At 40.7% G+C, this 121,896-nt stretch overlaps 2 protein-coding genes and 1 long non-coding RNA gene across 6 annotated transcripts; 2 read left to right on the top strand and 1 right to left on the bottom strand.

Annotated features, from left to right (window-relative positions):
• Nucleotides 1-5,744: 5,744 nt before the first annotated feature.
• Nucleotides 5,745-12,361, top strand: mymk (myomaker, myoblast fusion factor). Of its 4 annotated transcripts, none has more exons than XM_064296256.1 (7): nt 5,746-5,879; nt 6,479-6,643; nt 7,245-7,359; nt 7,566-7,714; nt 7,865-7,981; nt 9,043-9,183; nt 9,398-12,361. In XM_064296256.1, the coding sequence occupies exons 1-7, from the start codon at nt 5,820-5,822 to the stop codon at nt 9,518-9,520; spliced, it is 870 nt and encodes a 289-aa protein (XP_064152326.1). In that variant the 5' UTR covers nt 5,746-5,819; the 3' UTR covers nt 9,521-12,361. The 4 variants fall into 4 exon arrangements, with proteins under 4 accessions (XP_064152330.1, XP_064152326.1, XP_064152328.1 ...); XM_064296258.1 differs by having other exon boundaries at nt 6,508-6,643; XM_064296260.1 differs by having other exon boundaries at nt 5,745-5,879; nt 9,043-12,361.
• A 7,355-nt stretch (nt 12,362-19,716) lies between these two features.
• On the top strand, nt 19,717-110,638 carry LOC135233741 (uncharacterized). The gene is made up of 5 exons (XM_064297569.1): nt 19,717-19,918; nt 29,442-29,540; nt 60,910-61,434; nt 83,061-83,231; nt 109,039-110,638. The coding sequence occupies exons 1-5, from the start codon at nt 19,912-19,914 to the stop codon at nt 110,223-110,225; spliced, it is 1,989 nt and encodes a 662-aa protein (XP_064153639.1). The 5' UTR covers nt 19,717-19,911; the 3' UTR covers nt 110,226-110,638.
• Nucleotides 78,384-109,769, bottom strand: LOC135233774 (uncharacterized). Its single transcript, XR_010323931.1, has 2 exons — nt 109,435-109,769; nt 78,384-80,984 (listed from the first exon to the last, which is right to left on the bottom strand). It is a non-coding gene; the product is annotated as an uncharacterized LOC135233774 (long non-coding RNA).
• Nucleotides 110,639-121,896: the final 11,258 nt, after the last annotated feature.

A 121,896-nucleotide genomic window follows, 5' to 3' on the forward strand; every position in this document is an offset into this window, starting at 1 on the left:
TAAATGAGCCCCTTATCAAGGTTTAAGATGAAACATTGTCCTATTTTAAAATAATGCAAAAAATATTGTCACACAATGCTGTACAGTACCTAAATGTGTAATAATTAACTCTTGTATGTATTTCTATACTCTGTACTCTCATATGAGGATGGGACAACATGCAAACAATTTTCAACCATCCACCACGTTTTGGCAATGTTCCAACTCTCAGTCATCACTGTTGCATGTGTCACAAAAACTATTACACTACTAACTAATGCTTACATTACAGTGTGAAATATCCACATTATATAATACCACTGACCTATTTAAAGACACTCAATTTCAAAATAACGTATATAACTGAAATATTTTGAGCAGTAATACTTACATAGCAATGATTAAATTTTATCTGTATTCAGTAGATAAAGACAGCGACAGTAAATCAAACAGTTCAATCTGCTTCTGTTTTTATCCAGAAAACGATATCAGCAAACATATGGCTTAGCTATGCCCAGAAGTCCTCAATAATAATAGTATTTTCCAAGTCGTTGACAACGTTAGGTGCAGCGTCTTTTACTGCTACCACAGAGTGAATGCGTAAGTGAATGCAATGATAAGAACATCTTCGGTTGTGCTGACCTATAAAACGCTATTCCAAAAGCAAAATTAGACATGTTATACATCGTTAGAAAGCTTACACTCTTACCTACTGAATAAATGCATTCTCAATCAAGCAAGACTGTACTGAAAACGCCGTAAACAACACGTGTGGTATTACGCATAGCTATTTTGGAAGGTACCCAGGCATCACAAATGCGCATATATTTCACAAATGGATTGTCCAAGACAATATATGACCACTCTCAAAAGGGACATCTCTATGCGTAAAACCAATGGTAAGACTGTATATTTATTCAATATTTAGTCCCAGATATTGACTGTAGAATGACATGGTATCATTTTTTAAAAACTTTTTGTCTCATTTATTTTGTTATTCGGTGAGCTGCGTTTTCACTGCTGTATTGGCATATCTTAGGGGTAATGTCTGGTTTATCTTGTTGCTATGAAGGAATACGATTTTTGAGTGGTGAAAGAACATTTTTATGAATGCCCAAGACAATATTGTCCATTATGTCATGGGTGGGGTGTGTAGCTGCAGTTGCAGATGAGACTGCAGGAAGAGGGTGGGAGTTAAAGGGGAATTGCACTTTATAACACTTCTGATTCTCATGACTGATATTGTCCTAATGAATGAGTCGCCCTTCATTTTTCAATTAGTTATTTCATTATGTTAATATTTTACGCTGTTTTGTTGTTTTCGTTTACAAATGCAGGAAGTAGACCCAGGCTGTTTAGTGTTGAACTCGAGGATGCATATCATTGCGCGACTTCTGATGCGGGCGTACCTGCAGACAGTAGCATTAGGTTGGTCGTAGAAACAGTGTTGTATGACTACTAGCTAGCGAAACCAAAAATGTTCGAGGACGAAGGAGATTTTGTTTTTGATCATGGGATTGTTGTGCCCTATCGATTCGAGCCGGAATACACAGAAGAAGAGCTGGCTTTTCAGGCTGATCGTGCGAGAGCGAGTCAGGAGCGGACCGAGATTGAGGAACCACAAGCTATTCCCGGGACAAACGGCAACTAGTCGTAGACATCCTATCTATCACAGACAGACGCGATAGCGTTAGCCAGCCCGCATAGTATCTACCTCGAGCGGTTTGACCAACGAGGGGAAAACGGTGGGTACAGCTCCAGGCTTCAGACGGTCGCCTCCGTAGTCGGTGCCTTCAAAGTAGTCGCTGCATACCCTAAAGTAGGCAGTATTCTTCGTACGAAGTAGAACTTTTTGAGCAAAACGAAGCAATCAGAACAACTGACGAACAAAAAGACGCGGTGTTGTGTGTTCGTACGGTGCAGTGTGCGACAGCCTCCAGGGAGAACTTTTCAAAAAGTTATTTCTTGTTCTCCAACCTCCCCCTCTCAGCTATTGGTCCAAATATCACATAGTTGGTTACGTCACGGTTGAGTTCAGAGGGCTGAATTCACATTCTAATGTACGGACAGTCAACGCCAATCTCTCTTCTGTAGAGATGGGAATTCTGTGAGTTCCCGCATGTTTGATGAATGGTGCTACTCGTTTCAGCAAGTCATCAAAACGCCTAGCACACATTCGGAAATAAGAGAAAGTGGACCTCCTCGTCTAATGTCTAATGCCGAATGTACAGACAAAACTCTACAATCTCCGTCCTGCTCTGATTTAGAGGGCAAACGTACCATCTTCTTCGCCTTTTTTTTTCTTCTTTTGCATAGCTACATAAACTAAAGCCACTTTAAACTTCTTGTTTTGTGTTGTGATTTCGCGTAACCCTTCTCTTTATACAACCATGGCATAGCCGCGAGACGGGTCTGGTTGAGATTCCAGCCCTGGTTAATAGCTGCCTCGTAATTATTTGTAATTATTCACGCCCCAGCGGCATGGAGTGACTTTAAACGGTGCGGTGTTCTCACTGAGTATACCGACAACAGTGTTCGTGGACATGTTCGCCGGTGGTTCTCAATCCTGAAGTTCTTTCTTCTTACTGAGTAGGCCTATACTGCCGGTTTAAAGCTGGCAGTATACTCAGTAAGCTAACATGTCCACGAACATGTCTCACCGGCGAACATGTCCACGAAGACTCTTGTCGGTATACTCGTGGACATGTTCGCCGGTGGTTCTCAATCCTGAAGTTCTTTCTTCTTACTGAGTAGGCCTATACTGCCAGCTTTCTGTCCTCGTTTGCGAACTTCTTCGGCTGTTATGTTTGGGTGTCTGATTACATCCAGCCATGTCTGGCACAAAGTTGCATCGCATGGAAAACTATCAAGTCAAGTTTAACAGGGGCATTATAACAGCCGGGTGCATGCACCTCATTATTGCACCTAATTATTACACCAATCTCGCATCAAACAAAAGCTAGAAGACATTAGTTTGTTCGATTTCTATGCTTCTCGCTTCTCGATTTGCCGCAAAACGAAATCGAAGAAGAAAAAACCGGAAACCGTACTACTATGTGGGCTTGCACTAAAAATATAGGTCTTTGTTTCTAACGTTAGACATTTAAAATGAAGTAACTAATTGAAAAATGAAGGGTGACACATTCATTAGAAGAACAATATCAGTCATGAGAAGCAGAAGTGTTGTAAAGTGCAATTCCCCTTTAAATGAACGACCAGAGCGACAATGGTGGCGCTGCGAAACTCCGTATTTGGCATAGTTGTCGTGTATCGTCTGCTAATAAAACTAAAACAACGCGTTTCTATTTTTAACTCGTACTTTGGTTGCAGTAGCACTGAATGTCTGAGTTCAGCAATCTCGGCACGCCGGCTTGCCGACCACTAGGGATCACTAAGAGGCTAGGTTAGGCTACTGGAAAAAAGGGCAAAAAAGAAAAAGAAAATCACAAAAAAGGTTTTATATCAAGTTCCTCATTTAGACCATTGAGGGACATGGTATTGAGGAAATAGATCCAGAAGGTTTCACGTTGGAGAAGCCTTTTTTCAAGATCGCCACCCCTACGAGGCTTTTTTTTAACCTCCAACTCTCTCTGAACAGACGATCCTTGCTGCCTGGATCTCCCCAACCACCCATTGTCTCCTCCATGTACTATGTTTTGTCCTATTCTGCTTTTCAGCACAAATGAGCGCAAAAAAATAAATAAACAGTCACCTCTGGCTTGTTTTCCAGAGACATTGGAGTTTTTGGATCCTCGGCGTGACGGATCTTGTAATTTGGTGAACCTCACCTGCATTTTGATCGTGTAATGTGTGCATCGCTGTCGACAAGACAACAGAATACAAGAAAGAATGCTGTGTAATGTTAGCAGTACAGCGATTTCTAAAGTTGTGCACTCTGCACGTGCCATAATAGTCTGCACGCTGAGACCAAGATTTGTTCCCCCAACAGACCCACATAAATGTTGCATAGCGCACATTTAAACTCAGCCACAGTCACCTTCAAAAAAATACACTAACACACTTGGATCACAACATCAGTATAATTTTCTGCGACTTTACATTTTATTTTATGAAGAGCTTACGCCCTAATATGTTTTGTGTTAAGGACACATAGTGCAACCATATTTAAAAGCTGCCTAGTTGTAAACCAACTAGCAGCTACTAAGCTTACAGCGTGAGCTTTACGTTGAAATGATTACTTCCGAAAACCTAGTGCAGCCTTAGCCAGGTGCTTATTCTGTTCCCAGGGTTACACAGAGCTGATTCCATTTACTTTGCATTTGAAGTCTGTTGCTGTTGTCTCTCAACATGAGGACCAAATAAGTCCAAATAAGAAAAATCTGAATAAACCAGAATAAGACAGAGCCAAAACATTGGGTGTGACAAAATTCATAGTTTGGTAAATTGTTATGAAGCAAAAATGCACTGGTGTGCTCAGCAATAGCAAACAACCCCCACCCCCTCTCCATCTGTAAAACATGGTGGAGATAGTGTAATGGCTTGGGCATGCATGGGTGCTACTGGAACTTTCTCATTTCTCTTTATTGATGTTGTTACTGCTGACGGTAGCAGTAGGATGAATTCTGAATTGTACCTAAACATCTTATCTGTGTTTCACATTACATTACATTACACGCATTTGGCAGACGCTCTTATCCAGAGTGACGTACAACAAAGTGTATAACCATAACCAGGAAAAAGTGTGTCGAAAACCCTAGAGAGAAGTACCGTTCCAAGTGCAGGGAACAACCGCATAGTTCAACTTGGACCCTGTAGGTTAAACTAATTAACACTAACACAAACAAGAACAGCAACAACGCAGTCTATGCAAAAATACAAGCAGTAGTTAAGACGAATGCATTAACTAAGTCACCTACAAAACAGCTACCTAGTTACAAACCTCAGCTTACAGTCAATTTAGAGATTACAGGGAGGTAGTGAGGGATGGGGTGAGGTGCAGCCTGAAGAGGTGAGTCTTCAGTTGTCGCTTGAAGTGGGTCAGGGTCTCAGTTGTTCTGACCTCCACGCAGGGCTGAAAAATTGATTTTTTTTTTTTCAAGGCCGAAAAGTGGAATGTTCTTGAGTGGCTAAGTCAATCGTTTGACCTGAATCCAACTGAACTTGCATTTCAAGACTGAAGGCAAAATTCCTTCAAGATTTGAAGATTGGTGTAATAGAAATACAGTACAAGATCCCCAGTTCACAGCCAAATGGTCAAAACATAGGTAAAAAAAAATAATAATAGATGAATGAATGTGAGAAAAGATGTGAGTAAATATGGAATAAATACAGAAATACATTATACAGAATATATTAAAAAGGGTACTTTTTACTTTTTATTTTTCCTTGGTCAATAACTAATTATTCGTACTTATTAATTTATTTATTTCTGTGTATATGTTATTATGGCAAATCTGATCCACCATTAAAATTCATGGTATGCAGGAAAACTACTAAATTATTGGTGTTTGATTGAATCAAAATCTTGTGAGCTTATTTTGTGTTTGGATAACTTAAAGTTTAATATATTTAGCTGGTGTTCAGACAGTGCCTTCTTGCCTGGTCACAATTATGAGGTAGCTAGTAATCTGGACCCATGGTGCATTTTAAAAGTAGCCCAAAAAAAAAAAAAAAAACAACACCTGCAGCTTTAATTTATTTTCACCTGCAAATTCATCATCATCCCACTGGACAGTGTCAGGAAATTATATTCTCCTACTCTCTTTGCTCCTACCAGGCAAAAGCAAAGCCCCCTCTCACACTACACCCTTTGTGCTTCTGTGAGTTCTACAGGCAGATACAACAACTGGGTGGAGGTGGGGCAACAGTTGCCTGTAGACATGCTTCTAACTGCAATCATAACGTCTTGCTCCTCCACAGAGATAACAGCATCAGTGAAGGTAATGAGATAGAGCTTTAACGTACACATTTATTTTCTGTTTTTAAGTGAAAGCTTCATCTGGCTTCAGTCATGAACCACAAGTCAACCACGTCTCAGAAATGTTAACTATATGAGGATTGCATATAAAACTACATAAAATGTTTGTGCTGTTGTTTTAAAATACTTTATTCCTATGTCCTAAATGAAGCAATGTGGTATGTGTCTGATGAAGCAATGAAGAAATGCGAGTAGCGATTGTGCTGGGTTTATAGTTCAGTGAATTATGGGTCACCTTAAAACTAAACAGCTTCAGGGGAAGGGTGAATTTAGCAATGGTTCTCCTCTTGTTCCTTGCTAGCAGCTGCTGCATGACCACATGGTGCTATGCTGGTTCTTCTATTTCTGACAGGCATTTAAATTTTAAAGAGCTTTGTGCGACAGCTGCCAAAGCCACACTCTCTTCTCCCCCTTTTGCTCACAGCTTTCCTCATGTGTTGCCTCACTCTGTACTGAAAGTGCTGGTGTCATTAGCAAACTTCTCCATCTTAAAACCTTGTTCCCCACTTTTACTTTTTTGAAGCAGACCTTGTCGTCATAAAACAGATCTTCTCTACCCAGGTTTCCCACACAGTACCTTGTTTCTCCAGGATGGGTGCATTTATTGCTAAATTATTGCTCCCAACCATCAGCAGCTTGGTGCTTCTGCTGGTTGTCAGTGTGGCAACCAAAAGAGGCTTTCATATGGAGGCAATGGTCTACTTCTTCACCATGTTTTTCACTGTGGTAAGAGCCCAATTAACTTTATAAATGTGTGTGTGTGGATAGGCTTTGGACTCTGGGAGAGAGAAACTTAAATCTGCAGGAGTAGGCATTTGTATTAAAATGTACAATTAGACTATAAAGAAAAATGGCACTGAAATTTTACCTAAGAGATATGTGGACTCTTCAGCTGGGTTTTTGCAAATGCATTCATTTACAGTCTCTTGAGGTCTGGTTCTCTTTGTGTATGGTTTCTCTTTATAACCACCCGAAACCTGGCAGAAAAAAATGTAAATTTAAAATTTCCAACAGAAGTGTCTTAGATGACAAAAACATGTTGCTGTAAAAAATTTAAAATTTTTTTAAAAGTATTATATTTTTATACATGTCGCTTGTGGTGTAGGTTTCAGCAGAGTAGAATATAAGGTTCTTGATATTAAGAAAAGAGACCAGGGGACAAAAATGAATTGCCAGTTCACTGGAGGATATACTGTTCTATTATTGCACAGCACATTGGCTGTTTATGCTTAATTGTAAGCACTTTTAGTTATTTACTGTAACAGAATGTAAACCAAATGTATTATTATTATGGGCTGAGTGCATGTATGAATCTGTTTAATTCCAGATTTACCATGTATGTGATGGACCTGGACTGTCTGTTGTATGCTTCATGAAGTACGATATTCTTGAATACTTCTGTATCTTCGGAACAGCAATTTCCATTTGGGTCACCCTAATAGGTTTGTGAAAGTATTAGAAAAACAATCAAGAATATTCTCTGATTTCACCACTGTTTTGTTGTCAATTATATTCTTCCTGGTTTCCAGGAAAATTATGTCAGATGGAATGTGTTCTATCTGACATAATATGCTATATGCTATATATATGCTATCTGTGTTCCTGTGCCCTCTAGTAAAGAGTGTATTTTGTATTTGTTTATTCACAGCCCTTGGAGACTTTGATGAACCAAAGCGTTCTACCCTCACTATGTTTGGAGTTCTGACAACTGCTGTGAGAATCTACCAGGACCGATGGGGATATGGTGTCTACTCTGGACCAATTGGAACTGCTGTGCTGATGATTACCTTAAAATGGGTTTGTTCATTTAGGCACTTTGATCATTTGATCATATTGCAATAGAAGGGCATCACTGCGCTTGTCCATCTATATTTCAGTGCCTTGGTTTTTTCTGTATGTGCATATTGGTGTGCATACATATTCTGACAACGGTGTGTGTGTCTACAGCTACAGAAGATGAAGGAAAAGAAAGGACTGTATCCAGAAAAAAGTGTTTACACCAAGCAGGTGGGACCCGGCTGCTGCTTTGGAGCCCTTGCTTTGATGTTACGATTCTACTTTGAGGTATTAATCCCCTCTGCCATAACTTTCTTTTATTTAAAGTAATATTTTTGTTAAATTTAAAATTATATATGTCAGTGTATTAGATGGTGTAGACCACAGGTTCCAGACACAAATGCAATAAAAAAATGAACCTCTCCAGCCATGAATTTGGTTTGCCAACTAGCAAGCTAAGGAGGGTTTGCTTTGTTTCATTTCCTTCATATAAATTATATGGGCCACAAATCAATATGCCACATACATTATGTTGTATAACAGGGGCAGGTAACCCAGGTCCAGGAGTGACATTTCTGGTTTTTGTTCCATCTCAACTGATAACGAGAGATTTATAGACTTTTAAAAGTCTGAGCTTGAATATTCTAAATGGTGACAGGCTGAATGCTTCCTGCACCTGGCCACCTACATTCATTAGACCTGATTAATTAAAACTAATTAAAAGGAATCCAATTATGTAGTTATAGGTTTGGTTGAAGCAAAACCAGGACATTCTGTGGGGGACCAGAGATGCCTACCCCTGGTATATAACATGCATTTTTAAATCCTTTATGCACGATTTACAATTTTTTTTCTCATTTTATTTATTTTTTATTTTTTGAGTCAAGTACCTTTGTTTTGACCTTAGTTGTGAGCTTATGGAAACAGTCTCACCAGAGGTCAATGGTCATTCTACACCAGCCTTTCCATAGTTTTAGTCTTGAAACATTTATGATGCAATAAAACAGTTCCTGTAGATATACTGTCCTGTGGGTTTTTATTTTAACCCTAATTTTGCTGATTTTAGCAGCTCAATTAGATCTCCAGCTGTTGAATAAGGTGTGCTTTGTTGGGTTGGAGTGAAAACCTACAAGATTTCCAGGAACAGATTTGGGAACCACAGCACTGAAAAAAGCAAGAATTGTAAAATGTTCAGTAATTTTAATGAAAATACCATATTTATCCTTCACCCTTCCCAGTCAGGAATCTACTGTAGTAATCTCTCTATTTTTGTTCCTTCTTTCTGCTTTAATTATATGTTAAACATGACATAAATGATAAATGATGACACTGTTCCTTTGTCCCAATAGGAATGGGACTATGCCTACGTTCACAGTTTCTACCACCTGTCCATGGCGGTGTCCTTCATAATGCTCCTCCCTAAGAAAAACCGACATGGGGTGACAGGGGGAAAAGCTGCAAAACTCAACTGCTACACCCTTTGCTGCTGTGTATGATGCCTTTTTTGAATGGAATTGTAGGGTTGATCCTCTTTCTGGGATGTGGGGACTTTTCCCTGTAGAAACATATGTGCAAGGGCTAACACATGTAAAAAATTTCTTCTTACAAACATTGCACACAGAAGGAAAAAAATTAAATCCCATAGAACAAAACTGTTAACAAACGCTACCCTACAGAAATGAAAATTGTCTTTTTTGATGTTAGGTGCCCAGCCTTGCTGTGAAGGAAAAGACTTGGACCACCCAGGCATGCCACTTCCAAAGGCCCTTACTGCGAGCCTGTAACCCTGGCCTCCCATTTCATCAACACCATGCACCTGCTAATTAAAAGAAATAATCTGATGAAGGGGAAACAGGCAGTAGGTTTCAAGAAAGCTCAGAGTAAGAAGATTGGGTAATGTGAATATATGATAGAAAAGGCCTACCTTATAGTATTGAGAGAACCGATACAAAAATCGAGATTTAAAACATGGGGACACCAACGTTTCTAAAACATAACATTGGTAAAAATCTTAAATTGTGAAAAAGGTTGTAAAACTGACTGACATTCGTGATGAATGAATTAACTATCTTTTTATATGTACTTCATATAAAAGGGACCACTTAGTGGTGTTCTCCCTGAGAAATAAATTAGGCTTTTAGCTGCACCTCTGAAAATTCCATTAAAGTACTTTGTCTCCAGGTGCATAAAATAATTTATATTGGTAATTTGATAAAAAATGGAAATTTGACCAATAACCACTATGACCATAGGCGGTTTTACCATAGGCCATAGGTAGGCAATTGCTTGGGGCCTCGTCCACCGAAGGGGCCTCGTGAATTGGTTTCCTTTTTTAAAATTTATTTATAAAACATTTTTCTTTTCTTGTCACTCCAAACGAATCTGTAATAGATAAAAATAAATCTGTCTACATGTAAATGTGGGCCTATCCAATTAGATATCTGTATTTGCCAATATTTATTATCACCTAAATTTCACATATAATGAACTGTTCCACCTTGGTTTTCCTGCATTTGCGCCTAATCAATGACGTAGAAATTCGAGTTGCCATCAGAGACAGAGAGTCACGATCTTTGTTACCATAAAGCGTTTTAAAAGTGGATTTGAGAAGAGAAAGAGGAAGAAGGAAGATGCCCAGTTTAAGGAAAGTTTGCCTAAACTGACGAAATTCTTTAATAAAACAGCCAGAGACTCCACGACGGAGGAGCAACAAGTAGAGTGAGAGCACCTATTATCGACCACCCTAACCATAGTGTATTTACTTCGTATTTATTAGAGAGAACTGGACATTGTTACCTATTTAAATGTAAGTCCTGTAAAAAATACACATAATAAATTGTCTAAATGTAAAAAACCAACTTCCTATACATTTAGTTAGTTTTTGATATAGTAATACAGCCTTATTTACTATATCAACTTTAAGACAAGCAACTCGCTTGGAATTAACAGTTATTTTGCATCCTGCGACTTGGGTTACAACAGTGAATATGTACGGATCCCTAGACATGCTGATATAGCGACCACCCTTTCTCATATTAACCTCAAATACGCAAGACAGGACACTTATACAGTATGCTCGCAAATTAATGTCAAGTTCCATTCATTTATATGGGGTGGTCGATACACGTCCACTTAGCAACAAAAATCTAGCGCTGGGCCACCTCTGAATTATTTGCCGGCACATAAAAAAATTGCAAAAGTACTTAAAAAAAATAATTACTGGAGGATAACGGGGACATTTTTCCTACATAACTAGGTACAGGTTGTTACCGATATTTCGCTTATTTTTTCATATATAGTTACAAATCAGTTTACGTTTTCCTGTCTGTCGAACGAAGTTGGTTGATAATAGGTGCTCTCGCTCTAGCTGACTTTACAACAGGTGTAACGTTAGCTGAAGAAGCTGAGCTAGCTAACGTTAGCACCCTGCTGCCTCAGCCTGTCGTGCACCCACCGCACCTACTACAACTTCTAGCGTTACTGCCTCTGCTGGTTGGGGTGAACCAGCTACAGTGTGGGAGGAAAGTGTCAGAGGCGACACCGACAGACAGTAAGCAGCCCACCACAAACCAGACACCTGCTCGGACCAGGACCTTTACCCCTAGAGAATAGTGGATGTTCAAATGCTTTATCAAAAACATGTACTATACGTTTGTCTTGAAAGAATTAAAGATGATATACTTATCATCTTTTTCTTGCCATATTGTCTTCTTCTAACTGACTGAAGGTCATTTGAAGTTCTTTAGTTAGAATTCTCATTTGGGTCTGTCCTTTAGTTCTGTGGCTTTGTTAACTGAAAAGAGCTGCCTCCAAATAGTTTTTGTTCACTAGCTATGATTGCATTAAGCAAAATGGAGAAGGGCCTCACATTGGTCTTTGCCTGGGGCCTTCAATTCACTAAAACCGCCCCTGACTATGACCAGATTCAAATAAATTCCATTCATGTTTTAGCTTTGTGCATCTGTATGAGGTAAGAAATTTGTGATTCTCCTTCTCATGAACCAGATTTTTATTGTTGGAGACTAATCTATGTGTGATGTGTAGGGACATCAGTTTTTCCAAAAGCAATTTTCTGATCTCACCCTTCATCCCTCAACAAGAAGTTGATAGAGCCTTCATATCCATACATTATCATATCCTAAATATAACAATAAAATAGTTTGCAGCAGTGCCAAAAAAATGAGCTCAAATGAAATATAAATCGAAAGATTTAAACTTTGTGATTAAATTTCAGTTAGGTCCGTTTTTTAATAGTCTCCTCATCAGTCTTTCACAGTGCTTAGTGTAAACTTGTTCATAGGAAGAGACTCTTTCTACATCAACAAAGTTTTTTGAAACAAGTTTGTAACAATTTTTTTGTCTCTGTCCCAGAACCTTCTAAGTGTCAACGCAATGCCTTATTTTGTGCAAATAATTTGTAATTAGCATTAGTGTTGGCAAAGCCCTGAGTCAACAGCTTATTTAATCTTTGCTGCGGTTTGGATGATATAAACTAACTGTCATTCAAGTGATACCACTTTGTTCACGATCACCCCTGTCTCTTCTAAATGCCAGCTTATGCCAATACCAGGCCAAAAGTTTGTCTGAAATAAGATTTGAAAATTTAAAAAGCATTGTAAGTGACAGAAGATTCAAAGCTGGAAATAAAAATTTCTTCTTTTTTGGCAACATTGTGTTTGAATTCTGGGCGTCAAAGGGGTGCAGTGGGTAGAACTGTTTTCTCACAGTGAGAAGGGTTCGAATATAGCCTGGCCTTTCTGTTCTGGAGTTTGCATGTTCTCCCTGTTTCTGGATGGGGTTCCTCCCACAGGCTAAAGACATGCAGGTACGCTAATTGGAAACTCAAAATTGCCCATAGGTGTGAGTGTGTGAGTGATTTGTGTATGTGCCCTGCAATAGACTGGCAGGGGTATATTCCTGGGTCCAGGGTGTATTCCTGCCTCTCGTCCAATGCACGCTGGGATAGGCTACAGCACCTGCTATAAGACAAAGATTTTGGCTGGGACATTATACCTTTAGTGAAATTTTGTGGTGGTTCTTTCATGTCATGGAGTTGTTTTGCACCTATGGGGCCCTAGGCCAGGATTTAGGTCCTCCAGCAAGTACAAACAGCTTTTATTTAAAACCAGATATCCCTTCCAGCTACTCTCCAGGAAGCTCAAACTTGGCTGCAAATTGATATATCTAGCCAGTGATCCCAAGCATACGTCAAATTCAACGAAGAAGGAACCTCAGTCTCCAGACCAGAACTCAATCAAAAAAAATAGACCACAAATGCAGACCAAAGGATCTGAAGGGTGTTTAAAGATTTTTTATGAGGACACGCTCAGGGAAGTGTGCAAGCACTAAAACAGGGGTGGCAACAAGAAACAAACTTGATTTTTATTTCACATTAAATGTGTTTTTTTAGGGCTGTCAAAGTTAACGCGATAATAACGTGTTAACGCAAATTCGTTTTAACGCCACTAATTTTTTAAAGGCACGTTAATGCAAGTTCTGTTATGATGAACGTTTGCCCCACCCTTATGCTGCGTTCAAGACAACTCGGAACTAATAAAAAACGAGGTCCGACTTGTGAAAAAAGAAACTGAACGGTCGTAGAACTCTGAATTCTAGATCGGAAATTCAAGCATAATAAATAATAAAATTTGTGGTACGAAAGAAAAATGGTGTATTTAGGCTTTTAATGCATTTTCATTTGGGTGTGTGATTATGTGATATGCGTTAGTATCGTTTATGTTTCCCATTCATTATAGCAATATGTGAAATTTAAAAGTTACGATATTAAATTGCCTGGTATTGTTGAGCTAATTTCGAGTAGCTTCACCTGGTGCTTATCTGCCCTAATGAAGGTAATGCAAGTACGTAATTGCCACCCGGTATTTATAGCTCCAGCGGAGGCTGCCATAGGCAGTTCATCATGTTTATAAACTCAATTCCCTTGTGCTCGCTGCCTCGCCCCAAATGGTCTATTCACCGCAGGCACAATTTATCTAACCTGATCTACCCACCCTTATCCACACCTCAGGAATTCACTGTCACAGGTGGACTATGGAACTGCCAGTCAGCTGCCCAGAAAGCTGACTTCATTACTGCCTTTGCCAAGACAAAGTCTCTTGACTTCCTGGCTCTCACAGAAACTTGGATCACTCCCGACAACACCGCCACCCCAGCTGCACTGTCTGCGGGATACCCCTTCTCGCACACCCCCAGGGCCTCTGGACGAGGCGGGGATACCGGTTTTCTCATTTCCTTGTCCTGGAAGTTCTGTGTCCTCCCCAGTCCTAACCCTACTTCCTCCTCCTTTGAATTTCATGCAATTACTGTAACTCATCCCTCAAAATTTCACATTATTGTTCTGTACTGTCCTCCAGGTCCACTCGGCTCTTTCCTGGACGAGCTGGACACTCTCCTACGCTCCCTCCCTGAGGATGGCACTCCTGCTATTCTACTGGGAGACTTCAACCTCCCACCAGAGACCTCCCAACTATCCAGGGTTGCCTCACTCCTCCAGTCTTTTGCCCTATACCAGTCTTCTTCTCCCCCCACACACAAGGCTGGTAACCAACAAGACCTTGTATTCACCAGAAGCTGCTCCATTCCCCAACTTATGGTGACACCCCTCCATGTCTCAAACCACTTATTTCTTTCTTTCTCCCTCTCCTACTTACTCCCCCACAATTCATTTAACAGCTCACCCACAGTAACTTTCAAGAGAAATCTCTCTACTCTGTCACATTCCTCCCTCATCTCCACTGCTCTCTCTACACTTCCCCCTCCTGCTTCTTTCTCTAACTCTGCCAGTTGACCTTGCTACCTCCACCTTCAACTCCTGCCTCTCCCAGTCCCTTGACTCACTTTGTCCTCGTGTCCAAACCAGCACGCATTTCACCCCCCTGCCCATGGCTTACTGAGTCACTACACTCCAACAGAACATCACTGCGGCCTGCAGAGAGGAAGTGGAGGAAATCCCATCCTCTGATGACCTGACCGCATATCACACCCTGCTGGCAACTTTCACATCTGCCCTCACATCAGCTAAAGCCTCATTTTTCCAATCATAGATCAGTGCATTTGTCTCTAACCCACGCAAACTATTCTCCACCTTCTCTTCCCTCCTCATTCCTTCTCCACCCCCATCTCCCTCTTCCCTTTCTGCAGATGACTTTCTGGCCGCCTTTGAAGGAAAGGTGGCTGCAATCCGGAGCTCCTTTGCCCATCCAGTGAACCCCCCAACCCCTGGGACAAACCCACGGCCACACTGACCTCCTTCGAGATGCTGGAGGACTCCGATGTACTGCAACTCATCACTTCTCATCGTGCAACCGCCTGTCCACTTGACCCCATCCCATCTACAGTCCTCCAATCCATTTCCAGCGAGATCCTTCCCTACCTGTCCTCCATTGTTAATTCCTCCCTTGCCTCTGGTCATGTTCCCTCTGATTTCAAGATGGCTCATGTTACCCCACTCAAGAAATCCACCTCAGACCCCTCTGATGTAATGAATTATCGACCCGTATCGCTTCTACCTTTTCTTTCCAAAACCCTTGAGCGAGCAGTGCTTAAACAACTAACCTCTTTTCTCCATCAGAACGACCTACTAGACCCTCATCAGTCTGGCTTCCGATCCGGGCACTCAACAGAGACTGCCCTCCTGGCTGTGACGGAGGCACTCGCCACTGCAAGAGCCTCAGGCCTCTCCTCTGTCCTGATCCTCCTTGACCTGTCTGCAGCATTCGACACGGTCAACCACAAAATATTCTTCTCCACCTTGGCTGACATGGGCATTGCCAGGACCGCCCTGTCTTGGTTCGCTTCCTATCTTGCAGATAGGTCCTACCAGGTCTCCTGGATGGGGATCTGCCTCTGCTTCTCATCCCCTTGTTACGGGAGTACCGCAGGGATCTGTACTGAGTCCTCTGCTTTTCTCCATATACACCACACCATCTTGGTTCAGTTATTAATTCACACGGCTTCTCCTACCATTATTATGCAGATGATACGCAACTCTTCTTTTCTTTCCCCCCCTCGGCTACACAGGTCGATGATAAGATATCTTCCTGCCTGGCTGACATCTCCACCTGGATGGCCAGCCATCATCTGAAGCTCAACCTCAACAAAACTGAGCTGCTCTTCTTCCCATGCAAGACCTCCTTACTACGTGAGCTCTCAATCACAGTTGATGGCACCACAGTGACTGCCTCTCACTCTGCCAAGAGCTTGGGGGTGGTCCTGGATGACCAACTGGACCTCAAGGAGCACATCAAGGCAACATCACGGTCCTGCAGATTCCTTCTGTACAACATCAGAAGGATTTGACCATACCTGACGACGCACTCCATCCAGCTGCTCGTCCAGGCTACGGTGACCTGTCGCCTTGATTACTGCAACTCTCTCCTTGCAAGCCTGCCAGCTTGTGCCATACAGCCACTACAGATGATTCAGAATGCCGCTGCCCGACTCGTCTACAACCTTCCCAAATTCTCCCACGTCACTCCTCTGCTGCGATCACTCCACTGGCTACCGGTCGCTGCCAGGATCCGGTTCAAAGCCCTGACCCTTGCCACTTGTTACATGTTGCCCCATCCCAGCACTTTGGTAATTTGTATTTGTCCTAATACTGTAGCTTATTCTTCTGCCTAGTTGGCTTTGCAGAGGTTAGGTCTGAATAGTGTTCACTGTGTGAACTAAACTGTGTTCTTGGCTAGAAATAGCTGTACAAAATAAGTATTGTATCTTACTGAACCTGTGTTTAGTAGTTGTCTATGACCATGAAATTCACTTTTTGTACGTCGCTTTGGATAAAAGCGTCTGCCAAATAAATGTAATGTAATGTAATCCATCAGCAACTTTTTTTGCTAGCCAGCTTAGCTAGAAAACTGTCAGGGCGGGCGAGGGAATGGACCCAAACGCAGAGTGAGGGGAAAAACACAAAACTCCCAAAATAGAAAGAACAAAGACTGTACTAACAAAACCAGAAAAAGGGGAACAAAAAGCCTCGCAGGGCAACTGTTACGTGCCATGTTTTTCTTTTATGTGTGGACTTCCCTGCCTTCACCTGTCAGTCACCATCCACCAAGTCCCACCTTCACCAAGCCCCACCCTCCGTGTCAATTCCGGACAGCCAATCAGAACTCGCCACATCTACTATATAAACCCCACCTGTTGTAACAATGGATGTCTGACTGTTTGCTCTGTGTTGTGTATTTGACTATGTATGTTAACCACTCATTTCAACTTGTCTTGTTTTATGTACACTTCCAAGGCTTGGGACAGGTAAGACTGGGGGCTCCTGTACATATGCCCGTAGGCTATGTTATGTATAGATTCACTAGTCCTTAGGGGTGATTGCCAACCAATTGTGTTTCAGTCTGCTAGTTAGAGTAGATAGGCCTTTTGTTTGTGTACTTGATACACTAGATTAGTTTACTCTCTGGTTTAGCTAGCTTGTTTTTTTGTTCTTTTGGCAACATCCAGCGTCCGTTGACCCTGGTAGTGTGTGTCTGGGTTGTTATATGTCTGGTAGTTTGTTGCACCGTTTTGTTCGTTATCACAGTAAACACCCGTGCACTGAGTTGCTGCTTTGTCTGTGTTTTTTTTGTTGTTACCATATCTACAGCATTAACATCTCCCGGCCATTAACATCAAGTTACATACCCCATGCACCCCTAGACCCATGGGGTAACAGCAACTCTCACAAACACAAAGGAAAACTTCAAAACACGCCGGAAACAAGAAAAAACAAAAATCCAAAAGCACGTAGAAAACAGAACAGGGGCAGGAACACTCAGGGCAGAAACACGATCGGAAGCATGATCAAACGAACTAACACCAACAGCAAGCAAGGATCCAGCACCTGAGTCAGGGGGAAGGGAAACTTAAATAGGCGCGACACAGACGAGACACAGGAGGGCACAATGAACAATCAGGCCACAGAGAGGGAAGGGAAAACGAGACAACCAGCAAACAATAATTGGCTAATAGAAAACAATGATACAATTAAACAGGACACAAAACAGAAGTGCCGCCCTCTGGCGGCCCAACAAGGAAAACACAGACAGAGGGAAAACACAGAGCCCTGACAAAAACGTCATTTTGCTCAGAAATTAACACTGCAAATGATATAACTAAACACCTGGCTGACAGTGATACCATATTTACATTTCAGTACTACTGCAGCCTAACTAGTTTCGTGGTTTCACTCTATTTACTCATTTAATATACTCCTTAACAGTAAAATAAAGCAGCGTTTTCTGTGGGAATCCATGTTTTCCCGAGTGAAACAGCGTGAACGCAGTTTTTCATTGTCTGGGCATATTGTTCAGGAGAAGGGAGCTGCCCTGTCGTCTGACAATGTAAACAGGCTTGTCTGTTTAAACAACTGACTCAGTGCAAAGAAACAGAAGTATAGCCTAACTGTTGTATCCAAAGAAATGGAAGTATAGCCTAACTGCAATATCCTAGTTCGAGTCCTAGTTCTGTATTATACTCCCTTTCCACTGTTTCCTGCTCACTTTATTTATTGTTTTATTTTGTATCATCCTGTTTTGATCCCACATAGTAGAAGGGTATGTTTTTGTGAGCCTTTGTTTTCCCCATGTGAGGTTGGACACAATTACATTGTGTGATTTGCTTTAGAAGTGCGAGGGATCCAGGGAATGATCTTTGAGTAATGGAAAATTTAGCAGACCAATGTACCTGTTGTACAATGTGTCTGTTGTTGCGATGCACTGAGGTCCATCGTTTTGTGTTAATACTTTAAAAAACGGGATGTTTTAGTGAACCTTTATAAGCGTAAAGTTGGACACACTACATCGTGTGAGTACTCATATTACTAAGTAATGTTAAATTTAGCAGGTCAATATGCCCATCGGTTGTTGCCTGTTGGGCTTGAGTTTGCCATGTTATGATTAGAGCACATTTTGTTATGCTAAATGCAGTACCTTTGAGGGTTTCTGGACAATATTTGTCATTGTTTTGGGTTATTAATTGATTTCCAATAATAAATAAGCATAAATTTGCATAAAGCAAGCATATTTGCCCACTCCCATGTTGATAAGAGTATTAAACACTTGAAAAATATCCCTTTAAGGTACATTTTGAACAGATAAAAAATGTGCGATTAATTTGCGATTAATCGCGATTAACTATGAACAATCATGCGATTAATCACAATTAAATATTTTAATTGATCGACAGCCCTAGCTTTTTTATATATAGTTTTTCTTTGATCATCTTTACCAAGAGTGGCAATACTTTTGGAGGCCAGTGTGGGTATAAGTGTGTATGTATGTGTGTGTGCACACATTTGTATGTGTATTGCGTTATTTTAAGGGGAAAGGTGAATTACAATGTATAATTGTACAGTATACACATTGTCTAATGAATGCTGAAAATAAAATTATTTACTTTAGGCTTTTGTTCTTGAAGAAGCAAAATTGTGGTTACATGACTATAAGTGATCTCAGTGGACTGACTTACTTTACCCAAAACTTTTTGTCAGTTGGCTTACATTTAATAAAACAATCAAAATAAACTCCTCCTGGTAACTCCAGTTTTCTTTTTTGAGTATAACATTTAAGAGACATGCTAGTACCGTTGTTAGGTATTTATGTGGGAAATTATCCCTGGCAACACTTGCTAAAATCCATGACTAGAATTTCCCAGCCACATGTGAATCTCAGGACTACAAAGAAATTTTTATGGCACTGACCCCCAGCAAACAGTCTTTCCCTTTCTCTGCAGGAATTGCAAGAAAAAAAATTGTACTTTTAGTAATGATGATATGAAGCATTTTTCAGTTTTTTTTTACTGTCCCAGACGCAGTTTTATCAGAATAAATATTTAATATTTAATTTCCATTTGACAATGAATCTTTTAAAATTATAACAATGAGAAAAGTGAATTTCATTACACAAGGAAGTCTTTCTTTTCTACTGGGTGCCTTGTTTTCGAGATGGATGTGTGAGGTTTGAAGGTATATTATGTTGTGCTGATAACCGTCAACCTTTCCAGCGCCACTTCACCGGCCAACTGGAAAACCAGAAGCCATACCTCAACAGCAGCAACAATATTGACAGAAAACACAACAGGTTCCATAGCAACAACTGGTGGGCTCAAAGCAAGCACTTCACAGGGTTAGGACTTTCACTATGCAGCCAATTAATCAACAGAATCAGTCTAGCCTAGTGACTGTTCCTGTCTGAAATATATTCAGCATGCAGGGTGAGTATATTGATTCACTCTATAATGTATATCATCTTGGCAACATTATATATGGGTGTGTGTGTGTGTGCGCATCAGCAAAATTGAGTAATATATATTAATAGAAAACCTGCATCATCAATTGATGACTGCTAATGTTTCGTGCTCAGTAACATATTTGAAATTTGATTTGTGTAATGAAACATAACAGTAAAACACTTTCTCATTTCTTGGACTGGAACTTTTTCCAAAAAGTTGCCTTTTTGAGTTATATTGAGATTTTTATATGACACTGCCAGTGTAACACAAAAAATTATAAGTATATACTAATTATGTCATGTAGCTGTATCTCCTCTTTTGTTGAAACAAAAAACTGTTTATGGTGGCTCATAGGTTCAGGGACTTGTGGTGTTAACTTCAATAATAAACAATAAAAGTTCAAATGTGAAATAATTACACTGCCACCATTTTGCGAGGGAATATAACTATAAACTGCCATTTAGACATAGAAATTATTTATTTGCTTTTGTCTTCATTTGAATTTAACCAATGTCATCTTGTGTAACTGAAAACACCAGTTTGGAGAACACATTTGGATGGATGCAGAACCTTTCAAAATCTTTATATTTGGACATGCATTGGGCTCTTAAATATAGACCACAGGTTTTTGATAGGGTTCGGAGACTGAAATGGCCATTGATAAACACTGATTTGTGGTGATTTTGAGGTATGTTTAGGGTCATTGCAACTCATGCAATGTTCGTATTTTTATCTTAACTTTGGCTTACTTTTGATCGGCTCGTACGAGTGTGCCACGTCGGATTCAGCAAACGCTTAACTTCAGAAAACTGTCATAAATCACCGGCATAAACATTATGAATTCCACCTGTTCGTAATTGAGCGTGCGCTCCCGAGAACTGTGAATTAACATACTTAATGCCCCAGTGATACTATAAGGTAATGCATCCCACCCCATTTGTCCCCAAGATTCATTCACGAAATGGCACCCAAGACAAAAAAGAACTTCACGAGTTCGTAGATTGAAGTCCTGCCGTCAGAAATAACTCAAGGAAAGCATGTGTTATTTAGCAGCGTCAACAGTAAAATAAAGGCACCTGCTTAAAGGCAAGGAATGGGAAAAAATTACAAATGCTGTTAACGCAGTGTAATCTGTCGTCCGTACCCTCACAGAAAAAAAATGGTTTGATATAAAATTGTATTCCAAAAAACGTCTTTCCAAAGCAAGTAGATGCATGAAATATAAAGTCAGTACATTTTTTACACAAGAAATGATGGTTTAACTAGTTAATCCCATCCCATGTAATGTCTCCCCTGGGTCTGATTTTTAAAAATAATTCCACCAAAATTCCCAAATCTGGGTTAATTTCAGTGTGTGCAATGTGGCTTGTCCTACCACCGTATCACCATATAAGGCTTTCCCCATCCTCGCCGCCGGGCAGAGTGCTTCAGCAGCAGGTGTGATGCTGTGTCGTTTAATTCCGATTAGCTAGCTACATACGATTTCACCATTTAAAAGTCCAAGGTCCAAAAATGTTGTGTGCTGCGTTCAACTGTACTAACCGCTATTCTAAGGATTCTTCTCTCCAGTTCTTTCGGTTAATACATTTGAGACATTTTCAGATAAACAAGGTTCTATGTCAAAACGCGATTTCTGACCAGTTTGGGGTTTCAGTTGATTCGCATAAAGTCTTGTCTTTTAAAATTTGTATATGTTGTTGGTGAAACCAAATTGGTAAGCCGTTTGGAAGTTTCTTTAAGAAGACAAGCTAGCGGGATTTACTTAGCTAGTGGGAGAAAGCTTACTGTTTTGCTAACGATCTATCCGTTTATCGAGCCAACTTGCTAGCTAGTTATCTGATGATCTGATCTGATCTGTCTAGCTATCTAGAGTTCTGTTATCTATCTGTCTATATAACTAGCTAGCTAGTTAGAAAAATAGATAAAACAGATCATTAGCTATGTAAATATCTTAACACTAAACGTTGCACAATTCACTATTTTGAAATGTTATGACAGTACGGTTCTGTGGTTGGAAGGCCACGCTTGTTGTCCAGATGTAGGCGTGTCTAATTACCTTGTAAGGTAGTCGCGGTGGATTGTCCTGTAGTTGTGGACTCCAGTCTTTCGCTCTACTGCACTTGTGTTGGTTGCAACCAGAGACTGTAAAAAAAATATGGACAAAGCTACTGTGACGTCACCCATTGACTCTCCGTGGGTCTCTAAAACACGTTTTGAAGCTCAATGGCGGGCGCGGCCATTTTCTCGATTTGGAGCCAAAACCATAGAGTTAAGCGGTCTTGTGATTTTTACAATTTGATTGACAGTCCGGTACGGAAAAGCCCATCAACCTGAACGAGGCTAGCTGACTGTCTGCCGTTATGTTTTAAAATATATTATCAGATGTTCACGGAGTTTAATTTCCATCCGTGACTGTACTGTGTCATGTAATCACGTTATATGTATGACATTAAAAATACAATTAGGCTATGTTCAGTTATCTTCAATTTATGTTTCTTAGCAAAACGAATATGCTTAGCTAGCATATCAGCTTGCCAGTGAGCTAGGTAGGCTATCCGTGGTTAGCTCACGCATTAGCAATATGAACCACAGGGGAAGAACATCGACTGCACTGATGGTCAATCAATCAGAGATGTGTAGACTACTGGTGATTTGACTAGGCTAATTTTCATATAACTGTCTGGTAGACCTGCTGTTAACCAAGCAAGTTATCGTCGTAGGTTTTCGCCACAGTCAGTTAATGAGCCATTAACTGCTACTACTACTCCATCGCCGTTTGTGGTGTTACTTGCTGGGTGACGCTAGCTGACCAATCGTTCGCAAGTCACTTTTTACCGAATAAAAATTAACACTGTCAGCGGTGATTAACAAATCTACCAAGTATTTTAATAACTGGTCTACAGGCGTGTAAATATGACAACGCACTTTGAAGAGCAAGTTTTCCACCTGTTGCATAAAGACAAAAATAATGTACATTGAATTTCTAATTATTATTATTTTCTTGCTAGCTTCTAGCTTTGTCACATTCGTGCAGCATAGCCCAGGTAGACATTTACGGAATGTACACGACTGACAAGCCGTCAAACACGTTTGACAGATGGAATATTTGCCGGTTAGGGTTAGCTAGCTAGTCAAATGGCTTGGTAGCCGAAGTTGCGAACTGTTTTAGCATAGGCTACTGGACTACCACATATAGCAAATAAGCGTTAGCTGATTACGCTTTCTGCCAACTAATTATTTGGTTAAGTGGGCTAAAGGAAATAGTAAAAATGACTCGGCTACCGCAAAACTTCAGAGGAGGATTATTTCATGGTCGTCTAGTGCAGCTGTAAATAGCACACGCTATAATGAAACCACTACAAAACGGGATGCCTGCATTTTCTGACTTCGCACAGGTGGACCGTGGTCGGAGCCGCAATGTCAAGGCCAAGAGACGCCACCTCCCACCCCAGTGACCACAGATTGTAGCCCCTACTGTAGCTTAGTCCTCTGTAGTAATCAGGAAGTGACGCAAGCTGTACCTCATTGGTCCAGAACAAATATTGGCACTGTGCCCAAATGACGCAATAAATCATGAAATCGACCCATGGACAGCCATAAGACGAATAAAATACACCTATTATGACTATTTGTTCTTGTGAGAAAAAATGATTGACTTAGTATTTTGATCGCATTTGTACCGTAGACTTACATGGAAACCGAATATGAAAACACCTATACTGGAGCCATCCGTAGTGGCGCTAGTGAGCAACCAGCTTCAAAAACGAAGTCTGGCCAAAACCAGACTTCGTTTTTGAAGCTCATTTCCTGGTGTTGTAGTTCCTGGTTGCTCACTAGCGCCATTTTTCATATCCGGTTTCCATGTAAGTCTACGGTACAAATGCGATCAAAATACAAAGTCAATAATTTTTTCTCACTTAGTGTCGTCCTCACGCGGTTCTTGTTAATGTTCATAACCGAGAATGTCTTCTCGCACAAGTATGTCGAGCCAAACAAGCTCAGCATTTTCTTAGCAAATGTTCGAAAATCTTGGAACCTGCCTTTATCCAGCTGGCGGTAAAAGTTGACAAGAGGGAGCTGTTGGTGCCGACTGCGACACTCGGCGTCACACTGCAGCTCAATGAGCTCCAGCTGCAGGTGGTCTGGAGCGTCATCAGGGTCCACGGAGAAAGGAGAGGAAAAAAGCGTGCTCTCCTTTTCAATAACTGCAAAATCCTGAAAGTGCTGTTGAAAAAAATGAGATGTCTGCTACATACCTCCTCATTCGCGCACTGATATTGTTCTGTGGAAAACTGGTCATTATTTCCTGCAGCGATGGGAAATGTGTGGTATTGGGCTGCGTTTGTGACAGGTGCCTTTGGAAAAGTAGCAGCTTGGTCCCAAAGGCTTTGATGTGTGAATACAGTTGGCTTACCACTGCATTTTGCCCCTGCAGGCTCGTGTTCAGCGTGTTCAGATGTCGTGTTATGTCAACTAAAAATCCAAAATCAGCCAGCCAAACAGGATCAGATAGTTCTGGCATCTGTTGTCCCCTTTTTTGCCAAGAATTGTCTGATTTCCTCCCTAAGAGAGTAGAAGCGCTGCAGTGCAGACCCCCGACTGAGCCATCTTACGTCGTTGTGATACACAACATCTCCGTATTCAGCCTGGATGTCGAGTAGAAACTGTTGAAACTGGCAGTGGCACAGGGCTTTGGAGCGAATATAATTAATAGCCTTTATCACCGGTTTCATAACATGATCATATTTCAGATTTTTGGCACAGAGAACTTGTTGGTGAATAATACAGTGGAGTTTTATAGCTTTGCCTCCTTCTTCGCTGACTTTGTTACAGACTAGGGTTGATAATCCACTTCGCTCGCCAGCCATGGCAGGTGCGCCATCCGTAATAATCCCAGTGACTTTATTCCACGGTAGTTTCATGTCATCTACGGCGGAACAAACAGAAACAAATAAATCTGTTCCTCTTGTTTGGTCCTTAAGACAGTGGTTCTCAGAATCGGTCCTGGGGGCTCCTTGCGTAGGCTATATTGGCTTTTCTCCATTGGTTTTGATGATTTACAAGAAAAAAATAATAGCCTAATAATAATTAGAAATTCAATGTAGGCTACATTATTTTTGTCTTCATGCACCAGGTGGAAAACTTGCTGTACAAAGCGCGTTGTCATATTTACACGCCTGCAGATCAGTTATTAAAATACTTGGTAGATTTGTTAATCACCGCTGACAGTGTTAATTTTTATTCGGTAGAAAGTGATTTGCGAACGATCGGTCAGCTAGCGTCACCCAGCAAATGAACACCACAAACGGCGATGGAGTAGCTAGTAGCAGTTACTGGCTCATTAACTGACTGTGGCGAAAACCTACGACGATAACTCGGTTAACAGCAGGTCTACCAGACAGTTACATGAAAATTAGCCTAGTCAAAAATCACCAGTACACATCTCTGATTGATTGACCATCAGTGTAGTCGATGTTCTTCCCCTGTGGTTCATATTGCTAATGCGTGAGTTAACCACGGATAGCCTACCTAGCTCACTGGCAAGCTGATATGCTAGCTAAGCATATTCGTTTTGCTGAGAAACATAAATGGAAGATAACTGAACATAATTGTATTTTTAATGTCATACATATAACGTGATTACATGACACAGTACAGTCACGGATGGAAATTAAACTCCGTAAACATCTGATAATATATTTGAAAACATAACGGCAGACAGTCAGCTAGCCTCGTTCAGGTTGATGGGCTTTTCCGTACCGGACTGTCAATCACATTGCAAATTCACAGAACCGCTTAACTCCATGGTTTTGGCTCCAAATCGACAACATGGCCGCGCCCGCCATTGAGCTTCAAAACGTGTTTTAGAGACCCACGGAGAGTCAATGGGTGACGTCACAGTAGCTTCGTCCATATTTTTTACAGTCTCTGGTTGCAACAGTCTCTGGTCGAAAGCAGTGCGATTTGACGCCTCCCATTCATTTCCTATGGGACAACCGTCAATCTGCCCCGCAATGCATTCTGGTAGCGGCGCGCTGAATCGACGGGTAGCAGCGCGATGAAAAAGTTGAGCAGAGCTCAACTTTATGCAAATGCATCCGTCAAGCGCGTTCCATTGAGCCAATCAGGTGAAAGGCTGGGCTGCTGTTTCTTCAGCTGGCTAGCCAAAATCTTGTTTTGTAAAAAAAAAGTTCCGTGCATTTTGAGGATGGAGGAAAAACAGAATTTCTGTAGCTGCATTCCTGGTGTTATACAAGGTAGAGAGCAACTATTACTAGCTTCTTGTTGCGGTCCATTGCGGGTTTATGATATATTGTGATGTTATCTGGATTTTAAATCGGTGGCGAATTATCCGGTTTGATATACGATAGATAGCTAGCTTGTTAACTTGGCACTAACTCCACTAGCCCTAACCCAAAAACTTAATTAAACAAAATTAAGTCAGTTATACTTGGAGAGTAATGTTAATTTTATTCTGGTTATTCCACTCCTTTGCAAGCTTATTAGACAAAGTATATTGTGATGCAACCCTATATTCATACCCGTTGCATGAACAGGAACACATTTTCAGCAGGACTTCGTAACACCCACCAGCGCCCACCACATATTTTTTTGACACGCCCCCAAGCAGCCAGGCGACGTGAAGTGACGCGTCGACACGCGATGTTTGTAGCTTTAAACTTAAGGCGTTACTGCCATTTAGTGGAAGAGGTTACTAAGTTCTTATGTGATTAAAGCCATAGGAAACCATTCATTGCATGATGAAAATAGGTTGCCTATGGACTCTCCTCTGTAGGCACACGCAATATGTGGAAGAGAGCAGCGCATGGAAAGACTGAAGAACAGTTAAGAACAAAAAAGTAGGCTAAGTTTCGTCTGAACCACTACGACACCCAATATTTAGCATACTTAGCCTAATAGGATAAGCCTGTGGTTAGTCAAATGATGCATAACATTTATCAGAAGCCCCGTGTGTGTTTCAGAAAACAGCGCAGACCATCTGAGGTTAGGCCAAATATTTGGGAGGACGTGTTGGAGTTACAAAAAGAAGTTTTACAACTCCAGAAACAGAAGCTGCTGCTGGAAATAGAAAAAATTAAAAAGGAGAAGGACAATCAGGAGCTATACAACATTATTCTCAACAAGTTGCTGGAACTACAAAATGAGGGGAAGCTTACTATAACTAAAATTGCAGAAGAATAGCCATATTAATGTATAATTGACTTATTTATTGGAAGTGTATTTATTTGAGATGAGATAAAATAAATGATATCATGTCTGACTGGGTTATGATTATTTTATTCTTAAGGTATACAAGCATGTACTGGGTATTTTATTGTTGAAGTGTCTTTTCGAAAAGCAACAAAAAACAGCAACGAATTAATAGAAAAATATACTAATTTATTCAAATGTATTCAAATATGTATGTAGAGAATATCTGTATCTACTCTCCTTTGAGGGAATGTCAACAATGTCAACCATACATTTTTCCTAGCCTGGCTTAACACCTTTGTCCCCCCCTCCCTCATTCTCTCTCACCACGGTTATTCTATGAAACATCTCTTGCCTGATTTGTTATGACAATCAAATTTTGCACAAGTCATGACCATGTCTAAAATAGTAGCAATGGTCAACTGAATAAATTGTAGTGTTGAGACGTGGTTGCTTCAATAGCTCTCTGATGTTTGTACAAACATTACAATGGGAAAGATGTGTGATCTAAGCAACTTTGACCGTGGTATGATTGTTGGCGCCTTGGTGGTTCCAGCATCTTAAAAGCAGCAGCCCTCCTGGGATTTTTAGGCACTACAGTCCGTAGAATTCACAGAGAATGGAGTGATAAAAAACATCCAGTGAGTAGCAGTTCTGGAGCCAAAAATACCTTGTTAATGAGAGAGGTCAGAGGACAATTGGCAGCTAACAGAAAGGCCACAAATGCTCAAATAACAGCTGTGTACAACAGTGGTCTGTAGAAGGGAATGCACAACACTTCAAACTTGAAGTGGGTGGGCTACAGTAGCAGATTCCACTCCTGTCAGATAAGAACAGTAAGATGAGGCTATAGTGGGCAGGTGATCACCAAAACTGTAAGATTGGAAAAACTATTCTGCTGAGACATACAGATGGTAGGGTCATCCCGGCTGGTGGTGGTGTGGGGAATGTTTTCGTGGTACACACTAGGCCCCGTAATACCATTTGAACACAATCCAACACACAATCCAGATCTCAATCCAACAGAGTACCTTTGAAATGAGATGGAAGGGGAGGTTTGCAGTATGACTAGAAAGGTTACAATTCCTAAAGGAACTGTGTGGGCTTGCTTCAAATTCCAACTGGCACTGTGCTCAGCCTCAATGCATTTCCGTGAGGGCACATAGCTCAGAAGAAGCACGAAACCGTCCAGACCCACGGCGCACCGTAGCATTACATATACAGTCGGGGATCAGCAATCAGTAGCGATTATGTTCCAGGGATTAGTCATATCCTAAAAGTGTCATGAGTAAAACTTGGCAAACTATATAGCTAGCTAGCTATGGCACATCCTCACCTCCTTAAGGTTATTTGTTGTCCTCCGTTGCCGGAAGCAAGCCCACTAAATATTCGGCAGGAACTGCATGATGCTATCAAGGCAACATGAATGTTTTCAGGATCTTGTTAAATCCATGCCACAAAGAATTCAGTCTGTTCTGGAGGCAGTTCTGTTCTGATAGGTGTACCTAATAAAGTGGCTGGTCAGTGTGTTTTGTATCATTAGGTCATTTGATTCTTCAATAGATGTTAGTTTGTTCTGGAGTTAAATATGGCTGTCGTTTCAGAATATTGGGAGCTCTGTGTGTTGCTGCTTCACACCATTATCTCCAAATGCACAGACTCCCCCCTGAGTGCTTTTTACAGAATTTCATAGTATGTACATAGTATGCATAATCTCAATAATGTACAGTACATATCAGTAGTAAGCAATTTCTTTCTTGAATCATAAACATACGTATACATGTTTATGTATGTGCATGTGCATTCGCTTTTTATCTAATAGAAAACTACCAGGCCAATGCAGTTGGATTGCACAATATGCTATTTGGTATAATCAGCTATAAGGTGTAACAAATATATTAATTTCTAAAGAACAATACTGTGTTGACTGAGACAAAAGGCAAGAATCTCGTTCTCCAAGACAGCATTTTGTCTAAAATTTCACATTTTGTAGTTGAAGATTATCAAAAATAAGAGACATCTTGTGAAATGCAGTTACATTATTGCCATTATTTTAGTTATACCTTTTAGTCAGTCTAAATATTGTTCAACCAATTTTATTGAGCTTCGTACAGTAATTGGATAATTTAATTGGTACATGTATGGTTTAATGTAATGATTCATTTTTGTGGGTTAAATGTGTAAAACATCAAATACTTCTGAAATTAGAAAAAATTTACCTGTTTGTTTGTGTGCATGAGTGTGTTTGTGTGTGTATAAGTGTTTAATATGTTTTTTCCCTTCACATATACAGTTTTCCTTGGGATAATGATGATGTGTGGATACTTGGACATGGTGGGCAGTGAAGGTTGTGTGCTGGCATCTGACTACATCTGTAAGGTCCTGCCACAGAGTAAGCATCTCATTGTGTGTTTTCAGGATAATGTTATTCTTTCTATACATCATACCACTGCATGCTTCTAAAGACCCAAAGCAGAGTTATCAAGGTCTTGTAGAGCCTCAGAGGTCTTATAGCTTATAGAATTGTATTCTAATTGTAATTTAATCTTTTTGCATTTTTTCCTTGCTCTCAATCAGAAATGTTTTGCTTGATAATTTTGACACAAATGGATGTAAAAAGTATATTTTCTTTGATAATTCGGACACAAATCAGTTTCCATGGTAAGTGATGTAGGGGCATCTTCCCAGTGAGCAAACTACCTCCACACTACATTGCAGCTACCTTCCACAGTCGAGGCGCGGCAGAGTGCCTTCGTCGGCCTTACACTGCTGTGCTGTCAGGGAACTCGCATGGAATTTCAAGTTAAACTTTTAAAGCCCAATGGCCATGAAATTGGATGCTGGTGTCTAACAATAACATTGTCTTAAATCATTGCTTTCATTGGTCATTGATTCAAGGTGCAGCACTATAACCCATATACTCTTGTAAAGCTTAGACTCTTTACACTTGGATGTAAAAAACCTGTCTTGATCGGTAAAACCACTAGAGATAAAATAAATAGCAAGGCAGTCTGTTCACCCAAAGGTAGCTTGAAACACTCCAGGTTATAATCGAAAAGTGTCTGCAACAAAACAACTGCTAATTATTCTGTACTGGGATTTACGAAAACAAATTACCCCCCTAAGCCAAAACAAATGACTCCACTCTTTGTACATAGGGTAGGAAAAGGTGATTCATTATTTTCTATTGTGGTGAATGCCTTTTCAGGAACACCTAAAACAAGCATTTCTGTTTATGTAAATTCACTCATCTTTTTTTTGCATCTTTCTAAATAAGAAACTTCATACTTTACAAACGGTGAAAAAAATATCTCAATCAGACATTCAAGTGCTGAGTAAATCAACTGAAAGCAAGCTCCTATTTGTTAAAATAGAACCTTTCTAGGATCTACCTCTGGCCTTTGCTGGAAACCCTGTTATATATTGTAGTCACGTGACAGACTCATTCTTCAAGATCATTTCCGCAGCTCTTAAAATTAGTTTTCCACTGCCTTCTAGCTGAAATAATCAAGATATAAGATATTCTATTGTGTAACCAGCAACTTGCAGGAGGATGGTTTTGCAGAACACACGAGGTAAAGTTTTGTGCACGCGCCATCTATTGTTTATAAGGGCTTTGTTCATCGGTGTGTGCTTGCAAAAGCCAAATCATGGCAAGCCAGCATAAGAAGAAGACTTTGAAGAAAGTACTGAAGAAACTGGAGAGTGACAGAAGCAAGTGATAGCGACCGTCACTCTGAACTGGAGAGCTTTGACTCAAAAGCAGAAGCAGCAGCATTCAAAGACAGCTTGGATCCTCTTCAGGACTTGTGAGTCTAAATGGTTTTAGACTTACAAACTTGTGTTACTATGTAATATCATTTTGTTTGTATTAGCATTTCAGTCATCTTCCAGGTTTTAGGCTCACAAAATATTTTATTATTGTGATTATGCTTGGTATGTTTATTAAGCTTCTGTACCAGTCACAAATATGTGCTTTAGGTAGCTAATGTATTATGTGTGTGCAAATGTAGGCCTGTGTATTTCAGCCACTAACCGTGCATTTCTGCAAGCAAAGATTAGGTGTGCTGTTATAAATGTTAGGTTTGGGAAATGCTCTGCTCTGGATACATAGCTAGTAGCAAGGCAAAATACACGCTTTTTACTTATACAGTGAGCTCCATAACGTTTGGGACAAAGACATTTTTACTTATTAGATTTGTAATCAAGAAATTCACACGTGTTTACAGTGCACATTCTCAGCATTTATTATAGGGTATTTTATGCATTTTGGTTTCATCATGTAGAAATTACAGTACTTTTTATACATAGCCCCCCATTTTAGGATGGCTTCACAGCTGTTTCTGATTCGTAAGATGAGTTTAACTTCTTTCTTAGTGCAAAGATGTATGAGAGCTTTCTGTATCTAGTCCTGATTCTAGGTTTTTGATTGCCTTTGGAGTCTGTTATTGGTGTTTGTCAACACGAGGACCAGAGTTGTGCTAATGAAGGTCAAAGAAGCCATTTGAGGTTCAGGAAAACCATTCAGAGACTTATTCTTACCAAAAATGAACTGTTTGGAAGATCATAAAGAAGAAATAGGGCACTGGTGAGCTCAGTAATAGCAAGTGGTCTGGTAGGCCAAGGAAGACCTCTACAGTTGGTGACCAAAAAATTCTCACCATAATGAAGAAAACCCCAAAACACCTGTCCTACATCATAAACAATCTTCAGGAGGCGGACTTGGATGTGTCAGTGGCTAATGTCCACATAATATTTCATAAATAGAACCACAGAGGCTACACTGCAAGATGCAAACTACTAGTTAGCTGCAAAAATAGAATGGTCAGGGACTGTCCAAGATCCAATGCACCCCTCATCTGTTAAACATGGTGGTTTATAGTTTGGACAGGTATGGCTGGCACTGCTGATATTAGCAGCAGAATGAATTCTAAAGCATACAGAAAATCCTCTCTGCATAAGTTTAAACAAATGATTCAAAACGGTGCTTCATCCTACAGCAAGACAATGTTCAGAAATATACTGTTATAGCTACAAAGGAGTTTTTCAAAGCCAAAAACTGGAAACTTCTTGACTGGCCTTGAATGACTTCACCCAATCTGAATCCGATTGAACATGTGCTGAAGATAAAACTCCAGGAAACTAGCCCCCAAAACAGGCAGAGGTTGAAGATGGCTGCAGTACAGGCCTGGCAGAGCATCATCAGAGAGGATGCTGAGAACCTGGTGATGTAATATACACCCTGTCCTTATCTGCTGAACAGTTAATATAATACAATACAATACAATAATATAATAGTGGAACAATTCACTGAGATGGTTGGACCCAATTCAAGAGACAAGGCAAAAGAGTTCAAACTGAGGCTTTACTTGGGAAAATAAAATGCACTCACAAGGAACAAAGAAAACAGAGAAGGCTCTTAGAAACTGAGAATTTGCAAATACTGAAAACAGGGCGCTACAGAAAACTGCATAGAATGTCCACAGAACATCAAGACCAAGCAAAGAAACACAAAAAAGGCAGAGTTTAAATACTCTGACTAACGAGTCCCAAAATGAGGCACAGGTGTGGCACAGGCTTCTTCGCTGGTGCACTCTCTAGGATGAACTTCCCTCTGCTGCCCCCGTCTACTGGGATGCCTCATGACAAATAACTTTAAGCACGGGAATTATTTGATTACAAATTTAAAATTGTGAAGTATAGAGAAAAAAAAAAAATGTCTTTGTCCCAAACATATCAAGCTCACTGTATATTTATTAGTGCTTGATTAGTGTTAGTGCTTATACTAAAAGAGCATAGAAGTGTGTGTGTGTGTATATATATATATATATACACACACACACACTTTCTATGTTTCTTTTAGTATAGTATCTATATATATATATATATATATATATATATATATATATATACACACAGTACATATACATACAGGTGACAAATTAAAAGAGTAACCCGAATGAATGAATGGAGAAACATAACAAATGCAGATGGTTCCATATTGGTGTACTGCCAGGGGTGTAGTGCTATAAGAGCGCACTGGCAGTTATTTTTAATATTTTAAAAAATTGCTCCAATCCGGAGTTGTCTTGTTAGGCGCTAATGCCAAAATTGTCAGCATTCATCTGCAGCAGTTCCTTGCAAGTCTGGTAAATAGTCTGAAGCATTGGATCTTTACCACTACTTCTTTTAAACGCTCAGCAATTCAAGCGCAATCAGAGTCCGACTATACTGCTTTGATCAGCGACATTATAGAAAGTGATAACTGGCCAGATTCGGAAAGCGGGAAATCTAAAATCTCTGCGGGCAATTCAGGCTTCCGCACACGTCCATGATGAATTCTTATAGAGATTTCCTTGACTGTGATGGCCGGCATGTTCTCAGCGAGCTTAGGGCCTTAGTCAACTGCACAAAATTAATTTCATGCAGCTCTGCAGAATGCGAGCGCAGATTTAGCCACATGAATCTGATCATTTCACCAACTCGAACGAAAATACTCATGAGTATCTGCTCTGATGTTGATCAAACTTTATGCGCCTCCTTTATCCCAATGGGATCCAAACGCGATACATGACCACTTGGCTTCAGTCCCACCATTCAGCCGAAGACCCCCCGGACAAGACAGGCATCTGCCCCCATTAATAACAAGCTCAACCCTTTGTGGGAGTTTCTTTAAGGGTCTGCATAACATCCTATCGTGATTTTGGGTTCTTTACTTCTTGTATTTTTTACAGCCTACACGTCTACCCGACATGTTCAGCTCGTCCAGGCTACTTGATTGTTGACCATTCTTCAGGCTTTCATAATAATGTGTCCTCTCTTTCTGTTGCATTCTCCCCTTCTCACTCTTTCTTCCTTCAGAGTGACATTGCCTATTTGGTTTTACAATGCTGAGACTGGCTGGCCTACATTGTCGTGTTCTTTTCCAATCCTGCACCATCCTGTCTTTTTGACTGATCTGTGACCAAGTACATGCCATCAAATTATCTGCATCCGTGCCAATCACCATCTGTGGGACTTTGACTTTTAAATACAGACAATAATACTCGTTAGCCATCACTTAATGTGCTGTTGACTTGTTTTTCACTTTTGGTATTTATCTGGGGTCTAAATTGCATTTGTTCTGCATAAACTTTTTCAAACTTGTGCTTACTTTAAAATGTTGTAGGCCTAATTGTTTTAAAATGCTCAATTTAATTTGACTTCTCTCAGTTCTGTGTGATCCATTGCGATCAATCTAGGCCTACATCTGTGACCACCATCCGTGTGGCATTATTCAACTTTTAAATATGGACGATAATTATCCTTATAATTTCTAATGTGCTGCTGGTATCTAGCTAATTAATTATGTTTGTTCAGGATAAACTTAAAAACTTGTCCTTGTTTTAAAATGCTCCATTTAACGTTCCTATATTTAACAATGTGCCATATGGTGTGCTTGTATTTATAGTTTGTCTCCCAGCAAGCACATGATTGAATACAGACGGTATGTAAACGTCTGAAGGGATGGAAATCTTCCATTGAACGTATAAACTGTATTATGATATACCATCGAGACGTTCGGTTAACTGGCTAGATTTGCTTGCAACATGAAAGTTTTCTAGCCAGCTAGGATATAGACAGGCTATATGAAAGTAAAAACCTAACCTGAATTAGGGTTGAATTGAGCTAACCTAGTCTTTTATGTCAAAACATGTCAACTGAGATTTCAACTCCTCCTCAACATTCCATCTGTATTCAGGCTTGTGCTCACTGGCCTATCTTCTTTAAAAGCACAAGCAAATGGTGGCATTAACACCCTTAGCACACATGCAAAATCTGGCAAATCCTTGCCTATTTAAGGGGTACCCTATTTAAAGCTTTATAACTCCAGATGTGAGCATCACAGAGACTTGAAAAATGGTTTAAATGAAAGACATTTGTACCATTTGCAATACTAACTTAGATTAGTTCTTCCTAAATTATGAATATAAACTAAAGTACCACAAATGCAATTGTCTAGGAAAAAGTTTTTTAGTTTTCAATGAAATACTGAGAGATTGCAAATATATAGTGGGTTAAAGTATGTATGTCCCTGGATCATAAACTCCTTGACCACAAGTCAAATCAAAGGGTGGATACGCAGAACTACTAAAGGTCTATGAATCAAAAAGTAAGCAGCGTACCCAGTGACTCCAAATTTATCCAAAATGTCTAAATTATACATTGCTGTAAATCACAACATAATCATGTATTTCACTACAGATCAACTGTTTGACTGAAGAAACTCACTGTCGCATCATTTTCAAGCGGTAATTACTAGCTTTCTGTCAGTACTGTGGTCTAAAATACCTAGGGGTCCAGAAACATATCCAAAATCTCTCCAAAAAGTTATATAATGCTTTTTGTCCATTGTAAAGCATATAAATGAGCCCCTTATGAAGGTTTAAGATGAAACATTGATATCAGATTTAAAAATAATGCAAAAATATTGTTATACAATGCTGTACAGTACCTAAATCTGTAATAATTAACTATAATTAATGTGCAGGCTGATCGTGCGAGAGCGAGTCAGGAGCGGGCCGAGATTGAGGAACCACAGGCTATTCCCAGGACAAATGGCAACTGGTGGTAGACATCCTATCTATCACAGACAGACGCGATAGCGTTAGCCAGCCCGCATAGTACCTACCTCGAGCAGTTCGACCAACGATGGGAAAACGGTGGGTACAGCTCCAGGCTTCAGACGGTTGCTTTGGTAGTCGGTGCCTGCAAAGTACTCGCTGCATACCCTTAGTCCTCGTTTGCGAACTTCTTCGGCTGTTATGTTGGGGTGTCTGATTACATCCAGCCATGTCTGGCACAAAGTTGCATCACATGGAAAACTACGAAAAAAGTGATTTCAAGGCAAATTTAACGGGGGCATTATAACAATGCACCTCATTATTACACCGATATTGCATCAAACAAAAGCTAGCAGACGTTAGTTTATTCAATTTCAACGCTAAGTTAATGGAATGTTTTGCTTCGCGTCACGATTTTGCTGCGAAACAAAATCGAAGAAGAAAAAATCGGAAACCGTACTACTATGTAGACTTGCGCTAAAAAAAAATAAGTATTTGTTTCTAACGTTAGACATTTAAAATGAAATAACTAATCGAAAAATGAAGGGCGACACATTCATTAGAAGGACAATATCAGTCATGAGAAGCAGAAGTGTTATAAAGTGTAATTCCCCTTTAATAGTTACAACACTGGCACAGAATAAGATTTGCATCCATTAAATGTTATTAGTAGTCTATTAATAGTAGGCTATACAATGATAACACTTAATCAAAGTTTAAAAGTTAAATCAACTCCCTCTCCCTTTCTCTCTAAAACATGTTTTGTTACTATTTCATTGCTAATGTTAATAATAATCACTTTACTATAATTTGAGCCTGCGGCAACACTTTACGTTGCATTAAGTTGCATTATTACACGATTATTACATGATAGTTAATGTTGTAATTATGCATTGTTACACTGTTACTGGTAAATTTCTATTTAATGCAGGTACACAAATGCAGTTTCAAGATACCTACACAAAATAGCTACATAAAATGCCCATCAAACTGCTTCAGTTCAAACCTGTACAGTCTCGATTTTTCATAAAGTGCCCCAAATGTGAAGTAGCTATTAACTAATATAATTCATAATCCATTTTTAATCCTTAATTGTGGGTGTGTAATATTATATTAACTAATATAATCCATTACTTATACCTTAACTGCAGTGCAATAAAACATTAACTAGAGTGTAATTTGCATTAACTGCAACTTAATGTTAAGTGTTATCCACCCAGCTTTATATCCTATTATATGCTATTCTGTTGCTGACAGTAGCATGAAACCATGAAAATAATACCTTGCTTTTCTTCTGGCTAGTCTTTCCTCCCTAGCAACTGGATCTGCATTAATCTTTTGTCTGTGCCATGCAGCCCTCTTCTTATTAGACAATGGCATCTACAGTATAAAGATAATGTGCCTTGAAATACCTTAAAATGCCATAAAATAGTTTAAAATGATCATATTCTGTATTCATACAAGTAAATATGAATTGCATGATTAGCTAAATGTTGTAAACTAATGAAAACATGGGATAACAAAGCTACTGTTATTCAGCATAACGGGTGACATTGTGGTATAACATGAAACTTTTGTTGTGCTGAAGGACAAAAGAGTGATACTGAAGGACAGATTTCATACATAAACATATTTAACAGGCAGTTCCTTGGCCACCTATATAAAGTAATGACCTTGAACTATAAAGATTATCCTTACTTTTCATATTTAATATAGCTTTTTATAAAATAATAACATTAAAATTATGTTTTCTGTGTTGTACTGAAGGACATGCGTTTTTGTTACAAAGGTTACTAGAGGGTGAAAAGGTGAAATCATCAAATATTTCAGAGATTTACTCACCTCATCACAATGATAGAGGGTCTTCAATGGGTCTTCTTTGTGATGTCACACAGTTACATGATTACCATCATGTGATATGCTTTAAAATGGCTTTTTACCTTTGTTATACTGAATGACATCGATAAAGCGTAAAAGTCTGGACAAAAGTTATTCAAGTTTAATATAAATATTATTTAGATACAGTATGCCGCCCATTATTCTATATTGTTGCAAACACTAACACAATTATGCCATGGGTGTACATTTATATTTTTAGGATGAACTACATATTAAAAACACTTTTGTCATTAGAATTTTAACCTGGACACTGTTACACTTCAGTTACACTGAAGGACATTTTAACACTTTAGAGCTCAATAACTCCCTTAATTTAATAGTTTGCAACACAAATATTTCTGGGTCAAACGCAGGGTAAGAGTTGAGTGATTCAATATTATATTTATACATACTTATCTTTTTATGTTAAATGAATGGCCTTCGGACACCAAATTTACACGTCTTGTCTTTGACCCTTATATCACTGTTAGCTAGCGTTTCCCCTTTGTCAAGACAATTCATCTCCTGCACAGGTGTGGCATATCAAGATTCTGATTAAAAGCCATGATCACTACACAGGTGTTCCTTATGATGGGGCCAATAAAAGGCCACCTTAAAGTGGCCTTGAGTTTTTTGTTGTTCAACACCATGTCACAGATGCCTCAGGAGTTAAGAGATCATTAGCATGCTGACTGCAGGAATGCAGGAATGCCAGAGTAATGGGCGCTCATTTCTCCACCATAAACCGCCTCCAGCATCGTTTCAGAGATTTTGGAAGTTTGTCCAACAGGCGTCACAACCGCAGACCACGTGTAACCACGCCAGAGCAGGACCGCCACATCCGACTTCTTCACCACGGGATCGTCTGAGGCCAGCCACACGGACAGCTGATGAAACAGTTGGTTTACACAACTGTAGAATTTCTACACAAACTGTCACGTCCTCACCAAGGTCTTGATTTGTCTGCAGTTTGGTGTCACAATCAACGTGAGTGGGCAAGAGCTCACCTTCGATGGCCACTGGCACGCTGGAGAACGGTCCTCTTCACTGATGGATCACGCTTTCAGCTGTACAGGGCAGATGGCAGGCAGCGTGTATGCCGTCAGGTGGGTGAGCGGTTTCCTGATGTCAGCGTTGTGAACAGAGGTGGTGGTGGGGTGTTGGTATGAGCAGGCATATCCATAGCAATTTGGATGCTCAGAGATATCGTGATGAGATCCTGAGGCCCATTGCTGTGCCATTCATCCACCGCCATCGCCTCATGTTTCAGCATGACAATGCACGGCCCCATGTTACAAGGATCTGTACACAATTCCTCGAAGCTGAAAATGTCCCAGTTCTTCCATGGCCTGCATACTCACCAGACATGTCACCCATTGAGCATGTTTGGGATGCTCTGGACCGGTGCATATGACAGCATGTTCCAATTCCCACCAATATCCAACAACTTCATACAGCTATTGCAGAGGAGTGGGACAATATTCCACAGGCTACAATCAACAATTTGATCAGGGACAAGATTCAAAGTTCTCCTACCACCCCTCATATAGGGACTGCCCTTCCATCCGCTCAACACATGGATGAAAAATCTTCAGAAGAATCTTCAGAAAGACGGACGGCCTATCTGAACTCTTTTGCTCCAAAAGATCTCATGGAGTTTAATGCCATAGTTCATTCCTCAAAATCTTCTACTTGTCTTCTAGAGCCTATCCCTACGAAGCTTTTCAGGGAGCTATTACCAGTGACTGGAACACCAATGTTACATATTGCCAATGCATCTTTAGCATCTGGACACATACCACAGACTCTTAAACTTGCAGTCATCAAACTCTTTCTTAAGAAGCCAAACTTGGATGTGAATGACCTAACTACAGGCCTATCTCAAACCTCCCGTTTCTTTCTAAAATACTAGAAAAGGCCATTTCAAAACAACTTGGTTCATTGTTGCACTCCATTCATATATTGGAAGTTTTTCAATCTGGTTTTAGACCCTCTCACAGCACTGAAACAGCCCTGGTCAAAGTACTCAATGACCTACTCCTCGCTTCAGACAATGGTTGCATCTCTGTACTTGTGCTTTTCGACTTAACTGCAGCATTTGGCACAGTTGATCACCTCATTGTTCTGGATAGACTTGAAAATCTTTTAGGCCTCCGTGGACAGGTACTCTCTTGGTTCAGATCATACCTATCAGACCGATATCAATTTGTGCATTTTAATGATGATTCCTCTTATCAATCCAGGGTTAGATATGGAGTACCACAAGGGTCTGTGCTTGGGCCTTTGCTCTTCTCTCTTTATATGCTCCCCCTGGGACAAGTTATTCGCAAAAATGGCATTAATTTCCACTGCTCTGCAGATGACACCCAGTTGTATCTATGAGTAAAGCCTGATGAAGTTGTCCAGCTGTCAAAGATCAAAGCCTCTCTTATAGACATAAAGGAATGGATGACCCATTTCTCTTGCTAAACTCAGATAACACCGAGATAATGGTAGTGGGGCCCAGGTCCCTGAGATGCAAATTATCTGACTATATGCTTAACATTGATGGAATCTCCATTACTTCAAGTGCTGTAATCAAAGATCTTGGTGTTACCTTTGACCCAGATCTTGCATTTGATATACATATTAAAAACATCTCTAGGGTTTATCACTTGGGAAATATCTATAAAATTCGGAAAATACTGTCCTTACACGATGCAGAAAAGCTAGTTCAGGCTTTTGTTACTTCAAGATTAGATTACTGCAATGGTCTTTTGTCTTTTGTCTGTGCAAATTCCTCTCTGAAAGGGCTCCAGCTAATTCAAAATGCAGCAGCTCGTATTCTCACTAAAACAAGGAGATTTGAGCAAATCAGTGTTAGCATTGCTTCACTGGTTGCCAGGTGGTTGCTATGGAGGTCTAGGCAGTTGCTAAGGTGTTGCTAAGTGGTTGCTATGGAGTTCTAGATGGTTGCTAGTGTTTTGCTTGGTTGCTAGGGTGTTGCTAAGTAGTTGATATGGTGTTCTTGGCAGTTGCTAAGGCGTTCTAGGTGACTGCTAGGGTGTTGCCAGGCGGTTGCTAGGTGGTTGCTATGGAGTTCTATGGGGTTGCTAGTGTGTTGCTAGGTGGTTGCTATGGAGCTCTTGGTGGTTGCTAGGTGGTTGCTATGGAGTTCTTTGCAGTGGTTTGGGCTGGAAACAATCTGTAAGAGCGAAATAAGCCCTCGAAGTGAAGCACAACAGTGCCGACTGATCATAGATGAGATCGCTGTGAGGTTGCTTTCCGTAGAGGATTTCAGCTGCATGCCCATTGATATACTTTTGGACTGGGAAGGCGTCTGTAGGTGTAGAGAGAGGGGGTGGTGCAAAGTGTGAGAGGAGGAGAAAAAAAAAGGTATGGGAGTCAGAGAGAGGAGTGGTACAGATATTTTGGGTTGGAGGGAAGATTGCTAGCTGTCCAGACAGTTTTAAAAGCGATAAATAACCAATGCTGTATTGCAAATGGGAGTAAACGCCGTTCTTATTCTTCCAAGGAATAATCAAGTTAAAGGCTGAATCCTTGTCGGCTGGCTGTCTCCAGAACTTTTCAAATGCTACAGAAACACAACAGAAACAAAGCACTTACCCATGGCCTTACACTAATTGTTAAATAGTCTACTAGTCCACCTGGGCCTTATTCAGATTTTTTAAGGGAATTTGGAGTTTTTATCACACCTTGCAATTTCAGCAGATAAGGTCATAATTGTTGGTGATTTCAACATGTGGATAAAAACGGTGACCCCCTAGGAACAGCTTTTGCCTCTATTATTGATTCTATTGGTTTTGTACAGAATGTTTGTGAGCCTACTCACTACCATGGCCATACCTTAGACTTAGTTCTATCCCATGGTATTAGTGTGGTAAATCTTACCGTCGCACCTCATAACCCTATACTATCAGATCATTTCCTCATTACGTTCAATATTAAGGCATCCAATCCACCTGTATCAGAGCCTAGACATTACTACAGCCAATCAGTAAACCCTGAGGTTATTCCAAAGTTTATAAATATGCTTCCAGAGTCATTCCTCTCCACTGAAGGAAAGGCTGATGAAAATGCTGAAGCTGCACTGGACCAACTGACTAACCCACTAACCCTTACCCTCTTGATGTTGTTTCCCCCTTAAAAGAAGAAACCCTAGTCGGAAAAACCACACTCCATGGTACAACGACACCACCCGAGCCCTGAAGGCCTAGAAAATTAGAGCAAAATGGCGGTCAATAAAGCTAGAAGTATTTCATCCTGCATGGAAAAACTGCTTTCTTCAGTATAAGCAAGCTCTTGCTTCTGCTAGATCTGCCCTTTTCTCAAAACTAATTGAACAAAACAGACATAACCCAAAATTTCTATTTAGTACTGTGGATAAATTAACTAAAAAAACAATCATCAGAGTTTTCAACTTATCCCTCCAATCTTAGCAGCAATGACTTTATGAACTTTTTCGATCAGAAAATTGAGGCTATTAGAGACCAGATTTCCAAACTGTCTCCACTGTCATGCACTATTCCTGTTCATGTTAATAAACAGCCCCACGCCTGGTTACAACAGGAAGATTTACAGACAGCGGTACTAAACTCTTTTACACCCATTAGCATGGTTGAGCTATCTGAACTGGTTATGTCCTCAAAACCGACAACCTGTCTACTCGATCCCAATTCCTTCAAATTGGGTTAAAGAACTATTTCCAGTACTAGGCCAGCACATACTAAAAATCATTAACACATCCCTAGTTACAGGATATGTACCTGAGTCACTAAAAGTAACAGTTATTAAGCCATCATTGAAGAAACCAAACCTAGAACCTGATAAAATGGAAAATTATAGACCTATTTCAAACCTTCCATTTCTATCAAAATTATTGGAGAAAACTGTTGCTAAGCAACTAAGTGCATACCTTAGCTCTAACGGTATCCTTGAAGTATTCCAATCAAGGTTTAGACCCCACCACAGCACAGAAACCGCACTTATCAAGGTTACAAATGATTTACTACTGTCAGCCGACCTTAACTCTGTGTCGGTTCTTGTACTCCTCGACCTGAGTGCAGCTTTTGACACAATTGATCATGGAATTCTACTGGACAGACTCCAGGCCTGTGTTGGACTTCATGGACAGGCACTTGCATGGTTTGGATCATACCTATGTGACAGGAAACAGTTTGTCAAATTAAAAGAAGAAGAGTCCAGCTCCTCAATAATGAAATACGGTATTCCACAAGGATCAGTACTAGGACCAGTACTCTTCTCGCTATATATGCTACCACTTGGCAATATTTTCGGGGCACATGGCGTAGAGTTCCACTGTTATGCGGACGATACTCAGATGTATATTTCAATGAAACCTGGCGAAGCACTGCCGCTTTCACGGTTAGAGGCCTGTATTGTAGATATCAAGGTTTGGATGCTTTCAAATTCTCTGCTCCTAAATTCCGACAAGACTGAAATGTTGGTTTTAGGTCCCAAAATATTAAGGGAGAAACTGTGTACTCTCACCTTAAACTGTGATGGTTGTTTGGCTGAACCTAATACGGTTGATATCGTACACGTGCCATTTGTGAATGAGACTAATTGCTGTTGATTGCTGTTGATTGGCTTAGGCCGCATCCCTCACGTCTTATATGTTGCACCTGTGTGTCCTGTTTTTTCTCCCCTGATGAAGGCAGTTACTGCCGATACGCGTTGGGTTAGCCCAAAATAGTAAAGGCTTTTTAAATTTCCAACCTGGAGATCGAGTGCCTTGGGATTTTTTCTCTCTTTCTTACATGGACCACGGACCCCACCTCGCAATGAGAACCTCTCCGTTTTAAAACATTTTTAAAGCTAAGGCAGTGTTCTTTTACCTTCTACAGTTTTACACATTTTATTACTATTTTCTGTTAAAAACATTTAATTCATATCCAGGGAGATAGCCAACTACTTGCAAGTTAGATGACATGTGTAGCCATTTACTAATATAATCGCATTTCAGGCTGGAAAATAACCCATTAACCCAGAGAAATTGTTGAGTTATCTTAGAATCTTTATCGGCAAAGAATGTAGCAAGGCTGGCAGCATCGCCATAGTAACGGACGCTGCGACAAAACTTTAGTATGTCACAATGGGTATAACACAGAGACTGTAAAAAATATGGACAAAGCTACTGTGACGTCATCCATTGACTCTTCGTGGGTCTCCAAAACACGTTTTGAAGCTCAATGGCGGGCGCAGCCATGTTGTCGATTTGGAGCCAAAACCATAGAGTTAAGCAGTTCTGTGATTTTCACAATGTGATTGACAGTCTGGTGCGGAAAAGCCCATCAACCTGAACGAACGATTGCAGAACGAACTTGAGGCTAGCTGACTGTCTGCCGTTATGTTTTAAAATATATAATCAAATGTTTACGGAGTTTAATTTCCATCCATGACTGTACTGTGCCATGTAATCACGTTATATGTATGACATTAATAATACAATTATGTTCCGTTATCTTCTATTTATGTTTCTCAGCAAAACGAATATGCTTAGCTAGCATATCAGCTTGCCAGTGAGCTAGGTAGGCTATCCGTGGTTAGCTCATGCATTAGCAATATAAACTACAGGGGAAGAACATTGACTACACTGATGGTCAATCAATCAGAGATGTGTAGGCTACTGGTGATTTGACTAGGCTAATTTTCATATAACTGTCTGGTAGACCTGCTATTAACCGAGCAAGTTATCGTCGTAGGTTTTCGCCACAGTCAGTTAATGAGCCAGTAACTGCTACAACTCCATCGCCGTTTGTGGTGTACACTTGCTGGGTGAGTAATCGTTCGCAAGTCACTTTTTACCGAATACCGAAAATTAACACTGTCAGCGGTGATTAACCAATCTATCAAGTATTTTAATAACTGATCTGCGGGCGTGTAAATATGACCATGCACTTTGTACAGCAAGTTTTCCACCTGGTGCATGAAGACAAAAATAATGTACATTGAATTTTTTTTTTCTTGTAGATCATAAAAACCAATGTAGAAAAGCCAATATACGCAAGGAGCCTCCAGGACCGATTCTGAGAACCACTGTCTTAAATGCTCTTGTCGGTCTCTTAAATGCTAAAAACATGTTCCTTTCTAAATGCCAGTCTTACAAAGATGGTTAATTTCAAAGATGGTAAATTCTGTGTGTGTGATTTTATCGTGTGTTGTATGTTATCCAGCAAATAAACATTAAGACTCTTAATTCGCTTCGTGAAAATGAAAATTTTTCAGTGTTTATCCCAAAATCGGGATTATAGTAGCTTTGCCACATGCGTGAAGCATGGCCCAGGTAGACATTTACGGAATGTACACGACTGACAAGCCGTCAAACACATTTGACAGATTGAATATATGTGCCGGTTAGGGTTAGCTAGCTAGTCAAATAGCTTGGTAGCCGAAGTTGCGAACTGTTTTAGCATAGGCTACTGAACTACCAAATATAGAAAGCTGATTACGCTTTCTGCCAACAAATTATTTGGTTAAGTAGGCTAAAGGAAATAGTAAAAATGACTCGGCTACCGAAAAACTTCAGAGGAGGATTATTTTATGGTCGTCTAGTGCAGCTGCAAATAGCACACGCCATAATGAAATCACTACAAAATGGGATGCCTGCATTTTCTACCTTCGTACAGGTGGACCGTGGTTGGAGCCGTAATGTCAAGGCCAAGAGGCGTGGCGTGGCCCACCCCAGTGACCATAGACTGTAGCCCCTACTGTAGCTTAGTCCTCCGCAGTAATCAGGAAGTGATGCAAACTGTACCTCATTGGTCCACAACAAATATTATAACAGTGCCCAAATGACACAATAAATCATGAAATCGACCCATGGGCAGTCATAAGACGAATAAAATACACATATTGTGACTATTTGTTCTCATGAGAAAAAATTATTGACCGCATTTGTACCGTAGACTTACATGGAAACCGGATATGAAAACACCTATACTGGAGCCAACCGTGGTGGCGCGAGTGAGCAACCAGGAACAACAAGACCAGGAAATGAGCTTCATTACATTACATTACATTACATTACAGGCATTTGGCAGACGCTCTTATCCAGAGAGACGTACAACAAATTGTATAACCATAACCAGGAACAAGTATGACAAAACCCCTAGAGAGAAGTACCGGTCCAAGTACAGGGAACAACCGCATAGTTCAACTTGGACCCTGGTGGTTAAACTGATTAACACTAACAACGAGAACGGCAACAACGCAATCTATGGAAAAATAAAAATAAATAAAAATACAAGTAGTCGTTAAGACTGGCGCATCAACTAAGTCACCTATTAAACAGCTGCCTAGTTACACCCCTAAGTTTAGTCATTTACAGGGGGGAAGGGAGGGATGGGGAGAGGTGCAGCCTGAAGAGGTGGGTCTTCAGTCGTCGTTTGAAATGGGTCACAGTCTCAGCTGTTCTGACCTCCACAGGGAGGTCATTCCACCATCGTGGGGCCAGAACAGACAGGAGACGTGTTCTGGAAGTGCAGGTGCGAAGAGGGGGAGGTGCTAGGCGTCCTGAGGTAGCAGAACGGAGGGATCTGGTTGGCATGTAGGGTTTGAAAATCTTGTGAAGGTATGCTGGGGCTGATCCCTTGACTGCCTGGTATGCTAGAACCAATGTTTTGAATTTGATGTGAGCTATAACAGGCAGCCAGTGGAGGGTAGTGAGCAGGGGAGTTACGTGGGAGTGTCTGGGGAGGTTGAAGACCAGACGAGCCGCAGCATTCTGGATGAGCTGCAGGGGTCTGGTGGCAGATGCCGGTAGTCCAGCCAGAAGAGAGTTGCAGTAGTCCAGGCGGGATAGAACCATTGCTTGGACCAGACTTCAAAAACGAAGTCTGGTTTTGGCCGCTTGGTATAACAATTGGTGTGACAACTCCTCCGCAAAGTTTTGCAGGTACACTTGCCAATACTTTTTTGATGTTTTAAAAATATGTAGGCAGGTTGGGATGAAACATTTTTTTGAAATGGTATGATTAAAAAGGTTAATGTACTCATACAAAAATGATTTCATACAACCTTTTGCAGTTAGGTTCTATGAGTATGAATGTAATGAACGTCTTTGTAATTGGGGTTTTTCTTAATGCAGAGCAATACTTCACATTGATTGGCTCATGGTGGCCGATTTAAAATGGCGTAGGCTCATATTGATCTACATTGGCTCATAATGTGATGGGCCTAATGCGGGAGTTAGTCACGACAGCAAGTTTTAAATATAAAAAAATACAAAGTGATTGGAATTTGTGGTTGCCACAATCATGGCCCAATGATTTATGGCTGGAGTTATGTCATGTTGGATTTAGAAGCATTTCTGAAAGAGACAACATATTTTATGTTCATTGGCTCAAAGTGTCTATTGTGACCAAAACTAAAACCTGCTTGAGACATGGGATATACAAATTAGTTAAAATTTGATTATGTTGGAAAGGTAAAGGTGGAAAATTCAATATGGCAGTCTTTCAGTCTAGGTAAAATAGTTTGTGAGAAGGACCTGGTGCAATTCAATTTTCTTGGTCAAGAATAATTATTTAAAGATAGCAATTACAATAGACGTAACAGCAGTTATATGCAAGTGATGAATAAATAAGCAGCCAATACCTGCAGTGATTGCCCAAAATATACAGTAGATAGAACCTCCCCATTAAACATGTAGATGTTGCATACACAACTACACCTACACAACATGTTTTGAATAGGGGGTGCTGCGCTGTCGACTCGACTGACACCTCCCCATAGTATCACCCTCCTTTCCTTTTCTGCTCCACTTGTCGTGCAACACTGTCACCAGACCACAACATTAGCTAGATAGCTAGCTGACTGCATACAGTGACGGTAACTATAGGCGATTTTAGGCAAATCAGTCAGGGGTCTGAAGTCAGATCATCACGATGAAAAATATCAGCATAACAGCGCAGTAAAGGGTCGGGGGCTGTACTGTAGGAGGCTCCATACAACATTGTAAATCACTTCTTGACAGCCCCAGGTCAGCCAAACAGTATGACTGAAAACGGCATAGTTAAAAATGTACTTTAATAATCAGGATGAGCACACTGGCATAGCGTTGAGTAGTCACCCATGACAATACACACACAACGTCGGTGTAGACCGCACAATAACAACAATATCACGGGCACCAGTGCATGTCACTGTCAGTGTAGCTACTATGTCAACCATGTACAATATTTTCGCAGGTCTAAAATATGACTAAATAGAAACAACTCAAAGCCAAGGAATAACAAAACATCCAAGCAAGCAAAATAATAAATCAACCTTAGCCCTAACTTTAGATGGTAAACTGGAGCTTCCTTCTTGGTTGCTGCATACTTTTGAATTACTTTTGATGTTGATTGTATATGGGCCTTTTCAATCTGAAGGATTGCCAGGTTTGAGACGTGTGTCTGTTGTTGTACTCTGCAGAATCATTGCAGCTAACGTTGGCTGTGCTGCTATCCTCTGTGCTTGAAGTAGCATCATAGTAGCACAATCACTGTCTTTCATATAATGTAGCCATTGCATTTCTCAAACCAACCTGGCATAAATGCACGGGAGAAATTTTCTGTTCCAAAACGCCTCCCTGGGAAATTAAAGTCCTTTCCGGCTGGAAAGGCTGATCAAATTCAACTAAGCTAACTGCTCCCACCGCCCTGGTTGTGGTCGCAGACGTCGTCGATCTGTCCCGGAGATCCTCCGGGGCTAGTAATGACTTGTTCTGTGTCACAGCTGATGATGAGCCAGTTGGGGTAGTAGTTTCAGTGCTAGTCGTAGTTGCAAGTTTTTTTGATTTGGGCTTACTGAAAAAATCTGAAATTTGTTTCTGAGTCTGACTAGACTGAGCCTGAGCTTGCTCCAGAGGCAAAAATTTGGGTCTGTTCCAATGTTACAGCACTGTCACCATCTGAGTCGAGCATACGTATAAGTTGCAGCCGTAGTGCAGTACTTGTACTGAGTTTACAGAAACTAACAAAAAATATACAAGAAAACACACGTTAAACACACTTCTTGTGAACAAAATATAGGAAACACTAACACTGTTATGCTAGAATTATATAAAGAAGGTGTGAAAACATAACATGTTGATGATATAGTGCACTTTTTATTGGGATTCCTGTTAAGAGCCTCCATGGGCTCCAGTACATTCAACACGGTGCTGCCAGGATCCTAACGAGAATGCGGGAACAGTAGCACATCACTCCCATTCTGGATTCCCTGCACAGGCTTCCCATCTCCTACTGGACTAAATTCAAAACCCTTCCCCTCACCTTTAAGTGCCTCCACGACAGTGCACCTACATATCTCAAAGAACTGCTTACACCACAACTGCTTACTCCATCTGCGGTCCAACAAAACTCTCCTCATTGGGGGATCAGGCTTTTTGTTGGCCACGCCCCGTCTGTGGAACGTGTTCCCTGACCATCTGAGGCTATGAGCAATTTCAAGTCTGGTCTTAAATCTTTTTAAGAATGAGTATTATTAAAATTTGTTTTTCTGTCTGCTAAATCATTTTATTGCTCCAGGTTATTTGCTACTTTGTTTTCATAATTTTTTATCTTTTTATTCGCTTTTTTTTTCATTTAAAAAAAATCCTTTTCAATGCATGTGTGTAGTGCTTTGAGATTATCCACATAAAGAAAAGCACATAATAACTATGCATTATTGTAAGAATTGTACAGTATTTTTTGTATGGGACATACAACTGCAACACCCATTGTTTCACCTTTAAATCGTAATGACTAGTTTCAATAAGCTGTCAAAGCAGGCATTTCAGGCCTGGTTGGCACTGGGAACCTCTGATTCAGCAGACAGGTACCGGCAGGTGAAAAAGGTCGCAGCTGCGGCAGCGGCAGAAGCAAAAGCCAGGGTATGGGAGGAGTTTGGAGAGGCCTTTGATTAGGTCTTTCGGTGGGCCCCAAAGTGGTTCTGGAAAACCATTCGGCACCTGAGGAGGGGAAAGCGGGCCACCGTTCAGGCCGTTGTCAGCAGGAATGGTGAAACTCTAACCTCAACTGGGGATATTGTCGAAAGGTGGAAGGAACACTTTGAATCCAACAGACACGCGGAGGCGGAGCTGGAGCAATCCGAGGGATCAGAGTCCATCTCTGTGGCAGAAGTCACTGGGGTGGTTGGAGAGCTCAGTGGCAGAGGACCAGGGGTGGATGAGAATGTTGAAGGCTCTGGATGTTATTGGTGTGTCTTAGCTGACACAAATCCTCAATGTCGCGTGGAAGTTGGGAACAGTGCTTTAGAGTGGCAGACCGGGCTGGTGGTCCCCATTTTTAAGAAGGGGGACCGGAGGGTGTGTTCCAATTATCTGGGAGTCACACTCCTCAGCCTCCCTGGGAAAGTCTATGCCAAGGTGCTGGAAAGGAGGCTTCGGTCGACAGTTGAACCTCAGATTGAGGAGGAACAATGTGGGTTTCGTCCAAGCCGTGGAACAAGCTTTTTACCCTCTCACAGATATTTGAGGGGGCGTGGGAGTTTGCTTAACCAGTCTGCATGTGTTTTGTGGATTTGGAGAAGGTATATGACAGTGTGTCTTGAGGTATCTTGTGGGACGTGCTGCGGGAGTACAGGGTGCCGGGGTCACTGTTGCGTGTCATTCGGTCCCTGTATGCTCAGAGAGAAAGCTGTGTTCGCATTCTCAGCATTAAGTCAAACTTGTTCAAAGTGGGTGTCGGACTCCGCCAAGCATGCGCTTTGTCTCCCCTCCTCTTCTTGGTATTCATGGACAGGATTTCAAGGCACAGCTGAGGTATGGAGTGTGTCCAGTTTGGGGACAATGGAGTGGCATCTCTGCTATTTGCAGATGACATCCTACTCTTAGCCTCATCATACTGTGACCTTCGATGCACACTAGAGCGGTTTGCAGCTGAGTGTTATGCGGTTGGGATTTGGAGATCGACAGCCATGTAGATGGAGTGGCTGCAGTAATGCGGGCATTGTATCGGATGGTGGTGGTGAAGAAGGAACTGAGCCAAAAGTCAAAGCTCTCGATTTACCAGTCAATCTTCATCTCTACTCTCACCTATGGTCATGAGCTATGGGTAGTGACCGAAAGAGTGAGATTGCGAATACAAGCGACCAAAATGGGGATTCTACATAGGGTGGCAGGGCTTGCTCTCCTTGATAGAGTGAGGAGCTCAGCTATCCGGGAGGCGCTTAAAGCATAACCGGTCTCCAAAGTATGTTTTGTCACAAAAACACATGTGAGAAGTGACACGGGAAATGATGCGATACCATGCGCAAGACAGGATTTTTTTCTTCCAAAAATAGATGTCCACAAGAAACGAGCGTTCCAAGTTGTTTGTGCGCTGATTTGCAGCGAAAAAACAAGGAAGAAAAAGAAAAGAATATGGGTGAGAGAATGGATTGGGATTCGCAGGCAGCAAGGATTGTCTGTTCTGCAGAGAGAGATGGAGCCATGTATAAAATAAAGCCATAAATAAATAAATAAATAAATAAAGCCATAATGTAGCCATGCTTGTTGATGTTGTCGTGTTGCAGGTGTTACAAATCCTCCCCCAGGTTTCCCCTTACCCCATGTCTTGCGCTCTCATTCGCTGTAGCTCGTCGCTGCCCTCATTGCCAGTCACAGCACTTCACACCACAGGATTTGGACAGGTCCAGATATTTAGCCTGCTTGATATCTTTCGGGCGTCTGCGATGCATCGGCGAGTCTCTCGGATCACGTCTTTGAACAGTTCACACATAGCGATCGAGCACCGATTTGCGAGCCCCGAGTGAACGCCGATTTGCCTCTGATCTGGGGCTTTTGTCGGCGATCTCCAAACACTGTCGGCGAGTGGAAAATCAGGGCTACAATCGTGTAGCGTGAACTCGGCATTAGATATATAGGCTTTTAAAAGTACACTTTTAGAAATACATTTACCAAGTTACCATAAGATCTGTATGATATTCTATATAATTTCTTATATAACACTTTCAGTAAGTCAACTTTTTAATCATAACCCAGTGTAACAACGTATAACTATACACAGAAAGTTTGGGTCTCTGGGTCCCAGACCACAGGACTGAGTCATGTTCATCCTTAACTTTCTTGGTCAACCAAGGAAGTATGTTCCTGTCCCCTTCCTTTTGTGACCCTGCAATAAACTCTCTGCAAGATCAATTAAGCATCAGCTTGGGGCAAGGAACACCTCCTTTTTGGAGGAATGGGGAGCCCAATTTAACAAGCTTAAACATTAGCGCAGTAATCAATGGTCTATCAATCCACGTTTCATTGACTGCTCCAATACCACAAGCCAGTCAAATATTTGTGTAGCTAAAATAACAAACCAATCACATTACAGAGATTACACATGGGGTTCCGTCGTCTCAGTGACTTCTGAGTATAAAAACCTAACAACGTTGCTCTGAGGTAAGGCTTTGCCTAACAGAACAGACGCGTATCTCCTTAAGGACATTGCCAGACTATGCTGCACTTCCCAACTCGCACCTTGCTGGAGACCTTCCCGCAAAATAAACCAAGCTGGTTTATTTCCCATCTACAGCTGTTTGAGGAACACGCATATACATACTTTTCCTCCGTATCTTCCTTGCGGCCGGGTCCAAGTGGAAGATTGTGCACATCCGTCATCTTGACTGGAAACCGTCGCAACCCCGACTTCACAAAAGAAGTTTCCCAAGTCTCTGCGCACCTGCCACGAACCCCTGGGACCAGCTGACGAGCTGAACGAGCATCACCCAACGGAATTAAGGACTGGCCTTGCTTACTATCACCATTAAATATTGAAACGCATTTTACTTTACACTGACATCAAATTATAGTATAGAGTAAAATTTGAAATACCTGTTTAGGTTATTTTACTGCTGTTTGTTGTTGTGTTTTGTTGGTTGTGCGTATGTTGGTCGGGAACAGAGGTGGGTAGAGTAGCCAAAAACTGTACTCAAGTAAAAGTATTGTTACTTTAAAATAATAATGACTCAAGTAGAAGTAAAAGTAGTCATCCAAATAATTACTTGAGTAAGAGTAAGAAAGTATCTTGTGAAAAGACTACTCAAGTACTGAGTTACTTCATATAATCTGATTTAATGTTGAAATAAGCAGAGCAAGATGAACGTAAAAATCCAAATGTCCAAAATATAAAATTGTAAATGCTTGTCCAGTAGAAATAAACTAAATATAAAATAGCCATGTGCAAATTCAAATATGACCTAAATCATATCCCTTTAAATAAAACAATACACTAGAGGTTCGTCAGAAGAGGAAGATTTTCGCTTTCTGTTGTACTCTATTAAGTCTATATACCTCATTAGTTTGTTGGGGTGAACCCTCCGTTGACAGAAAAAATATCAATGAGGCTACAGGGGATTTATCCATTAAAATAGACTCATCATCACAACAAAGAGGAGCCTGCTCAAATTCAAACAGAAACTTTATATGTGGAAAACATAATGCTTTGTCGCACCATTATTGTACCTTATGATGCACTTATCCACAATATTCCAAAGTCCCATGATGCCTTGCGCGGAATATGTGCAGAACTTCCGGTTTAGCGTAAACAAACTTATGTATGCTATGCAATGCTATGCAATGTTCCAGCGCTCACGTCATGACTGTTGCATGCTTCACAAAAACTATTACACTACTAACTAACGCTTACATTACAGTGTGAAATATCCACATTAATACCAGTAACGTATTTAAACACACTCAATTTCAAAAATAACGTATATAACCGAAGTATTTTGAACAATAATAGCCTCCTTACATAGCAATGATGAAATCTTATCTGTGTTCAGTAGATGGAGACAGAGACAGTAAATCAACAATACAGTTCAATCCGCTTCTGTTTTGCTCCAGAAAACGATGTCAGCTAGGTCTATCAGCAAACATGCAGCTTAGCTATGCCCAGAAGTCCTCAATACTATAATACAATAATAGTATTTCCCAAGAAATTACGAAAAATAGTAATGCTGACCTAAAAAACGCTATTCCAAAAGCAAAATTAGACATGTTATACATCGTTAGAAAGCTTATACGCTCACCTACTGAATAAATGAATTGTCAATCAAGCCAGACTGTACTAAAAAGGGCGACAACGCCGTAAACAAGGCGTGTGGTATTAGGCACAGCTATTTTGGAAGGTACCGATGCGCGTATATTTCACAAACGGATTGTCCAAGACAATAAATGACCACTCAGTCAAATAGTTAGCTATCCACAGCCAAAACGAACCTACAACTTACCGCCACATATTTTCTCAAGTTCGAAGTTGAGTTCTTGTAGGCTGAAATGTCCACATTTCTAGGCAGACAAAGAAGGCAGCGCATAATGTAACTACTGTTTTTGGTAGTCTGTAAGTAAAACATAATTTGAACATGAAGCCAGGGGTGTTCTGCCTCCTACGAATCACCCGCCGTTGTTTCAGCCATTGTTGTCGCCCACTCATCCTTCTGTGTGCTGTTACTGGCTATGTTTGATTGGTGAAACGGAGTCATTTGGGGCTGTGACAGAGCCAAAGCAAAGACCAGTCAGCCTCTTTGGCTGAAGTCTCTCTGAGAGAATGAAACAAACAGAATGTCCATTGAGTAAAAAATGGGTAAAAAATAAAAGTAACGAGCGGAATGTAGCCGAATATAACAGAGTAAAAGTAACATTTTTTCTTCGCAAATATACTCGAGTAAAAGTGAAAAGTATGTTGCATTAAAACTACTCTTACAAGTACAATTTATTCAAAAGTGAAAAGTATGTTGCATTAAAACTACTCTTACAAGTACAATTTATTCAAAAAGTTACTTAAGTAAATGTAACGGAGTAAATATAACGCGTTACTACCCACCTCTGGTCGGGAATAGCAAATTCCCTGACCTTGTAGTTTACATTGTTGAACTTTAATTTTTTATGAGACTGGTATAAGGAATTAACCAAATAACAGAGTAGCGTGTCACTAACCAATTACACAAACTAACCCTAAATGTTAAATGGTAGTACTGCCAACCTCTTATGTTTAGCCATCGCAAAATCATAATTTTCTCGTATAATCTTATTCATCATATTATACAAATTATTGTTTTCAATTAGCCTGTTACCAACTCATTATCATAATCAATAAATGTACAGTACTGTGCAAAAGTCTTAGGCACCTGTAAAAAAAAAAATTCTGTACAGCTAAGATGCTTTCAAAAATAATGAAATGAAAGGTTATAAATATCGAAAAAATAATATAAAGAGCAGTAAATAGTTAAAAACAAAATAAAATCAATGTTTTGTGTGACCACCTTTCGCCTTTAAAACTACATCAATTCTCTTAGGTACACTGTCCGGCAGTTTTATAAGAAAATCGGCTGGTAGGTTGTTCCAAGCATTTTGGAGAACTTGCCACAGTTCTTCTGCAGATTTTAGCTGTTTCGCTTGCTTCTGGCTCTCCAGGTAATCCCAGAGATCCTTGATCAAGTTTTATCTGAAAAGTAGTCTATTACTTAAAATATTACTTTATTTAACAAAATACAAAAATGTATCTGTAAATTTCATGTTTGGAAATCATACATTTGCTCTTTTCTACTGAAACACTAATGCAGAAAACAAAAAATAAACATCTAAGACCAAATATATACTATATATTATATTTTAAAATCTAGGGATGCATTAGGGACATTAGCTACATAAAGGAATAGCCTGTCCTAGATTCCAAATTATTGCTAGGCTACGCTAAGTCCTGGTAAATTATTTCAATATAGCCTAAATTTAAGGTATACTATGTAGGATTTTGCTGCCCTTGTAGACGCTATGTTTGTAAACCCCACTCACACCTCCTTTGTCCTCAACCTCACCCACATTTCAGTTGAGGACACACCCTCGAGCAATATAAGCAAAATGTCAAGCGAAGAGATGCTTTAGAGATATTGAAAATAGCATTTTTGGCCGCAAAAAATGTCTCCATGTAGATGGTAACAGTAATTAGGCGTTGTTATAACAATCTTTACACTAAGTGCACCCCTTAGCACGTAGGAACACTGTACAGCATAGTTACTCCATAGTACCAGTGCAGCTATTTTGTGTTTTTCTTCATTTGGTATTTAGCTATTCTAGGCTGTGTAATCATGAAGCATGATTAGATTACTGAGTAAAGTGGATAATTGGAAGTAAACTCGGAACCCTCCCAAATCTGGGACATGGGTTGAAAAAGAGCTGTCCTGGGTGTTACTCCACGCAGTTATACAGCCAACTTCGTAATCCTGCTTCCTGAAATACTCCCCTGGACATTTACCTGGCCATAGGTCTATTATAGCTAGCTAATATACATATAAAGTAAATTTCAAAGTCCATTTCAAAGTTGTTAGCAACTTTGTTAGCTTTGTTAGTGAAGGTGGCTTTATGTATCGAATTAATTTGAAATAATTGAAATGAATTGAAATAAATGCAGGTGAATTACCAAGCTAGTGAAGTTGCAACTATAAACAGTAACAGCAGTTTCTCTGGGGGAAGACATCTTGATAGAAGAACAGAATTCGATACAAAAGCTACCCAAACCTTGGCATCTAGCTGTGTAAGATAACTAGCTAAAAGTAATGCTACTTCCAGGTCCAACAGAAAACAGGCCTAGCTCTGCATCGTTTCTCATCCCCTTGGTAAACTTCAGCTGGCGCCACCGAAGAAAAGTCATTCCAAGGTTGACTCTAGTTTTTGATTTAGCCCTGTTGGCTTGTCTTTTTGCTTCGCTGTAGGGCTGCAACAACTAATCGAAGATGTCAACAAAACTGACAATTAACATTAGTTCGCAACAAATTAAATTATCGATTAGTTGGATCTTGTTTTTTAAAGTTAGGTCTTGCACATTATTTTACGTTACTAGAATGAAAACAAATTGGGAAGATGGCGGAGACAGAGTGGCAGTTCTCCCAGTGGAAACTCGGGTGCAACTCAAAATCTTCAAAAGTATAGGAACACTTTACATTGCAGAACACAAAGAAGACAGTTTGCTGCAAAATGTGCAAAGCTGAATTTGCCTGGCATGGGAGCACAATAGCGATTGATGAACACCGTATGAGAAAGCACATGGAGCTGTGATGGAGAATGAAGAGGGCGCTGCACTGTAAGTTAGTACAAAATCCTTGTCAAACCAAGTCATTGCCTGTTTTTTTAGCGAGCTCAGTTTATCACGAATCAAATGAGTTTATCTTGATAGCTTGAGTTTCATTTTTGAAATCTTTCGTAGTCGAATTGCGTAATGTCACCACAAAACCAGTGGACAGTACTTGTCCACATGCATTTTGTTTACAGTCTAACAGGACATTAGATTGATAGCTAACTGACAATAGCTTGTTAGCATTCCATGTTTTGGCTACAGACAGTCTCTGTCCCTCCTCTACTGATGCATCATGCCATTAATGGCAAAACTGTATTTATATATTATATCAGTTAAATTTCCATTTTATTAGTGCATCTCCAATGTCTATTTATTTTAATAGTGATGTGATAGTGATCAGTGATCAGTAATTAGCCTTTACATCAACAATTCTTAACTAAAACAGTGTTTCTCATACTCAGTCCTTGGGTACCACTGTGAATGCTAGTTTTTATTCCAACCACAATTGCAATCCAAGTATTTTAACAGGTTGTCAATTGCAGCAAACTAGCAACAAACACTTTGTTGGAATCTTATCCAAAAATCCACAGGCTCTGTAGCCATGTCCACCCCTCCCCACACAGAAAAGAGCATCATGCCCATGAACACCTGAGCACATTTTAGAATAAACAGGTAAAAGGTGCACAATTCAGCAAAACTAAGTAAATAAATTGATAACCAGTGAATCGTAGATATGCCTTAACATGGTTATTTTATAATATTCAAGTAAAAAATCCTGCACAGTCTGCCATTAACATTGTTCTAGTTGTCTTTGTTCAAGTTTGTTATTGTGTGTATGCTCATATTAAATTACAGATTTGGGAAACTGTTTACAGATTTGTGAATCCATTCAACTGATTTGCAAAATCCCATTTACAGATCTGTGAATCCATTCTACAGATTTGTGACTTTTGCTACAAAAATACCTCCATGGTATTCTTACTGTAGCCTATTCTTCATCACGGACACTCATTTCAATTATGTTTTCGTAGCCTAGTCTAGCTTCTTGTGATTCAATGAAACATAGTTATTCTTAAACACTTTCTAACTGCATATTTTTAATGTGTTACCTTGACACATTCAACAACAGGCTTAATTATTCTTAAACTTACACTTTTTCTACATATTTTATGGTCTTGCCATTGCACATTAGACAATAGGCCTAATTAATGTATGGAATTCTGGACATCATCGGGTGGTTGCAGCTAGGAAGAAACAGTGGGCAGTAAGTGTGGGACTCATTTCTTCTTAATTTTTTGCTCAGTTTAGTGTGGGAGGGAGAAAGCGGGCCCCGGCCTGGGCCAGAAACGCCGAGGTCGCTCTCCTCCACACTGTTGAATGCTTCTTCAAAAGATGCACACTTCTCAGAGTCTGATGCAACTGGGTTTATTGTTAGTAAATCAAAGATTACATAAAATAACCCGGGCTGATCTGCGCAGTTCAGTACAATTATCAATCACTCATAAGTAAAGACAATACATCAGATCATTCTCCAAGCATTCCCAAAACACACACCATGTGCGCGCACACACACCCACTCTCCCCTCGGGCCAACTGCCTCTTAATATCCATTTTTCTAACTCCTCCTGTTGTGTAGCTTAAATCTAGTACTTCCCATTTAATTTTGTTAATTACGTAATGTTGTTGACATCATTTTTATCTGACACCAAATTCTCGGACACCATTGTTTATCAGCCCCTCCCTAGTGCTCGTCTCCCGCCTGTCTCACCCTCCCCCTTCTATCATAAGTCACATATTCTGATAACACATTTTCCAAAAAAGGCAGAAGGTTCCGTTAGTTTCACAAAGGCGCCTTTATACAGCTTAGTCAGCAGGGCAGAAATTATGTGTGTATTACGTGTTTGTTCTTATTGTATCTATTTAGTATGAAGCGTTCCCCTGCTGCCGGTTCCCCATACAATGGGCTTGTGTTTTTTGAGTACATTTGTATTTATTTCCCACATTTTGGTTGCCTAGGTCGACCTTGGTCCACCTGTATCTTTCTTCCTTTGCTAGGGGGGTACGTTAGGGGGGAGACAGCTGGTGCTCATTGATACACTCCTTTCCCATATACACTGGGCCTGTGCTCTCTAACTACATATCTTTCCTCATACAATGGGCTTGTGTTTTTTAGTACATCTAAATTTATTTCCCACATTAGGCTTAAATTGAATTGCAAATCAGGGCAAGCATATGTTCACAAGTAGCCTATACTAGAATACACCACTGATTGGCTTATCAATGTTTAGTATAGGCTAGGTCAGTGGTGTCAAACTCGTTGCCATGGAGGGCCGTGTGTATGCAGGTTTTCATTCCAGCCTCAGATCTTGATTATATAATTAGTTAAATTATTTGCTGAATTAGGGATGCAGGTTTGTGCACAATGGTGACCCGACGTCTATGGTGACCCGCATTGTCTAAATAAAGATTTTCTTATATTCTGTGCTTCAATGCAGTTAAACGCATATGGCTGAATGAGTAATTGGACTCAATTAAGGCAGCATTAATTGGTTGGAATGAAAACCTGCATACACACGGCCCTCCATGGCAACGAGTTTGACACCACTGGGCTAGGTCAAGCATATTGTAGGCCCAAAAAGTGCTTTTTGAAATCAAATTCTATTGGAGTTGAAGAGTCGATTCCACAACTCCAGAAATTTCAGCCAGAGTCAGTGCTGATTCCAAAATTTAGGGAGACAGGCACCCCTACTCCCTGCCACTTTGCTGCTCTTTCTGATTGGTTATGAGCTACTCTTCCCCTGATTGTCTGTGGATACCTTAATTTTGATTGGTGCAAACACATGTGGCTCTTTTCCCTATCATATGTGGAAAGTTGTGAAACACGTGTAAGTAATACCGGCAGTAAATTAGCTCTGTATTTTTCAGATTGTCAGAGGACTGCATAATTGTGCTGTCAGCAATAGAATGTTAAAGTTCCACACACTACAAAACAAGCGACTGGACCTAGGAAGTGGTTTGAAACAATGGTTTCTATTTTCCATAGAGGAAAACGTTAAAGATTATATTCTCATGAGCAAATAATTACACAACCTCTTTATCCTGATGTACATGTTTTGCATATCAAAATCATATCAAATATTCTTTAAATTTTATCCTCAGAATTATCAAAAAACTACACAACAGAGAGGGAAGTCTGCTCCGACGTTATACGTCATCAAGCTCAATGACATAAAATAATGGCCCAGACTTCTCTCTCTGTTGTGTAGTTTTTAACTATATATATATAATAGCTCATTAATTCAACTCACCAAGAGGGCATTGGTGAGTTGAATTAAGGCAGATGGAACATAATGGTAAACATCTTGCCTAAGCATTTGAGTGCCAGTACCCAGATGTAAATGTCCAATCTCTCACTGTAGGTTTATATATACAGCTCAGTCTGGTGGACAATTTATATAATTAAGTTTTCTCTGAAAGAGGGGTGCATTAGGCAACCCGAAATAAAATGTATCTTTTTAATCACTAAGCATGATCGACGTGAATGTGTAATGAAGAATAATTAATCATCAATTACTTACTAACACCCCAAAGAACATTAATTAATCTTGGTTTAAACTACAGTATTTCAAGTGCTTTGCCAGTCACTCCATGGCTAAAGAGGCTACAGTAAACATTTTCGTTAAGCATGTTTGCCACTCATTCCAGTTATGTAAAAATGTTTTTGTTGGCATTTATGATAGTGCCACCATTGGACTATTTTTTATGAAAATTAGCCATTTTCTTTCTTTTGGCAGAATTCTCAAAGTATTAACTCAGGGGCTTACACTATATCTTTGTGCAAGCATTTAACTTACCGATAGCCTTATATAAAATTAATTTTAAATATGAGAGAAATGTATCAGCATCGTCGCAGGTCAGGATGTGGGTGATTGAATCAAAGGGTCAGAGAGTTTGAGGGAAGTAAAAAATTATATTCGTAGGCTGCATGACAGGAACACTGTGGTGTAGTGTCCATGGCAGGTGCAGATCACCAAAGTCTTACCCATGCAGGACTATCTTTACAACACCAATTGTATACCATTTCCTAAAAAAGACAGGCCCCCACTAATAGATTCCACATCACCATATCCATAACAGTCTAATTTGAACTCCCATTAATCAACTTTGTTATGATTTATTTATGACGTTTACCATGTTTTTGTGTTTGTTTCAGGCTTTCCTCCTGGCCTGTCCTCCATCGTCATCTTAGTTAGCAATTTGAGGGAAATAAATTCCAGTATGTTCAGTGGTGAGACACTGGAATCTGTGAGCAGTCTAACAATAGCAAATGCTGGAATTACTACAGTCTCCACAGGTGCATTCCAGTCATTCTGCCAGCTAAAGAAGCTTAGCTTGTACCAGAATAATCTCTCCCAGATCAGTGTGTCATGGTTCTGCCAGCCAGCCAATTTGGAAAACCTCACCCTATTCCAGAACGACATAGAAATTTTGGAAGAACACAGTCTGACTGGCCTCTCTGGTCTCACAAGCCTGAACTTGGCTAACAACAAGATCTACACCATTGCCCTCAGAAGCTTTTACACACAGAATAGGCTTGCTCATTTGGACCTCTCTGGAAACAAACTGACCCGTTTGAGCCCGGAGACATACCTCCCACTGCACTCAACACAGATGCGGCTGGAGGGGAACCCATGGGACTGTTCCTGTGAAGTGAAAGACTTTGTACTTTTCCTTAAAGGTAACTGCCAATATGCTTCTTTCCAGTTTGCTTTCAATGATTAGTGCTTAACGCTTAAAACAGAACTGTGTGAATGACTTATAATTACAAATTTATGTCCTAGTCAAGGCAGTTCAATGGTATACAATTTACAAATTTGTCATTTGGCAGATGGTTTTACTCCAGGTGAATTCTGTATTCAACATGGTAAGCAAGGAAGACTAGATATAAGCAGAATTGCAATTGAATAAGGGTCGGCATTAAGGTGTGTGCCTCAAGGCTTATGAAATAAAGGCAGAGAAGGGTTCGTTTTTAATGCTATCCAAACTGATTTCAAAATGATTATATTTTCTAAAACAAAAACATACTTGCATCTGGAAGTCACTGTAAAGATTGCTATTTTCCATGAACCATTGTGATTTAACTTGTTGGTGCAATCCCCAAGTGGCCACGATGCCGGCGTCCTGAGATTGGTCAGCTTATACTTTCAGTGCTCCTGCAACCAAACTATGACCAAACTCAAACTCTGTGTTCTAGCTTTATTAGTAGTAATTCAGGACAACTATGCCAAAGACGGAGTCCATTTACCAAGCACCTCCTCCCTGCAGCCTCATCTGCAACTACACCCCCCACGCATGCCACACTGGACAATAGTGTTTATCTGGGCATTCTCACAAGGGTTTAGTGACCCTCCTCAAAAAAGAGATGGCAGGTCTTGGTCTGGATCCAAGTGATGTAGTCACATGCCATTGCATCATTCACCAAGAAAATCTGTGCTCATAGTCGCTATGTCTGAACAGTGTGATGACAAGGGTTGCTTCCTGCATTAACTTCATTAAATGCAGAGGGTTGAATAATCGCCAGTTCAAGGAATTGTTGAAAGGCCTTGAAACTGAGGATGGATATCTGGTTTACTACTGTGAGGTGCGATGGCTAAGCAGGGCAACCATGCTGAGAAGGTTTTACAAACTCAGGGACGTTGTGAAAGTTTTCATGGAAATGAAAGGATGTCGTGTGGAGGAACTTAATGATAGCAGGTGGCTCTATGACCTTGCCTTCGTGGTGGACATTACCAGCCATCTGTCAGACCTCAATGTTAAACTGCAAGGGGCAAACCAGCTCCTGATCTCACTCCTTTCCCATGTGAAGTCATTTGAAGCTAAACTAAAGCTGTGGCAGGTGCAACTTGAAAGGGGGAACATGGTACATTTCCCTACTCTCCGTGATCAAAATCCTGAGCCTGAAAGGGCAACAGCATATGCAAAGGAATGTGCTCATTTGTTAGAGAAATTTAGTGAAAGATTTCAAGATGTGAAGGCAAAAGAACTGGATCTCAACATCTTTGCCACTCAATTTAATGTCAGTGTTGTAATGTCAGTCAGTGCTGATGTGCCGGAGTGCATGCAGCTAGAGATCATTGAATTGCAAAACAGCTTTCAGCTAAGGGCCAGACACAGCAACATGAATTTGCTAGATTTCTACAAGCAAAACATAAGCGTTAACAAATTTCCGAATTTGAGGAAACGTGCTTAAGATGGCATCACTGTTTGGAACCACATACCACTGTGAACAGTTCTACTCCAAGCTCCCACTTGCCAAGGACAGACTTTGTTCCAGACTAACAGACATCAACTTGTGGCAACAACATCAGAGCCACCAGACATTCCACATCTTATTGAGGCAAAGTGTAGTCAGCCATCACATTGAAATTAAGGTTTGTTCAGTTTTAGATCAAGTTTATATATGAACATTCAGTCAGCATGACATGACAAAAAATGTGTTGTAATTTAGGTAGTCCATTCCAAAACTGACCATGGGGGCCTGTTATCCCCTCTGCGCATATGCCAAATCTGGCCAATCCTTGCCCATTTAGGGGTACCCTATTTGTAGCATTACAACTCCAGATGTGAGCATCACAGAGACTTGAAAAATGGCTTTAAAATGAAGACATTCATACCATTTACAATACTAATTTAGATTAGTTTATATTCATTAGGAAGAAATAAAGTGCCACAAAGGCAATTGTCTAGGCAAAAAAAACAAAAATGAATTAGCTTATTTTTAGTTGGCAAGGAATACTGAGAGATCCCATGACCTGGATCAAAAACTCAGTGACCACAAGTTCATAAAATTAAAGGGTGGATATGTAGAACTACTAAAGATCTATAAAGCAAAAAGTTAGGGTATACCCAGTGTCTCCAAATCTATCCAAAATGTCTAATTGCACTGCAGTAAATCACAATGTAATTATGTATTTCACTACAAATCAACTGTTCTGACTCAGGAAACTCACTCTTGCATGATTTTCAAGTGGGAATTACAAGATTTCTGTCAGTACAGTGGTCTAAAATATCTAGGGGTCCAGAAACATATCCAGAATCTCTCCAAAAATGAATAAAATGCTTTTTGTCCATTATAAAGCATATAAATGAGCCCCTAATGGTTTAACATGAACCATTGATATCAGATTTTTTAAAAATATGCAAAAACATTGTCACACAATGCGGTACAGTACCTAAATCTGTAATCATTTACTCTCGTATGTATTTCTGTACTCTACAGTATGTAATGTTTTCTTGTATGGGGATGGGATGACATTAAAACAATATTCAACCATCCACCACGTTTTGGCAATGTTCCTGCTTTCATGTCATATCTGGTGCATAAAACACAAAAACTACTGATCTACCAATGAAAGCTTACATTACAGTGTGAAATATCCTCATTATAAAATACCTATTTAAAGACACTCAATTTCAAAAATACTTGACGGCGTACAAAAACCCTGCGTGATGAACCGAAGATTTAAAAATTTGATTAATCGCTCCATAAGACCTTCTTCCAGTCTTCAGTAGTCCACTGCCAGTGCTTCATGGCCCAGGCAAGCCTCTTTTTCTTATTTAGCCATTTTAGCAATGGCTTTTGTACTGCCACTTGACCTGTCAAACCTGCAGCTGGAAGTCTTCTCTTCTTGAAACTGAGACTTGGTCACTTCGACCACAGTGGTTGAAGTAAAAATTTGAAATCTTCAGTTCATCACGGAGGGTTTTTGTATGCCGTCAAGTAGGTGAAAGCATGGTTCCTCAGTGTGTGGCACCAACTGATGGTCTGGGGCTCTTTTGCAGAGTGACTGGCATCCTGAACCAAAAGGGCTACCACAGCATTTTGCAGCGCCATGCAATACCCTCTGGTCAATGCCTAGTTGGTCAGGGGTTCATCCTGCAGCAAGATAATTACCCAGAACCTCCAGGCTATGTTAGAACTATCTTAGAAGGAAAGAAGAAGATGGTAGGCTTCAAATCATAGAATGGCTAGCACAGTCTCTGGACTTATACCCCATCGAGCTGGCTTGGGTTGAACTGGACAGAAGCGTGAAAGCAAAGCAACCTACACGTGCAACACATTTGTGGGAACTTCTGCAACAGTGTTGGGAAGATCTTTACGAACAATATATTATTTCCATTGTAGAACGAATGCCACGAGTTTGTTCAGCTGTTATATCTACAAAAGGTGGCTACTTTGATGAGTCAAAAAATTAGAATAAATTGTGTTAAACAGAATGATGCCATAATTTTTTTTTAAATCTCCAATTGTTTATTTGTTCTGTGCTTTAATTTCAGAGTACATTGAGACAACTGCGTAAATTTCAATAAAAACTGGAAAAATTGAGGTGTTCTAAAACCTTTGACCGGTAGTGTACATTCCAACTAATACATCGTGTGGGATGAAGCAGCGTACAATTAAATACATTGGCTATGGAATGTAAACAATCAGCACTTAGTGAACTGTAATTTATCAAGTCATTAAATTTTATATAATTGATTATATAACGCTTTATGTAAGTGATTTTTTAGTTATGATATGATTCTTCATTATGATCTTCCCTGGTGCAAGGAACCCCTCAGATTCACAAAATGGTGGAAGTATCTTGGTGGCGACACCAGGTGTAGTCTTACCTGGTGCTACTGGAATTGGGTTTATTTAATGTTATCTGACTCCAAAATAATGTTTTAACCTTTCCTCAGTAATGAATAGAAGGAGACTGCAAGTGATTTGACAGTAGTTTGTAGGGGAGTGACTACGGGGTGCAGAGTTCTTTGTTTAAATAAGGACCCTGAAACTGCTAGGTGTGCAGCTGTAACAGTCAAAGGAATGCCAGATTAAAGTGAATGCAGTTTATTGTACTGTGTGTTCAATAATGACAGTAGACAGTTGTGCAAAAGTGTGTGTGTGTAGTGAGATGGCTGTACATGAATGAGTGTAGGAGGTCATATTCACAGGTCCCCCCCCCCATGTTTTTTTGTAGTTTATTGCCAAAAACAGTAGGAAAGCAGGATTGAAAGAGTTGTGATTTTGTCATGTTTTTAATACACTTATTTTCTCTATGCTTTCATATCAATTGGTAAGAGTAAAGAAACCTTTTTCAGCCAATCGTGATTTTTTTGTAGGTTTTACGCAATGTGTTGGCCAGTTTAGCACATGTGTGGTTGAAACCTGGTTTTACTCTTCTACACTGTTCTATATGTACATGTTCAAAGTACATTCTATATGTAGTGTTATGACCTGGTCTAAGGTCAGACCATGACAAGATGTGTGATAAGGCAAATGCGTGGGGAATGAGTATGGGAAATGTATTGCAGTCAGATGATCCGGACAGGTCCTTATCTGCCTGTCCAGAACTAACTGTAGGTACCATGTTCTGCAAAAGACAGTCCACAAAGCTACAAAGCCAATGTGTTAAGAGTGTCACCCAAGGGGTGACACATTTATCCATACCTCCTACTACAGGCTTCCAGTTACAGTATTGGCCTACTGTAAATTTTAAACACGCGACCCTCCATAAAACAGAGGTCGCCTTTGTTTCACTCTCTCTGTTCCGTTTTGCTCTCTCCTGGGACTCGCCACCTTCTCCCGAGTTGCTTGCCCCCAACTCTCTCCCTCTTGTGTGCAACACACTGGGAAGATTTTGCGAGGCTTCTGCAATCAAGCAACACAAGCACGGATTTAGACCTACCCTAGGCTATTGGCTGCAGTAGACAAGATGCCCCAGAGGCTAAGTGGCCGAAGAAGTACCATGGACAGCCACGCACCAATAGCTACAGATCCTGCAGTTCCAGTTAGCCAAACGAAGCAAGCGACCTGCGACAAGGATCAAGATTCATGTCTTGGAACTGAAGAAAAAGGGTGAACGGCTCCCCCATTTCCTCACTGAACTCCTACACTGGAAACCAGAAAGCATTCCGAAAACTGAACTAATCCAAAGGACAAAGTAAGGCTGTAACACCGGTCATATAGTTTAACATCGTAGCGCTTCGGACTGCATATGCATAACTGTGTTAATGGTTATTTTAACTTCACATGTTTTACCATTTTATTTAGGCTCTAAGCCATCCACCGCGCTGCTTTATTTTTAAAAAACATCACACACAGAACAGTTATGGTCTATTTTAAATACTAACTAGTCATAGCACGGCATGCTGATCTCGAGAAACGCACGCCGATGACCATACTGTTATACTTCATCTGTTTGGGATGCTTCATGTGCCATTGTTTAACCACTAGCTTCAGGTAGTTTCAAAAAACCCCCCATTCATACACGTTGTGCAACCCCACATGCAGGAAAACATACCAGTCTCCTCACATACTTGCATGCATGCGCGCCCAGTGCTAACACCCACATAAACATATGTGTATGCGCACTCACACACACATGCACTCACACATAGTTTGTTGTACATTATAGTATTGAATGGTGCCTTGCCCCTTTTGGTGCTTTGTGTTCAATAAACTTATTATATTTCCCTGGTTGTCAGCCACTGCTAATCAAATTAACTCACTAGAATACCTACACCTCTTAGCTGAATCATTTATATTAATTTGGTATTAGCTGAATGTATAATATGATTTGGTTAAGACAAACTATTACTGTGTAATTTTAGTAATTAATGTAATTATTAATTGAGATAGCCAATTTATAGTTTCTATATTTCTTTTTTATGAGACTGATTACTACATTCTGGTGCCACCTGTGAGGATATAGATATCTTTGACATTTTGGTGCCCCGTATGAGAATTAGAGGTATGTCCCCAACATAACTAAAATCTGACTAATCTTCGAAGATTTATTGAGCATGGGACAGCTTAAAACAATGAGCTTCAAGGCAGTTATTCTGCTGTCTGAGAACCAATTGTCCAAATAGCGTATCCCCAACAGAGGGTTCCACCCAGCTTTACCTTCAAAAATAATAAAACAAAAAATAACAAAGTAAAATAACAAAGTAGTGCCCTAATAGAAGGATTTATAGTCCAGCTGGGAACAAACTAACTAACCAGAGCACTATACGGTGTAAAGTAGAGGTGTGTTGTTTGCGAACGATTCGTTCTTTTTGAACTCATTTTTTGGTGAACAAATTGTATAGACTCACCTCCAAATAAATATTTGTTCATTTTTCATCACCTGTAAGTTGTGAACTTACCATTCGCTGAAGCTGCAGCTACTCCTATTTAACTATTTTTGCCATTGGGCTGTGAACTAGCAATTATCCAACAACAACATTGATCCGCCTGAACGGGCTGTGCTCTCCAAGCCCCTCCCATATGTGCACTCAAAAGCAATGGTCCTATAAACTGAAAGCAGCGGCAATGTTGAAGAACAAATATGTGAAGGGTCCGGATCAGCAATGAGCTACCTAAGCAGCTGCTGGATCCCTACCACTCCCCCTCACCCAAACATCTTCATATTGCAATGACAAACACTTCCAGGCGTGAAATTGAAAGGAATTGACTTACAACTTAACCCAGCTCTTTGACTGCATGACATAATTTAGCCAAATTAAAATGCAAATAAAAGAGTATGTTTTCAGTATGCATTTCCTAATGGATTCTGTACAAATAAAGTTATGTATTCATTAGAAATTGTCCCACGCTGCTAAATATTGTGCTCTTCTAATAAAATAGCACATAGATTATATCTGGAAATTAAACATCGACTGTTATGTATGTAATTACATTGTGTATGCCAGTTACCTTTCTAGACTTACCGTACGTGCTGCATTGCTTCTTGGGGAGTTTGTTGTACTTCTGTGTTGATTAAATGAACGAAGTAAAAAGCAGTCATACTTACCAGCACTCTCTGTTTCATCTTTGTAATTATTATCCCGATGGAATTAAGAAGTTCCTAATATATAACATTGATGGCTCCAATGGCTCGCACATGTCCTCAGAATGGTCCAGGACCGCATTCCCAAAGTAACCTTGAGATGGACCCTACCTGGAAAGAGGAAACAAGGGAGGCCAAAAACAACCTGGTGGAAAACTGTGACCTCGGAACTGAAAAAGGCAAACCTAATTTGGGGCGAGGCACAACATGCTGCACAGGATAGGACCAGATGGAAGCAGATAGTCGCAGCCTTATGTTCCACAGGGAACAAAGAGGATTGAGTAAGTAAGTAGATTATATAGTTATAATCAATTCTTTGTTGGTTGCAAACAATTTTGCAACTTGCATAACCTAATTTGTGCACCTTTTATTTTTAATTGCACGCTAAATGGTGCACAATCATCTGTGAAAAGCCTAACAACGGTGCATGCTATGTAGGAATTCACCAATAAAGGAACAGTAGGTTACTTATTTCTGAGCAGTTATTCACTGAACCAGTTTGAGAATGAGTTTGCATGACCGAGTTGGATTCTTCCTTCAGCCACTGCATGCCTCTTGTCACTAAACACTGAAGACAATAATGCATCAAAATGTAAGCAACTGGCACATGGCTACAGGATTGTAGGCTTTGTTGATACTATTTATCTCATAAAATAAATTACAAGAATCGCTTCTGTACTACTGTGCTGGAGTGGAAGCCCGTCAGACCGGTCTTTCGTTTGTTTCCTTCAATTCGTTAAAAGTTCAAAAGACACAACTGAACGAGATGAACTGAATGTACTGAATGACTCAAATAACTCAAATGAACAAAATGTACTGAATGTACTGAATGACTCAAATGAAAAAAGAATGTACCGAATGACTCAAATGACTCAAATGAACAAAATCCACTGAATGACTCAATGACTCAAATGAACAAAATATACTGAATGTACTGAAAAACTCAAATGACCAAAATGAATTGATTGTGCTGAATGTACTGAATGACTCAGATGAACTGAAAGATTAAATTGGTACGAAAACTCAAAAAGTAGCCTACTGAACAATTGATATAATATATGAATACTGTATCTACTATTTAGTGCCGCCCACTTTCCAAAAGTCCTTGGCGGTGCAGCAAGATTGAGACTGATACTGCAGAATCAATGTTGTTACAATTGATAAAAATGTTTAAGTAAGGGGCCTCCAGTGGCATAGCCCATAGAGCGCTTTCCACATGCTCATTGCGAGCTGCGATGTCTGCGGTTCGGGTCCGACCGCCAACCCTTGTCGCATGTCTCTCCCTCTCCCTCTCTCTCCTCCTAGTTATTCCTGTCTCTCTACACTATTCTGTGTAATAAAGCTGAAAAAAAGCCCCCAAATTTTTTTTTTTTGTAAATGTTCAAGTATAGTCGTAAACTATTCTTAGCAGTAGCTTCTGTTAAAGGAATCATTGAGCTAAGGGTGAATTCACACCATGCGAGAGTTGGCTGAGTGTGGGAAAGAAATTGTTGCACTGACTGGAGCTAGTAACTTCACTGATTAAAAGGCGTACATTTTAATAAAGTGGCATCTTGACCTAGTACATTACATTTATTTGGCAGACGCTTTTATCCAAAGCCACGTACAAAAAGTGAATTTCATGGTCATAGACAACTACTAAACACAGGTTCAGTAAGATACAATACTTATTTTGTACAGCTATTTCTAGCCAAGAACACAGTTTAGTTCACACAGTGAACACTATTCAGACCTAACCTCTGCAAAGCCAACTAGGCAGAAGAATAAGCTACAGTATTAGGACAAATACAAATTACCAAAGTGCTGGGATGGGGCAACATGTAACAAGTGGCAAGGGTCAGGGCTTTGAACCGGATCCTGGCAGCGACCGGTAGCCAGTGGAGTGATCGCAGCAGAGGAGTGACGTGGGAGAATTTGGGAAGGTTGTAGACGAGTCGGGCAGCGGCATTCTGAATCATCTGTAGTGGCTGTATGGCACAAGCTGGCAGGCTTGCAAGGAGAGAGTTGCAGTAATCAAGGCGACAGGTCACCGTAGCCTGGACGAGCAGCTGGGTGGAGTGCGTCGTCAGGTATGGTCAAATCCTTCTGATGTTGTACAGAAGGAATCTGCAGGACCGTGATGTTGCCTTGATGTGCTCCTTGAGGTCCAGTTGGTCATCCAGGACCACCCCCAAGCTCTTGGCAGAGTGAGAGGCAGTCACTGTGGTGCCATCAACTGTGATTGAGAGCTCACGTAGTAAGGAGGTCTTGCATGGGAAGAAGAGCAGCTCAGTTTTGTTGAGGTTGAGCTTCAGATGATGGCTGGCCATCCAGGTGGAGATGTCAGCCAGGCAGGAAGATATCTTATCATCGACCTGTGTGGCCGAGGGGGGGAAAGAAAAGAAGAGTTGCGTATCATCTGCATAATAATGGTAGGAGAAGCCGTGTGAATTAATAACTGAACCAAGATGGTGTGGTGTATATGGAGAAAAGCAGAGGACTCAGTACAGATCCCTGCGGTACTCCCGTAACAAGGGGATGAGAAGCAGAGGCAGATCCCCATCCAGGAGACCTGGTAGGACCTATCTGCAAGATAGGAAGCGAACCAAGACAGGGCGGTCCTGGCAATGCCCATGTCAGCCAAGGTGGAGAAGAATATTTTGTGGTTGACCGTGTCGAATGCTGCAGACAGGTCAAGGAGGATCAGGACAGAGGAGAGGCCTGAGGCTCTTGCAGTGGCGAGTGCCTCCGTCACAGCCAGGAGGGCAGTCTCTGTTGAGTGCCCGGATCGGAAGCCAGACTGATGAGGGTCTAGTAGGTCGTTCTGATGGAGAAAAGAGGTTAGTTGTTTAAGCACTACTCGCTCAAGGGTTTTGGAAAGAAAAGGTAGAAGCGATACGGGTCGATAATTCATTACATCAGAGGGGTCTGAGGTGGATTTCTTGAGGAGTGGGGTAACATGAGCCATCTTGAAATCAGAGGGAACATGACCAGAGGCAAGGGAGGAATTAACAATGGAGGACAGGTAGGGAAGGATCTCGCTGGAAATGGATTGGAGGACTGTAGATGGGATGGGGTCAAGTGGACAGGCGGTTGCACGATGAGAAGTGATGAGTTGCAGTACATCGGAGTCCTCCAGCATCTCGAAGGAGGTCAGTGTGGCCGTGGGTTTGTCCCAGGGGTTGGGGGGTTCACTGGATGGGCAAAGGAGCTCCGGATTGCAGCCACCTTTCCTTCAAAGACGGCCAGAAAGTCATCTGCAGAAAGGGAAGAGGGAGATGGGGGTGGAGAAGGAATGAGGAGGGAAGAGAAGGTGGAGAATAGTTTGCGTGGGTTAGAGACAAATGCACTGATCTATGATTGGAAAAATGAGGCTTTAGCTGATGTGAGGGCAGATGTGAAAGTTGCCAGCAGGGTGTGATATGCGGTCAGGTCATCAGAGGATGGGATTTCCTCCACTTCCTCTCTGCAGGCCGCAGTGATGTTCTGTTGGAGTGTAGTGACTCAGTAAGCCATGGGCAGGGGGGTGAAATGCATGCTGGTTTGGACACGAGGACAAAGTGAGTCAAGGGACTGGGAGAGGCAGGAGTTGAAGGTGGAGGTAGCAAGGTCAACTGGCAGAGTTAGAGAAAGAAGCAGGAGGGGGAAGTGTAGAGAGAGCAGTGGAGATGAGGGAGGAATGTGACAGAGTAGAGAGATTTCTCTTGAAAGTTACTGTGGGTGAGCTGTTAAATGAATTGTGGGGGAGTAAGTAGGAGAGGGAGAAAGAAAGAAATAAGTGGTTTGAGACATGGAGGGGTGTCACCATAAGTTGGGGAATGGAGCAGCTTCTGGTGAATACAAGGTTTTGTTGGTTACCAGCCTTGTGTGTGGGGGGAGAAGAAGACTGGTATAGGGCAAAAGACTGGAGGAGTGAGGCAACCCTGGATAGTTGGGAGGTCTCTGGTGGGAGGTTGAAGTCTCCCAGTAGAATAGCAGGAGTACCATCCTCAGGGAGGGAGCGTAGGAGAGTGTCCAGCTCATCTAGGAAGCAGCCAAGTGGACCTGGAGGACGGTACAGAACAATAATGCGAAGTTTTGAGGGATAGATTACAGTAATTGCATGGAATTCAAAGGAGAAGGAAATAAGATTAAGACTGGGGAGGACACAGAACTTCCAGGACAAGGAAATGAGCAAACCAGTGCCCCCGCCTCGGCCAGAGGCCCTGGGGGTGTGCAAGGAGTAGTAGCACTGCCCCCTGCAGTTGCTTATGTCAATATTCATCTCTCCTAAAATTTTGAGCGCAGACTCACATAAAGCCTCAATGGACTAGAAATCGTAAGAATCGCTCTTGAATGTTTCCTCCAGTTGACACATGTAAAATGAATGTGAGCTGAACTACGTGTGCAACATCTGGGATTGAATCGATGCTAATAGAAAAGTATTTGGCCATTTTGACTTCACTGACGATCTCTGACAGAACTCGATCACCCATGAGCTCAATAAACTCCTTACATGTTTTAGGTGAAAGACATGAAGGGGTGCCTGATCCTGCATTTCCAAATTTCTGTATGTGCGCCTTCAAAAATGGGCCAAACTCACTTATTACCTCTAGAATGTCAATGTAGTTGCCGTTATCAGGCCTGCCAAATATGTCACGGGAGCCTCGGATAGCCAGTCCCCTCTTGACCAAAAACTTCACAGCCGCCACCACTCTTCTCAAAACGTTGGTCCAGTAGACACACTCTGACTCAAACTGTTTTTGCAGTTCTGTATCTAGTCTTCCGCTGTCTGATGCTAGTGTAATGTAGGTCAGTATCGTTTTCCTGTGGTGTTCGCTATTTTCATGCTCTCCTATGCGCTCAGCAACATATTTCCAGTCGCAAAGCCAGTTTCGAAGATGGACTGACAGTTACCAATGGTAACTTACGATCATTGAAGATGCGGCATGCAAAACAAAACACACGGTAATATAAGAGCCATTGCCTTGATATGTACTCACCATTTACGAGCTTGCGTTTGAAGAGAAAAAACGTCTCTGCTGTTTGTATACTTGTTCTGAAGCTTTGATATCCACATCCTTATTCTGGCAGGACTCTGGCCCTTTCTTAGCCCAGTATGCTCGGACTGAATCATCTAACCTTTCCTTTCCCCAGCGAGCAGGATCAGTGCTGTAAGGATCCTCAGTAGCGGTAACGTTAACATTAGTGGCAGCCCGACTTGGTTGCTCGAAGGCCTCTGTGGTCGGGAATGCTCTCTCTCTCCAAAGTCATGCTCTCTGCCTCTTCAACGTTAGCTGCTGCTGACAAGGACGGTGGTCCTGTGCTGATGCTGGTGCTAGCGCTAGCTGTTGAACAAGTCTCCATTTGTCCAACGGTCTCAGACTGTGACAAGAGCGATGGTACTGCTGCATCATCGAGAACAGGTTTAAAAAATTCTGTCAATTTAAATGTCTTTTTTAATGCTTCTTTCTCTCTGCAGCTCTGGCCCTGGGCTGCAGCCCAGCTTAACCCTGCCTAAAGTCCGGCCCTGGGTATAGGACTGAATTGTGCATATACAATCCTCAAATGACAACTAGCGGCAGTGAACAAAAAGTTAATTTACCGTGTTACATTTGTGATGCGTTACATTTATACAAACTCTCCCCTATATCCTAAGTGAAACTAACATGGATGACTTTAGACTGTGCTCAAAATTATCTGACTATTATTAAGTTTCACAGTCTGACCACGAAGTTCATTGAATAACCGTTTATAGATAGTAAATGTGACTCATATACACACAAAAATATTATGTGTAACAAGCATGTCCCTATTTTCAGCTTATCTTTAAAAAATATTTTCCTCTCCTTTCCAGTTAAAACAAGAGCAGCGATAATACTGTTCTACTTCGCTCGTGAGTGCCACAGTTGAAGTGTTAACTGCCAGATATGGTTTTGAGTGCTCACATTTGCCATCTGGTGGTGGTTTTGCGAACAAAAGTAGTTCCTGTAGAAATACAAAGAAAATATGTATAAATGTGCTGCTGCTGGGAAGATCTCTTACAGCAGAAGCGCCAAATGAAACCAGTGACCACTGTACAGCCGGAGAGGGAGGACTAGAACGTGAATACTATATTTGGCAAGTGAGTGTTTTATTAATGGTGAAGTATGCACAAATGACTTGAATGACTTGGCCTGCCAGTAAAGGAACACGTAGTGAGTGAGATATACGGTCCCTCTTGGGTTACAGCCCCGACCAGCGGTTTATAACTCCAAATAAATGTGTTAGCTATACTGCTAGTAGGCTAAAGAAACTGATCCATCAAGAGATCAGTTTAACTAACTTTACACTTACCATCATTCTGCAACATAGCAACAAGTTAAATGTGCATAGTCTATGTAACACAAGAATTGCATTCACGATTTTATGTAATATGTTTAAATTATATCATGTCGCTTGTTAGTTAACTACTACAGCCTAGCCTGCATAGCTAACGTATATACTCTATTACTACCATTACCTCACAATCCGCCTTCCTTTTAACTAAAATCTGTGCATGCATTCTCTCCTGCATTATATACACCCAGTCGATATATGGTCTTGTATAAGGGTACACTGAGATGAACTAGATGTAGCTGACTTCTGTAGCCTTTTGTCCATGCCATTCCTCTAATTTCCAGGCCAGATTTAGCACTCCATGCTAAAGGCTGGTTCATATTTCTCTCCAAGATAGAGGAGCTTTTGTCTCCTGCACGAGTGCTGGTGAACATGTGACTAGACACACACGCAACACAAGTCCCCTTTCATATTCTCTTATTTAGCCATTTAGGATTTTAGTTCAGATGTTTGTTTTAATAGATTTTATGTCATTAAACCTTGTCATTGGTCTGATTATTATTCAGATAAATGCTTGAGCCTACCACCTCAAAGAACGTATGCATGCGGTTATATCATTGGTTATTATTTTAATATTTAATATTGAAATTCATAATCATTATTTAATTTCATGAGATTGATCAATTATGAGACTGATTATAATTTTGCACCATTTGATCACCACATGAGGTAATATATTTATATCTCTTGCATTCCTTGGTGCCTACTTGTTAGATTTGTTCTAATTAACGGACACGTTTTAATTATTTACCCTCACTATTGTACAATTTGTAGGTGTTTTTCCCTACAACAGCGAGCAGAGGGCAAAATAAGAGCCAAGAGCGTGAACGTGTTACGACCCTTCTAGGGGTTAAGGGTGCAATATTTTAAATGATGTTTGATATTTGGCACCAGGAGATGTAACTAAATATATAAGCTTTCTTGTGAGAACAATGAGAGACACACAAGGCGGACTACGGTGAAAGGGATTTTACTGTGTGGGGGGGGGCTATTTACAAGTATTTACAGACATTTCCAAACATAAAACACGCCAAGACACACGACCGAGACCAGTACAAAAAAAGGGAGTGGTGCCGAAAATAACAAACAAATACCCTAACTACGATTTTGTAATATAACTAACCTATTAACAATGCAGAAAACAAAACTTGTCTAACTAACCTAACTGCGACCCGCAGTCATAAATACAGGGGGCGACACCACCACTAAACTAATGTATTTAGACAGAGCCCTTACCCTGTATTTATGTTTATGTATAACTTACCTAACACTGGTCTCTGAAGCGAAACAGGGAGGACGAAATTTTAGACCACACAACTCTCTCAAATAACACACACAACCTAGCATTTGCCCAAACACACAGCACAAATGAGGAAACGGAAGGCTCCTGCAGGAATGAAATGGGGATATTTTAAATTGAGAGCTGAGGCATGATTGGGGGAGACATGATTGCAGGAGGGAGTTGATTGGCGGATGGGGGGGATGAGCGGGAGAACTCTGATGATGGACAGCGGGGATGACCAATGGGAATAACGAAGGGCGGCACACGGACTCCTGCGGAAATGAAAGCAACCGAGAGAGAGCAGAACGAAAGAGGGGAGAAAAACGCACGCCCGCATCCCACACGCGAACGTAACAATGTTATTGGTCAAACACAAAATCCAATTAGCAAACAAAGCAGAGGAGCTAGGCCAGAATCAGAATCAAATGCAAGAGCAAGTAGTCAGAAGCCGCGTTTCCACCGCAGGAACTATACCCCGGAACTAGGAACCTTTTGAGGAACTCAGTGCGTTTCCACCGCAGGAACTAGGGTCTAAATTTAGTTCTGGGGGCTTTGTTTTACCCCCCAAAACGTTCCTGCTCGGGGGGTAGTACTTTCCGAAAGTACAGGAACCTTTTGGGTGGAGCTTGCAGCGCTGAACATTTCTGATTGGTCGAGTACTCGTAGCATTTGTGTTGTATTTATTTTCCGCCATTACCCGCCATGTTTGAAAATATGCAGCGGCAAACCAATTTATTTTCATAATAACTTCAAATCAAACTTGTATGTTATGCGGCGCAGTAGCCTACTTTTGGTTATAGCCTGTCAACGTCTTGGAATTATAACGTGTGCTCTTCTGTTCTTTTCTTGCTTTAGTATTCGTTTTATAAAATGCTAAGCATTCGTGCTGGGACAGCATATTACGTAGGCTACCAAAACATTCAAACGGATTAATTTGGTTGCTGAATATTTTCTTCCGGATTTTCTTTGTTAGCCCGTTGTAATTGACTCAAAACGTTTGATACAGTTATGTGAGGTATGCGGTAGTTCTGCATAATTAACATTGGTGATACAGTACAAGCAAACTGGAAATCACCTTCCGCACTTTTTATCCGGGTAAAATAACAGGTTAATTCTAGTAATCTTCCCTTTAGCTTTTTCAGACTGCCGTAATTTTACTCAATTTTACTGCCATTTTTCAATTCCACGAAAAGACCAGGAAGACTATGGACTAATTTATGGTGCATGGTTCGCATCTGGAGGGCACACTTCGCTGCTCGGCTAGCAGTAACTTCGAAGGAAAGCAAACGGTGGCTGTACCACTACTAATTTACATTTTCACGCAAGTCCGAGTTTTCGTTCTATTCTTGTCATTTTGCGATTAGCCTATATGGAATTGACGACGAGAAAGTAATAAAATACAACGTGTGCATGTTTTCTGCTGTTAATGAATGTGTTTGAGGGGATATATGAAAATCAATAAATACAAAAGTAACCATATATAGTCATTGTTGGTAACCCATTGTATATAAGTGGAATAAACCCCTCCGGGCTGTCCCGGTTATTAAAAAATAATGTAGGCTACTTCGGTGGTAGTATGGGGTTACAGAAGAAATCATATGACAGATGGACCGACGACAACGTCAGTGGGCTAATTTGTCTAATCTTCGCGGTACTTTAGACCCCGGTGGAAACGCAGACAACCATTGGCTGAAGGAACCTTTTAGTTCCTGGTAAAGTAGTTCCTGGGACTGAAAGTTCCGGGTAATTTTGGTGGAAACGCGGCTAGACATACAAAAATCACAACGCAAACAAATTAGAAGGGTTAAGGAAAGAATTGTAGTCCAAGGGAACGAGTCAGTGGTCAAGCACAATATTTAATCTGCAAACAAAGTAGAAGGGCTAGAAGGGGAATCTGAATCAAACAAATTGAAGCCACGTTTTCACCGCAGGAACTTTCCCCAGGGACTAGGAACCTTTTGAGGAACTCAGTGCGTTTCCCCTGCAGGGACCAGGGTCCAAATTAAGTTCCAGGGACTTTATTTTACCCCAAAAAAGTCCCTGCTCAGGGGGTAATACTTTCCAAAAGTACCGGAACTTTTGGGGTGGGGCGCAAGCGCTGAATATTTCTGATTGGTCGACTACTCGCAGTATTTTATTTCAACCGCCATTTTTAAATGTTTGCAGCAGTAAACCGATTTATTTTCATAATAATAACTTGAATTCAAACTTGTATGTTATGCGGCGCAGTAGCCTACTTTTGGTTATAGCCTGCCAACGTCTTGGAACAGATGAGAAATTAAGATTGAGGATTATAACGTGTGCTCTTCTGTTCTTTTCTTGCTTTAGTATTCGTTTTATAAAATTTTAAGCATTCGTGCTGGGACAGCATATTACGTACCAAAACATTCAAACGGTTTAATTCGGTTGCTGAATATTTTCTTCCGGATTCTTTGTTAGCCCGTTATAATTGACTGAAAACGTTTCATACAGTTATGTGAGGTATGCAGTAGTTCTGCGTAATTTACATTGGTGATACAGTAAAAGCAAACTGGAAATCACCTTCCGCAGTTTTTGTCAGGGTGAAATAACAGGTTAATTCTAGTAATCGTCCCTTTTGCTTTTTCAGACTGCCATAATTTTACTCTGCAATTCTTCAATTCCACAAAAAGACCAGGAAGACTATGGACTAATTTATGGTGCATAGTTCGCATCTGGAGGGCACACTTCGCTGCTCCGTTAGCAGTAACTTTGAAGGAAAGGAAACGGTGGCTGTACCACTGCAATATTAATTAAAATTTTCACGCAAGTCCAAGTTTTCATTCTATTTATTCTTGTCATTTTGCGATTAGCCTATATGGAATTGACGATGAGAGTCGAAGTAATCAATTCAACAGCAAATTGTTTACGACGTATGCATGTTTTCTGCTGTTGTTATTTGTGGAATGAAAATGCATTCTGTCGCCTGGGATGTCAAGACATGACAGTGAATGTTCGCATAAAAACATAATGAATGTGTTTGAGAGGATATATAAAACAGTTACAATCTGACTATTGGCCTGTTATATCCTATTTGTTGCATAACAACGGTCCAAGTCGACTACCAACTAGAGTTTTGCTTGACAACAGTAATATAAAATATGCCCAAACGGCCGCGGAAGAATATTTCAATTTCAGGTGATTAAGTCGATAAAAATCAATACATACTAAAGTAACCATATATAGTCATTGTTGGTAACCTGTTGTGTAAGTGGAATAAACCCCTCCGGGCTGTCCCGGTTATTAGAAAATAATGTAGGCTACTTTCTCTGGTAGTATTGGGTTACAGAAGAAATCATACGATAGATAGACCGACGACGACGACGCTTTTTCATACGTCAGTTGACTAATTTGCCTAATCTTCGTGGGTCTTTAGATCGCGGTGGAAACGTAGACAACAATGGGCTGAAGGAACCTTTTAGTTCCTTGAAAAGTAGTTCCTGGGACTAAAAGTTCTGGGTACCTTGGGTGGAAACGTGGCTTAAGTCAAGTGAAGCAGTCCCTATCCACAACACACCAAGCATGAGTTTGAAGAGCTAGTCTTATAGGGGTCGTAACAATGGACAGATGTTACAACTGTGTCACATGGGGATAGACTTGCTGTTTCCTTATTTAGCAATGCCTTTGTTTAAACAATACAATTCAAACAGATTCTGACTTGGTAACAGGAGATAAATGAATCAAAATAGTTTTTATTTTGGTTTAATGAGCACAAACATGAACGACCAAATTAAAAAAACTCTTCTGATTCATAAATTTACTTACCTCGGTTTAAACTGTTTTTTTTTTTGTTGTTGTTTTTTTTTAAATAACCTGCACAGAGTTTCAGAGAGAAGTACTGTAGTACTGCGTGTAGTACTGAACATCAACCAGAACGAACATATTACCATCAAGGATCTGTATGGGGGGCTACCAAGGGTGAGTGAGAAAATAGCATCCAGGAGAATGAGGCTGGCCGGTCACTGCCAGAGACACCGGGAGCTCCCAGCCAGCAAACTGGTGCTGTGGGAGCCAACACACGGGCATCGATCACGAGGGCATCCCACAACAACGTAAGTGGACGTACTAAAAGAAGATGCAGGGGCGGAAAGTACTGGCGAGCTAGCCAGATGCATGGAGGATCGAGATGACTGGAAACGCCACTGGAGGGCTCGTCTGAGGACGACCTAGAGAGAGAGAGCTGAATCTTGGATGTCAGTCAGAAGACAGCACAGTGCAAAAATGCATTTTCATATCTGTTCTTACAAAGCTGTGTGAGAAAATGGGTTTGTTACAATTGTGACTAGTTAAAATTGTGCCGATTCACCTAGTGTTGTCATTATTTCTTAGTTACATTGCATTTAAGCATTATTTCATTGAATATCTGATGGTACACATTTGAAATAATTTATATTATTTATGGGATTCTTCCAAAATCATTATTTGAAAAAAGTGACAGCCTTAAGCCTGATTTATGCTTGACACATCTGTGAGGGTCCACACGGCCAAAATGATATCGTATCAGCAGACACGAACCTGCAAGAGGCTATTAACCACACGACTGTCACTCACCATGCATATGCAAAATTTCTACCTACACAGACACGCCAACACAGAGATGGCACGTACAAAAGGTAGCACGGTGGTGCAGGGGTGGTATGGTGGAGTTGCTGTGGTGGCACGGTGGTGCAGTGGGTAGCACGGTTGCCTCACAACAAAAAAGTCCTGGGCCTTTCTTTGTGGAGTTTGCTTGTTCTCCCTGTGCCCATGTAGGTTTCCTCTGGGTAGCTCAGTTTCCTACCACAATCCAAAGACATGCAGGTAAGGCTAATTTGAGTGTCTAAATTTTTGCTAAATTCTCATCACATAAAGACAGTCAAGCAATTAACAATTCCTGGCATGAGATATTCCAAACTCTTGGAAAAGTGTGCCGAAAAGCACGGAAAAACCTATGAGACCATTACGTGAAGGTAAAGAAAAAAGTAAAAGGGGACAAACAGAGCTGGCCATATTCATTCATTCATTCAACACAGAGATACAGAGTCTAATTCTCCTACAGATGAGGCTAATTAAGTGCTAGAGTTTTGTGTTTTTAGAGTTTAGACTTTGCTGCAAAGACACAACTACAATAAGCATAAGTGCAGAGCTCTTAAAGGGAATGAAAAGAAGTCATTTGATCGGCTATGAGTGATCCCACCTGCAACACTCCCACCGCTAATATTTTCAACATAATTACCACGTGCTCCTTGCCTCTGGACACAAAAATAGCAACATTCAATAGCCATTCTCAGTGCGCCCATCCAACAATTCCTGAAATTACAGCGCTGAGTAACAAACGAGGGAACTGGGGAAACTTAAATACGCAGGATAACAATACACTGATGGAAATAACACCTGTTTACAGATTACAACAGTCAGTGGGTTCACATGCTGTTTGAAAAAGTCGATTTATTGTATTAGTACGGCTAAAACTGGACTTTTAAAAATCACGTAAACATCGTAGTCCAACTGAAATCGAACGAAGTCAAATTTTTCAAAGTCGGACTAACATACCTAGATAATGCGGTTCAGGGTCGATTTGCTACGGCATGTATGTGCTTCAATCGGACTACAATTGGCCTAGGTGTTCTGCGCATGTTCCGTAATTTACATAGCAACTTTACGCTCACAGTGGCCAAGCGGAATTGATAACGTTTCAGAAAATATATAACTTTAAAAGATTGAATTCAATCTTCTACTGGGACTTTTGCCGTTCATTGAGGGTATGACTGAACATTTCGGTGCCGCTGACTATAATCGAATGTTTTTCACATTTACCATTTGATTGAGCAAATAGCCTACCATTCAAAGTACATTTTCATGGGTTAGTGCTGTCCGATTGTACTTCACATTAACCTTGTACGGCGATCAATAAAGGCTAACAGCACAGTACCACTTAATTATTGTCACTTCTATCACAACTGTAATGAACTAAAAAAAAAAGGCGACCTTTTCTGTGAGAAATGCATTGTCGAGCTCACGCGCATACACTGCAGGTGACATTCTAAAGCTCCGTTTTGCCCTCCCTAGTAACATGGCAAAAAAAACATTTCTGGACGTACAAGAAGACCAACTTCATGCTATCACAACTAAAGGAGTTAAATATCCTAAAATACATGGATGGAAGAAAAATGCGGAATGACGAACTATTCAAAAAAGTTGCAACAAAATTGGAGGAAGCAGGATTTATAAGAAGCCTTAGTCAGACACACCTCGGTCAATAATTTGATTCTTTCCGAGTCATGTATATTGGGACAACGACAATAATCCAATGAAATCTCATCTTTGGCCAAATCGAGCTATTATTATAGCTCGATGTCAACTGTGCATGTAAACGTCCTGAGTGATTCAGTAATGAGGACAGATAAGTGGGCTCCAGCTGTCACCTCAGGAGAGTCTGGGTGATGAATACTGAATGAGCCCTGGATCCAGGATTTCCTGGGCAGGAATCTAAGAGTGCTTCTCAGGACTGTAACCCTCCCAGTCCACCAGGTACTGGAAGCCCCCATATACTGTACCCAGTGGAAGCTGAGAATGTGATGGACTGTATAGACAGGCTTGACCATCAATCAGCCGGGGAGGAGGAAGAAGTTTGGTGACAGGAGGAATGGTGACTACTGGCTTGAGCCCAACATGTCTCAGTTTACCCACAGCTCAGTATCGCAGCTGAATGTTTCTGCTATATTGTTGTGTTGTGTCAATTTGTTCTTTTTTGTATGGTGTATGATTCAGTATGTCACATTTTATTGGCTGGTGTGTATTGATGGTACCAATTGTGAAAAAATCTATCTATCTCTCTATCTGTCTGTCTGTCTATACATACTCTGTCCTCAGGTATGATTAATGCCTCACTGCTTGAAAATGGGATGGAGGTGACTTGTGAGACCCCTGCACTGCTGAAAGGTCAAAATGTACAGAATGTGTCTGATTGCATTCCCAGCTCCAGATATATCTTAAATGAGGAAGTATTGCTACAAATTGTCCTAACAGTCATAGGATTCCTGGGTAAGTATTATTATGGCATATCACACTTTTCAATAAAACCATAATGTACTGCAAATATTCCACATCGTAATGTAATTTATGATGTGGAAATCAGTCTCAGAGGCTGTGATAACATAGGATTCTGCATGATTTACACACATAAGAAGAGCCAAAATGCTGGGGAATAAACTGAAATCCAGAATCCTATGTTATTGGTTTGACATCTGTATTATTTATTGATCTTAATATTTACTCAGCTGTTGTTCAATATCAGTGTTATTTGGCTAACAAAACTAATGACAGAGTTGGGAGAGCGTGAGCCCCCAATTTATGACATTATTTGTGATAAGTAGCTCAGCAGACCTGGAAAAATACGAACTAACCCTTTAAGAAATGCATGTGGATTACAGTTATCTTTATCTGACATTTTACAGCATGATCAAGGTTTACCATTTAGTACAATTTATAGTATAAATAAATAAAAAACAATTGTTGAGATAAATGGCGTGGTGGCCCAATTCAACGTATAACAGGATGGCACCATCAGAAATCCAACATAAATCTATTTTAAAAGCACTTTATGTGCTTCAGGTAATCACTCATTTGATGGGCATCCGACGAGCCTTCATTTACAAAATTATCAGCAATCTCTAGCTCAAATTATACACTTTCAGCGCCTGGCAAAATGTAGGTGCTCACAACAATGCAGCATAACAGTTCAGAGAGACTGTAGTTATTTTCTACCACCTAGATACTACTAGATCAAGCTTCCTCTTTTAAAGAATGTATGCTCTTTAACCAGTGCCAAGTTAACGCCAGTCAGCGCAACGACATCTTTCCCACACACAGCCAACCCTTGCATGGTGTGAATTCACCCTTAGTTCATTAACTATCTAAACAGACATCTAAACCATCTTGCTGCACTGCCTAGGACTCTGGGAAAGTGGGCAGTGCTAACTGGTTGCTACAGTGTATGAAACTTGAATGAAAGGCTATCGTGGTGATGACATTACATTACAGGCATTTAACAGACGCTCTTATCCAGAGCGACTAACAACTTTTTCAAATAGCATTTAGGCCTGCATTGTATCCATTTATACAGCTGGATATATACTGAAGCAACGCAGGTGAAGTACCTTGCTCAAGGGTACCATGGCAGTGTCCTACCGGGAAATCGAACCTGCAACCTTCAGGTTACAAGACTAACTCCTTACCCTCCTTATGCTACACTGCCATCGATGACTGATGAGCTCCTGGCTGTGCATAGTTGCATAAAATGTTAGACAGCTGGTCTTCATAAATGCCAATTTGCAAATTACTCAGTATGTAAAACATAGGCTATGTAGTTCCAGAGGGGGTTTGTATTTTAATTTAGCTTATTTTCCTATTTATGCATTTATTTAAATTATTATCATTACTTTACTTTAATTTCTTGTTTGTTCATCTTGCAATAGACTACCTTAATTATATTTTCTACTCTGATTTGATCCATATTTTATATTTGATCCATATTTTATATGGATAAAAACATGGAGATCCACTATTTAGATTTGGCATACAGCGCAGCATCTTTGGCAGAAAGTTATGATAATAACATTATGTACTGTTGAGATACGTAAAAATGTCATTAAAATGAATACATTGACCTAAAATATTTGGACATGTTATGATTGCATTACTATTATTTTATAGGCTACAATATATAGGCCTATATTAATTATTATGAATGTGTCTTCAGTTTAAAACCATACATGATACACATTTGGTGCAGATTCATTATATTTAGAATATTTTTTTAAATTATAATGATGTTTAAGATGGTGAAATATTTTGGAGATGACTTAATCTTATATCACAGGAAAATACTGTATGTGATCGGTTACAATAATTAGTGCACTTATTGTACATCGCTTTGGATAAGTGTCTGCCAAATAAAATATACTGTAATGTAATTATGGCATAGCCTGGAGCTCCATTATCTTTGATAACAAGCGTAAATCAGGCAGAAAGAAACTGTCCGTTAACATAGAGACAGAGGGCAACACGTCATACTCTGAAAACCACGCCCACTGGAGGGGAAAACGATCAGCGCCACAATATGCAACCAAGGGCCAAAAACGCTAACAAAATGCCTGTAGCTAGCTAAAAACATTAGATTTAAGCATGTCAAAGGATTATTTTAGCACCCCATGTCTCCCTGCATTAGTCTAGCTCTAGCTCGCTACTTCAGTGTAGCGACTGTCGTGTCTAAGAACCGACAGAATTCAAAGTCCAATCTTTTATTTGTAGAAAACAACTTCATGAGGGAAAAGACACCACAGCAGCAAGCTCTTCAGAAAAGTTAGACTTTATTTGCACAGGTGCACAAAGCCAGATCAATTCTGCAGAATTGAACCTCGATTGTCAGTTTTACATTCATATACACTGTGCACCCCACAACTCCCCCTAACACATTCCTTAAAATACCATCTGTCCTTCTTGGCACCACAATGATTTCCTGTTCTTGGGTCCACCTGACCTTCTTGGCACCACAATGAGCTCCTGTTCTTGGGTGATAACGTCATCGTGGAAAGTTACCCCAACTTTCCCTTAAAAAATATTAGTCTTTATTCTGTAATTTTCCATTAAGAATACAAGTCACAGCCTCCTGTAATTTTCCATTGTATTCAGGTTACATAGGGGTCACTGTAAAATATTAGTCTTCTAGCACATTTATTAGCAGTTGATCAGTTTGAAAATATAAGTGTATGGTTAGTATTTGATTAATGTTTTCTGCTGAGTGAGTAAGTGTGGTTTTTTTTAAGCCTTCTGCATTCTCTTGCTTTTTTTCTACAGTTGATACTGTGGTTTCTTGCGTTTCCATAAGCTCAGCTGCAACTAATGATACAGGTTTATTGGATTACATATTGATTATATGAGTGAATAGTCATACATGTGATGTACTTTTACCATGGAGCATCGAGAGTTTGGAGGAACCAGTTTGATCAACATTGATGGGAATACCCTAACTTTACCATGTGATGTCATCACTATCATGGGGAGTCTCAGAATTTTCCTACACGACAACGTTATAACGGTCTCTGACGGCCTTTGGCTCGGGTGGCTTCTGGTGAAACTGATGCAGAAATTAACCGTAGTTTAAACATAGCAGCTAGAACTTAGCTAACGTTAGCTACTTATTACCTGCAATTTTATTAACGCTAGCTAAGTAGCTATCATTTTAGCTCCCCTTAGCCATCTACAAGCTTGTTGAAACAACTCCAACTTATTTCGAATGACAGTAACGTACTTTAGCCTGTAGCTAATTTGCTAGCTGACACGCCACTAGACTCCAATGTTAGGACAGGTTTTTCGGTTCGGCAGCTTATAAAAACTTAGTTCTGGGTTCTTTACCCAGTTGGTAGTGCATCCCACTACACACCAGCTTTTAGGCATTTTTCTGTTTGCTAGCAGATGAAAGTGACAAGGAGGGACCTTCACGCAATACAAAATCAATGTAGAGCGATGAATCGCTTTCCCCTCCGGTGTGGGCAGGACTTAATTGCGCTCTGTCTCTATAGCCTATTGAATTTCTGTTGTTTGCTGTCCTAATTACAACATATTCAGAGGTCACCAAATTTGAAGGAATTAATCTTTTTTTAAAACTTGTTCTACTGACATGCAGCCCATCCCTAATAACAAGACACAGTATCATACCCTGACCAAGACACCAAGGTTACATTAGATTGATATTCGATATTCAGACATTCGGTGAAGCTAAATTTCAATAAATCTTTATTTACGTCATTATTGTTCAGCGGACCTTTGTATTTGACAAGAAAAAAATGAACTAATATTTCACAGCTGTTATTTTCTATAGCAATGCTTTTGGTTTGAAGTATAAAGGAAAAAACTACAAGACATTTTTGTGAAAATATACAACAAAAGGCATTTGCAAAGTGACACCTACAGAACAGGTATCTATCACTGCATCACATAGTGATGTGGTGTTAGGTCAAACTGTTCAGAAGTTATACACCTTTATGTGAAAAGCCACGCCCGCCGCAATATTCATTGGCTCACAGTGGCATTGTTTTTTAACTTTTCAAAAATCCGATATGTTAATTAGTAGACATTGCTCCATAGATTGTGCATACCAAGTTTCGTGCAGATCGGTGAAAAATCCTAGGAGGAGTTCGATCGTTTATAGTTTTGCATAAAATTCAAAATGGCGGAAAATCTAATTTCATGATCCTAGGTCAAACGGGGCATGAGATATGCCAGTTCAGAGTTTGCAATTTCAGTTGCTTGCTATAGCGCCCCCCCCGACCCTTGGCCAAGTGATGTAAAATTTGTTTCATGGCCTGTTGGCATGATCCTCTACCATTCTGCGCAGTTTCATGAAAACCGACCAGTCGGTTATAGGGGCTGCCATAGACTTCCATGGGAAGAAAAATAATAATAACAAGGCCACCGCAGAGCGTGGCATATGCCACCGGCCATAGGGTCCTCGACAGTTATTTTAAGCATTCAGAAAAGTTTTCAATGTTAATATGTTTATCTTGGGTTCCAAACTGAATTTTTGCACTACAAATGGCAAAAAGAATTTAACACCACACTCAAACCATGACGCATGCATTTTAATCAGATCACAAGCCCTCTAATGCCAGCCCCACTATTTTACATGGGCGACACCTTGGAGGAGTAATATCATCTTTATATGGTCTCTTATAGTGCATTGTTTACTGAGAAATCATGAGGCAATGGACTACTTACATCTTGTAATGTCAACCTGAACTTGAAACTGCAAAGTATGGCATATGCCCCTGACTCTACATGGCCAACCACATTAAGGCACCCATATTGGATGAGCGGTGGCATCACTGATCGAAACCAGCCTTCGTGTGGTCAAGTTCAGTTCACCATCAAAAAATCTGCCTGATTGACAAAGGCGTTTTCTGTTAAATGAGCGGAAATCAAATTCAAGATGGCGGCCGTGGCGGCCATATTGAATGAGCGGTGGAGTCACTGATCGAAACTAGCCTCCGTGTGTTCAAGTCCAATTCACCACCAAAAAATCAGCCCAATCAACAAAGGCGTTTTCTGTTAAATGAGCGGAAACCAAATTCAAGATGGCGGCCGTGGCGGCCATATTGAATGAGCGGTGGCCCTGTTGGCTTTATAGACCACTGGAATACTTTCTGGCCTGGTATTTTGAAAAGAGATGGTATTCACTCGTCGTGGGAGGGTGCCGCTCTTATCGCTAGTAATTTATCGTATAGTCTTAGAAATTCAATTTCCTGACACACCAGAACCAAGGCCAGGCAGAAGACCTACAGTCTTACTCAGATTTCTGCTTATTCCCAAAAACTGCTGCCCAGGTTACATGTTATTGAGATAGTGTCTGTCCCTCGACCAAAATTAAGCCTTGCTAAGAAGCCCATTAGGGGTGTTTGTATGGCTAATCTGCAAAAAATCTGACCTTGTTATTCCACTAATAATGCGGCTGAAAACCTCAGCTACAAATTGAATGAATTAATATCAGATCACTAGCCCCTAAGGCAGCTCTTGTAAATGAATTAATTACTGATCACCAAGTTGAAATCTTATATGTAACTGAAACTTGGCTTAAAAGTGATGAATATATTGCCTTAAATGAATCCACCCATTACATTACATTACAGGCATTTGGCAGACGCTCTTATCCAGAGCGACGTACAACAAAGTGGATAACCATAACCAGGAACAAGTATGACGAAACCCCTAGAGAGAAGTACCGGTCCAAGTGCAGGGAACAACCGCATAGTTCAACTTGGACCCTGAAGGTTAAACTGGTTAACACTAACAACGAGAACGGCAACTCTAGCCAGGTACCCCTCCTGGCTAGAGCTATGTTCACGTTCCCCGTCTGACAGGTCGCGGCGGTGGTGTTGCTGCTGTATATAATTCAAATGTTTTTTCTACTTTGAAATTCGGCTTCAAATTCAATTCGTCACTTTTTTGAAGTGCTTGTTCTCAGTTTTGTACATCCGGACAAAAAAGCAGTCAGTTTTATCCTTGCAATTGTATACATTACATTACATGACAATACATTACATTACAGGAATTTAGCAGACGCTCTTATCCAGAGCGACGTACAACAAGTGCATTAGTTCAAGGTGCAGAGGTGCAAAAGAAACATACTAGAGTGAAGTAAAGATCGTAGTGCCAGAAGTGACCACATAGATCAGGACTCCAACCCTGTAGAGTAACCTGTTCAGCAAACAAACAAACAATCCTGCCAAGTACAAACTAGCACTGAAATCACATTTGCCTAATCGGAATCAGACAAAAACAATCCTGCCAAATAAAAACTAACGTGATCGTATTAGCCTAACTAGGTACATTGAGCTAAACTATAGGCTAGGGAGGGGTGGGGAGAGGTGCAGCCTGAAGAGATGAATCTTTAGTCTGCGTTTGAAGGTAGTCAGATTCTCTGCTGTTCTGACCGCCACGGGGAGGTCATTCCACCAGCGAGGGGCCAGGACAGACAGCAGACAGGAGCGGGAAGTACAGACACGAAGAGGGGGAGGTGCCAAGCGTCCAGAGGTGGCAGAACGGAGAGGTCTGGCTGGTGTGTAGGGTCTGATGATCCTCTGGATGTATCCTGGTGCTGACCCCTTAGCTGCCTAATATGCAAGCACCAAGGTCTTAAATTTGATGCGAGCCATAACAGGCAGCCAGTGGAGGTCAGTGAGCAGGGGGATGACATGGGAATGTCTGGGGAGGTTGTAGACCAGACGCGCTGCAGCATTCTGGATGAGCTGCAGGGGTCTGATGGCAGATGCTGGCAGACCAGCCAGCAGCGAGTTGCAGTAGTCCAGGCGGGACAGGACCATCGCTTGAACCAGGACCATACAGTGGCTTTTTACTTGATTTTGCTGATTTCCTTTCCAGCCTGGTTGTTAATTCAGATAAAGTAGCTATTGTAGGGGCCTTCAATATTCACATGGATAGTGAAGGTGATCCTCTCAAATCAGCATTCTTGTCTATCATTGAATCTATTGGCTTCGATCAACCTATACATCAGTCCACACATTCTCATAACCATACTCTTCAACTGGTCTTAACTTTTGATACAGAAATAGCAAATATAGCAGTTATGCCTAAAAACCCTGTGCTATCAGACCATTATTTAATTACTTTCCAACTTTCACAAGTCTGTCATGTGTCACCATATACTTCATTCTACCTTAGCTGTAAGCTTTCCTCCAGGACTGCAAATGCTTTTATTAATGAGCTACCAGGCTCATTTGTGCACTGTGGGGATTTTCTTGGCTCCCGCCCAAACGCATACAAAAATGCAAGCATTAGCTCAATTGATCAGCTGACAGACAACATAAATTACATACTTTCCAGAACCCTGGATACTATTGCACCTCTTAAGAAGAGGAAAGTCCACTATAAGAAATTAGCACCCTGGTACAATGACCATACTTGTGCTCTCAAACAAGCTTCACGCCAACTTGAGCGCAAATGGCATTCTACTAAATTGCAGGTATTCCTCCTGGACTGGAAAGACTAATAACTTATAAACATGCCCTCTCCACCGCACGTTCCTCATACTTCTCTACTTTAATAGATGAAAATAGAAACAATCCTAGGCACATGTTTAACGCTGTTGCCAGACTGACCAAGAATCAAGTTGATCCATGTGTCTCAATATCATTTAGTAGCAATGACTTTATGAATTTCTTTGATGACAAACAGGGTTTCCCCCAGAAAAGTTGTTCGGCCCGGTGGCAAGTATCTTTTGATGGGGGCCCGGCGCGGGCCAGCGACAGACTGATGGCAGGATTAAGGTAGGGCCCTATAGTTTATGTGATAACAGAATCACGGACGGAATCGCAGAATTGAGAATTTAAAAAGGCTATAACACAGCTTCCATAGGGCCCTACATTAAGTCAGTGCTAAAAGCTGACTGGAGATTTGAAAATATGACTACGTAATGTGAATGTTGTTATAAAAAAGTAATTTATTCAACACATTTTAAAAAATCAACAACTATTTACAGCATAGCAGAGTCTTACAAAGAATCTGACAACAATATACTGTCTTGGAATGCTGTGTTTTCAACAACAACAAAAGAAATGAAATGAAATTAAAATAAATAATATCAAAGTTTTTGCACTCAAAAAACTTGAAAAAAGTCCTGATTGGCTACAGATTCTTACAGCCTTGGAATGCTGGACACATTTCAACAACAACAAAATAAATTAAAATAAATAATATCAAAGTTTTTGCACTCAAAAAACTTGAAAAAAGTCCTGATTGGCTACAGATTCTTACAGCCTTGGAATGCTGGACACATTTCAACAACAACAAAATAAATTAAAATAAATAATATCAAAGTTTTTGCACTCTACAAAAAACTTGTATTCAAGTCCTGATTGGCTACTGAATCTTACAACAAGCCTTGGAATGCTGGGTACATTTAAATAGGGACGGGAATCGAGAACCGGTTCCAAGTTGTCCTATTCATTGGAATCGTATGCCTCTGACCTTATCGATTCCGGTTATCTAAGCCCACATTTTTATGACAGTTGCGCATTGTAATACAATGACGTAACGCCTTGGGGGAGGCATGCACGCAGGCAGCCTCTCTCAGGTGTTTGTTTTGGATGGCAGCTGTCACAACAAATTTGATCCGGGCTGCCAGCCTTGATACATTCTGTTGCGATAAAGATTCTAAGACAACTCAGCAATTTCTCTGGATTAACGGGTTATTTTCTAGCCTGAAATGCGAACGTATTACTAAATGGCTACACATGCCATGTAACGTGCAAGTAGTTGGCTATCTCCCTGGATATGAAGTAAATGATTTTACCAATAAATAATAATAATAATGAATGAATGAATGAATTTTATCCAGGGAAATAGCTATACAAAGGCAAAATAAATGTCGTGGTTGCGATTGCCGTCGTAGATGTCAGAAAGAAATGTCACTGACAAAAAAAAAAGAAGTTTGGTCTCTTTGCAGTGGTTTGGACTGGAAACGAACTGTAAGAACAGGATATGCACAACACTGCCTACTGATTGACTACTGAATCTTACAACAATGTACAGTCTTGGAATGCTGGGCACATTTCAACAACAACAAAATATTTATGTATCTGTGTTATTGAATGTTTGGTTTAGCTAAATGACCACGTTGTCGTGCACATCAATGTCATCAAGGTAACGTTATTAATAAACAAGTGAAGTCGTTATTTCGACGGCGATTAATAAGTCATGTAATGTTACAATATATCGAACATTACATTAATGCTATTAGTTTAACGTTACCTACACACTTTTATTTTAATATAAAAAGAATGTACTTACTGACGAGATGAAGTGATAACGCAGTTTGTATCGAGGTTAGTTAGCCTTCTAAATAAGAAATGGTGGCTTGGTAGGTAACGTTAGCTTGTGATAGTTGGAAGAGTCAATGTTGAACGCCACTACGCACATAGAGAGTAAAGAACACTGATCTCAGAACTGCTGTTTTCCTATGGGGCGTTCACATTTAAACCAACTGATCTTGCTGGGAAGCTTTCCAACCGAGCCACCCACTGTAACTGTAGTTTAAAAAACATATTAAAATACCTTAATTTAAAAAAAAAAAATTTTTTAATTCCCCGATGCTTAGGGCCGGCGGGGGGTCAACTTAGGCCCGGCTGGCCGCCGGGCTTGCAATACACTGGTGGAAACCCTGACAAAATTATAAAAATCAGGGACAAGATTCAAAGTTCTCCTACCACCCCCCATATAGGGTCTGCCCTTCCATCTGCTCAACGCATGCAGAATCTTCAGAAGAATCTATCTGAACTCTTTTGCTCCAATAGATCTCATGGAGTTTAATGCCATAGTTAATTCCTCAAAATCTTCTACTTGTCTTCTAGACCCAATCCCTACGAAGCTTTTCAAGGAGCTACTATCAGTGATTGGAACACCAATGTTACATATTGTCAATGCGTCTTTAGCATCTGGACACATACCACAGACTCTTAAACTTGCAGTCATCAAACCCCTTCTTAAGAAGCCAAACTTGGATGTGAATGACCTGTCTAACTACAAGCCTATCTCGAACCTCCCGTTCCTTTCTAAAATACTGGAAAAGGCCATTTCTAAACAACTTGGTTCATTTTGCACTCCAATCATATATTGGAAGTTTTTCGATCTGGTTTTAGACCCTCTCACAGCACTGAAACAGCCCGGGTCAAAGTTCTCAATTACCTACTCCTCGCTTCCAACAATGGCTGCATCTCTGTACTTGTGCTTTTATACTTGTGCAGCATTTGACACAGTTGATCACCTCATCCTTCTGGATAGACTTGAAAATCTTGTTGGCCTCTGTGGACAGGCACTCTCTTGGTTCAGATCATACCTATCAGACCGAGCATCTTTAACTTTATTTGGTATGCAATATGTATAAGGTATCAACCAAGTTGTTTTCCAAATAACATTAGGGAAATAAGAGATCTAAACAAAATTGCCTCTAGGAGAGGTTTTAATCTTATCATGCAAAAAATCTCTAATGTGTTTATTGTTACACATTTTATCCAGTAACTGAATTCCCCCCAATGAAAGCTTAAGTGTTTTCCTGATGTTTATTCCAAAACTTAGTGTATTTTCATTAAGTGGAGGGGAGAGCCTTGACAACAGAACAAAACTCTACAAAAGATAGTGGAAAGCTGTATAAGATAACTGTTCATAAGTCAGCAAATTACCAATTTGTCAAACAAGTGAAATATATCTCAATTGTTCCACAGCAGTGCTTTATGATGAGAAAATTTCTACATTTTCCATAATTTCAATGCAATATGAGCTTGTTGGTGAAATCTAGAGTTTAACAGATAATACTGAATCAGAAAATTAAAAAAAAAAGAGTTTTTGTAGTTAAATACGCTGTGCAGTCAAAATCATGTTTTTAAAATGCTTATAGTACGACAAAAGACTGTAAGGCTACTTACACATTGATGTTAAAAGTATTTCATATATGTATGTAATAAATTAGATATTTTTTTCAAAAACTATACAATGCTCGACATTGCCGCCTGGTAGAGTATTTGGTATTGGTGGTTTTGAGACCAAATTTGTGATGTTACTAATGTTTCTAATTTGCATTGACTAATGTGCGGTGGCCAAAACACTCACTCAATGTGAATATGTATGTAGTGTGCGCTCCCAAGTTCAAAGCCATGATCAAATTCTCAAATACATGTTGCGTGGGTCTGCTGCTAACATTAACTGTCCAGTTCAACAATGCCTTATGGTGTGATTAAAGATTGCAAAGATAGGGATTCATCTTTTTACGCCTTGCCAAAAGATCCAAGTCTCCGAAAGGTCTGGAGCGATTATATAGAAAAGCAAAATGGTGCAAAGTCAGAAATATCAAAGGTGACAAGATTGTGCAGTACACATTTTACCCGATTCATTCTACAATTATGAACAGAAGAGGGTGGGTTTTGCCAAGACAACGTTTCTAAAGCCAGATGCTGTGCCAACTATCAATCAAGATCAAGATAAGGTCTTTAGGTGTTTTACACATGCTACCTAGCTCAATGTGCATGAAACGCAACGTAGCTAACTAACCCAACCAGGGAATCCTAGATAGCGTTGATGCTGTCGATAATCTAATTAAGCCTTTGCTTAATACAATCAGTTAACGTTAAAGTTACTTAACGTTAATATAGACTATATTACAAATCATAATGTTAGCCATCCTAACCTCACTTTACTTCGCTGTCGATGATGTTTAGCCCGAACGGACGCTTACCGGTTGAACGAACCGGTTCCGGTAAGCATCTGTTCGGGCTAGATGATGTTCTGCTATTAATCAAATCAAGCCTACAAACTATAATGTTACCGTTAATCTCATCTCCCCAATTTACTAGCTGTCTGGCTATCGATAATTTTTCTAATGTAGCAATGAGCTGTACTTATCTTGTGTAAATATAGCTAACGTTAGCTGGCGAGTTCTTTTATTCTCCAGACTGTTATAACGTTACTGCCACAAAGAAAACCAATCGATAAGGTCCTATATTGTAGGTTGTAAGCGATGGGCTCATACATATATGGCTCAATATTTCTAATGCTGTTATTGCTGTACTCGTTATCCAGTATTACGGTCGTATGATAACTATCTTTAACATCTGACGTTACGTGGAGTGAGCGCTGATCCAGGTCAGTGGGAGTGAGCAGCCCGGGCTGTCAATCAAAAGTGAATGCATAAATAATTAGGACAAAACTGACATGCCCAGCCAGTCTTGAGTCTGCAATATTAAGAAATTCAGGTTTTTCATCAAAGAAGGTTTTTTTTTATCTTTTCAAAGTCTAATAAGTAGAAAAAAAACATATATATTGTAATTTAGTAACTAAAGAAACAATTTTTGTAAGAAAAGGGAGGCTGCACAGGGACTTTAACATCACCAAACTCAAGCTGTTACCAACTTCAACCATTTCACTGCTGTTATGCTGTATATAGGGGGAGGATATTGGGACATTGCACATTTAGTCTTCCATTAGTCCTCCAACATTCAGATGCAAAATAGTTTGGGGGCAGACCAGGGGACCAGGGATTGCCATTCTTGGTGAAGCTCATAAACTTCAGTGGTTCCTCAAGGTATTGCAGTTTAGTAAGCCTCTGGTGCCAAAAAGCGAATTTCCCCATTGAAGTCCATTCAAAACTATGAATTTACCCTGGACAAATTAAATTATTTGGGACAGAACTTTGTATCTCTAAAATTTCTTCACACTGATCTAATTACGACCCAGGCACCGATTTTTGAGTCCCACAGAAGAAGATATACGATTTTATATTCCACTCCAATTTGGTCCACATAGTTTTACATCACAGTGCTCGTAACTTAGATGAGCACACCCGCTTGTCTCATACATGAACGAGTATGAGAGTGCTATTGACTCATCGATGCAGAAAAGGGTTGAATTCACAGTTGCTTGCACAGAACCAATATATCAGAACATGCAGAGTATTAAACCATGACCTAGAATAGCATGAATCCACCGCCATTATTGTTTTGATTATATTGTTATTTTGATATATTAATATTACTAATAGTGATGTTACCTGCAATCATTTTCTTGTGTCCATTCTTCATGGTGATGACTCGTGACAAATGAATAAATGCTTGGTAGCTAATAAAGCTAGGCATATGTGGCTCTTAAATTAAGATTCTATTATGCTGATTCCACAATATTATTTTTACTACATTCTCATTTTATATTGCTACTAATAGCCTAGTATCATTAAAATGTTATTAGTTGTAGAATGTCTGTCTTTGCATGATGACGGTGCTGATGATAATGCAATCACATATGAAAAATAAATAGGCCAACATAAATTAAATAATGAGAATAGCTATATTTAATTTTCTCTTAAATTATCTTTCAAATGATGCTGATTAAGATGAAGTGGTGATGAAGATGATGAACATGTCATTTACAAAGATGATGAATATAATACATCCGCCTAATTTATCAAGATTTTACGTAAATGATTGCATTTTGTCCATTTATTTATTATTTCTTGGCTAACTCATAGTTCAATGTGCTCAGTAAGTGCAAACATTTGCCTGTGTGCTCTGATAAACCGACCATCATGTTAGTGGTAGAATACAGCTTTTTATAGAATACCACTGTTTTAGAATTTGCTTTGCGTTCCCCTTTTAATTGTAGGCTACTACTCATCACTTTTCTAAGGATACAAATGTTCATTTTTCAGTGGATTTGTCATATCTTAGCGTGTATTTCATGATTTTTTTTTTAAAAGACACATACACAAAGCAAAAAAACGGTTTTTAAGTGATAGGGTACATTTATCAGCACTCATTTCAGCACAGAATAATTTCCACCTTGTACTGCTTAGATTGTCACTACCTGAGTTCAGGATAGCACGACTAACAACATTACAGTACAGCATATCGAAAGGTTGTCATTGCCCATCTTGTAGTTTTTCCAGTAAACAATGAAAACGAGCCAATATTGCAGTAGGTGACAAGCTCTTATTTTATTACTACACATTGTTAATATACATAGCCAAAAATATAAAGCACATTGCATGTTTCAATTTGAATAAAAAATAAAACTTAATATTGATGAAATCCTCTGCTTTCTCTCATGCACCTAACAGGCATTCAAGTCAAAGCAAGCAGATAAATCAAGTGAATTATATTAGCTAGCTGTTCCAGTCTGCAATCGCTTTTCACAATGGTGCGTTACGCTCAAGATCAGGGTCATGCTGGGTAGGAATATCTACAAACCATAGGTAGGTCATTTACGGATTTAGAAAGCTTAGACTACAATCGAATCACCGATCTCCTTTAATTTAAACAACAGTAGCTAGAAAGTAGCTAGCTCCCACAAAACATAATGGCTGAGTGCACACTTCTTGGCTGTAGGATTTAAACCAGTCAGAAGTTGTGGCTAGCCTGCAAGCTAGATGTAAGTACTTGTAACAGTCGACTGCTTTGTTTGTTATGCTTTGCATAATACCACACGTATCGTTTACGGCGTTGTCACGCTTTTTAGTACAGTCTGGCTTGATTGACAATTCATTTATTCAGTAGGTGAGAGTATAAGCTTTCTAACGATGTATAACATGTCTAATTTTTCTTTTGGAATAGCGTTTTATAGGTCAGCGAAACTGAAAATTTTCTTATCATCGCATTCATTTACACATTCACTCTGTGAATTTTCAATTTCTTCATTGCTATGTAAGTATTACTGCTCAAAATATTTCGGTTATACACGTTATTTTTGGATTGAGTGTCTTTAAATAAGCTAGAGGTATTATATAATGTGGATATTTCACACTGCAGTGTAAGCGTTAGTTAGTAGTGTAATAATTTTTCTGATGCATGCAACAGTGATGGTCAGTGGAGGATACGCTAAAAAGAAAAACCAAAAACAGACCAAAATACACAGAATCCTTGTCTGTTTCGTCAGCCAATGAAACATAACATAACAAAAACATAACAGTATGGGGAGCGCCGGCAACAACTGGCGCATATTTATTACATTCACAACGACGCCATCGCTGATCCACCGAGTCACTTGCTGTCCTCACTAGTTTTTCTTTAGATACTTCCTAGTCCTGGTTTTAGCAGCCCGATGGTGGAAACAGAAACGGTAACCGTTCCCTTGAGCACCGAGCAGCACGGAACGGCACGGAGTGGCCCTGGTAACGGTTCGGCCCTACGGTGGAAAAGCGCCTAATGAAACCGGTAAATGGAAGCTGACAAGAGACAGCAGGCAGCCATTTTTCAACAAGTTTTTTATGTGCAAGGTATTGTGGGATAGATACCTCGTAAGAGGTGGTGGTAAAAGTATCATACGTGAGTAAAGATACAACCATAAAATAATTACTCGAGTAGAAGTGCAAGTCACCTATTTAAAAAAAAAAAACTCAAAGTCCCCAAGTATCTGGGTTTTAATGTGCTCAAGTTTTCGAAAGTACAATTTCAAAAAAAACTTTTGCAATAAAACAAAACCAACCATTTTATACAACATCTAACATCTCTGAATTGTGTAAAGACATAAGGTGCCACATTGCCAGTTGAAAAACAGACAGACATGTTTGAATTCTCTTGTGCTTTTTTAGTTTACCCTGAGATGGGAAATAAGTTGAGCTGTTTGCCCTGAACTCAGGGTTGTAACAACATCCTGCTTCCGTTTTCGTCACGACTAATATTTGGAAAAAGCAAGTAAGCTGTTTACCTTGCTACCCTGCTAAACTAATGTTAGACTAGCTTCTTCTTAAAAGGTTTGCTGAATAACATTATCCAAATCAGTCACTTATTGCAAAAACACCGTTGGACAGAAATGCCACCACCCACCTTGCCGTCGAACTTCGGAAAATGTCTTCACCTGTCCCAGCGCAACACCGCGCTGGAAAGCCGAGTCTCCAAGCTGTAAGGCATGATCTCAGTCCTGTACCAGATAAAGGAAGACGAGCGGCTCCTGGAGTCCTTAGTGGCCTTCGACACGACCTCGACTGCTCCTCCCGGGGCATTCATCCCGTGGGTTGACCCTGCGCCCACCCTAACAGAGGACCTGTTTGTCCGTCTTGGAGCTAGACCGAGGCTGGTCAGCTCTACCCCTTACCCAGAGCCCTGGGCTACGGTTGGGAAAGGGAATCGAAGTGAGAAGCACCTCCCTCACCCTGTCGACAAAATAGAGCTGGCTAACAGGTTTTATCTCCTGGACAACAATGAATTCCCCCATCTCACTGGAGACCTTCATCGCCCTTCATCCATGTCGCCTCTTGAGTCACCCTCACAGCAGTTCCAGTCTACGGCAAAGATGAAAAGGCCATCTCCCGCTGACCGGCGTCGAAATCCCCCGGCTACTCAGGTGCATTCCCGCGTATAGGTCGCGCCAAAGGCAGCAAACACCTCCTCAGCCCAGAGCCCCATGGCTCTGTCTCCTTCCTCGCTTTTAATCGGCGACTCCATTGTGAGACATTTAAAAGACAAATCGGCTGCTACCCAGTGTCTTTCTGGTGCTAAAGTCCACGACATTCTGCAGGTGATTCCAGGTGAGATCGATAATTATCCACACGTGCGGAACATTCTTGTTCACGTTGGCACTAATGACACTGCAAACAGACCATCCGAGGTATTAAAGCAGGATTTTGAACTGTCTTAAATAAACTGGAAAACGTGTTGTTATTTCTGGACCAATTCCCTCTTTAGACCGAAGGCTGGAACGTTTTAGTAGGATCCTCAGTCTACACTCTCGACCGAATGGCAATCTCGCGACGTCACATACATTGATAATTTTAACCTCTTTTGGGAACGACCTTCATTTTACAGACGCGATGACATCCACCATAATTTTCTAGGCTCACGCAAGCTATCTGCAATTATTTTTCATGCAGTCCATCTCGCCTCATGTCCATGACTACATAAACCAGATACTCAACACAGTCATGCTCCATCTCCCCAAAGACATATTTACCCAGTTTTCAATATTCATAGACGAAATCGCATTATTAGCTCAAAACGCAGATCAAACGCTAGAAATCTGGTTTTAATCCCACTAATCGATTCAAGGCAGCTTTATTCGACACACACTCCAGAACTGAAAATGGCACTTTTAAATGTTAGGTCCCTCACCAATAAGTCGTTTTTAGTTAAGGATCTTATCACTGAATGCCACATAGACTGTCTGTTTTTAACTGAAACGTGGCTTTATTCGGATGCCCCTACAGTTTTTATCGAAACGTGCCCTCCAAACTATGTCTCATTTTATTCTACAAGACAGGGAAAATCAATAATAGATGCTGTTTTAGATTGCAGGAGCATCTCTTTTGATGATTTTAGCACTTTTGAGTATAATGCTGCTATATTTAATTGTCAGTCGCCCCTGCTTATGATAACAGTCTATAGAGCACCGAAAAAACATCCCAACTTTTTAAATAAATACTCTGAGCTACTGTCTATCGCCAATACAAACTATGATAAGATAATAATCACTGGTGATTTTAACCTGCATGTTGACTGTGAAACTGACAAAATTGCAACTGATTTTATGAATTTATTGAATGATCCGGGTTTTACCCAACATATCAATGGCTCAACCCATAATCGTGGTCATACTTTAGATCTGGTCATTGTAAATAGTGTATCAGTTACAGATATTGCACTGTCTGATCACTACTTGATTGAGTTCACAGTATGTATACGAGTGCCTCAGCCCCAGCGCAACAATCAACACACTGTAAAAAGACGCTATCTGACATCTGAAGTGGCTGAGAATTTTACTACATGCTTAAACAACTTGCCCATCTCCACTCGACCATCATCGGTAGACGACCTGGCAAATGACTTTATTACAAAATTACGGTCAACACTTGGCTCTATTGCCCCTGTGAAAGTAAAAAAGGTCCCCCCGAAACGGAAGCCCCCATGGAGAAATGCTACCGTAAACGAACAAAAAAGAAATTGTCGCAAGGCTGAGCGGAGATGGCGAAAAACAAAACTGCAAGTTCACTATGGCATACTACGAGAACACCAAGTCAAATATAATAAGGCCATAAAAGAAGCCAGGCGGGAACACTTTTCGGATATCATTAACAAAAACATGAACAATCCAAGAGTACTCTTTACCACTGTAGATAGCTTAATAAATCCTGTCCCCCTGAGCCCCTGTGACTTTTTTTTCGAATACTCAATGCAAGGAATTCTCAGCCTACTTCAGGGATAAGATTACAACCATTAGAATGAGTATAAATCAAACAAGGTCGGATAATAAAATTTTTGGATGTATTGTTGCACACTGTATCAGGACTGAAACCCTCCACTTGCCCCCTAGATCCCATCCCAAGCACATTTTTAAAAAAAGTCTTTAACCGTCTATCAGAGGAACTACTACTTTTAGTTAATCACTCCCTTTTTACAGGCATATTTCCTGAAGCACTAAAAACTGCCACTCCTTAAGAAAAATAATTTGGATATTTCTGTTCTTAGCAACTACCGGCCCATATCAAACCTCCCCCTTTTAAGTAAGATTTTAGAAAAAATGGTTTTTAATCAGCTATTCCTCTGTAGTAGTCATGTGCTTGAGACATTGCACTCTGGTTTTAGGGCAAGCCATAGCACAGAGACTGCACTGCACTAGATTATAAATGATCTCAGAATGAACACCAATGCCAAAAAGCTCTCCGTACTTGTTCTCCTTGACCTCAGTGCACAATTGATCATGATACTCTTTTAAACAGACTTGAAAAACATATTGGTCTGTCTGGCACAGTTCTACAATGGTTCAGGTCATACTTGAAGGGTCGAGATTTCTTTGTGGCATTAGGTGACGATTACTCAGAAAAAGTAAGCCTAACATGTGGCCTTCCCCAGGGCTCCATTTTGGGCCCTACCCTCTTCAATTTTATATGCTACCACTGGGCAGTGTCACCAGAAAACACAACATTGACTTTCACAGCTATACTGATGACACTCAGCTATATATTTCTGTATCCCCAGATGATTTTATCCCCATCGACACCTTAGTTAAGTGTATTTCCGATATTGAAGCTTGGATGTCTGAAAACTTCCTCCGGCTGAACCAAGACAAAACTGAGATTTTAGTCATTGGGACAAAGACCCAGAGAGAGAAACTGTCTTTAACTTTACAGTCACGTGACCTGGACCTTTGTGTTGAGTGCAAGAACCTTGGTGTCATAATTGACTCAGATTTAAATCTGGAGGCTCATACAGAAATGTGACAAAGTTATCCTTTTACCATCTAAGAAATATTGCCAAGGTCCGACCGTTTCTTGCTCAGGCTGATGCGGAAAAATTAGTGCATGGTTTTATTACCAGCAGGCTTGATTATTGCAATGCTCTCCTGTCTGGTCTACAGAAAAAAGAAATTAGTCAGCTACAACGTGTACAGAATGCAGCAGCACGCGTACTGACAAAGACCAGACGGAGAGCACACATAACTCCCATTTTAAAGTCCCTGCACTGGTTACCGGTCAGTTTTAGAATCGATTTTAAGATCCTTTTATTGGTTTTTAAGTCACTAAATGGCAATGCACCCACTTATTTATTGGAAATGCTTTTTAGGTATGTCCCCAGCAGAGCCCTTAGGTCCTCTGACACTGGTCTCATAACTGTTCCAAAGTCCAGAACTAAAAGGCAAGGAGAGGCAGCTTTTAGCTATTATGGCCCAAGAATTTGGAACAGCCTGCAAGAGGACCTCCAGGTCTCTGAATCTGTGGACATTTTTAAAAGAAATCTTAAGACACACCTTTTTAGCATGGCTTTTACCTAGGTTTTATAGCACTGTTTTATCCATATATATTTTTTTATATACATATACGTATATTGTTACTTAATTATTATTATTATTATTATTATTATAATGCCTTAGGCAAACACACTATTATTATTGCACATATTATTAGTGTGGTTGCCTTAGGCATTAGAAAAATGTCGTGTAAAAATTTCTCTCGACCGTGAAGAATGCCTGACTTGTTTAGATTCTGGACATATGTGGTGGCAAAGTAAATCTATCTCTGTCTCCGTTGCAGTACTATTGACACAAGCGATATCGGAAGCGCTGTCCTAAAATTTTTCCTTACCTTGAAGAGTGCCTGACCCGAAAGCGTAAAATTGTGTTATCACGGTGACGCAATTATATCGAGAAATACCATCTCTGAAGAAAAAAACGCTATATGCTGAAATTGCATTTAGGTCAACCGACTATGCATAAAAGCATAAAAACACTTGTCAGTCACGCGTACTCAATCTGTGTAGCCTATAATGCCATCATAGTGTTTTAAACCATAAAACCACCCCCTTACCAAAAAATAAAATAAAGTAAAAACTGTGGGATACATGCAAACTTTAAATATAGACTCAGTAGTTTGACTGTGACAATTTAGGGACTAAACTGGCTCATTTCTTACTTAATAAAACTCCAAAGTAACTTAAGCACCCAGTGAGCACTACCAGCTTACTACTGGGTCAGTATTATATTATCATTTTCTGGAGCCTACTTGAGTATACTTGATGTGCTAAAAGTTGCAAAGAAGTATAAGCTGATGTATAGTTTCCTGATGTGTATGATTGTTCAAAAGTGAACTTATTTTAAGAAAGTATGCTATATTAATGTGCTTACAAAACTAGTTGAAATTTTATTGTTAAGGTTCCCTTCAGTCTAAAACTGGTTATTCACATAGGCCTATCATATGATATCATGAAAGACATCCCTGCACCCCTTCATCATAGAATTCAGGGGATAATCTGTAGTTACAGTTGAGGCCAAAAGTTTACATACACCTAGGCTTACACAAAGGTATTCAAACTCAGTTTTTCACAACTCCACACATTTCATGTTACCATACATTTCTTTTGGCAAGTCAATTAGGGTAACTACTTTGTTCACATCAGAGGTCATTTAAAAAAAATAAAATCAATTTGAGACAGATTTACTTCAGCTTTAATTCACCATGTCAGAATTCCAGTGGGTCAAAAGTTTACATACACCAAGTTAACTGTCTCTTTAAACAGTCTGGAAGATTCCAGAAATTTAAGTAATGATTTTTTAGAAGCTTCTGATTGGCCAACTGTCATAATTAGGAGTTAATTGGCACATGTGGCTGTATTTAAGGGCCTACCTTAAGAGCCATTGCCTTTTTGCCCTTGGTACCATGGGAAAATCCAAGCAACTCAGCCAAGACCTCAGAAAAAGTCAATTTTCCTCCTTAGGGGCAATTTCCAAACAACTAAAGGTACCACAAACATCTGTACAAACAATTGCATGCAAATATAAAAATATTGGGACCACACAGACACTATTATTCAGGAAGGAGGTACAAATTAACTCCCAGGGCTGAATGAACTTTGATACGAATGGTTCAACTGAACCCCAAGACAACAACAAAGGAACTGGCGAAGGAGTTGGAGGCATCAGATACCCTTTGGTATCTACATCTGCCATTAAGAGATTCCTACATCGCCATGGCCTGAAAGGCTGTCATGCAAGGAAGAAGCCCCTACTACAAGACCGGCATAAAAAAGCCAGAATGAAGTTTGCAGGTGATCACCAGGACGAAGACCTAGCCTTTTGGAGGAGTGTTCTCTAGTCAGATGAAGCAAAAATTTTACTGTTTGGCCATAATGATCAGCGCTATGTATGGATGAAAAAGGGTGAGGCTTTTAATCCGAAGAACACCGTTCCAACTGTGAAGCATGGGGGTGGCAGAATCATACTGTGGGGGTGTTTTTCTGGAAAAGGGACTGGTGCACTTCATAAAATAGCATCATGAGGAAGGAGGATTATCTAAAAATACTGAAGCAACACCTCTAGACTTCAGCTAGAAAGTTAAAACAACTGGATCTTCCAGCAGGATAATGGTCCTAAGCATACCTCCAAAGTTATAACAAAATGGCTTAAAGACAACAATGTGAAAGTGTTGGAGTGGCCATCACAAAGCCCTCACCTAAATCCCATAGAAAATCTGTGGACTGAACTGGAAAAACATGTCCGAGCAAGGAGGCCCACAAACCTGACTGAGTTACACCAGTTCTGTCAGGAGGAATGGGCAAAAATTCTGGCAAAGTATTGTGAGAAGCTTGTGGAAGGCTAGCCCAAGCATTTGATTCAAGTTAGGAAATTAAAAGGCAATGCCACCAAATTCTAACAAAATGTATGTAAACTTTTGACCCACTGAAAATGTGATATAGTACATAAAAGCTGAAATAAATCTGTTTCTTAGCTATTATTTTGAAATGACCTCTCATGGAAATAAAGTAGATACCCTAATTAACACAGGGAATGTATTGTAACATGAAAAATGTGTGGAGTTGTTAAAAAAATTGAGTTTTAATGACTTTAGCCTAGGTGTATGTAAAATTTTGGCCTCAACTGTACATCAGACAACTCAAGTGAGACAGTTTTTGGTTAATGAAACTGCACAGGCAAATATGTTATTGTTGAGAAACCATTGAAAATGCATGATAATAAGACGGCACCTTATTCCTGAATTCCCCTCCTCTTTAGTGAGTATTCTTTTTGGAACCCCAATCCTATAGAAAACTTCCATGATGCATTGTGCTACTGTACATCCTCAGCTTGCTTAGACTTTAGTGGATATGCCTCTGCCCACTTTGTTTTGTAGTCAATCATGAAACATATGTACATATCGCCTCTTGGAGTCGCCATCAGTTTTCCCACAAGATCCATCCTGACCAGTACATATGGTTCAGACAGCTGAGCAGTTCCAAAAGATTTAGGAGTGGACAATGACATATTGGTAACTTTATATACAAAAAGACATAAATACACAAAGTTTACTTGAACTGGGATGTTTTTTGCATTGTTTGATGTTCTGACACTGAGGGGAGTTCAAGAATAAGGTGCGGTCCTATAGGTGTCCTATCACCTATGCAGTTTAATTAACCTAAGAAGCTGGCTTAGGCTCACTTCAGTTTTCTTATGTACTAACTATGGATACTCCTCTGATTTGTATGATGGAGTGGCGCTCGGATGTCTTTCATGATATCATATGATAGGCCTACAACCTGAATACAGAGTTTTAGGCTGAAGGGAACTTTGACAAGGTGGACCCAAGCGGCCAAAACCAGACTTTGTTTTTGAAGCTCATTTCCTGGTGTTGTAGTTCCTGGTTGCTCACTAGCGCCACTACGGATGGCTCCAGTATAGGTGTTTTCATATCCGGTTTCCATGTAAGTCTACGGTACAAGTGCGGTCAAAATACAAAGTCAATAAATTTTTCTCATGAGAACAAATAGTCATAATAGGTGTATTTTATTAGTCTTATGACTGTCCATGGGTCGATTTCATGATTTATTGCGTCATTTGGGCACAGTGCCAATATTTGTTCTGGACCAATGAGGTACAGCTTGCGTCACTTCCTTATTACTGCGGAGGACTAAGCTACAGTAGGGGCTACAGTCTATGGTCACTGGGGTGGGCGGTGGCGCCTCTTGGCCTTGACATTGCGGCTCCGGCCACGGTCCACCTGTGTGAAGTCAGAAAATGCAGGCATCCCATTTCGTAGTGATTTCATTATGGCGTGTGCTATTTACAGCTGCACTAGACGACCATAAAATAATCCTCCTCTTAAGTTTTTCGGTCGCCGAGTCATTTTTACTATTTCCTTTAGCGTACTTAACCAAATAATTAGTTGGCAGAAAGCGTAATCAGCTTGCTATATTTGGTAGTCCAGTAGCGTATGCTAAAACAGTTCGCAACTTCGGCTACCAAGCCATTTGACTAGCTAGCTAACCTTAACCGGCAAACATTCAATCTGTCAGACGTGTTTGACGGCTTGTCAGTCGTGTACATTCCGTAAATGTCTATCTGGGCCATGCTTCACGCATGTGACAAAGCTACTATAATCCCGATTTTGGGATAAACATTTTTTCAGTTTCACGAAGCGAATTAAGAGACTCAAGGTTCATTTGCTGAATAACATACAACACACGATGAAATCACACACACAGAATTTAACTAAATTAACCATCTTGGCATTTAGAAAGGAACATGTTTTTTCAAGCTAGGCGTTTAAGACAGTGGTTCTCAGAATCGGTCCTGGGGGCTCCTTGCATATATTGGCTTTTCTCCATTGGTTTTGATGATTTACAAGAAAAAAATAATAGCCTAATAATAATTAGAAATTCAATGTACATTATTTTTGTCTTCATGCACCAGGTGGAAAACTTGCTGTACAAAGTGCGTTGTCATATTTACACGCCTGCAGATCAGTTATTAAAATACTTGGTAGATTTGTTAATCACCGCTGACAGTGTTAATTTTTATTCAGTAGAAAGTGATTTGCGAACGATCGGTCAGCTAGCGTCACCCAGCAAGTGAACACCACAAACGGCGATAGAGTAGCTAGTAGCAGTTACTGGCTCATTAACTGACTGTGGCGAAAACCTACGACGATAACTTGCTCGGTTAACAGCAGGTCTACCAGACAGTTATATGAAAATTAGCCTAGTCAAATCACCAGTAGCCTACACATCTCTGATTGATTGACCATCAGTGTAGTCAATGTTCTTCCCCTGTGGTCCATATTGCTAATGTGTGAGCTAACCACGGATAGCCTACCTAGCTCACTGGCAAGCTGATATGCTAGCTAAGCATATTCGTTTTGCTGAGAAACATAAATTGAAGATAACTGAACATAATTGTATTATTAATGCCATACATATAACGTGATTACATGACACAGTACAGTCACGGATGGAAATTAAACTCCGTAAACATTTGATAATATATTTTAAAGCATAAGGGCAGACAGTCAGCTAGCCTCAAGTTCGTTCTGCAATCGTTCATTCAGGTTGATGAGCTTTTCCGCACCGGACTGTCAATCATATTGTAAAAATAACAAGACCGCTTAACTCTATGGTTTTGGCTCCAAATCAACAAAATGGCCGCGCCCGCCATTGAGCTTCAAAACGTGTTTTAGAGACCCAAGGAGAGGCAATGGGTGACGTCACAGTAGCTTTGTCCATATTCACTTTTTATTATTCACAGTTGGACACCCTGGTTGCGGGGACAACCAGCTTTGATTATTGAGAGGGCCTCCCACCCTTCTAATTTGGTGTGGCACAGTCTAACTTAAATTAGCATAGGAGCACTTACGCTTTCTTCTTGTTACACCTTTAATATTTAATGTCATCCTAATGCTCATTAGGAGATAGGGTTAATTTACCCTTTTAACCTTAAAAATATTTTTTAAATCAAACCAGGCTAATAATTATATGAGGGAAGAAATCAGTACTTATTGGATCCTCCCTGATCATTAAGTATGCACAGGCCAGGAGAAGAGGGGGTGTGTCCCCCTTCTCTTTCAGTTGATAAAATGCATTTCTTTTAGTTGACGATCAATTTTGAATAGTACGTTGGAAGTGGGCATCTGATCTAGGATGGCCGTTCTGCATTTCATCTCTGGTCTTTTGGAATATTATTCCATCTGTTAGTTTTTGGATAAGTGATGTGATTTAACTATTGATGCACTTGTGTTTGGTATTCAAACTACCGAACGTCAAACAAGGGTGTTAGTGGTTAAAACTGCCGGATTCAGAAAATTTAACATATTTCACTTAATTCTCACTTCACTGACATTATAAATGTTTTGTAACTAAATTTAATAAATAAAAAGTGATTACACGGTATCATTAAAACAAGTATTTCTGTTATAAGTTGAAATTAATTGGAAATATTAGTACAATGTTAAATTCTTTAAATTTTTTAATAAAGTTCCAGTTTTAATTTTTTAAATTTCTGTTCTTGCATGTGGAAAGTACTAAATTAAATCTCTTTTTTCAAGGGGCCCTCTGTATCCTATTGTGTGTTGCCTGTCCTCTTTACAAGATGAAACAAAAGCCAAAAAAGGTGGAACCAGATCTTGAAAGTCCTGGTAACAACAGTATCCTCGAAGAAAAAGGAACACAAAAACAATCTAAAAGTTGGGACTGTAAACAGGGTGCATGGCCACTGAGGGATAGCAGGATAAGGGGCAGAGCACAGTCTGTTGGTGCTGAGCTTTCCACGTGCAAGTTCTCTTACCAGAGCTTTAAAACAGAGAATGATGGGTGTCCAGGCCAGTTAGAATTACACGAGAAGAAAGGACACTATGTTAACATGTCTGAAATGGACAACACTGAACAGGACACAGGAGGACAAATTTTGGCAAGCATGTCTCCACAAGTGACAGAAAATCTACCTTATCTCAGCATTGGCACCAACCCAGTCAACTGTAGTCCTGGGTGCCCAGAGGATCATCATGGTGATAACATGGGTCGAGGCCTTAGGAAAGAAATCAGGAGGATATCAACATGGCCAATCACATTTGATCAGTGGAGAGAGAAACATACGATTGAAGACAAAATCTTCAGGCTCTTCCCTAATACTACAGACAGAAACAAAATTATTTGTGACTTAGAATGTATGGATGGTTTTGAACGGGAAGATTTTTTCTTGGAAAGCCCCCCAAGAGATAGTGTTAATGGAGTATTTCCAAGGGCAGACAGAGGGTTTGCTGCTGAGGAAGATGACTGCTCTGCAATCAAAACTGCCACCTTGGAAGGTGACACAGTGCTACTTTGTTTGAATGAAGAGCCAGTTACACAAAGTCATGCTTGCTCATACCAGATCAGCACTAGGAAGTCTAATTTTCCAGGTCAGAAATGGAACCAACTTGAACCACATGATGAACATGATAAAGCTTATGGCCCATCACTGAAGCTTGGCTGTGAATGGGAAATGGAAAGAGAGACACAAGCCACTCATGGAATGGCACGGGAAGTGGGGTGTCTCTGTAGCAGTGGGGTTTCTCTAGCTTCACATTCTAGGAGCTCTCCACAGGACCCACAGGATGAGAACCTCCTACAGGGTAATGAGTATGCCTTCATTGATCTGTTGCATGAGGTGGTCCAAAACCAGGGCCGTTGGACTCGTGATCGATGGAAACAGACACATCTGAATAAGCACAGGAAACCGAGCCATACCCATTAGTTTCCAGGACAGTACTCCAAGTGACACACTCAACGAAAAGGCACTAAAAAGGCAGCTCAATAAAGTTAATTTGTCAGCTGGAAAAGATAACATGTTTTGAATTCTTTTCTCCACCATGTATAAGTTCCACAATGTAAGATTTCAGTGTGGTGGAATATCTAAGGAACAATTCAATCAAAGTAGATACTCATGAAGCAAGTAAAAGTAATTTAAGTAATGCATATGCAAAATTTAGAATATACCATTCTGGTTACTGGAACTCACAAACTACAAAATTTTAAATGTATTCATTTTTGTTTCTTCAGTGGCTAATGCATAATATTGTAATGTTAACTTAATAAAGTTCAATCTTAATAAATCTGAATGTGCAAATACTTATTTGTCCATTATTATTTCAAATAATAGAGCTTGTATTGGAAGCTACATATGTTGTTTGGAGTTCACAAGTGGGTACATGGTCATAGCAAGTAGTCTTCGGTAATGTGATCCTGGGAGGGTAGGCATTTTTTACTTCAAGAACAATTAATTACTCTTTATAAAACTATTTGAAAACAGGGCCAGCTCTAAATTTCTGCTCTGCCCCCCCCCCCTCCCATCACAATTTATGTCAAAGTTCTGCACTCCCTTTAATCTTTAACTGTCAAATAACTCACTTATTTCTGAACACACATTGCTTTTCTTTGTTTGTTACACAGGGGAGACTTGCAACTCCAGTGATCACACATGTCAGATCAACCAACATTAAAAACAGGCTTGCATTTGAAAAGTGGGGAAGAGTTATATATATATATATATATATATATATATATATATATATATATATATAAAAGAGAGGTATAAAAGTAACGCATCATAACGCATCATGTTTTCTGCAGCTGCAACTATCTTCGTGAAAGGTAGGCATAGGGGAGTCTGTATAAAGGTAACAGATTTTGGATTTTGCTCATTTACTCCGAAAACATTTAGTCTAGCAGTATGAAATTGAACTTCAAACAGCTTTAACATGTCAGTAGTGATTACACATTTCAATTGCATTCATTCAACTTAATCGAGTAGGACTCAATTGAAACCAAAGTACAGGCAGTCCAATATTACATTCACACGACCTAGTCAGTATAATTGTAAAAGGGACAAAATAATTGTAACAGTGAATAAAAATGCCCTATAATGCACATATAGAGGGGTTTCTGCACATACTAATGTTAATCAAGCAAGCACATTTCAAGTAATCAAGTAACATAACATAATGAGAACAGGCCAACAATGCTCGCCATTTTCCTGACTAAATTAAAAAATGGTAAAATGGACTGCATTTATATAGCGCTTTTTATCCAAAGCGCTTTACAATTGACGCCTCTCATTCACCCATTCACACCCACACACACCAACGGTGAAAGGCTGCCATGGAAGGTACCAATCAGCTCGTTGGGAGCAATTAGGGCTTAGGTGTCTTGCCCAGGGACACTTCGACATGCCCAGGGCTCGAACCGGCAACTCTCCAACTGCCAGACTACCTCCTGAGCTATGTCGCCCCCATTAGTGCTCTGATTGCCTACAGACTAGACAGCATCTAATACTGTATCAAGCCTAGTCTTAAAAATCCCAAGAGTTTCTGCCTCTACTACGTGACCTGGCAGGCTATTCCACACATACTCTGTGTGTGAAACAATTCTTCCTAATGTTGGTATGGAATCTACTTTTTGTTAATAAACCAGACTGGAACGAGACGAGACAGAACACCGGACTGGAACGAGATGAGACAGAACACTGGACTGGAACGAGACAAGACAGAACACTGGACTGGAACGAGACAAGACAGAACACTGGACTGGAACGAGACGAGACAACACCGGACTGGGCTAGACTGGAAGGGACTGAACTCGACAGGAACGGACTGGGCCAAACTGACACATACGGAACAACACCAAGACACAACACGAAACAGATACAAACACAACACGACACAAGACTGGACAAAAGACAGACACGGAGCGGACTAAGGACACTACATGGAACTGGACTCCGACGACACTGGGGTGGACGGAGACTGACAGAAACGGACTAACACAGACTGGAACGGACTGACACAGAGACAGGGACAACACTGGGAGACCTACAAGGACAGACAAAGAGACACGCAGGTGGGGAGGCACACAGCAAGACTGACAGACACACTAAGGGACAGACAGACAGGGAAGGAAAGGGGTGAACTCAAAGACTGACACACAGACAAACGGGCAGACAGGACAAAAAACAAGCAGACTGACACACCGACAGACAGGCAGACAGACGGGAGAACAGATTGGCCGACGGGCCGACGGCCTGGGGGGCAGATAAACAGGCTAACAAACTGGCTGACAGACACGCGGGCAAACAGGCAGACAAGCAAGCAGGTAGGACAACTGACAAGGGGGCAGGAGTACAGACAGACACACGATTGGGAAAGTGGATAGGGCGAAGTCTCTGGGCACTGGGTGGGGGCAGCAACGGCTTGGAAACACTAGGGGGCGCGAGAACACTAGGCGGAGCACGGACACTAGAGGGTGCGGGAACACTGGGCGAGGCAGGAACACTAGGGGGAGCGAGAACAATAGGCGAAGAACGGACACTAGGGGGAGCGAGAACATTAGGGGGAGCACGGACACTAGGGGGAGCACAGACACTGAGGGGAACGAGAACACTAGGGGGAGCGAGAACACTAGGCCAGACGTGAACATTTGGCGAAGCACAAACATTGGGCAAGGCATAGACATTGGGTAAGGCATGAACACTGGGCAAGGCACAGACATTGGGCATGGCATGGACACTGGGCAAGGCATTCGCCTGCTGGACAGCAGCCAGGGCAGGTCGCGGCGGGACAACAGACGGACCAGGCGGCCTCTCCGGGGCTCTGGACGGCTCAGGAAGCCTCTCCTGGGCTCTGGATGGCTCTGGAGGCCTCTCCGGGGCTCTGGACGGCTGTGGAGGCCTCTCCGGGGCTCGGGGCAGAGCAGGCGGTGGGCCCTGCGGGACAACGGGCATAGCAGGCGGTGGTGGCCCCTGCGGGACAACGGGCAGAGCATGCGGCGGTGGCCCCTGCGGGACAACGGGCAGAGCATGCGGCGATGACCCTGCGGGACAATGGGCAGAGCAGGCGGCGGAGGCCCCTGCGGGAGAACGGGCAGAGCAGGCGGCGGTGGCCCCTGCGGGACAACGGGCAAAGCAGGCGGCGGTGGCCCCTGCGGGACAACGGGCAGAGCAGGCGGCGGTGGCCCCTGCGGGACAACGGGCAGAGCAGGCGGCGGTGGCCCCTGCGGGACAACGGGCAGAGCAGGCGGCGGTGGCCCCTGCGGGACAACGGGCAGAGCAGGCGGCCCCTGCGGGACAACGGGCAGAGCAGGTGGCCCCTGTGGAACGGCGGGCTTCGGCGCACTGGGCTGGGAGTACTTCTCGGTCAGAGGGGGCATATCCGCGGCCCCCCGTAGAAACTCCCAGTGGAATGCCGTTGCTAATAGGGCTTTAAAGTCACAGCACCCCTCCAGGTCAGAGTAAATTAGCTTCATGTTGTCCCTAAACAGTTGGCAAACTATGGGCTGGGGCCGGTCCGTCTGTGCAGCCACAGCGCTGAACTCTTTCGCGTAGTCCAATAATGGGCGCGACCCCTGGCATGTATCAAAGAGTCTGTCTGCCATCTGTCTACTGGACAGGCGGGCCTGTCCAACGGCAGGACTTGGCCCGGAGGTCCCCCCAGCCACCTCCGGCTTACTCCGGCGGGACTGTGGAGTGCAGCAGGGCACAATGCACAATCAGGCCACAGAGAGGGAAGGGAAAACAAGACAACCAAAAAACAATAATTGACTAATTGAAAACAATAATACAATTAAACAGGGTGAATTAACAGAACTAAAAACTGAAGTGCCGCCATCTGGCGGCCCAAAAAGGGAAACACAGACAAACCACAGAACCATGACAGGTATTATATTACCTCGCTTCCAGTCCTTAGGTATTTCTACAGTTTTTAAGGACTATAATACCTGCCAGTGGTTTAAAAATGATCTCAGCTAACTCTTTATGTACTCTATTGGCATGTACCCAAGAGTACTCAAAGAGTCTAGTAACCTCTTCTCTTGTAAAACTATCAACAAAATATCTATTTAAAGCATCAGCAATATCTTTATTCTTAGAAAGCAATGATCCTTCTTCATTTCTAATGCACCTGATATCCTCTTTGACTTTCCCTTTCCTACTGCAGTATTGAAAGAAACCTTTAGGATTACTTTTTGCATCTATGGCAATTCGCCTTTCAAAGAGCCTTTTGGCTTCCCATAGGTTTTTTTTAACCCTAACATGCATATTACAATATTCAGCCCTATTACTCTAAGTGCTGTCATTTTTATATATCTTATATTATTAATTTTTCTCTCAAAACTATCCTGTATGGCTTTGTTCATCCACTGGGGCAAGTACTTTTCCTTATCTTTGGAATAAATTTACTTTGCGCATCAAGAATAACCCTTTTGAACCTAACCCACTTTTCATTCACAGTCTTGTTAAGAAGTTAAGAAGTTTCACCCAGTCAATATTAAATTTTCTTGCATCTTGTTGAAATTGGCTTGTCTAAAAATAAAATTTCTGGCCATAGAGGAGGCCTTGTTAATTTGCCATAATACATCAAATCTAACTGCAGAATGATCGCTAGGCCCAAGTGGCTCAGTTACCTCTATGCTACAAATTCTGTCCAGATCATGACATAGCACCAGACCCAGAATTGATTTCCCTCTTGTGGGCTGATTGACATACTGTGCCAAAAGAAGGCTAAAAATCTAAAAATTCTTCCTCACTTTTTCCTTGTCCTGTCATCATTTCCCAATTAATAGCAGGGTAATTGAAGTCACCCATAATAATAGTCTCACAATCCTGACAAGCTTGTTTTATTTTTCCAAAAAGCATTGAGAAGCTGGAGGCCTGTAACACATTCCTACCATAAGGCCCTTTTAATGTTCGCCTATGAGCTTTATCCAAATATCCTCACTAGGCACAAGCTGGTTAATTTCTGGAATTTTCTGCACATTAAAATTTTCTTTTACATAAGTCTACACCCCCACCTCTCTTACTGGATCTATCCTTCCTAATGAGTTTGTACCCTTCTATATTATATTCATCCCCATCCTCATCCCCAAGCCAGGTCTCTGTAATCCCAACTATGTCATAACCCCCCCTATTTATAGCAGCCTCAAGTTCCAAAAATTACTTTTATACTTGTAGCATTTTAAGCAAAGACATTTCAGATTATTGCTTCTACACATCCTCTCCCGTCCCCTCACCCCGCGCCATCCTAAGCCACCCTTACTACAACTTTGCTTTAACAAGACTTCATTAGTGTTCACACTATTATAGGAAGCCCTGACAGCTTCCATCCTGGCAGTCTGCACTTACCCCCCCCCCTTTTCACTTTCTGAACTGCCTGCCCCCCAAGTCCCTAGTTTAAATAATCCTGTCCTACAGGATACGCTTGCCCAGTGCAGCAGTACCCCTCCGGTTCAGGTGCAGCCCATCACGCTTGTACAGGTCACCCCTGTCCCAGAGGAAGTCCCAGTGCCCCATAAACCTGTACCCCTCTTTCCTACACCAGGTTTGTAGCCACATGTTAAACCTCCAAATAAAATTCTGCACTCCTCTTGCACGTAGTACCGATAGTATTCCAGAAAAAACTAACGTGGAGGTTCTGCTCCAAATCTTTTCTGCTAACTCAACAAAGTTGTCCTGCAGAACCTCAAACCTACCTTTACCTACCTGAACCATGACCACTAGATCCCTCCCCGCTCTGCCCAGGAGCTTGTCTGCATACTCCAGGAGATCTACTTGGACACCAGGGAGGCAACAAACCGTACGTGACTCTTTTCGATGCAAACAGACTATGCTGTTTACCCCCCCAATAATTAAATACCCCACTATCACTAACTCCCTTTTCTGAGAGGATGTGGTCACGTGGGTGCCCAGTGCCTCCTCAGTCCTCCCACTCTCAGAGTCAAGAGCCAGATCCAATTCCTGCAAGTGCTGGAATTGGTTGGACACCACAACCTCTGGAGATTCACCACTGTGTAGTGTGCATGCCCTTTTCTGCGGCTGTGCCCCACTGTCACCCATCTATCTTTCCCTGCCTGCTCTGGCTTCTCCCCCCTTCCCAGCTGTGGCGTGCACACCAAATCCTTATAGGACACACTACTCAGTTCCCGGAACTCTGATAATTGTGAACTGTGGAGTCCAGCAAGCTGGCCCTCAAGATCAAGAATCTTGCTCTCAAGGTGCTCAACCTGTTGGCAATGGTGGCAGACAAACTCGCCCTGGAAATCGCTTTCCAGAAGTGCAATCATCCTGCAACCCTCACACAGCTTTGGCCACATTTTTAGCCCTTAACTATCACCCTATCTCTCGCTATGTCTAGAGTAAGTTACTGCCGAAATGGAAGCACCAAGACCACACTTTAAATAACATGCAGGTGGGTCTGGACAACTAGCAGCAGAAACCGGAGAGGGAAAATAAATAAATAAATAAGGCACTTTTATCTAATGTTAAGTGCTGAATAAGTAACAAGAAAATGAACTACCCGGAGTGGAATCACTCCAGTTATAATAAACTAACTTAGCTAGCTTTATACTAAGTAGCAATGATTGAAGAAACACTTGTATTAGGCAATATTTTAATTATATTCCAGAACAAAATACAGCCAAAAATTTATCTGGAATAAATTCATAATAAACTACAGCTAATGTTAGTATGTAAAAATGCCGAGACAGAGTTACCAAGCCCTCAACTTAAAAGTGTGCAGGTGGCTCCGGACGACTGGCACTTTTAACTATCTAATGTTAAGCATTGAATAAATAACAGTGAAATCCCTCTGCTTATAATCAACTAACTTGGCTAGCTTTTTACAAAATAGCAATGACAGGAGGAACCCCTGTACTACGAAATATTTTGTTTATCTCAGAACAGCCTACAACCAAAATTTACCCGGAATCAGATTATAATATTATAATAAACTGAATGCTCCTGGGAGATTCAAAAACCACACAAAAAAACCTGCGTTCAGCAAGGAGGAGGCCGAATTATCTAACCGGCTAGTTTGCAAGCCAAGTGCTTAAAGGAGGAAAAAAGTGGAAAAGCCCCCCCGTCCCCTAACAGCAACAAAGATTTTCACCATAGAAGCAAAACAGTCTTACCTTACCTGTAATATTGGGGTTTTGTTTAAACAAAAAGCCCAAACTAATATCAAATACACATTGAAAGCACAATACAATCCTGTAACAAACTTTTCCAAACATTTCTCACTCTTTCCACCACAAACAGGAAGTGTGTGTCAGACACAAGCACTCGAGCAGGGGAACAGCAATCTCGAGCAAAAACCAGTGGGATTTATTTTTACGGTGATCAGCTACATCCTCAGATTATGAAGCATGGGGCTTTATTTGAACGTCAAAACTCATGCACAAGCAACTTCGTAAGTTACTGTGAAGTGAGATGTGGCAATGTCCAAATTGAGGAGGAAAGCTGCTTTTTTTTGTTTCTTAACACCCAGGTAAAAAGCAAATAGCCTACTATACAAAACAAGCTGATGTGTTCTTATTATAAATGCCTGTGAGCAGGTGGCTGTTTGTTTTCCATTAATCACTTACAGTTGAGGCCAAAAGTTTACATATACCTAGGCTAAAGATATTCAAACTCCACTTTTCACAACTCCGCACATTTTATGCTACCATACATTTTTTTTGGCAAGTCAGTTAGGGCATCTACTTTCACATCTGAGGTAATTTTAAAACAATCGATTAGAGACAGATTTAATGCAGCCTTAATTCACTATATCAGAATTCCAGTGGGTCAAAAGTTTATGTACACTAAGTTGACTGACTCTTTAAACAGTCTGGAAGATGTTTTTTAGAAGTTTCTCATTGGCCAATTATCATAATTAGGAGTTAACTGGCACCTGTGGCTGTATTTAAGGGCCTATGTTTAGAGCCACTGCCTTTTTGCCCTTGATACCATGGGAAAATCCAAGCAACTCAGCCAAGACCTCAAAAAAAAAAAATTGTAGACCTCCACAAGTCCGGTTCCTCCTTAAGAGCAATTTTCAAACAACTGAAGGTACCATGAACATCTGTACAAATAATTGGATGCAAGAAAATTAAGGCACAAATTAACTCCCAGGGCTGAACGAACTTTGGTTCGAAAGCTTCAACTGAACCCCAAGACAACAATAAAGGAACTGGTGAAGGAGTCGGAGGCATCAGGTTCCAAAGTATCTAAATCCACTATTAAGTGAATCCTACATCACTATGGCCTGAAATGCTGTCGCACAAGGAAGGAGGAAGACTGACATAAAACAGCCAGAATTAAGTTTTCAGGTGTTTACCAGTACGAAAACCTAGCGTTTTAGAGGAGAGTTCTCTGGTCAGATGAAACAAAAATTGAACTGTTTGGACATAATGATCAGTGCTGTGTATGGAGGGAAAAGGGTAAGGCATTTAATCCAAAGAACACCATCCCAACTGTGAAGCATGGGGGTGGCAGCATCGTGTTGTGGGGGTGTTCTGCTAGAAAAGGGACTGGTGCACTTCAGAAAACAGATGGCATCATGAGGAAGGAGGATTATCTAGAAATACTGAAGCAACATTGTAGAAGCTATTTCACTATTTGATTATCATTATTGTTTTGTTTTATTGTTTTTGGGCACTAGGGGGCATAACTCACTCAGGCAGCATATGAGAGGCCGGTAACTGGGGTAAGGGAATGCACCTGGCTGGGAGGACACATGGTTTTTTACCAGAACAAGAGAGAGGCATGGTTGGAACTCTGTTTGTTTGTTTATTTGTTTGTTTGATTAAACCTACCAAAAGCTGAATTCATTTGATCTTTCTTTTGCCTGCATACAAAATGTCTTTGATGCTGCATCAGTGGCTTTTCATGAAGTTGAAATCTGTTTTTAAAACGCCACTACAAACACCTCAAGACATCAGCTAGAAAGTTAAAACTTGGTCGCAACTGGGTCTTCCAGCAGGACAATGATCCTAAGCATACCTCCAAAGTTAAAACAAAATGGCTTAAAGACAACAAAGTGAAAGTATTGGAGTGGCCATCACAAAGCCCTGACCTGAATCCCATAGAAAATCTGTGGACTGAACTGAAAAAGCATGTCCGAGCAAGGAGACCCACAAACCTGACTGAGTTACACCAGTTCTGTCAGAAAGAATGGGCAAAAATTCTGGTAAAGTATTGTGAGAAGCTTGTGGAAGGCTGCCCCAAGTTATTGATTCAAGTTAAGCAATTCAAAGGTAATGCCACCAAATACTAACAAAGTGTATGTAAACTTTTGACCTACTGAAAATCTGGTACAGTACATAAAAGCTGAAATAAATCTGTCCCTTGGCTATTTTGAAATGACCTCTTAGGGAAATAAAGGAGATACCCTAATTGACTTAACACAGGAAATGTATGGTAACATGAAATGTGTGGAGTTGTGAAACATTGAGTTTGAATGTCTTTAGCCTGGGTGCATGTAAACTTTTGGCCTCAACTGTATAGCATCCAGAAGATATTTCCTTCTCTACCTCTTCTCAACAAAATAGCAAATAAAATAATATATATATATATATTTTTGCCATTTTCTCCCCAATTTATACCAATTCCCCGTGTGTATCACAGTCCTGGTCGGTGCGCTATCCTCTGTCGGTCTGGGGAGGGTGTAAACTACCACGTCTCCTCCGATACATGTGGAGTCGCCAGGCGCTTCTTTTCACCTGAAAGCGAGTTTCACTGGGAGAGGGTAACGCGTGTGGAGGTTCACGCTATCTCCTCCAGATCCCCTCCCTGCTGAACAGGCACCCCGACCAACCAGTAGGAGTTGCTAATGCAACGATCAGGACTCATACCCTCACCGGCTTTCCCACCCGCGAACACTGACAATTGTGTTCGTAGGAACGTCTGACCAAGCCGGAAGTACCGCTGCTGGGGATTGAACCCGGTTCTCTGCGGTGGCAGGTGATTAATTTAATAAGATACAAAAACATACAAGAAAAAACATACAAAAAACTTTTTAGACATTACCATGGTTTGTAAATTACTGGCTGCTCAGTTTCTTGCTGAAAACTCTCCCGAGGTTCAGTATAGCTTTCAATAATTGTCTGTGATCTATATCCAATTCCACTGTGCCGCTATCTTGCATACACTCAGCCATGCTTTAGATTCTTTGAACAAATGGATGAATACCAGGAAATATTACATTTAGTTATTATTTAACTGAAATATGATGGTTCTTGCTATCTTTTGAGAGTAGAGCATGGCTTTATAGAGAAATACTTTTACTTTATACAATGGCTTGCCTGAATACTTGATTCTCATTGGTTCAAGGGTGTGGATTAATTCCCAGTAAAGGGACACCTCTGCCTTTTCTAAAATCAATGCGCTACAAAAACCAGCAGTAACAGTGAATGTCAACTGCAGCGTCAAACATCGCGTGTCGACGCGTCGCTTCACGTCGCCTGGCTGCTTGGGGGCGTGTCAAAAAAAATATGTGGTGGGCGCTACGAAGTCCTGCTGAAAATATGTTCCCACTCATGCAACGTGTATAAATATAGGAGCATCACAATATACTTTGTCTAAGAATCTTGCAAGGGAGTGGAATAACAGAATAAAATTAACATTACTCTTTAAGTATAACTGACTTAATTTGTTTAAATTAAGTTTTTGGGTTAGGGCTAGTGGAGTTAGTGCCAAGTTAACAAGCTAGCTATCTATCAGATATCAAACCGTATTATTCGCTGCCGATTTAAAATCCAGATAACACAATATATCTCAAACCCGCCATGGACCACAACAAGAAGCTAGTAATAGCTGCTCTTTGTCTCGTATAACACTGGGAATGCAGCAACAGAAATTATCAGATTTTCCTCCATCCTCAAAATGCGCAGAACTTTTTTTTACCTAACAAGATTTTGGCTAGCCGGCTGAAGAAACAGCAGCGCAGCCTTCACCTGATTGGGTCAATGGAACGCGCTCGACAGATTCCTGTGCATAAAGTTGAGCCAGAGAGATTCAAAGCGAGAGGCTCAACTAACCCGGATATCCGGAGTCCAGTTTTAGACAGTAATTTAGACAGGCTGCGTCCGAATAGTCAAAAAATGATGTCCTATGTCTTTTCCTAACCACTTTTCTTTGACCTCGATGGAAAACGTCATGAGGTTAAGGAAAGATGTGAAGGAGAATTCAAAAGGACTTAGGAAAAGACAACCGGGGTGCTAAGAGAATCCGACTGCACATACACTAGGCTACGTAATTATACGACGGCGGATGTTATTGACGTGGGTCTGTCATGGTAAAACTACAATGTTCCGAAGATGGACTACTAAAAGCGCATCTTAGATACTTCGCGATGAGTGTTCTTACCGTGTTGTTTCATGCAGGCTATATAAACGAGGACAACCCGGTGAAAAATATTACTTCATTACAAGGGTGGAATTGAAATAAAAAAGGAATATAGGCTACCAGTTACACAGTGTTAACACAGAAATTACATTGCTGTGGTGGAAATGACGGTGATACTGTGAGACAACTATATTTTGTGTAAAAAATATTGACAACTGTCTCACATTAAGTACTAAAATGTTTTTTATTATTTGAGTATTACTTTGTTCAGGAACAT

Source organism: Anguilla rostrata, chromosome 10 (assembly GCF_018555375.3).
Source record: "Anguilla rostrata isolate EN2019 chromosome 10, ASM1855537v3, whole genome shotgun sequence".
Taxonomy (NCBI): domain Eukaryota; kingdom Metazoa; phylum Chordata; class Actinopteri; order Anguilliformes; family Anguillidae; genus Anguilla; species Anguilla rostrata.

Excerpts from the sequence above, each read along its gene's own strand:
- mymk (XM_064296256.1), top strand. The coding sequence starts at position 5,820 with ATGCTTCTAACTGCAATCATAACGTCTTGCTCCTCCACAGAGATAACA. Across the intron at positions 6,644-7,244 it reads TCACCATGTTTTTCACTGTG|ATTTACCATGTATGTGATGG; the intron begins GTAAGAGCCCAA and ends GTTTAATTCCAG. Across the intron at positions 9,184-9,397 it reads GCTACACCCTTTGCTGCTGT|GTGCCCAGCCTTGCTGTGAA; the intron begins GTATGATGCCTT and ends TTTTGATGTTAG.
- LOC135233741 (XM_064297569.1), top strand. Across the intron at positions 61,435-83,060 it reads CTTTGTACTTTTCCTTAAAG|GTATGATTAATGCCTCACTG; the intron begins GTAACTGCCAAT and ends CTCTGTCCTCAG. Across the intron at positions 83,232-109,038 it reads AACAGTCATAGGATTCCTGG|GGGCCCTCTGTATCCTATTG; the intron begins GTAAGTATTATT and ends TCTTTTTTCAAG.